The 144179-nt window shown below is 37.9% G+C and overlaps 1 protein-coding gene across 5 annotated transcripts; it reads right to left on the bottom strand.

Annotated features, from left to right (window-relative positions):
- Positions 1–29959: 29959 nt before the first annotated feature.
- Positions 29960–103861, bottom strand: CDH19 (cadherin 19). Of its 5 annotated transcripts, XM_065667925.1 has the most exons (15): positions 103745–103861; positions 92407–92496; positions 85475–85565; positions 70225–70451; positions 67414–67708; positions 59263–59382; positions 57828–57992; positions 56863–57047; positions 55388–55641; positions 50993–51129; positions 46892–47013; positions 39560–39677; positions 37269–37520; positions 33468–33558; positions 29960–31798 (listed from the first exon to the last, which is right to left on the bottom strand). In XM_065667925.1, exons 4-15 carry the CDS (start codon positions 70420–70422, stop codon positions 31795–31797), a joined length of 1941 nt encoding a protein of 646 aa, XP_065523997.1. In that variant the 5' UTR covers positions 70423–70451; positions 85475–85565; positions 92407–92496; positions 103745–103861; the 3' UTR covers positions 29960–31794. The 5 variants fall into 5 exon arrangements, 3 of the variants coding, with proteins under 3 accessions (XP_065523997.1, XP_065523995.1, XP_065523996.1); XM_065667923.1 differs by lacking the exon at positions 29960–31798 and having other exon boundaries at positions 32289–33558; XR_010610121.1 differs by lacking the exons at positions 29960–31798; positions 33468–33558; positions 37269–37520 and adding exons at positions 41933–41969; positions 42999–43093 and having other exon boundaries at positions 39623–39677.
- Between the last annotated feature and the right edge of the window lie 40318 nt (positions 103862–144179).

Here is a 144179-nt window from a genome sequence, read left to right as displayed (position 1 = left end):
AGTCGGAGCAATCCCAGGCACAGCTACAGGTTGGGCAGAGAAGGGATTCAGAGAAGCCTTGCTGAGAAGGACTTGGGGATGTTGGTCGATGAGAAAATGAACATGAGCCGGCAGTGTGCGCTCGCAGCCCAGAAAGCCAACCGTATCCTGGGCTGCATGAAAAGGAGTGTGACCAGCAGGTCAAAGGAGGTGATCCTGCCCTACTCTGCTCTTGTGAGACCTCACCTGGAGTACTGCGTGCAGTTCTGGTGTCCTCAGCATAAAAAGGACATGGAACTGTTGGAACAAGTCCAGAGGAGGGCCACGAGGATGATCAGGGGACTGGAGCACCTCCTGTATGAAGATAGGCTGAGAAAGTTGGGGCTGTTCATGGTGGAGAAGAGCAGGCTGTGTGGGGACCTCATAGCAGCCTTCCAGTATCTGAAGGGGGCCTATAGGGATGCTGGGGAGAGACTCTTCATTAGGGACTGTAGTGACAGGACAAGGGGTAATGGGTTAAAACTTAAACAGGGGATCTTTAGATTGGATATAAGGAAGAAGTTCTTTACTGTTAGGGTGGTGAGGCACTGGAATCGGTTGCCCAGGGAGGTTGTGAGTGCTCCATCCACGGCAGTGTTCAAGGCCAGGTTGGGCAGAGCCTTGGGTGCCATGGTTTAGTGTGAGGTGTCCCTGCCCATGGCTGGGGGGGTTGGAACTGGATGACCTTAAGGTCCTTTCTAGCCTTAACTATTCTATGTTTCTATGATTCTATAATTTATAAAAGAAGATTATTTATTAATAACCTAGGTACTTTAAAAAGTTTATTCACTTCCAGCTCTTCTGAAACAATTTCCTGTATCTATTTTATGGACCCATGCCAGTATTTGAACCCTTCTGAGGAGAGGCAAACCTGATTATGAAAACAAACTTGCTTGTAATTGCAGTGCTAGCTGCATAATATCTGTCTTTTTCTGAAAATAATTCTGTTGGCATGTTTTACATTATTATTTTAGCTTAAAACCTACAGCTTGTGCCTTTTTTGTCATTAGAAATGATGGACAGAAGCGTTTTGACACTTGTCAAAAGAGAGAGCTGTGAGAAAATGAAAAAAGTGGGATTATACATCATCTAGAGCTGGATTCCTCTGATCAAAAATTAAAAAAAAACCAAACCAAAGCAACATAAATGCATCAAATTGTGAGTGTTTTAAACAAAACGCATTGCAAAAATATATATTTACTTTGTGATTTTTTGTGTTCCTTTCAAAAGCACTTTCACCTGTAGCTTTAACAAAATTAACTAGATAGTTGAGGAAGCTTTTGAGAAAACTTTTCAAAATCAGTAAGAAAACATATATTAATATTTCAACACTCCAGAACAGTCAGAACAGATAAAACAAGACTGGTATACTCCTCCATTGCCTTCTCCTTTAACTGGCCTGTGGTACTGAGAAATTCAGTAAAGCACTCTGAGTGTTTTGTTGAATGGACAACAGGGCTGAGGAACTGATCAGTGGGGGAGCACTGGTGGCTCTTCCACATTTGCCTGTGTTGCCCCTAAGTTTTATTCATGATCCACAGCTCTCTAGATTTCACTGACTGTATTTCTTCTTCAGCATAGCCTGTGAATAAGATATTTGGAGTGTAGACTATTTGCCCATGTGCATGTAATCTCCTATAAATCTCTGTGCTGTAATTTTGAAATCAAGCCAAGAGACTGAGTGTTAATCTTTGATAATGAGTAACTCTTCAGCTAAGCACTGGTTGTTGTTAATTTAATTTACTGTGTTTACCAGTAATGTTTCTCCAGGGAATCCACTTGTGTCCTTTCCCTGGCATATTATTTCTGTGGTATGTGTTAAAAATAAACAAAAAAAAAACAACCCCAAAACAAAACACCAAAAGAACCACTAAAAAAGGAGCTATAAACCGCTAGAATGAATTATACATGTTTTTAGAAATCAGAGGTTTTGCAGTATGTTTTCTTTAGGCATTTTGTAGAAACATGTTACGTTGACTAAGGCTCAACTTTGACACATTCACCAAATTCTAGTCAAATACGTATATATGTATGGGTTACAGTATTACTGAAAACAGACATGACAGCAGACATGATAAAACAGAATATCGGAATTCTTCACCAAAGATTGCCATTTGAGGAAAATTGCCTCATCTCAAAAGGTACTATTTTTTTTTTTTTTTATATCTGTGATGGAACAGCTTGGGAAATACATTTTGAGAAGTAAATCTTGTTATGGTATTTTTAGGTCCTAGTGGTCAAGGTCTTATTTTATATGAAGGAAAATAAATGATAAATCGGTGGTGTCCAATGGGCAGAATTGCAGGAATTCAATATATTTTTTTTCACATGAGCTTCAATGCAGTTGAGAGAATAGATGCTGAAATGATCTCCTCTCATTCATCAATTTATCTTTTTTAAGGCTTTTCTAAGTTATTGAAGTTTAATAAATTCAATTGATCATAAAAGTTTTAGACATATTTTAAATACCTGACATGAAACATACAACTTTGAGAGCTTAATTTTGGCAGAATAAATAAGGAATGTAGGTGACGATACTAAACCTCTTCCCCAAACATACTTTATCAAAATAAATTATAGATATACAAATCTGATGAGATTTCAATAACTTTAAGAAATACTAACTTGTTAGGAACTTCGTAAAACTGTATTTCAGTAGGTATATGTCAAGACAGTTTTACTGGAACAATGCTGATTTATGTCATACAAAGTTATAACCTATCTTGAGTACCTTTAATTTCCACAGAAATCAGAGCTAGTTAAGTGGAAGAAGGATCTTATCAGATACTTAAATAGGTTGCAGAAATGAACTTTTGAGACCAAAAGCTATAATCCATTCTAATGAAAATATTATTTTGCACTGTCTTGCATGGATTTCACACCTTAGTTTAGAAGCTAAGGACAGTGAGTCTGTGTCGTAGTTTAAACCAATCCACACAGGTCGTCCACTCACTCTCCCCACTTCTTGCCCTCCCCCTGCTCCTGGAGGGACGGAGAGGAGAATCAAAAAGAATGCAACTCCCACGGGTTGAGATAAGAACAGTTTAGTAACTAAGGTATAACATAGATCACTACTGCTACCACCAATAATAATAATGATAAAGGAAATAACAAGAGGAAAGAATACAACACCTCAACACCAGCCGACCAATAACTCGCCCCACTCCCCCCAGCCGAGCACCAACCGATACCTCGTCCAACCCTGCAGTCCCTCTACCCCTTCCGGGTCACTCTAAGTTACATCCTGGGCATGACGTGCTGTGGTATGGAATACCTCTTTGGCTAGTTTGGGTCAGGTGTCCTGTCTCTGCTTCCTCCCGGCCTCCCCTCCTCCCTGGCAGAGCATGAGGCTCAGGAAGTCCTTGGCCAGACCAAACATTCGAGCAGCAACTGAAAACATCGGCGTTATCACCACTGTTCCAAGGCCAAAAGATCAAAACACAGCACTGTACTAGCTCCTAAGAAGGAGAAAAATGACTGCTGCTGCTCAACCCAGGACAGTCTGTAAATCTTCATCCTATATTCCTGGCTGAGTCATCAATTTAGTGCTTTCCCAGCATACATAAGACAGATCTGAACAATCTTATTGAAGCCCTGGTCATGTTGTCTGGGTTGCAACAGCTCCCTTTTGGTTTCTACAGAAACTGGAATAGGTTCCTTCTTATTGCACCATCTGCTCTCAGTGTGGTATGAAACTCCATGCTGGAACTTGAAAAATTGCTATCAGTCTTACTGAAAGACATATTTTCTCTTAACTCTGGTAAGTCCTTTTATTATCCCATATTACTTTGTCTGTGAGGTCAGGTTTATGTCCATGGAATAAAAATAATTTCCTCTGTATATTTGCACATTCAGTTAGCAAAAGAGGAGATTATTCTCAGGTGAGAGCTCTTTTTGCTTTTCTAAAATAAAAATGCTACAGCACGGCTATTTTAAGTGGAACTAATTGCATACGCACAGAGATAACATCTCCGGAACACTTCGTTGTTTTTTCCTAGGGTGTTCCAAAAGATGTGCATATTCAGTCATTCTGATTTCTTTTCTGTGACTGCTGATCCTAATAGGAATTTTAATTGAACAGTCTATTTTTTCTTTAATAAAAAAAAAAGGAATAATTTTCACAAATGTCATTAATGAATACACACCATGAAGACCTTCTTTAAAAGGATGCATAAACCATTCCAAGGCTATAATGACATGATTTGACAATTCAAACAATGAAATTGACATATCGGACTCAGTCTGCTTATGTTGTTTATGTTTATTCATAGTTTTGTAGCATTATAAGTGAAAGTGACTATTTTTACCCTTTGTTAACTGTATACTTCACCTGTGTGCCCACCAGGTCAATGTGCTTACCATTATATAATGAGTTGTCTGGTTTACGTTTAACCTGTTTATGTGCTAACATCACGTATCTGTCAGATGGAACTAATTACTATTATCTTGAACAAATATATAGGTTCTAATCATATTCATGGTGAAATAAATGTACAGAAAAGGGGAATTCTGTATTTGCCAAGTAAAATTAGTAGTATCACACAGATATCTTAATACATGCTAAATCCTTGTATTTTTTGAAGCCAAATCCAAAGTCTGTCATAATCAAAGACCATGAATCGCAATTTTTAAATATTTTACGTTAGCAAATTCAGTTAAGATAACAAAGCTTTAAACTTCTGACATTTTTTCTTTAGATGTCGAAATGGGTTTTTTTCTATTTTTAGCTAATTGAAACATTTTTCTGACATTTTAATTGATTTTTATGTTCTATACCAGAATGAAAATACATTATGCTTTTTTACACTTAAAGAAGTTTGAAGGGAATGTAAAGTCTAATTTTATTGAAATTACACCCGCCTTGTCTCATTATAGATTTCAGAGCACTTCAAACAATTTTAATGAAGGAGTTAGACAGTCATATTGCAAATGCCAGCATGAACACTTGTATTTATTATTAAAATTAAAAAAGCATTTTAAAAGTGATTGCCAGCAAGATCTTTATCAGTTTGAAAAATATTTATTGTTATATTTACTGAGCTCCATCATCTAAGACCAACAATTTACCGTATTAATTATTATAAAAATACATAATCAGAGATTACAACATATTTCCATGAAAGAAAAGTCAGTAAGAGGAAAGCACACAAATTATATTCCTCAACACCTTTTGAACAGTTTGGCTGAGTCAGAAACAGAGTACATGCTAGCACATAGCCTGGTAAAAATATTAGATTAGATTTCATTGATTTTTTTTTTTTCCTCAGCATGTGAAAGCCTTTTCTACTTTATGCTGTCATCACTGTTTAACTCTCACTTATCTACAAAGAGATAACTTTTACTGACATGCTCCTTGCTTTCACAAATTTTGCTTAGCATGTTATAAAATAACATGACACATTTTCTATAGAGATTTCTAGGCTGCCTTTGAAAATATGGTTCCAATGGTTTACAACTGGTCAGAGTTAGTTTCAAATAATTAAATAAAGCGTTAGTGTAGTTAGGGATCAACTTTAAAAAAAAATCCTTGAATTTTGAAAAATTATATTTTATCAAAACAACACACACACAAAAGACCAGTTACAACAGTGACTAAATAAGTACATCTTATTTTGCATATTTTGGAGACCACCTGAATAACACACCATGAAAATTAAAGTACACAAGGGATGTATCCCAATATGGGAAAAAAAAATCAAACACATATCTAGCCAAACACAGCTTTATTTCTGGCTTATTTGCACATTTTTAACTCACTCTAAACTCCTTTAGGCAACGGACATCATCCAATCATGTCTAAGTTCACTCTCTTACAAATAGCTGTTAGAAAGTAGGGATAGTTGCTGTCCCATTATCATTTCCTAAACTTATTCAGCTGATGGGCATAATTATTTTTTTTTGTCAAAATATATTAAGTATTTGTGATCAGCAATAGACAGAGGTGAATGAAAAGTAATACTGGCCACAGAATTTCATTATTAGCACTGAAAGACTTTGGGGTCCTCTTATACCTAAAATTGAGAGCAAATGACTGTTTTGATAGAAGGCTTGGCAGATTCACTTTTTACACTCTTTTCACATTGAAAAGGATAAATATGCTAGCAAAACCCCTTTAGTTTTTGGAAATTCTCTCAGAAACTGAGAGATTTAGGTTTTATCATTTGTTATATGAGCAATACCTTCTAACACAATGGAATCAAGACTGGGTGTTCAGCTGTTGCCGAGGTATTAAAATTAAATAATAATGAAGACTTTCATTTTGGCTTTTTTTGAAGCAGGAAAGGCTTTTTATTTCCTCAGTCTCTAACTCAAATGTGCTTAAGAAGTAAATGTACTGACTTTGACATTAAGCCTGTGAGTCAAAGGGTACCACAAAAAGATTTTTTTTTAGAACAGGGTCATCTTTTGCTCTAGGCTCAGCACCTGCAAATACAAAGTTTTGAACATATGTAAAGAATTCTATGGCATATGCACTAGTCATAGCTTTCCAGCTGACATGATATCATGTCCTCTGCAGAGTCATGTCAACTTTAAGCATAAGAGTTCTGACACATGCAGCAACCAGTCCTTTCCTTTTCAGCTATAAGGCGTCCTTTAATCAAGATTCCTTCCCTTAAAAGTGTGATCCAAGAGCAGTTCCTGTGTCCTGCTGCAGATCATCACACAGATGTAAGGACAAAGAAATACTGTTCATAATTTACGGGAGTCTGAAATGTTATATAAATATGAATAGATCAAGTCACATTACAGACCCTGGTCAGAGAATCAATTACATATTGGAGTTGTGAAACAGCTAAATAAGTGTTCCCAAGTTTTTACCTTCCTGTACATTCCAGAATTGCCAATTTATCTGCTTTTTATGATCTCAAAGAGAGACTGGGCTCATGCAGAGAAAGCAATTCTGATAAATACATACTTCTCAAATTGCACTGCCTTATAAGCCATCAAAGCAATTTGAAAATCAATTTGATGTTTGACAAGGATCCAGTGTGTTCCCTTCAGGACACAACTGACATGCTGAGGCCACTTAGTGAGAGGAAAATTCTGACAATACAATTTTTCCAGAGTTGGAGTATCTGCCATGTTTTCTTAGAAAAATCATAGAATCAAATATGATAATATTCTAACCTAGAGATCAAAATTAAAATTACTGGTAGCTTTAATGTGTACTCTCAACTGGTACAGCTAGTTTCTGATTAGATGATACTATTACTAGTTAGTGACCAGCCACTAGTGATGTCACCCAGGGCTCAGTATTGGGGCCAGTACTGTTTAGTGTCTTTATCAATGATCTTGAAAAAAGGGCCTACTGCACCCCCCGTAAGTTTGAAGCCAACACCAAGACAGGTGGGAGTGTTGATCTGCTGGAGGGTAGGAAGGTTCTGTAGAGGGATCTGGACAGGCTGAATTGATGGGCTGTGGCCAATTGTATGACTTTCAACAGGTCAAAGTTCCAGGTCTTGCACCTGGGTCACAACAACCCCATGTAACACTACAGGCTTGGGAAAGAATGGCTGGAATGCAGGGTACTGACCAACAGCTGGCTGAACACTAGCTGCCAGTGAGCCCAGGTGGCCAAGAAGGTCAAAATAATCCCAACTAGTGTGGCCAGCAGGGCCCAGGAAGCAGTCATCCCCTTGCACTCAGCACTAGTGAAGCCACACCTCCAAAACTGTGTTCAGTTTGGGCCTGTCCTGACAAGAAAGACATTGAGGTGTTGAAGCATGTCCAGAAAAAAGAAACAAAGCTGGTGAAGAGTCTAGAGCACAAGTCTTATGAGGAGCAGCTGAAGGAGCTGAGGTTGTTTAGCTGGGAGAAATGAAGGCTCAGGGGAGAAGTTGATTACTGCCTACAGCTATCTGAAAGGAGGATGGAGTGAGGAGGTGTTTGGTCTCTTCTCCCAGGTAACAAGTCATACAGGCTCTTTAGAAGACAGGCCCAGCAGGCGGGGAGGGGGAGTTGCCCTTTATGTTAGGGATAGGCTGGAGAGTATGGAACTCTGTCTGGGGACAGGTGAGCAGTTTACAGAGAGTTTGTGGGTCAGGGTTAAAGGGAAAACAGCCGTGGGAGACATTACTGTGGGGATCTGTCACAGACCACCTGATCAAGGAGAACCTGTGGATGAAGCACCCTACAGACAGATAGGAAAAGCCTCACACTCACAGGCCCTTGTTCTCATGGGTGACTCCAACCACCCTGACATCTGTTGGAACGATGGCACTGCACGGCACAAGCAATCCAGGAGGTTCCTCAATTGTGTGGAAGACAACTTCCTTCTGCAAGTAATAGAGGAGCCGACAAGGACAGGTGCCATGCTTGACCTTGTGCTCACCAACAGGGAAGGGATCATTGAGAATGTGGCACTCCAGGGCAGCCTTGGATGCAGCGATCACGAGATGGTTGAATTTGAGATCCCCAGGACAGTGAGAAGAGCGTGCAGCAAACTCACTGCCCTGGACTTCAAAAGAGCAGACTTAGGCCTCTTCAGGAGCCTGCTTAGTAAGGTTCCATGGGATATAGCCCTGGAGGGCAGGGGGGCCCAAAACTGTTGGTTGATATTAAAGGATCACCTGCTACAAGCTCAGGAGTGCTGCATCCCAACTAGAAGGAAGTGCGGCAGGAGGGCCAGGAGACCTCCTTGGATGGATAAGGAGCTGCTGAGGAAAATTCAAAGGAAAAAAGAGGCTTATGAAAAGTGGAAGCAAGGACAGGCAGCCTGGGGAGAGTACAGGGATATTGTCCGGGAAGCTAGGGACCAGGTTAGGAAGGCTAAGGCCCAGTTAGAATTAAACCTAGCCAGGGATGTTAAGGATAACAGGAAGGGATTCTACAGGTACGTAGCAAACAAAAAACAGACTAGGGACAGCATAGGCCCCCTGAGGAAACTTTCGGGAGAACTGGCTACACAGGATTTGGAGAAGGCTGAGGTTCTGAATGATTTCTTTGCCTCGGTCTTCACTGTCAAAGGCTCTGACTGCACCACCGAGGCCTTAGAAGGCAGACGCAGGGACTGTGAGAATGAAGACCCAGGGCCCACTGTAAGAGAGAATCTGGTTCAAGACCACCTTAAAAAGCTGAAAGTGCACAAGTCCATGGGACCTGATGAAATCCATCCGTGGGTCCTGAAGGAGCTGGCGAATGAAATTGCTAAGCCACTGGCCATCATATTTGAAAAATCATGGCAGTCAGGTGAAGTTCCCGACGACTGGAAAAAGGGAAATATAACCCCCATTTTCAAGAAGGGGAAAATGGAAGACCCAGGGAATTGCAGACCAGCCAGTCTCTTATCTGTGCCTGGTAAAATCTTGGAGCACATTCTCCTGGATGGCATGCTAAGGCACATGAAAAACAACAAGGTGCTTGGGGACAGCCAGCATGGCTTCACTAGGGGGAAATCCTGCCTGACCAATTTGGTGGCCTTCTATGATGGGGCTACAGAATTGATGGATAAAGGTAGAGCAGTTGATGTCATCTACCTGGACTTGTGCAAAGCGTTTGACACTGTCCCACACGACATCCTTGTCTCTAAATTGAAGAGAAATCAATTTGATGGACGGATTACTTGGTGGATAAAGAACTGGCTGGATGGCCGTACACAAAGAGTTGTGGTCAATGGCTCAATGTCCAGCTGGAGACTGGTAACGAGTGGTGTCCCTCAGGGATCGGTGTTGGGACCGGTCTTGTTTAACATCTTCATCACTGACATGGACAGTGGGATTGAGTGCGCCCTCAGCAAGTTTGCCGATGACACCAAGCTGTGTGGTCCGGTTGATATGCTGGAGGGAAGGGATGCCATCCAGAGTGACCTTGACACACTTGTGAGGTGGGCTGATGTCAACCTCATGAAGTTCAACCATGACAAGTGCAAGGTCCTACACCTGGGTCGGAGCAATCCCAGGCACAGCTACAGATTGGGCAAAGAAGAGATTCAGAGCGGCCCTGCGGAGGACTTGGTGATGCTGGTCGATGAGAAAATGAACATGAGCCGGCAGCGTGCCCTCGCAGCCCAGGAAGCCTGTCACATCCTGGGCTGCATCAAAAGGAGTGTGACCAGCAGGTCGAAGGAGGTGATCCTGCCCTTTTATTCTGCTCTCATGAGACCTCACCTGGAGTATTGTGTGCAGTTCTGGCGTCCTCAGCATAAAAAGGAAATGGAACTGTTGGAACAAAACCAGAGGAGGGCCATGAGGATGATCAGGGTACTGGAACACCTCCCGTATGAAGATCGGCTGAGAAAGTTGGGGCTGTTCAGCCTGGAGAAAAGAAAGCTGAGTGGAGACCTCATAGCAGCCTTCCAGTATCTGAAGGGAGCCTATAGGGATGCTGGGGAGCATCTCTTCATCAGGGATTGTAGTGACAGGACAAGGGGTAATGGGTTAAAACTTAAACAGGGGAAGTTTAGATTGGATATAAGGAGGAAAGTCTTTCCTGTTAGGCTGGTGAGGCACTGGAATGGGTTGCCCAGGAGGTTGTGAGTGCTCCATCCCTGGAAGTGTTCAAGGCCAGGTTGGATGAAGCCTTGTGTGGGATGGTTTACTGTGAGGTGTCCCTGCCTGTGGCAGGGGGGCTGGAACTAGATGATCTTGAGGTCCTTTCCAACCCTAACTATTCTATGATTCTATGACAAGGGGAAAGGCCTCAAGTTGATCAGGGGAGGTTTAGTTACGGTTGGAAAGGACCTCAAGGTCATCCAGTTCCGACCCCCCGGCCATGGGCAGGGACATCTCACACTAAACCATGTCACCCAGGGCATTATCCAACCTGGCCTTGAACACCGCCAGGGATGGAGCACTCACAGCCTCCCTGGTCAACCTATTCCAGTGCCTCATCACCCTTACAGGAAAGAATTTCCTCATATCCAATCTAATCTTCCCCTGTTTAAGTTTTAACCTGTCACCACTTGTCCTGTCACTACAGTCCCTAATGAATTGTCCATCCCCAGCATACCTATAACTGCCCTTCAGATACTGGAAGGCTGCTATGAGGTCTCCACGCAGCCTTCTCTTCTCCAGGCTGAACAGCCCTAACTTCCTCAGCCTATCTTCATACAGGAGGTGCTCCAGTCCCCTGATCATCCTCGTGGCCCTCTTCTGGGCTTGTTCCAACAGTTCCATTTCCTTTTTATGTTGAGGACACCAGAACTGCACACAATACTCCAGGTGAGGTCTCACAAGAGCAGAGTAGAGGGGCAGGATCACCTCCTTCGACCTGCTGGTCACGCTCCTTTTGATGTAGCCCAGGATACGGTTGGCTCTCGGTTCACACTAAATATTAGGAAAAAAATCTTCACCGAAAGGGTGATCGGCTGTTGGAACAGGCTTCCTGGGGAAGTGGTGGAATCATAGTCGTAGAATCATTCAGAGCAGGGCTGCTCTGAATCTCTTCTCCACCCAACCTGTAACTGTGCCTGGGATTGCTCGGACCCAGGGGTAAGACCTGTCATGGTTTAAACAAAAGTCATCCATAAATCACACAGTCGCTCTCTCACTCCCCGCCTTCTTGCCCTCCCCTTACTCCCGGAGGGATGGAGAAGAGAATCAAAAAGAATGCAACTCCCACTGGTTGAGATAAGAACAATTTAGTAATTAAGGTATAACACGAATTACTAGTGCTACCACCAATAACAGTGAAGGAAATAACAAGGGAAGAGAATACAACACCTCACCACCAGCCGACCGATACCTTGTCCAACCCTTCAGTGCCCTAGCCCTTCCGGGTAACTCTCCGTTACATCCTGGGCATGATGTGCTGTGGTATGGAATACCTCTTTGGTAAGTTTGGGTCAAGTGTCCTGTCTCTGCTTACTCCCAGCTTCCCCTCCTCCCTGGCAAAGCATGAGACTTCATAAAGTCCTTGCTCAGACCAAACATTTGGGCAGCAACTAAAAACATCAGTGTTATCAGACTGTTCCCAGACCAAAAATCAAAACACAGCACTGCACCAGCTACCAAGAAGGAGAAAAACAACTGCCACTGCTGAACCCAGGATAGACCTTACACTTGGCATGGTTAAACTTCATAAGGTTAGCATCAGCCCACCACACAAGCGTGTTGACGTCCCTCTGGATGGCATTCCTTCCCTCCAGAGTATCAGCCGAACCACACAGCTTAGTGTCATCGGAAAACTTGCTGAGGGCGCATTCAATCCCACTGTCCATGGCAGCGACAAAGACGTTGAACAAGACCGTCCCAACATTGATCCCTGAGGGACACCACTTGTTACTGGTCTCCAGATGGTCATTAAGCCATTGACCACAATTCCTTGTGTGTGGCCATCCAGCCAGTTCTTTATCCACCAAGTGGTCCACCTATCAAATTGATGTCTGTACAATTTAGATACAAGGATGTTGTGTGGGACAGTGTCGAATGCTTTGCACAAGTCCAGGTAGATGACATCAGCTGCTCTACCCCTGTCCATCAGTTCTGTAGCCCCATCATAGAAGGCCACCAAGATTCGCCCTTAGTGATTCCATGCTGGCTGTCCCCAAGCACCTTGTTGTTTTTCATGTGCCTTATCATGCCTTCCAGGAGAATCTGCTCCAGGATTTTTTCCAGGCACAGAGGTGAGACTGACTGGTCTGTAATTCCCTGGGTCATCCATTTTCCCCTTCTTGAAAATGGGGGTTATATTTCCCTTTTTCCAGTTGTATTTGGTAACATAATTTTTTTACCACAGGCAAGAAAGATAAAATTTGTAGCATTCTTTTCAAAGGTATAGACAAGATAATGGTAGTAAATGGTCTAAACTAAGAAAAAAATATACTTCACAAAAGACTAATCAATCAAGTTCTGCTCAGGTCACTCTGAGATAAAATTGCCAAAACCTTACAAATAAAAATTGTAGTTCAATAAATATTCTCCAAAGTTAATCAACACAACTTTTGAGAAAATTTTGAATCACGAATGAACAAATTGCAAACTTTTAATTAGAAATTTACAAATTAACAAAGCAAAAATAAAACCTTAGGCTGGAAACACACCCTTATTGAAAGTAAACTGAACTGTAGATGATATTCACAGTCATGACGATATTAATTTATCATAGTCATCCACAGATCACAAATAGGAATTTTAATGGACACTGTGAGACATAGAACAGTTAAGGCATTTGTCCAAGGTCAAGTGACAGACCCTTGCAGAGCTAAGTAAAACTGCTTCACTGTCTTTAACTTTATAATATTTACCTTTTTACTAAGTCTTTCTCCTGCCACAAGATGAACTGGTTTCCTGTTAAAAAATAATAAAATAATAAAAAAAAATAACCCCAAAAATATAATGTCAAGTAAGGATCACTCTGGCACCAGCTGGCAATGAGGGTGAGTAAAAGATAGTGTGTCAGCTACTATTCTGAATTTCCTTTCAGCTAGATATGCAGCACAATGCCTTTTCAGCTTCTGTTGATTTACTGATATATGTTTTCTCCTATTCATTTCCCATAGTCTGCCATGGCATGTGGGTAATTTACTTTTTGAGAGATGTAGCTGTTACTGCACTTGTGGCCATCTAGCTGTATTTTTCTGTCTTTAATGCTTCCGCGCTTAGTTATGCTTACAGAACTTCTAAGAAAAGATGGTGTACTTTGTCACAAGGCATAAATCTTCCTGCCAAAGCCTCTTTAAACTCTGAATATATTCTTAGGGAACTGCATCAGTAGTTTAGTTGTGCAGCAGGTAACGCAGTTAACACTGCAAGGCTGTGGCAATTGTGATTACTAGTACCATCACAATGGTGCCTGAAACGTTGCTGCACAACCCAGACACAGAAAAATATTTTTAAGGAGCAAACTGACAAAGTGTGAGTGAGTTACTTCATCTGTGGTGCTGTTCATTCTCTCAACAATAAAGGAGAATAATAAAAAAAAAAAAAAAAAAACCCAAAAATTTGGTGCATAAATATAGTATAAATCAAAGTGATCTGGATAATGATGTCTTATTAACTATAGAGTTTAGTTTGTTTCAGCTCATTTTTATTTCCCTGCCTGCATGCAGTTTCTTTCTCTTGCCTCTCTAAAATCTAGCTATTCAGTCAGGTCAGGTTTAGGTCTGCAGACTAAATCATTGCCATAGTAAGTCTCACTAAACTAGCCGCTTTCACCTTTTGTTCTTTCTGCTAATTCATTTTTAGTGATTGTGTTAATTTACGTGAGAAGTAACTCATTCTACTAGTGCAAAATCAATGCAATTTCTTTTGTATAACTTTATATACAGGCAGCCTTGTAATCAGTGGCAAATGACCTTAATATTACAAAAATTTAGCTAATAATATAACAGCCTATAATTTCACACAAGGTAGGGGTGAACAAGGAGGCAAAATATTGGCAAATCTTTTAAGTGGAGAGTCATCTAAAAAGGAACAAATTTGTGTTTACAAGTGAAGCGTAGATCTAAAATACCTAGGTAGTTTGTACAGCACAGAAATTAGTTTTCATAATCAGCGTCCTAATGTACATCAATAAGCTGGTTCTTATTTACTTGCTTTTGTAAAAAAGAAATATTGAATATATGTATTCCATAAGGGAAAATATATGTGATACAAAGCATCCTCAACATAAAAAAAAAATAAGTCAAATCCTGAGATACCGGTATGTGTAGAATTAAGGTACAAGTAGGCTCCACAAAGACAAATCTACATGGTGGGATTTTACATTTGCATATTCACATGAAAAAGAACAAGAATTCCTAGCAGATCTTTATGTAAGTAACAGCGTATGCTGTGCATAAATAGAGGTGAGGTCAGCAGGTCAACTTCAAAAAAGAGCTACAAGCAAAATCCTATCATGGGAAAGCAGTAGAGAATATCAGTTGCAGTAAATGCTCTTTCCCCTGTAAGGAAATCAGTATTTCTCCAATAAACCTGTAATGGTCTTAACTACAGAAGACAAAGAAAGATCCCTGAGCAGCTACAGAAATGACAGTTACTAATAGCAATAACTTTAACTTTGGAATGCTGAAATGCTTACTTTTAGCCCTAAATTCAAGGTAATTGCATTGTCATTTTCTTTGTACGCTTTTGAGCTATTGGTATTTGGTATGAAATTACTGCTGAAATGTATTTGGTTAATGTGGAGATATTATTCAAGAAGTGTAAGAGCAATCTCATTTAATACATTATTATTAAATCGCAAAAAAAATCAAGGCTTAAAGAAAGAGTCGTGAACGTGTTCCTTATTATCAGTTACTGTCAGGAAGACCCTACATTACTGGCAATTATCTGGACAATTATCAATATTGTAGTCCCAAACTGAGGGTCAAAACCTGACATGTTGCAAGCAAAAAATTACAATGGGAATGAATTGCAAGCTTAGACACGCAAGCATGTATTGCATTTAATACTGAAATTTTGAAATCAGGCATCACCTTTATCTATCACCAAACAAACGTTAAAATCTATTGAGAGAAAACTAGGTGGCAGTTACAGTAGGTACAGAAGAAAAACATGATGGGAAGAGACATATTTCCTTCTTGTTCTCTCTGCATTTCATTCTTTCCACTGTTCAGATAACATTAGGAATCACAAAATATTTTAACACTCTTTAAAAAAAAGACTTTTCTTTCTGTGCCATGCTAGCCAGCTAGTTGGACAGGAGAAATAATGGGATAAATCAAATATACCTTTGAGTGTGTATCTATTTTTAGGTAAGTATGTATATGGGGAAACATTATCCTTGTGATAGTATTAACAATGTCAAGAGAAATCAAAGTATGAGATTTAAAATCGGTACTTCTAATACATCCAAGAAAGGAATATAAGGTCTACCAAAGTGAATCACTTGGGGCTAGCCCACACTAAAGAACTAAAAAACCCCAAACAAACTCACAACCCAAAAAGTCCGAAGAACAAACGAGATATAGCAATGAGAAAAGTTCTTTGCATCTACCAGTGGAATCTGCAGATAGTGTATGCTTGAAACTGCCCTATCAACATGGGCAAAACCTACCAAAAACTTACCAGTTCTGCAACAGCTCTTTCAAGAGAGCCCAAGTTGTTGGGTAAGTGCCTTAGTAGAGGATTCAGGATGAGAACTGAATTTCTTATTTTAAATAAATATCTTCCAGGTAAAACAAAAACCAAAGTGTGAAAATATATATTAAAAATATTAATCCAGATTGATCTGAGGTTGTTTCATTTATTTTGTTTCATTGATTCATCCCGGCCTAATTATTTTTAATATGATGACAGTGAACAACATTTTCTGTGAAACAGCTGCTGTTGAAGTCCTTGATAGCTAGCAAATTCAGCAGAAAATGTGTGTGCCAGAGCTACGCTGAGAATCTGTGTATGCTGTGGCATGTCCATCTGCTATATAAAACACATGCCAGTCTCTTCAGTATGTGCTTGGGAAGACAAGGATGGAGTGTAGGGAAGCAGAAGTATTAAATGAAGAATATAAGTAAGACATGTCATATATGACTACCACACCTTTTTTTTTTTTTTTTTTCTTAGTGCAGCCTTTCTTATTCTTTCTTGTAAGGTTAGTGGCCATATGCCATTTTTTAAGCACAAGATACATACAATTAACTCTGCATTGAAGTGAGCTATTAACCCTATGAACACTAGTACTAGGCTTTCTGAATTCCTGAAATAAGCAGGATTAGAGCAGCCAACTTCTGGTATATATCCGTGCTTCTGTGGTCACGATTTCTGGCATACATTTCAACTACAGAAATCTGGTCTTTGAAATTCTGACATTACATTGAAAATAGGACAACCTAAATCAACCATTAAAAGCAAGCCAGACTGTAAAATTCATGTACTGATGAATCTCTTTGCATCTATGCGGTCCCACTGGGGATCACTATTGCTATATATAGCACCCAAATCTGTGTGTAGGTCAATGAAGAAATGATGGACCTGTCTAGAAAAATTCAGTTTTACCAACCAACCCAGCAGACAATAACAACCTATTTGTTATCCAGACAAAGCCTGCTCAGGTAACACTTGAGTAACTGTTTGCTGCCATACTACCATACAACTGTTCAGTTGAGCTTTACATGATTATTAAAATGCAAATTTTTGCTTTGTCCAATTGGCAAGTTCTTCAATTACAGGACACATCCTAGACTGACTCAGATAGGAAATTACACCTCTCAGAAGGTGTATAAAAAAATTCATCATGATAAATCCAGCAAAGAGATGCAATCACATTGGAACTCCAGCAGAAAAGTAATGTAGAACTCAGCCATATCACTTAGGCTCAACCTTGTGTTGTGAAACTACAGTGTGTCAGGAGAATCATAGGAAGGTATTCGTGAGGGAGCCAGCTCAGTCTCCTTTGACAAGTGAGCTCCCATCTTCACCGGAGATGAGTAAATTTACCAAAAGAAGACAAAAAGCTGTTGCTTTTCCATTTTTTTTTTTTGTTTTGTTTTGTGGTTGTTTTTTTGTTTTGTTTTGTTTGTTTGTTTGTTTTGTTGGGGTTTTTTTTTTTTTTTTTTTTTTTTATTTCAGGGTTTCACCTTTCGAGGGTAGAGAAAGTGGTGCCTGTATTTTAGGTATATTTCACTATGCTTCTCTGAGGGACTACATTAATTTGTCATTTGTATTACAGCAGCAAGCAACCTCAATGCAGTCTGGTAACACAGCTGGTTTCAGGGATTTCCATCACTTCCTTATGCAAATTTCTGTACAAGAAATGAAAGGCAAATCAATTTGGTCAGTGGTTTTCATTCCAGTGTCTGTGTTTTATGCTGACAACAGCAGGTTACAAGCAGACCTGTATCTTTTCCAAAGTTATATTGCACCTAAAATTGAGGCCCATATTCAGTGTTCATTTAGTTTTCATATGAGAACAGTTCTGACTGATTGGCTTCAGTGGGAGATTTCAGTCTAGCGAGTATGAGTTAAAACAAGACTGATAGTTTTCTGGGACAGCTTTTCACTTTGTGTTCTCTTCAGCAGTCTAAGCATCTTTTTGTGTAAACGTAGACAACTATTTTAGAATGTAACTTTAATTTTATAATAACATGTTCATAATGACATCAGCTGCACAGCTTAATAATCATTGTTTGCATATTTAAACATATAAATATATTTTAAACTAAATTTTCTTTATGTTTCCAACTAAAAGACAATTGACCTGTTTTCAGCTGTGATAGAACAATTTTCTTCCTTGTAGCTGGTGCAGACTTTGGATTTAGTCTGAGAATAATGATAATAGCATACTGATGTTTTAGCTGTTGCTAAGTAGCACATACCCTGATCAAGGACTTTTCAGTCTCTTGTGCTCTGCCAGTGAGGAGGATCACAGGAAGCTGGGAGGAAGCAGAGACAGGACACCTGGCCCAAATTAGACAAAAGGGTATTCCACACCACAGCATGTCATGCCCAGTATATAAACTGGGGCCAGTTACCTGGAAGGCCCAGATCACTGCTTGGGTCGTGCTGGACATCAGTCATTAGGTGGTGAGAAATTGTGTTGTGCATCACCTGGGTTTATCATTTTTTTTCCCTTTCACTTTTGCTTTTTATATTCTCCCCCCTTGTTATTTCCATTATCATTAATAGTAGCAATAGTATATTGCTCTTGAATTATGAAACTGTTCTTATCTCAACGTGTGGGTTTTAAACGCTTTCTATTCTCCTCTCCATCCTTCCTATGGGGGTACGAATGGAGGGGTTTGACTGAGTGCCTGCACGACACTTAGTCACAGGCTGGGTTTAAATCAACATACATGATGAACAAGAAGGAAATTAAGAGTAGTCAGCAAGGATTCTCCAAGGGGAAGCCATGCTTGACAAACCAGATAGCCTTCTACAAATGACTGGCTGGGTAGACAAGGCAAGAGCAGTAGATATTGCATGCCAAGGCATCAGGAAGGCTTTTGACTCTGTCTGCAGTAAGCTCCACACTGAGAAGCTGATGAAGCATGGGCTGGAGGAGCAGAGAGAGGAAGATTGAAAACTGGCTGAACATCTGAACCAAGGAGCTGGTAATCAGTGACACAAAGTCTACTTGGAGGCCGGTGACCAGTGATGTGTTCCAGCGATCAATGTTGGGTCCAGTCCTCTTCAACATCTGCATTAATGATCAGGATGACGGATCAGAATGTACCCTCAGCAAGTTTGTGGATGACACAAAAGTGGGAGGAGTGGCTGATAAGGCCAAGGATTGTGCTGCCACCCTAGGGGACCTCAACAGGCTGGAGACAATGGCTGACAGGAGCCTCCTGCATTTCAGCACAGGGAAGTGACAAATCCAGCCCCTGCAGAGGAACATGCCGGGGAGTGGTGCTTGCAGCGCTGCGGCCTGACTAGCAGAAAAGCAGCAAAGGACCTGGCTTCTGTGGAAAAGGACCTAGGCTTCCTGGTGGACACCAAGTCAAAGATGAGGCAACAATGTGCCCTGGTGGCAGAAAAGCCAAACAGTACCCTGGGATGCACAAGGCGAAATATTAGTCGCGGAGGCAGGGAGGTGATGCTTCTCCTCTAGTCAGCACTGTTGAGGCCACACCTGGAGTGCTGTGTCAGTTCCGGTCTCCCCAGTACAAGAAAGATGTGGCGCTATTTAGACAGAAACCTGAAAAGCAGCAGGAAGATGATGGAGAGACTGGAGCATTAATCCTGCGAGGAGAGGCTGAAAGAGCTGGGACTGGTTTGTCTGGAAAAGAGAAGGAAACATTTTTTTTACTATGAGGGTGAGTGAGTACCCACACAGATTGACCAGAGAGATTCTGAGATACTGAGAAGCCATCTGGACATGGTCTATGGCAACCAAGCAACTATAGGTGTCTGCTTGATCAGGGAGTGTAGAACAGGTGACCTCCAGAGGCCCCTTCTGACTGCAGCATTCCGTGATTCTGTGGAAATATAGCACTGTATGACAGTTTCAAATATCTGGGTTTTGAAACAGAATGAGATTTTTTTCAGCATTTCGTGTAGATCTTCAAAGGTGGCTTGTGGGGACCTAGGAAGGGATGGGAACCTAGAACCTTCTGCCCCTCAACACTAGATATGTCAGTGCTGGTCAATACCTAAGTAATAAAATCTGTACATAGTAATCATTCTTCAGAAAAAAAAAATAATCATAGTATCATAGAATATTCAAAGCAATAGCAGAAAACTGAAAAATTATGAGTGAAATGTAAAAAACAAATGCAAAATCTCAGAGAAGCTATTACTGAAATGAGACAAAAGTCTCAGAAGGAAAATAATAAAGTACAGATATATGCTAAGACTTCACACATAACTTGAAAGAAAAAAATGCTGTTTTTTTACTTTACATTAACATAATCCTAGAATAATTTTTTAATATTTAGTGATTTTTTTCCTGATTTTCTTATCAAGACACTTTAAAAAACCTAACAGACATAAAAAATATATTCAGTTATGTAGTTTAAATTCTTGAAATGTTTTTTTCAGTGGTTTGTACTTAAATTTTCTTTGAAAAGTCTAAGTATTTCATATCTTTTAAAAGAAAATTAAAATACTATTTTAGCAGCTGCTTTCTATAGATGGATGTTAATATATAATAAAATAAAAATATTAACATCCTTTATAAGCAATGACAATTGAAATTAAAAGACAGCAATCAAGGAGGGAGCTAATATTGAAGCCAAAACTTGGAAGCTTAGAATGAGTGGAAAAAAAACCCACACCAAAACTATTAACGTAGACTAAGGCTGGCTTTCTTTTCCCTTGGCTCATACTGTAATCCCATCATACCTGACAAACTCCAGTGAATGTCATGTCATTGTCCAAAATTTTCATTAGGAAGACATAAATATTTTATATATAATACATACATATGGAGCTGATATAATAGCTGTAAAACATTTTATCCAGAAACCTCTACTAAGAAGAACATGAATAAAAAGAAGTCGTTTCAGTGAAACTGAATGAGCAAGTGCCATCAGCTGTGATAGCTGGTGATAAAAGTCCTGTCATATACTGAACAACCAGAATTTGTCTTTTCTACTTAGTGCCAACTGTCTGCCCCAGGATATCAGCCAAGCAACCTGATAGATCCAATGGACCGTTCATGTACAATTTGTAAAACAGGTTAGGGGGAAAGGATGCCAACTGCATGGGAGTCTCTATCAGAATTGCCTTATGTGTCGTCTTGGAATATTCGGGAAATTTTTTATCCCCCTTACACACTACGGGCAAAGCTCATAATGATTCAGGGCAGTGCAGTCTGGAACTGTGTTCTTTATGGCTAACTTTTTGAGCACTAGGTTTGGCTTTTTTAGATCAATCATCAAGCCTAACTTACTGTCAGCAAAGCAAACTTCCAGGTAGGCAGTTTATTCAGAAAAATGCAGTCTTCAGACAGCCTGATGTCACTAAACTATATAATCTCTGCTTTTGTTCTTTAGCCTTACTTAGTGGGAAAAACAGTGCACATAGAAAGAAAAAATCTCTCTCCCTGTATTTGAGAAATGGTCCAAAGTGTGTTCCTGTAGTGCTAGAAAGCACAACCAAATTTTTTTCATACATATATATATAGAACACATGCATAAACTTACCCCCATGATGCAGAAAGTAGGTTTCTCCTCCCTTGTCCTCCCCACAAACAAGCATACCTAATTCATGCCACCTGTGACTTTATAGGATAAGTCTTGTAACAACTTGCTGCTGTGCCCTCTGCTGCTGTAGGAATGCGCATCTGCATTCACTATGGATGGTGCTGCTCAGAGCAAGGCATTCTTCGTAAACTGTGATTCAATTACCAATGAGGAGGATGAGATGAGTGCTTCTTGTCACACTGCTGAGCTCTCCATTCTTTAAGGAGAAGCTGGTTATTTAACTTACAGTACCCTTTCTCTGGCCGCAGACAGCTGGTGACCCACCGTTGTGTCGGAACAAAGAAAGCTCAGTCCATAATGCATTTTATTCTTTCAGACTTCTTTTTAAATTATTATTATAAGAATCCTTCCTTTATTAGTTGTTGGGTTTTTTTTTTTTTGAGATCTTTTTAAGTAATAATCTCTCTTTGTTTGATTTCTTAATTTGTTCAGTATTGAAGAGCTTTTCATTTATAGCAATAATATTTCTCCATTGGCTGGGATTACTTATTCTTCATTCTTTTATTTATAACAATAATAATGACAAAACAAAACAAGCATCTGCTCTACTGCAATAAATTGCCTGGCTTTCCATACCCCGTGCAGAGTAAATATAGCTGAAGTTTATTTCATAAAGCAAATGATTTCAGACTATAATCTGCCTAACATGAGTACTGCTCAAAGGCAGAATTTAACCTTTCTTCTTTCATAACTTGTTTGAAGTGCTCAACTATTCTCCCATAATTTTCAGCAATTTCTAGCTCTGAGTTTCTATAAGTCTTACACAAGCAATTAATTAGAAAACAGTGCACCACTTGAAGAAACAAGTTATTTATAATGGAAGATCCACTTTTGAAATTTGCAGTGTTATTAGATGCTGTTAATATAGCTAACTCACAAAATACTGATGCCTGTTCCCCTGAAAAGTTTTTTTTTTTTTTTAATTTGACCTCTGATAGTATAATCATCCTCACAGAGGAAGTCAGGTCTAGGTTGTTATTAGAGCATCTCTCTGCAGAAAGATGAAGACAGGCAGGTGTAGATATGTTAAGGCAACCACATGTAAGCCAGTTATGATTCTGGAGCTGTATACTGGAGCTGGGTTTGGACCCAGTTAGCATACTTTCTTCCTAATATGGATTTATTTCTGTGCTTGATTGGCAATATGGTTCCTATATCTACAGTTGGCTGACATCTAGACAGCTCAGAGGATGATGGGAATGTTTAGTGATATTCTGCACCTGTTTATTTGTACATACATACACACACACACACAAACCAGGATGACAGGAGTGCAACATCTCCTATGCAGATTCCTACTTGTATCACATATCTCTTGCTGTGTTCCCAGTAGTGTCTCCTACAGCAGAACATACTACATGACTTTTCATGCTGCATTGAGTATAACTTTGTACAGGATTTGTCATGAATTCATCAAGCCTACCTGGTCCCTTGGACAGAATCCCTTATTGTCTATGAATGAAGTAAAGGCAATAATTTGCAGCTGTTGAAGGGTGTGGATCAATATTCATACTAACAATTAGTGTTTACAGTTATCTTTACTATGACTATACTTTTAGTAACTGAAGTAGATAAATCTTGCACTTACAATGGGAGAGATGGGGGAAAAGAATCTGGTGAGTTTGGATATCCTATAGTAAAACTGAACCAATGAGCATTTCTGAGATAATATAGCATACCTACATAGAAAGACCTTGCATTATACAGGCCTTAAGAGCTCTACAATGGATCCATACCTATTTCAAGAAGAGTAGCACTGTAAAGCACCAAATATTTTAGCCTAATATATACAGAATAATAAATATAATAATAATAATAAAAATAAAATTATTATCTCATAACCAGAGGGTAGTCACTTTTTACAGACTCAGTGCCGCAGCCACTACTGGATGAAGGCTAGTGAGCTTGAGATTCTAAAGTCAACCCTTAGAATTATAGGTTCTGACATTTTCTGAGCATGCTTCTTATTTCTCGAATGTCCTGAAGTCAATAACAGGTTTTAGGCCAGTCTTTTCCCAAAACTGCAGCAAAAGCTTCAGTAAATGTTAGTTTCTTGTTACTTACCATTTTTCTTCTCTCTTCCCTCAGTTGAAACCCTATAGGTAAGCCACAGACAAGCCTAATTTGTTTATCAGTGGACGCTGCATTAACAATCACATGTGATTCACGTGTGGAAAGGGAAATAACTGAAACATTAAAGTTTGAAAGCTTTGTGTGAGTCTATTTTGAAATGAATCCTTTAAGAAAAAATAATAAGTATTTGCAGAATTGGTTTATGAGAACCTGAGAAAAAGAAGATAGAATATCTTCTATATAGAATAAAGACATTTCATATGAAAATAGCGTATTTCTAACCAAAGCATTCAGTTGATAACTGACATAAACTTATTAAAACCTAGAATTAAAAATCCTATCCTGCTGCCGCTGAAAAGTTAATCACAGTATGAAGCTAATCCTGGATATCAGGATTTTCCCACCAATAAGCTTGGTGGTATATAAAGTAGGCCCTACAGTAGCACATGTATACTTTACGTGTAAAGACTTGAACTATCTTAAGTTAATATAGGAGCATGAAAAGATGTATATAATCATCTACTTAGCAGAAGCTCCTTGTGCAGTAATTCTCAGTAAGCACTGGCTCTTTGGGTCTCTTGTTAAGCAATAAAAATTCACTGCTTAAACAGATGAAAAAACAATTTTCTGCAATCAGCAGAAAAATAAATAAATAAAGCCAGCCGACTTAGCTACAGTTCACCAGGATTGTTTCAAGAACTTTACAAAACAAGTTCTGTTAACGAAGGCTTTCAACACTACAAATAGCATACTGCAACAACGAAGACATATTAGAGTAGTGGTTCAAAACCCGAGGACTTAGTCCTACCTATTTACTCCGATGTTTCGCAATGAGGTGCAGAAACCTAACAGACAACTGGTAAAGTACTTAATAAAGTCTTTAGGCTAGTCCAGCAATACAAAATTACACTAAGCTAAAAGCACTGGGCAAACATATTCAGAATTGTTTCAATAGTATAACAGTCTATAAAATTGCTCAGTATTAAAGTATATGAGTATAGTCTTATAGCCCATGTGCTTCTACAGACACTCAGAATTTCCAGCACTACAACTGTTTAGTGATATTTCCCCCATCCATCAGTCAAAGCAAGCCTGCATGAAACACTACTAACAGTAAACAGCTCCATACTTAAAACAAAAAATAAAAAAGCACACCATAAATAGCCCCACAATGACATTATTTTAAGGACTTTTCTAATATGACTTCTCGCTGTACGGATGATTGATTGCTCTGAGTTGAGAAGCTTGTCCCAGTAATAAGAAAAATGCCTTCTAAGAAAATCAGTAAGCATTTTTTTATTTTGTTATTGTTTTGCACTGAATAGAGGTAAGTATGCACTGGGGTTTTAGCATATCAGTTTCAGGTACTAGGGATTTAGACCATTTAGACTTGTAAATTGGATAATTAACTTTTCTGATGAGGAAACATGCATAGTAAGAATAGGCATCTGAGACTAGAAGGAAATTTTTGAAAGTTATAATGTCAGTTTGAGCTGGCCTTTTGACTAGAATGTGCTCAAAAATTAACTTAAAAACTGGAAGTGTAGACAGCATTGAAGAAAATAGTTGTTCTATCAGAAGATGATGTTTTCCTATATTTACGCTGTTGCCACATATGTACATTTGGAAGCTCAGAGGATGGATCAGAGGTCTCATGTAATTTAAAAACAGTCACAGAGGAAAGAAAATTAGTGCTTGTATCTCAGATTAGTCTCTAAAATTTACATTTTAATGTCTTTTCAAGGTCTCTAAAAGACTTTTTTTTGTTTGTTTTTACTTTTTGTTATTAAAGATCACTTGTGACTTAATTTCTAATTTTAGTTTTGAGTTACACGTCTTTTGTTTTCTGTCTCATCCTCCCACTCTCTTCCTTAAGGGCTAGGCTGTCAGATTTTCCTTTAGCAGCTACTATAAGACAGTAGTAAGGAGGTAGGAATACAAAAGTCTTTCAGGTATACCTGGATTCGGTCTAAATATTTTTTTAGGGTATGCGAAATTTTGAAAATGGCAGGGAATAGCAAATTCCCAGAAAGTCTGGCAATTCTTATGTTTTATTGCTTCTAACTGTGAAGAAGTACGAAGATCAAACAAATAAGCAAGAATTTTAGGGTTTAGGATTATGCTATTTATCTAAGAAAACACATACCTATATATGCATATTACAGTGCTGATAAAAAGTTGTTTGCACTTCTTAAATCGTCAAAAAAACCCTCAAAACAAACAGAAAGCCTGTGCTTTGAGCTCATCTGTGCACTAAGAGCTTTCTAGATAAGCAGATGGTGGTGCTATTTATTGTGTGCTTTTCCTTTCTCCCAGCTAGAATATTTCCAGATGTAACTATTACATTTGGGGAAAATTATCCCTAAAGTTAAATTGGCTAACATATTGCTTTCCCTTTTGAGTTAGCTAAGCAAAAGAGACAGTGAGTATCATCTTAGCATGTGAAACTCCACACTCAAAAAGCTGCTACATCTTCCAGTTTACTGGACAACATTTGTTTTGGTTGCATTGGATTTTTTTTATATAAATCTTAACAAATTAATTCTATTATTGATACTAATAAGTGACCCTTGTCAAAGCAGAACCCATGTGAAGAGTCATAATGTTGACCTACCATTTCATCTTATTACAACCTGTGCCTCTAGCTTCATCAGATACCCTTTGAGGACACCCCTACCCTTCAGCACATTGAATGTTCCTCCTGTTTGGTGCTGTCAATGAACTTGCTGAAGGTTCATTCCCTTCCATTGCTCAGAGAAATGTTGAGAACAAGCAATATAAAGTTCAGTAACAATCCCTAAGGAACACCACTAGACTGGACACTGGTAAAGTCTAAGGCCACAATTCACTGAACACAGTGGTCTAGCTGGTTTCCCACCCATATCTTAGTCCGCTGTTGTGGTTCAAGCCCAGTAGGCAATTCAGCCATGCAGCCCGCTCTCTCACTCCCGCTTCTTTCCTCTCCCCCCCCCCCCCCCCACTCCCAGAGGGATGGGGAGGAGAATCGAAAGAATGTAATGCCCACGGGTTGAGATAAGAACAGTCCAGTAACTAAGGTATGACACAAACCACTGCTGCTGCCACCAATAATAATAGTGATAAGGGAAATAACAAGGGAAGAGAATAAAACTGCTCACCACCTGCCAAGTGGTACCCAGCCTGACCAAGCAGTGATCTAGCCCTTCCGGGTAACTGCCTGTCCTGGGTTTATTAGGAGCCGTTTTGCTTCTTCTTAGTAACTGGTGCAAGCTCTGTGTTTTGACTTCCAGCCTGGGCAGAGAGCTGATAACACAGATTGTTTTTAATTATTGCCAAGTAATGTTTATTCTGGCCAAGGACTTTGTGAGTCTCATGCTCTGCTGGGGACGAGGGGAGGCCGGGAGGAAGCAGAGACAGGACACCTGACCCAAACTAGCCAAAGAGGTATTCCATACCACAGCACGTCATGCCCAGGGAGGTAACTGGGAGTTACCTGGAAGCGCACACTCTTTGGTAGGGTCGAACTCATTCGGCGGTGGTATCATATTCTCTTGTTATTTTCTCTTATCAATATTATCATAGGTGGTAGCAGCAGTGATTTGTGTTATACCTTAGTTACTGGGTTGTTCTTATCTCAACCTGTGGGAGTTACATTCTCTTGATTCTCCTCCCCATCCCTCTGGGAGCGGGGAGGGTTGGGGGGGTGGGGGGTGAGTGGACGACCTGTGTGGATCGGTTTAAACCATGACACTGCCCCCAGTTTATACAGTGGGCATGATGTGCTGTGGTATGGAATGCCTCTTTGGTTAGTTTGGGTCAGGTGTCCTGTCTCTCCTTCCTTCCAGCAAACAAGAAGCATCAGCAAATCTCTATCTAATATTGTGAGAGACCTACATGACCTACATTTGCTAAAGGCTTTATGTTTCTTTTAAGTCATAAGAGGGCAAAGGTAGATCTAGGGAAGTTATACACCAAGGAGAGAACAAGATAAATTGTTTCCCTGAGCCATACCTTCCACCTTCATTTTTTTAAAGCCTCTCATGCACTCATGGGCTAGTTTATGTTGGGACAAAGCATCATAAGCAAGAAATGAGCAGTTACATTACTTTCACCTGGTTTGACAACAGTCTCATACAAAAAGTTGTTCAAAGGGACTTACAAAACCAGATCAGACCAACTCAGGTGAACATAGCATTTTTATTTTATTTTGTTATTCACCAAGAAAGCATGAACAGAAGTGCAAAAAAATCACTGCAGTCCAGGGAGCTGGGCAGTGGACTGAATATTTCCGTTTCCAGCTCTGGAGCTGACTATTTACATGAATCAGTTGACTTCCCTTGCTCTTCATTTCATGTCTCTTTCTCTGCGTTTCCTGAAATCTATAAATGCAAAATAGCTGTATCCACAAAGAGCTGACTTAGAAGCCTTTAGCTGTTAGTAGAATAGTATAAAGCAATAATAATCATTCAGGAATGACAGGAACTATTGTCAAAGGAAAATATTTATTAGATTAAAAAAAAAAGAAAAGGAACAAAATGGTACATGAACGTAAGAAGACAAAGCAGAATCCTTATACCGCTACCAGGTTGGGGAAAGCTTTGGGGGTGATTCATCAGTGGATTAGAGTCCTCAGTTACATGAAGCAGATGTATTAGCAGGATTTCTTTGCTGTGTAAGGACTACCATGTCTAAATTGGTTCCATAAGGGAGGATGTTGCCTTTCAAATTTTGTAGTCCTGGAGAGTGAATGTCCAGTCTGCTCTGAACTTCTGGGTTGTCCAAGAGAGTAGCAACAAAAGATGAGAAGGAAGTTGAATAATTTACACCAATCTTTAGGTGGTTAAAGTTGAGTAAGATGAACTGCAAATACTTTTAGAAGCTAACTATGACGTTTTCATTGTCAGTGTTGGCAAAAGCAGGGTAAGATTTTTGTGAGAATATGATGCTTTGACAACAAGAACCTGGATAAAGTATTACTAAAATCACTGCCATATTTAAGAATTGTCGTAAATATTTGAAAAGTTATTGTAATGATATTATTGAATTTATAAGTGATGTAATTAAATTAGCATTTACAAAAAATGAAATGAGGTTCATTGAATGTATAATAAAGTGTGTTCATATTGAATATAGACTAGTTAAGGATAACCTCTTTTATCACTTTTACATCTGTTGGACATCTTGTCATCTTGCCAAAATGTTTGTATCTATGTAATAAAAAATTAAAAACATTATTTTGTCCTATGAAAATGATTTAATAATAATTAATGTTGGAACTTCCTTTTGATTACTGTATGTTATTGGGTTAAAACTTAAACAGGAGAAGTTTAGTTTGGACATAATGAAGAAGTTCTTTACTGTAAGGGTAGTAAGGCATTAGAATGGGTTGCCCAGGCAGGTTGTGAATGCTCCATCCCTGGCAGTGTTCAAGGCCAGGTTGGACAAAGCGTTGGGTAGCATGGTTAAGTGTGGGGTGTCCCTGCCCATGACAAGGGTGTTGAATCTAGATGATCTTAAGGTCCTTTCCAACACTAACTATTCTATGATTTTAACCTTCCATGCACTATAGCCAAATTTTACTGTCCCTTGGACAGTATGAGACATAAGGCTGATACAGACCCACACATGAAGATTTTTTTTTTTCCTGAATAAATATGACCTCATCCAAATTGCCATTATAAATTATTTCAGCTTTTTAAATAAACATTAATCCATTCTATTTTTCTTTGTAAAACACAGGTTTTGCTATTTTCTGGTAGATAAGTCTTACAGACTTTACTAATAGCTACTGATTTTTTTCAGAGAACATTTATTCTATTTTTTTCATATTCTGGATCAAGGGTAAAATGTATTCTTTGCCAGAATGTAAAATCACATAATCTCCTTCAACTTCTACTCCTCAGAGAGCATATACTAGATCTGACTTTGAAGCATAAAATGCACACTGTCTTTTGAAAAATATTTTACTGTCATCTGACAGAGTTACCCCATACAGTTAAGAGTGAGTGTTAAAACAACTACATTTCCAATGCAAATTTTGAAAGCAAAGGTAGGAGTGTAATGACAATACCTTTGAGACAATGTGATAGAAAAATTATGTGAACTAAAGACTATCCTTAGTGGCAAGCAGGATTGCTTTTCAGTGTTATAATAATAAAATATCTACACAGTGATATATAAAATAGAAAATACATGGAAACATTTTACTTTGAGTGGACTGATAAACAAAAATGCCCTTTTTCAGTCACAACAACAAGTCTGACACTGCAATGTGCTATCAATTGATTTTGTTCCTTTGTTTTTTAACTTAAAACATCTTCATGTTAAGCATTTATTACTATATTCGTAGTCTTTATTTCCATGACTTTTATGTACTAAAACCAGTAACACAACAATCCCTATGAGCAAGACTGAAAAAGGAAGCCAATCTTTTGTCAGGTGTTTAATCAGTTTTTATCCTGTCTCATCACCATTTTACAGAAAAGACACACAGGAACAACTCTTCAAAGCATTCTTACAGAAAAACAGTGTGTATGATCTTATTTCCTTTGACCAGTCAATAAATATTCCTTATATTACCTCAGTGAGGTCATGACTATCTGAATACATATTTACCATCTGGTACCATAGTTGCACTCTACACTTCAACCAATAGCTTAGCTAATTCTAAGTACTAACAAATTTTAAAAGATAAAGGTAATAGAGGATTCTCTTGGGAAAAGCATTCCACAGTAATAGATCTCATCATCAGGAACTCTGACTTATACCTTATCCTTTATAAATTTCATTGAATCATAGAATCATAGAACAGTTAGGGTTGGAAAGGAGCTTAAGATCATCTAGCTCCAACCTCCCTTGCCATGGTCAGGGACACCTCCCACTAAACCATGTCACCTAAGGCTCTGTCTAACCTGGCCTTGAACACCACCAGGGATTTCATGCTCTTTAATTGTTGTGATATCTTTTCTGTGTTTTATTTTGCTCCTTCAGAATGTTTACTTTCTTCAAATAAGCAGACACTTCTACAAAACCTTTTTGCAAACATCAGTCAGCTAAATGAAATACAGTAGATTAAAAGAAATGTGAAGTTACTAGGTCAGTTCAGTGATTCTTTTCTTACATGTGGAAATAAACTGACATATCTAACTTAGATTGAATATGAGGAACCTAATAATATGTGTCCCAGTAACAGCTAGGAATAGGTTTTTACTTCAAAGCAAAACACTCTCTTCCTCTGCTGTGCAAACATGTTTTTATGCCTTTTCAGCTAGAAAAATCATTTAATATCCACTGTAGGCCATCATCCTTCTTCATATAGAAGTTACAGACAATGGCATACACAGTTTACAAAAACTACATGACAGTGGTATGCACTGGTTACAAAATTTATTTATTGTTAATGTAAGTTCCTTATAATAAAAAGATGAAATTATAATGTAAGTGCAAATATGGTTGAGTGTTCAAGGCTATTTTCCTGCATAAATGAATAAAACCTCTAGATTGAGAAAGGATCAGACTGTTATCCTTTTTGTAATAAATACCAGTTGAAAACACAAGGAATTCTATTAATGCTACTAGGACTACCTGGGGAATAAGGATTTATTCAGAGTATAACCCACATAAACCTATAGACCTAATTCTAAAATGTATTTTTCACCATCTCCAACAGCATGTACAGCTGTTTTCTCTATTCCTGTCCGTGGAATTAATTACTAATATGTACAATATTATCTCAAATGAAAGTTATTTTGTCACATCTGTTTAAGAGCAGTTCAACACAAATGTTAAAGTCATACAGGGCATCTATATTACCTGTGCATCTTTTAAAGCTGTTTTGTAGATGTTCCTTCATATTGCCATCCTAGCTTGAGACTAGAGAGAACCAGTATTCCTTTGACCAGATGCTGCTGCTTCTGCAACTGCTCAGATCACACCTCCTCCCCACCATGTATTTTTCCACCTATGAATGTCATGAGTAATGTTTCTGCCCTTAGCAGGACCTTGTATGGAAAATATTTCTAGATTTTAAAAACTCTCACAAGTTTTATTTTCAGCTGACAGAAATTTAAATTCTGCACTGCTACATTTCCACTAAGCCTACATGCCCTGGTTTTCTCCACTGACCAGCAGTTGTAACAAACATTGCAGGGAAGGGGGAAGAGAAACATATTGAATCATTTTCTTCATCCTGATGCCAGCTTTTACCTGCGGAAAAGTATCATTTGATTACATGATGAAATTTCTTTAAAATAAGTACCTGATGGAAGAGAGGCAAATAAAAACTAGGGAGGTTGTTTTTTCCAGGCGAACAATTTTGAGCATATTTGATGACCCTGGATCTAAAATTGCTACTGGGTTGCAATATAATTAAGGGTAAAGAAATATTCTGAGACAGGTTTATATTCATTATGGAATGGTTGGAAAAAATACAGTGGGAAATTAATTCTGAAGTCAGATTTAAGTCCCGTAGAATGATCATTTTCAAAAGTGGATTAACATTAAGGCATTTTATTATCTTATTATCTAAAGTTATACATAAAGTTTTATAACTATCAGCTTAGCATTTTAAAGATTCTTAATATTGTTATAATAAAACTGGCTACTACAGATAATTTTATACTGCATAATAAAAAAATAAATCTGTGCTGGTAAATCTGTCATCCTTTAAACTCTTAGTAAAAAGAAAAAAGCCTGTATTTGGATAGCATTTTGTACTAAGTACAGTAATATATAATGTGGTTGATTGTAGTATTTATGTTGAATATTGATTCTAACTTGAACTGATTTTGCTTTTTATATCTTATTTGCTAAATTAAGTATTGGTTTATGCATTTTGCAATAGTTCCATTAAAAACTAAAATGGCGGCAAAAGCTGATGTTGTAATAGGTCTTTATTTTTACACTTATAGGAAAACACATTTGTTTTATCATCTTAAGAACAATAAATAGACGACTCTGTGAGCAATTCCTATAATGGTGTTAGAATATCTAGGGTCTATTTTTTCACATAATCATATTTATATAACGAAGCATTATACAAATACACATGTTTAACTTTGGTTAATGAATATATTCAACTACAACAGCAAAAATCTGCCTTAACTTTGGAAGCTGTTTAAAGCTTATGTATGACAGAATATTTACAATATCTATATATGGCTTCTACTCCTCCTTTTGTACTTCCAGGGCCCATTATTTTTCAGTATCCAGAATGGAGTCTAGATATCCAAAGCAGCACAGTTTACATTCAGTCACCTAAATAGCCATGAGATTTTCAAATGTGAGTCTCCATTCCCTCACCTCAAGGGATGCTTGGTGTGATTTTCAAAAAGATCTCTACATCCAAGACTTTCCAGGAAAAAACACTTGGCATTTATATTTCATGTTTAAATATGGGATGATCTCCTTTTTAAAAATCCACTATTTTTTTGGTTGCTGAGATTTAAGAAAACAAAGCAACAAACGAAAGAGTAACTAGTCCCCCCCACTTCTATGGGAAGCATACATGCCTGCAAGGTTTTTAAAGTGAGGTCCCCAGTCTCTAAGGTAGTCATAACTCTGATCTGCATCTGACATGTTTGAACCCAAAGAGCTGAGGGATCCTGCCAAAGAGCCAGTCCCCTCAAATGCATAGGTCTGAAGTGAGTCATATGGAGGAACACTAAGATCTGTATTCGCTTCTTCAAGCTTCTCTGAAATGAATTGCCTGAAGATAGCACTGTCAGGGCCAACCTGCAAAGACTGTCTGTAGAGGCTGTGGATTTCTGTGGCAACCTTTTTCCGAGGTTTATGCGTTCTAATGACAGTGCGGGTCCTCAGTGCTGAAATATCAAAGGCTTCCGTGTCCTCCTCACCACCTCCTTCATCGTCATACCTGACAATGTTCTCTCTGAATTCTTCCATTTTCTCTGAAAAGGGAGACTTCTTCCTCTGCTGCCTTATGGCTAGAATGGCGAAAAAGAACACTGACAAAAAAAAAAAAAAAAGCAAAATCAAAAAGTGCAAAGGAAAAAATAAACAAATAAACAGAAAATAGACCCAGAAATTTTGAATGTGCTTAGAAAGAATTGAAAATTTTAATGTTTCTTAATACCAGTGCTATAGCAATATGAAGAAACATATTAACATATTATACACATTACATATTACAAATATTAACAAATTTATAGAGCTGTAATTTTTATGAATTTTATGGTTTCAAGATGAGCATAATATGTGTTAGGAAAATAGCTGAAAAGGGACTTAAAAAATAGGTGAATGAAGTGGAGCAGTTCTTTCGGTAGAGAGGAGTTCGAAACTGATGGAAATACAGGTTTATCACAAAATATATCAATTTAATATTCAAAATTTGAATTCTTAATCTCTCACTCTGTCTCAGATCAAAGCCTAGGAAGATCAAATGAAAACTGAGGCAATGAGCAAGATATCCTCCTCAAGATGAAAACTGAGGCAAAGAGCAAGATATGCTCCTCGGTTGATTCATTCCATTCTATAGACTATGCAGGGTGTGGTTCAATTTTTCTGGTTAGGATATTTGAAGACTATATGTTACCTGACATTGTAACAGTACTTACTACTAAGGCCTATGAATCAGAGCACCTTGTTTCTCTCTTATATGAAAGTTTTTTTTAATCTCATTTTAATGCATTATTTTCTAATCTTACCTCATTCCATTTTTAGCTGAATGATCCTCTGAAATAGTCTGTAACTTCCATAGAGATTAATTATTTCAGTTTTTAATCTGAATGCAGCTCTATTTAATAAGTAGTTTGTGGACTGTATTTTTTTACTCAGGACATAACATTATACAATTACCAACAATGACAGGACTTTACCTTACACAGGGCTATGTGGCACCTGAAGTAGGACTTTATTTATACATATTTACTATATACTATTTCACTTGATTGCCATATGCTAACACAAAACTTGAAAGCATTTGAAACAAAAATTTTGCAGTGTTATTCTATATTTACAAGACCCAGATAGTTTCAAATCTCCAACCTCTTTGCATGGTGAACTCTTCTAATGGTAAGCATGATGATAGAGGAAAACGGAAGAAAAAATTAAACTTTATGTTCCAGATATAAGTGGCAAACATTATAAAACCACTATCTAGAGAAACTCCTATTATCTAATTTTAAATAATTATAAAAATACAGTTGAAAATTTAATTCATTTAAAATATTTGTGTCTGTAAAGAGTATGGTAGGTTAGTTATTTGTTTCTTTCTGATTTATATGTTTATCTATATCCCTGCTTTGACTTTTGTGTTATCCATAGGCCCAGTAGACACCAAGGGTTTATTCTAGCTGGAGAAAGGACCTCTCTGCAAGCAACCTAGAAGCTCTTGATGAATAATTCCACTGATGGTCTGGATAACGCAGTGATATAGTCTGCCTGATCCTCAGTCCCTTAAGTGCATAACACAAAGTGACCAGGTTCAGATATCCTGCAACAATCAAAGAAAACCTGAAATGCACACTGGCCTGCCTGTAAGCTCACACTGACTGCAAGTTTTAAGGCAGGATTTCAGACAGGGGGACTGTTTTCCAGTGCCGCTTCTGAAGATTACCTGGGACAAAGAAAGCTCACATTTAAATAAAGTAACTCTGGCAGTACAGGCAAGTCTACAAACTAGAAATTCACTTGTATGTTCCTATTTTCTCTGTGTGAAACCAGGAGAACTGTAGGAGAACAGTGCATTCCTGGACTTTGCTATGCATTCAAAAAATGGCTAGTGTCTTTCCAAGAGTATTACCGTCAAGACAGAATAAAAATGAGTTGCTCTTCCATTGTTTTCATCCTTGCAATATCTATTCAATGTGCTCATAGGGATAAATAAAAACATGCATTTTTTTTGTAAGCCATGCTGTTTCTGCAGTTTCCTGCATGTCACCTTATTCTGAGAGTTCAAAGCTGTATGAAGATGCTGACTCATAATTAACAGGTAAGCATGCTGCTTCTGGGTAACTTATTTAACTGTGGGACTAAATTTTGGACTTTCATTTTAGGAAAAAATTCAGAGAGTTATCAACAAGAGATTCAGTAAAGAGGTCAAAGGTACCAACAGGAAATAGGCCAGTTTCTATTATTATGCTAAGGAAAATAAGCTGTAACTCTCTGGACAGAATTAATAATATTGGTGATTTTAAAAACATTAATTTCTTTTTTCACTGGTGTAAGCTCGAAATAATTCTGCTAACTTTATTGGACTTGTTTTCTTATCTTCTATTGTTACTATGACAGATCAAAATACAGCATCAGAATAGAGCTGCAAGCCTTCAGTTTCAACCTTCATCTTTTCCTTGTAGTTAACGATGATATGCTCAGTGTTGTACACTGTTATTTATAGACAGTAGAGGTCATATTGTACAATGTATAATTACATAATCTTGCAGTTGTTTTGGGGCATTTTTGGATATGTCATTTTATGAAGCATACAGCTATATGGCATAATATGGGTCTGTCATATTAAACAGACAGTAGGGATTTGGAAGTCTTTTTCTGTATCTTTATTGGTATCAACTTGAATTAGGTCTTGAGGCCCATGATCGCTATCAGTTGCCAAGCTCTAAGGTCAAGTCATTTTGCCTTAAAAAAACCAAACAACAAAACAACCTACCCGTTTCTATCCCCTCTCTTTCTTTCCTGGTTTCAGAAGCTACCATTCCTTAGCCTCCCTAACTCAGACATGTACAGTTTCAGGATGGATATTTAACCTTTAGGGAATGACTAGTGCAGTGTGCCTGCTGTTGTAATGTGTTAGTCACTGAATGCTGCAGGTGTATCTTTTTACTGAAGAAAAGGCACATGCATTGTACGTTGTAGCAGTGATAGCAGAGTCTTCTCCAGGTGAAGAAGTAGTTTCTTGAGTGCTGTCACTTCAGTGTGCCTTGTAACAGCCATAGCCCCATGCAGTGCAGGAACAACCAGCCTTAGGGGCTTGCTCTGGTTTTAAGCGTCATTTGTCAGATATGTATAACCCTTTGCAAAGGCACAAGCACAACTCCTGTGCATTTAAATTGCTCTCAGACCCACTTTACACATCCACAAGGTCCCAAATGTAATGGAGTTTAATATGGTGTCTCCTAAGAAGAAAAAGATGGCCAGCATTTGGAGAAGAGGTTATCTGGAGGTGCAACCGTATTAATTGACAAAGAAACTCCCTGCCTGCTTATGGAGTTGCTTTCTGAGAGTATCATATCCTATTTTTCCTTTATTATTTTTTATTGATCTTAGCTCTATATTTGGCATACCTAAGGCAGAATGAGTAGGGTGCTACTTCTTTATAATATATTCTTATACCAGCCAATTTCCTTATTTAATGATGTCTTCAGCTTTACTTGGGCACAACATGGATTTTGGACTCTCAAATCTTTATTATTATCAATGCTGGAGGACTAAGTAGGACCATGACTCAATTAGAAGCGACTTTAAGGACATTGTGTTAGAATTCAAATGGAGGAGGGAGAGGGGAAGGGAGAAGGAAGAGAGAATTGTAATTAAGAAAACAGAAAATAATTTAACATTTGCTTCACTGCAATTTTTTTCTAATTTTTTTCTAAATAGCACAGTACTTCCTGCCTTCCAGTAAAGGGAATGGGAACATCTTTGTCGCTTAACCAAGACCACTGTTGAAGGAAATAAATTAATTTGTCTTAATCATACATACCTAGGAGTATCAATATGCAAGCCAAAATGGCAACTAAAGCTTCAGTGCTGAGACCCATGGAGTACATGAAAGCTCCATATCGACAGTAGAAGGTATTAACTTCGGTGTCACAGTCACAGACAGTGACAGTGAGAGTATTTGTGCTCGTCAGTGGTGGGGTTCCATTATCCAGAATTAAGATTGGCAAGTAGAAAAAAACCTGTTCTTGCCTCCTGAAGCCACTTTTTGCTGTGAAAATTCCAGCTGTGTTATCTAGAAGATAAATAATTATGCATTTATATGTATTTATCACTTTCTAACAACAACTGTAAAACTCCAGTGGAATCTGACCTATTTAAAAGCAATGGTACTGTCCAAAGCTACATATTCATAAAGCTAAAAAGGTAAACCAGACACTGACCTGTGGTGGTTTTCTGTGTCAATCATGAATAAATTTCATTTAATTTTGACACATGTGTTCCAGGAGCAATAAAAAAATAACCTAGGAGCTGGTTTTAATGTTCAGAGCTAAAAAAAAAAATCCTACTGTGTTCAGTACCTGACGCCTGCTCAGACTAATTAATTGGCTCTTGAAATGCTTCCATATAACCAGCTGCTACCAATCCAGCAGATCACAGACGAAATATAGACAGTTTACCAATCAAAAGGCTTCAAAAATGTGTCTGGCAGCACACAGAGCAAGCAGGTGGCAAGGGAAAGAGGACAAAGCAAGAAAAAAATCCGCTAAGGGAGTATTTTATTTCCTTCTCTAACGCAAGAACTGGAGCTAGCTGAGCTTCTACCATATAAATTAGCGAAAAGTTAGCAGACCCTCTTTTCTTGCTTTGTATCTATTATTGTTTAGATATCAGTTCTGTAAAAGAAACGGTAAGTTCAGTTCCTCATGCCTAGCAACTAACTCAGATCTGAAACTTAGCTTGTTTAAAACAAATTAGTCATGACTGTGTCTATGTAAAGAAGATAAATCTGTAAATATTTACATGTCAGAATTGTCTTATCATGGAATGGTGAATTACTTCATGTGTGCAGACACATACATAGAAAACTAAAAAAGTATTTCTACCATTATATATATAATACATTTATACAAAAAGTCTACTTAAGTTAACTCCCTCACATTTAAGTTCTAGGTTTCTGTCATAGCTCAGGAAGTAACTGTAAGATAAAATGCTCCAGATCTGTAGAGCTGATTTTGCTTTTGCCTAGGACTATCCTATTTCATGTTGTCATTTGTAAGAAACACAGCGGAATGAGGGAGATTGAAAGTTGTTGATACCACATTTTAAAAGATATTTTTTCCCCATCAATAGCCACCAAAAGGAATTGGATATATGGCCTTATGTGTGGCTCTGCTCAGGCTTTGTGTAGAATAAGCAAAGGTGGAAAAGGCTTGCGGCTTGTACACATTTTGACCTTAATATAATCTATTCTTGGCACTGAGAGGTTAGCGAAGCTGGGAATTGAAATACATATTAATACATTGACTAACTTTGACTGTATTGAGAGTAGTTCACCATTTAACAGTCTGAACTTTCCAAAACTCACTATTGATTTATTCACCTAACTAGAACATTCAAATAATTAATGAAGTCAATAAGAACAATGTGTACTTTAGCTGAGCCTGAAGAAGCTCTTCTTTGTAGTCTCAGTAGACTGACTTTAAGTGTTCATCTTCCCTGAAATTTCATCAGATATAGCACTCATGTTTTCACTGCAGACTGGTTTTGCTTGATACCTCTCTATACCACTCTTTTAAGAGTCTCAATCACTATCGGTTCTAAATAATATTAAAATATATACAGAATACATTCATATGATGTCACCAGTAATCAGCATATGCAGTTAAAAATGTATGAGGAAATAATATTACATTTTTATTTGTGTTTAGAATTTTGGTCTTGATGAAATGGTGAAGTAACAGACATACTAACAGCAATCTACTTTTTCTGTCAATGTTGTTTCTTGGACAAATAGATAATTTATCTAGAAAGCTGGTATTTCCCACCACATCGAACATTAAGAAAATTAATTTTAAGGAATGCCAATGTATTTTTCATCTCTACAATTTTTTCTTTCTTTGAAATAAAACTGACTTTTTCTCTTTGTGTTACTCATCTGAAAAAAAGGAAACGAAACTGTTTGGTATTATTGATTTTTTTTTTTTTTTGTAATATTTATAATTTATAATGACAATTTCTATTAGGTAGAGATTATAAAACTAGTGATGTGAGGACCACTAGAAACATGGCCTTCTTTCGGAAGGTATTAAAGAGCTATATGAATGACGCTACCTTGATTATCTTTGACAGTAAAAAGAGAGTTGTTTGTGACCTCCTGAGCCAGTGAGAAGTTAAAATGGTGACCTTCTGCTGAGTCATCTTTATCCACAGCACTGATGCTTTGAATTAGCTGGAAACAGATAAAAATAATTATTTAAGAATAAAAGCATTTATTTGTCCTTTAAAACAATAAAAGGACATGACAGGTATGCTAAACTGTTAATGCTAGAGATGTGATCTGTGCATATGCATTGAGTGCATGGCATGCACTCATAAATATATGCCTTCTACGCTCAAACAGGTTATTGAGACTCATATTCTGCAAATACTCTGCTTTGAGTTTTCATCTATTTGAGAGAAGCAGGCATTAAAGTCTTGAGAAAATGTAAAAGATTTTCTGGATAAAAAGACCAGGAGTAGATGAAATTTCCATTAATGAAGAAGTAATCATATATTCAGTGTTTTGTACTTTTTTTTCCAAGGTGAAAAGTATATCATTCTACATTTGAACAAACCCTCTGTACAAAACCTGTTTCCTTCTAGCTCATAAATATATTGACATCATTAAACTTATGCATTGTAACTCCAGTAAGTGAGATAGGGTGATAACTTCATCTGCTGAATTGTTGATTCTGAATATTATAACAGATTGATTATGGAACTTCTTGACTGCTTTTTTTCAAGACAGCAAAATAACCTTCATTTACAAGTATGTCAAATCAGTTAGTCACTGCAAGATAAAATAAACCCCAACAGTTATGAGTCAAAATAATATCTTTCATGACCATAAACAACCACACTACCGTTAACAGAAATATTTCTGCTTAAAAGGAGTTTATATTTGTTATTTTTATCAATAAATATTTAATGACCTAAGCATCAATATAGATTAATAAGTCAGTAGCCTTGTTGATCAGAAAGAAAGCAAACTGGAGCAAGAAGACCAACTTTCAAAAAAGCTAGTGCCCAATTTGAACTTGACTCTATTTTACTAATTATCTGTGTCTTGTAGATATTTATAACCAAGAGACTTGAAGCCTTAACTTTCCCCAAACCAGAAAGCATGTGAATGCTTGAAACAGTGCTTTAAAAGCAAACCAGTAAGTCAGTGAAAGTGGCTATAACTTTCTATCTGTGTCTTTAAAAACTCTTTCATGATTAAACCATTTTTCAGAGGGCTAAGACTTCAGCACATATTCTTTTTCTTTTCAAGCAAGCTAAGTTTGATGAAATCATCACAGCAGAGTGTAAAATGTGTCTTGCACCCCAGAAGCTTTGTATTCTTAGTGCTGTTCCCTTTTTATGTGAAATTTATTTCAAATCTGTATTTTCACTCTATGGAAAAGTGAGGACCCTTGAGACTTTTTATTGCCATTAACCAGAGGAGTGACCAGGGATGTACCTGGTGCCAATGTAAAAACTATGAAGCTTCTTGAGGAAATTTTTTCCCTTTCCTCAGGGAAAAAAAAAAAAAAAAAAGAAAAAAAGCTAATGTGATACAAATACAGGTATAGGCATGCAGATCAAGAAATCAGTGAAAGGCTATAACTGAACACTAATATTACCTTGATAGTAAATTATGGGATTAATTTTTTCTAAGGGGTTATAGTCCCCAGAATATGTTCAATATGATCAGTAGCAGAGAAGAAAACTACATATCCAGTCTAAAACCTGAACAATGGGACATTTTTGTGATAATATTCTGCCATATACCTCACAGATTTAAAAAAAAAAAAAAGAAAAAAAACCAAACTAAACCTAGAAAACAAACAAAACCTCAACTAAACTGTATTGGCCTCTGTTAATAATTTGCTGGTAACATCTCCAAGGCTGTAGCTGAGAAAAAGTTTTGTACGTTTGTCCATGCAATTCAGTGTGTCAGGCTAGACTGAGGATGAAGAGTAATACAGCAATCTACACAGACCTCTTAGCCACATTCAATTTTTGTTTTGTTTGGTTTCTAGTTGAGTTACTCAGTAGAGAAGAATTACCTACCCACTCACCAAAGGAACAAACCAAACCAAATCAAACCAGAAGCATTATTTATACTTCTAGTTTTCCTTCGCATTAATAGTTAGTCAATCAGATGGTAGCAATGTCTTTGAAAAGTATATTTTTAGGAGCCTCTCATGTTTGAATATAATAAAAATATTGCAGTTGTGACTTACTTAGTTACTGTTTTGCTATTTCATTAGTAACTTTCACTAGATTACATACAGAAGGTATTTGCCTCCATAAGTTCTATCTGTATCTAATCCAATCCCTAAAATTCTGAGGAGTATCTTGCTAGCTGAAAAGATCATCCAACTTCCTTTTTTTTGATCTGTACTATGCTGCTATTCAATATAAACCTAAGACTCTTGAGATTATTCTAGACATACTCACATGCCTTTAAGGAGTCACCTTACAAGCAGGGGAATACCTGGAACATAAGAACAGGGCAAACCCTTATTGGGTTTTTTTCACTATATCACTTCCACTAAGATTCAGCAAAACCCAGATGAGTCTATGAAATATTCAGAGAGCAATAGGCAGCTCTGATTTTGCTGACTATAAAGAAAAAGTTACCCAGAAAGAAGGGAAACATTTTTATTTCCTGCTTTCCTAGGCTTTTTTCATCTAAACTACGAAGCTTTGTCCTTTCACCAGGGAAGTGGGCCTCACAGACTGAAGAACTGCATTTACTGTTTGTGAGTCAAGGTTTAAAAATACCCTACATTTAATGTGCAAACAAAGAAAACAGAGTGAATGATGTGTTGCTTTTGCAAGGTTTTATCAGTTGTTTTACTGACTATGCTGAAATTTAATTACTGTAAAATCTGTTATTTCAAATCTTATTAATCTAGGAGCTTTAATAATCCAGCACTTCATTTTAAAATATGCATTTATTTATAATTCAGATTCATTAACTTGATTTTTCTTGAAAAACTGATTTAAGTTCATAGGGGTGGGTCTCATTTACTATTTCTTTCTAAACACACTGAGATCACTTCTGGGAACAGCAAGGGTTACTTAGATCAAAGATCACAAAAAGATGTGGCCCGTTATACTCAACTTTGCCATCCATATGATTATTGGACACTTTCAATTAATAAATATCATTAGTGAAGGAGCCTAAGATATCAGTAACAACTCTGATCACTCATTGGTTTTGCGTAGTCATTTCTGGACTGAATGCATAGCTGTGTGTTATTTGTCTTACAAATAACAAGGCACGGAGTAGATGTCAGCTTGGTAGTCTTGATGAAAATGCATTGAAAATTAATTTCCTCAATTCCAAGTGGTCTCACTGACTTTTAATTATGGAAATGTCCATCTGCACAGCCATCAGTAGAGTTAATTCTGATGGTAGAGTGTATAATTTGGAGTCCTTTGTGCATGCTTCCATATCCAAATATAGTCTTAGCATTCCCATTAAACAGATGGAAGTAAGTAGGAACAGATTTGATACCTCTCTACTTTAGTTTCTTTTGTTTTGTTTTCCTCTGTGTCCTTCAATAGCAGCTCTGTTGTAGTTTATAGGATGTAAGAGATCTGATCATCCACCTGTTTGGAAAGTAAAGAACTGGTTTTCTTCAAACTGACAGAGGCCTTTTAAGTAGTAGTTCTTTTATCATTCCTTAAAAATGTTTAATGAACATCAGAGTTTAGTGTAGGTAAAAGACTATAGTCCGTTATAGTCACCACCTGCATTTCTAGGTAGACCTTCTACCTCAAGACCAAGGTTGTCTTTTTGACTGTTGCGAATTATTTTTTACATAAAGGAAGTTGGCACAATATTAATCTGCTTTCTGTGGGTCTACTGTGAAGAGTTTCTTCTCAACTGTAACTAAAATGATGTACATTGCAGCAAAGGAATAACAATTACAAAGCTCATGCCATGTGTTCTGATTTAAACACAGCACCATGACACTGAGGTGCCTTTTTATGTTTGTGTATGCTGACAAACTCTCCCCACGTGTTTCGTTCTACTATGAGACAATGTTGTTGAATCATGGTCCATATAAAACAGAAAAAGGAAATTTCTGTATGCTACTGTTCTGACTGTTTCAGAATGTCAGAGGTTACACTCACTGCATCTACAGGTGTAGTATGGACCTGCTGGAATATATGGTGTTTTCACAGCTTGGCTATGGTTTTATACTCTAAGGAGTGCCCTTGTTGGCTTTTTTTTCTTTTTAACTTTGTATTTCCTTATCACTACTACTAAGATCAGTTTTTTAAATGATGAAAAAAAAACCAAAACAAAAAAAAGAGGAAATAATAAACCTTGGTTTACTAACCTATCCCTTTCTCTTTTCTGCTACCAAAAATAATTTTACATCATGATTTGCTAGGAAGGATCTGTTTCAGCTAACTGCTCATTTTTAACATTAAATATAAACCCTTAGAATTTGCTTAAAGATTTTCCCTTTTCTTGTGTCAACATTTCATTATGTTAAAAAGTAATATCAAATGAGTACTTTTCACTTGCACTGTAACTACTGATTATTTTATTATATGCCATGTACTGAATAAATAAATCTGGGTTTGTTTTTTTCCTTTTCTTTAATTCAAAGTACTCTGCATATACAGTCACTTCTTTAGATCTAATAAAAATTACTAAGCAAGATGCAACATCAAAGTCACTTTATATGTGATCTCCAAATTACAGGAACTTAAAATTACCAGAACAAATATGTATTAGAGAAGACAGCAGTAATTCAGAATGTAGATGTGTTCAGTATAGCTTGTCTTCAGCTGAAATCTATTTACTGCATGATATGAAGAAAGACCAATATCCATAAAAGGGCTGAAATTACTGTGTATATAAATACGTACATTCTGGAGGGTCAAACTCCTTACGCATAAAAGATATTTGATGTAGTTTATGTTGAACGTTCAAGCTGCACTTTTAGGCTTAGTTAATTTATTAATGCCTTGGTATTTAAGCTTTCTGGGTCAAACCCATTTTTGCTGAGATGTCTCTACTGTCACCTTTGGGACAGATTTGGTCCGCTTTATGTTCTGGCTATGTTTATGGAACATTTCCTCTAGAATTCAACAGTTTGTAGTTACCGTACACACACACAAAGGGTAACTATAAAAAATTAATACCTCGCTGTGGTGATCATTTACTGTGTCTACATTTATAAAGTCAAATGGTCTGATCAAAAGGGTATCAGGGGTTCAAATGTCTTTTTAATATTGTTCTGTTTGTTCTGTTACTAGCTATAGCTGTACTAGGATAGAAGTCTATTTTACATAGGAACTTTCATGTTCATGCAATTTTGAAAATAGTGTATTTAATACTGGTAGTGAAGTGAAAGTGGTTTTGAAATATTCAAAAGGAAACTATAGTTGTGGTTAGTATACAGATGACTTTTCGATTATAGGACAGTACAGAACTTTAACATGAAATGGATAGTGAAAAATTAATTCAAAATTTCAAATAAACATGATGGATAGATTTAAAATTATACCAAACCCATCTATCTATCTTCTTTGCATCCATTTTTATTGTCAAATTTCAGATTATAGTCCCACAGACTGAAATAGAATCCTTTTGTTTGAATATCTTTTGGATATAATAATAAAGAACCTTTTTTCTTGAGTAAAAGGTAAAAAGAAGAATAATAGCACTGAAGGAGATAAGCTATCATCAACTCTGTTTCAAATCATCAACATTGAATAAATATAGTAAACTCTGTGATGATGATGTATTTCAGTAACAACTTCCTGTTCTTAAGATCATTTGTTAATAAGATTAGTTTTTGGAGAACAAAACAGGAATTCTAAATAAACTAAAGATGCCTATGACTTTCAAAAAGCTATAGCAATTAGAAAAGAAATAAATAAATTAGATTAACATTACACTTGTCTGTAAAACGGGGAAAATTATCATGCTCATCACTCAGTAATATATTACAATGTTAAATAGGAATAATTCTGCATCCTATACTCAAAAAGATTATTATTATCATCATTATTATTTATTATTATTATTACTACTACTACTTTTCACAGCGCCATTTTTTCCAGTGATTCTCAAAATGCACAAAACATAAATACTTGATTATTATTGAAAAGTAGCCAATAATGGGTTAGCACACAGATGCTCTTTGTTAGTGAGCAATGACAGAAAAAACTTTGGGAAATAAATCTCCTGGGTTTTTATATTATATGCAAGTCCATAACATGGATTATAAATATTCATTTTATAAGCTTCCAGATTTAATTCATGGTGTCTTAAAGACAAGGAACATGAAGCGGCATTTGCTTTAATGCCTGTACTTGATTTGTCAACGAGTTACCCAAAGTCCAAAAGAAATCTCTTGTTCCAAACATCTCTGAACAAGAGGTAGTTTTTGCAGAGTGGAAATTACCAAATGCAAAATGAACAAATCAACTGCTCATAAAGAAACAACAACAGATGCAAAAATCTATGAAGAAATTACTTTAGCAACAGGGAAAGCTTTATTTAACTGCAGACTAAAGTCAAAGCAAACCAAGCTGCAGTAAAAAAGAGAGGCTCTGTGATTCAGAGATCAAAACATGATAACACATTTGAAAATAGCCATCACAAATACCCCCAAAGGACTTTTTGATATGTCCAAGTAATGCTAAAGCATGTCATGAAAAAACACATGCATTTTTCTGTCTATAGCTTTTTGTTGTTGCTTTTTTGTTGTTCATTTTGTAGCTTTAAAAAAAAAAAAAAATAATAAAACAAACCAAAAAACCCTACCCCCCACCCCCCCCCCCAAAAAAAAAACAACCAAAAAACAAATGACTGTTGGACTGGGGGGAGGTTGGGGCCCCTGACTGGTATCACAACATTCCCCTTGGTGATGAGTAGGAAATGGAAAAATCCTACAGGGAAGGATGCTTAATACAACAATCTCTTAAGCTGCCAGCTAGTGAAGGTGTTGTATGAGCTATAAATGAAACATCAGCTCAAGATAAATGAGTATCTGGTATGAACCTGGTCTCAGTTTGGTTCTTCCAGACTATGTTATCCTGTTGCTGAAAATACGAGGCCTAGGTTTTACACCTGTGACTCTAACTGGAAACAAATCTGTGCCTTATGTTTGTTTTTTTGCAGAGGTTTCTGTCTGTACTACTCTATTACCTGTTTTTGCAGACAAACAAGATGTACTGGTTTTGTTTTAAAGTGGGAAAAGTAAACATCAGTCTTCAGAAATTTAAATTGAAAACTATACATGTATCAACAGAACTAACTTTGGAAATAGACAAAATACAGACTGTATGCGCAGTACTGAAATGATCAATACTGAATAGTAGCATCACAGAACAAATCTTCATTGCAGTGAAGAAACTGATGACTAACTCCTTCACGCTTACCTGGCCAGAAACTGTATTTTCACAAACAAATGTTTCATAATATTTAGGGAATTCTGGTGCATGATCATTAATGTCAAGAACTTGGATATACACATTTGCTTCTGAAATTTTTTCAGGATTTCCTAAAGGTTAAAAAAAGACAAAAATCAAAAGTCACAAATAATTCACTTAATATTTTAAAGTAATTTGGACATTAGAATATTTTACAATTCTTAAATGTATTCTGTCATTCTTCTTTTTTAGTATTTTGTAATTTTTAAGATTTGGGAGAAAATTTCACCAAAATTCACATACTTTAAAAATATTTCTGCCACTGCTACACATGGAGAAATTGCAATGCTGACTGACTTAATAAGCTGAGCTTTTATTTTTGTTCAAAGTATTATTTACATAGCAGGTTTAATTATTAGGTATTTTGTATTATGAAAGCTGTACTGTTTCTGTTATCAAAGTATACTTTATTAATGTGGCATTAATATAAAAGATATGTCAATATGGCTTATTCTTTTATGTAAACAAAAATAAACTGCTAATATAAGGCATTTTTTTCCTGCAAATACTACATTTACACAGGGTTGTAGTGCTCTAAGTACCTCAAACAAGGAAAAGCTTAACTTTACTGGTTTCATGGTGCAGGAGTTGCGTATAGACTAGGCTGAAAAACTAATTTGTTTATGCAACAAAAATGTTTTTAAATATGTCACCTAATACCAACAGAAGGAAGATATGGAGGTCTAGCACACTCCTGGACGAGCCGGTTGCTCATGTTTTGGACAAACATGTTCTTTGCTGGGTAAAATCTTGCTGGATGACCAGTCCCAAAGAGTTATGGCGAATGGATTTAAGCCCAATTTGTGGCTGGTTACAACTGGTGTTCCCCAGGGCTCAGTACTGGGGCCAGTTCTCTTTAACATCTTTATCAATGATCTGGGCAAGGGGACCTAGTGCACCCTCAATAAGTTTGAAGACAACACCAAGCTGGGAGGAAGTGTTGATCTGCTGCAGGGTAGGAAGGCTCTACAGAAGGATGTGGACAGGCTGGATTGATGGGCTGTGGCCAATGGTGTGAGCTTCAACAGGGTAAAGTGCCGGGTCCTGAACCTGCATTACAACAACCCCGTGAAAAGCTACAGGCTTAGGGAGGAGTGGCTGAAAAGCTGTTTGGCAGAAAAGGGTCAGGAGGTGTTGATAGACAGCTGGCTGAACATGATCTGTTAGTGTGTCCAGGTGGCCAAGAAGTTCAATATCGTCCCATCTTATATCAGAACTAGTGTGGCCAGCAGGACTGAGGAAGTGATCATCCTCTTGTACTTAGTACTAGTGAGGCCACACCTCCAACTGTGTTCAGTTCTGGGCGCCTCACTAAAAGAGAGATACTGAACTACTGCAGTGGGTCCAGAGAAGGGCAACAATGGTTAATGGTTGGACTCTATGATCTTACATGTCTTATCCAACCTAAATGATTCCATGATTCTATATTGAATACTTCTCAGAAATCCTTTGCCTGTCAGCGCATCAAATCCTTGTTTACATGGCATAGCACTGAGAAATGTCTGCCTTCCCCAAGATGTAATTTATTACTCTAGTAGGCAAGAACCTTCACTGCAACATTTATTCCTTTCTGTCTCACTTCAAACTGTATGGGTTTGGTTGGTTCCTACCTGCCTTTTTTAATGTATAATTCACTAGTTGCTTGGAGCAAACATTTGTTTTCTTGGATCTAATGGAATCTGTGCTGATAGCTTTGAGTCTTTTGCCAAAGGAAATGGCAGCAAAAGCAACTACCACAGAGATAAAGGGCTAGCTACTCAGCAGTTTCACATTGCTATTCCTCATGTGTAATCATCAGAGCCGTGCTAATTTACCAAAGCTTATGATCTGTGAGAGTCATCTCAAAAATGCTTCTTTGTGGGATGACATTTCTCTTGTTGAATCCTAACATCCATAACAAGACAATAGGCAATGAAACAGTGCTTGGCTTATTTTTTTTTAATAAACATAAAAAGTAGTACACATCCCTTTTCAAAATAATAGAGTGCAGGACTTAATCAACCTCTTCTACTTAATTCAGAATCAGATGTGTAGGGCAGATATTTGGCTGTATTAGGATTGAGAGGAAAATTTTGTAACACTTGTTAGGAGGCAGGGAATACCTTTGGTGGTTTCAGTCATGTACAACGTGACATGGGAAGGACTCAGCTACCTGGTGTATTCCTACCTTGCTTGTTCATAAGATTATGGATACTATATTGGCTTTAAAACCTACCATTTGCTTGCACAAACATTTATGCATCATCTTTCAACCTAGAGCTGCTATTCACATCTGTTTTACCAAACAACCTTTCTTTTTTATTTATGTTTGTTTATGGTCTTGTTTTTATGTTTGTTTATGGTCTTGTTTCTACTTCCTTACTATATATCAGTTGTGTTGCTATTCTTTTGTCTTTGGTTTGGTTTGGTTTGGCTTCATTTATTTTGTCCTATTTTTTTCCTCAGCATATGGTTGAATGATGAGGAAGGGCATTTCTTGCATTGCTGTTGGAAGATAACAGTATGAAAGTTTTAAATTTTCCTGAAATCACAGGTGTTTTTTTGAGAGGAAGCAACACATTACAAAAAAATTACTCTTGGAATCAATGTCTAGTAAATATTTAATGACGATTTTAGGTGAAGCAGACTGACTCTCATTTTTAGGGAAAATTTGGTTTCAATGGAACAAAGTCATCCACAAAATGTCACATAAACACAGTATATGATTATAGGAATAAAAAGCTATTCACAATATAAATCATTTCAGTTATGCCCCGACCAAGGTGACCTAACTTCAGTGCTTTTGAATATAGTGTTATAGACAGTGACCTTATCATCATTAAAGAAATAATGAATAAAAACATGAAGATAATGAGGGCTTGGTTTCTCTACAATAACTTTCATTACTGTGAAAGACTCACTTTCTTTTGCTGCAGGAGACAGTTATTCATTTGTAACATTTGGGTCTTTCCTATTTTATTGTTTAACTAAACAGAAAAGTCCAGATCAAAGTCATCCTGCTGTGTTTCCATAGCACTACTCAAGAAATGACAAAAATATGCCAGAGATCAATTTTACAGACCCCTGCCAGCTGCCCAACAACATGAGAAGTAAAATACATTCATGCTTAAAAACTCACAGAGAAGCTGAAAAGGATGATAATGTTACTGATTCCCAAACACAATGAAAGACTTTAATGAAAACAGCTATTGAATTTCCTATATTAAACTTCTAGTTGTAATATTCTACATACAAACAGGGAATGCTCTTTTTTAGGAACAATGTAATTTATGAGTATGTGTTTAAGGTAGTCTAAGAAATAAATAAAATTTAATTGAGATTTGGGATTAAAAACCATGCTGAAACTATTTGGCAGAACCTGCTTGATTTATTGATTGGACACTAGTTTCATAAATTTTCTCCCCTTCCCGAAGATGGATGTGATTGGTTTTTAAATAATACCCAAATAAACATATTAAACTGCCTTATAAACCAGTAGCTGTTCATTTTCTAGATTGTTGTCTCAGAGTTAGTGCAACCAGATCACCAAAAGTACAAACAGCATTTTTTTGCATTTGACTTTAAGAAAAACCTGACAGGTGAAATCTTTTAATTGTCATTGAATAGAAGTCTAGATTGTTTGGGCCTTACATTCACAATTATTTTGACCCACAGGTTTCTGACTGGTGTTAAATTAGACCCTGGCTAATTTCACACTAGCCAAAAATCTGGTGTGAAATTAACCAGGTCTAATTTAACATAAGATCTTGCACTGCAGAAGCAATTCATATGCTTCAGCATAACTTGAAAGCATTACAGTCTTAATCCTATTACAGTTTCCTTTTTTTTTTTTTTTTATAAGGTCATCTTTTATGAAAGCACAGGACCTTGGAGCTCAAATGCATCCAACTTTGATTTAACAAATCATTTTAATAATGCTCCTTAATGTAGCAAGCAACAGTACTATAATGAGAAAGAAGCATGTATTCTCCACTTAAAAGAAGGCATATTCAGAGGATAATTACAGTTCACAGTTTATAAACCACAGTGTTCCTTAAATTTCTTACTCACTTGTTTCTGTGGCTGTAACAGTTAAATTGTGCCAAGAAGCTACCTCTCGGTCCAGAGGTTTAGTTGTAATGATTGTTCCATTGTGTTCATTGATGCTGAACAATCTCTTTAAATGCATGCCATGGACAATAGAGTATCTGCACCAAAAAAAGTAAAGAGATTCCCTAATACTGAAATGTTCCATAAGGAGCAAGGACATAGAAAGTTATTGTCAGCCGAGAAAAGAGAGCTGTGCATATATACATATAAATGTGCGCTGTAACAACTCAGATCATGAAAAACGTACACTTATAAACATTTAAAATTCACTGCTGCCAAGATCAAAGCTCTTCTTTTTATATAACTAAATATGTCTCAGATCTATATTAATGTGAACTGAATCTGAAATGCATTATTCATTTTTACTTCTAAGTCAGGCTCGCAGCAGGTGAATGACTTCATTGAAAAGAAACAGCAAAAGTGTCACTTGTGAAATGAATAACACTAACAGCTAAGTGGAGGTATAATGGCAAATCTATTTTATCATTGCTGATATGCTCTGATGCCAAGTGAATGAGAAAGACAGACAACTATCTGTAATGAGGTGACACCTAGACAGAGTACAAAATTGTAATGCAAGAGATGACTTCAAATGATTCTAGTGCTCCTGAATCTTCACTGAAAAGGCACTGGATGCTATGTCCATATGTGGACATGCACATGCACACATGCATACATACATACCATTCAAATTGTTAAAGTCTAACCACTGGTCACAGGCCAGAGATGGACTGAAAGAGACACCAAAGATATTGGTTCAAATGGAAAGGATATTTACTAGTATTTTTCATGCCATACAAAAAGAAGACCATATGTCACAGTTCCTAGTAGAGTCTATTTTGTGGAAATAAAACCTGTTTGAAGAGTTGAAAAGTTTTTACCACTCCAGTTTGGAATTCCCACATGTAACTATTCCCTCTCATATTGTACCTTTAGCTGTGCTTGACAAAGTTTTTCTTTCTCCTCTCAGCATTTAGGACTGCAGATCAGATTATATGTCAGAGGTTGGATGACTCTCTAACTTATTATTTATAGCTACATTTTGTCTGTTTTGAAAATCAGTAGAAGGGTAAATCAAGGAACCAGCACAAAACAGTCAGTGAAAGTTCTTATTTGACCTAAAGATTTGACATTTACAAACTTCTGTTTTAGGGATTTACAATTGAATTTTTTTTTTTTTTTATGTGAGTATTCTTCATCATCTCTACCCAAAGCTTGTTCACGGTTTTCTCACATTAGTGTTTTTTTAAAATTTGGTTTTTTTTTTTAATTGCAATCTGATTCTTGATAGATAAGTTTCAGAAAATCACTGTTAGGTATTTTTCATTATATTTTATTATTGATGTAGTGAGGTTTTGTTGCATGTCTTTTTTCACTTTGTTTGAAAACTGGGGTCCACAAGGCAACACAGTTGCTTTCTATATTATAAGCAACTGCTGTAATTTGTGATAGCAATGATTTAAAAATTAGATTCATATGCATGGCATTTCACCCAATAAACATATCTTTGTATTAGAAGTGACAAGCTCTATTTTAAAGAAACTCAGTGATGCAACATACACATCACTGTCTTGACACTATGCAGGCATATTCACTTTGTAGCAAATTCCATCAAAATATTTCAAGCTAGGAAGTCATAGATTGCACTATGTGTAAATGTTTCAGAGGAGCTGTTTCAGTCATCTAAAGAAACCACAGAAAAAGCTCTTTTTTAAAAAAAAGAAGTATATGTACATTTTTATTTATTCTTATTTAATTTAATCTATTACCAGTTTATTTAATAATAGTAAATGAATGTAAAATCATAACAAATGACCTTTCATTGACTAAACATTTGAAACCATACTTATATATATATATATGCACACACACATAGAATCATAACATCATAGACTCATAGAATGATTAGGGTTGTAAAGGCCTTTAAGACTGCCTAGTTCCACCCCCCCTGTCATGGGCAGGGATGCCTTGCAGTAGACCATGTCGCCCAAGGCTCTGTTCAACATATATATGTATTTCTTCTATTAGGAATCTACACACCATAAATTATTTTGTGGCTCATCCATTTGTCCCTGCACAGTACATAGTGACATTAAGCAGCTCAAGAAGCTGTTGTAGTTATAAACCCCATATTAAAGATTAATTACCTGCTTTCTCCCTCAAGAGACAGCAAAATTATTTTGCAAAATTAAAAGCCTGGGGGGCTCTTTCTATATAATATCTCTATGGGGCAATTGTGGTAGATGTAAGGAGATAGTAAATTTTTAGTCATGCTGAGTTGAGCAGATGCCAGAGGAGCTGCATCCTCATAGATAAGCTAAGGAAGTGTGGGCTTGACGATCAAGTAGTGAGGTGGATCGAGAACTGGTTGAAAGGAAGAAGGCAGAGAGTTGTGGTCAATGGCGCAGAATCTAGCTGGAGGTCTGTGACTAGTGGAGTTCCTCAGGGGTCGGTGCTGGGACCGGTGCTGTTTAATATTTTCATCAATGACCTGGATGAGGGAACTGAGTGCACCCTCAGCAAGTTTGCTGATGACACAAAACTGGGAGGAGTGGCTGACACACCAGAGGACTGTGCTGCCATTCAGCGAGACCTGGACAGGCTGGAGAGTTGGGCGGGGAGAAACTTGATGAAATTTAACAAGGGCAAGTGTAGAGTCTTGCATCTGGGGAAGAACAACCCCATGTACCAGTACAGGTTGGGGGTTGACCTGCTGGAAAGTAGTGAACGGGAAAGGGACCTGGGGGTCCTGGTGGATAGGAGGATGACCATGAGCCAGCAATGTGCTCTTGTGGCCAAGAAGGCAAATGGCATCTTAGGGTGCATTAGAAAGGGAGTGGTTAGTAGGTCAAGAGAGGTTCTCCTCCCCCTCTACTCAGCCTTGGTGAGGCCGCATCTGGAATATTGTGTCCAGTTCTGGGCCCCTCAATTCAAGAAGGACAGGGAATTGCTTGAAGGAGTCCAGCGCAGAGCCACAAAGATGATTAAGGGAGTGGAACATCTCCCTTATGAGGAGAGGCTGAGGGAGCTGGGTCTCTTTAGCTTGGAGAAGAGGAGACTGAGGGGTGACCTCATCAATGTTTACAAATATGTAAAGGGTAGGTGTCAGGATGATGGAGCTAGGCTTTTTTCAGTGATATCCAGTGATAGGACAAGGGGCAATGGGTGTAAACTGGAGCATAGGAAGTTCCACGTTAACATCAGGAAGAACTTCTTTACTGTAAGAGTGACAGAGCACTGGAACAGGTTGCCCAGGGGGGTTGTGGAGTCTCCTACACTGGAGATATTCAAGGCCCGCCTGGACAAGTTCCTGTGTGATGTACTGTAGGTTACCCTGCTCTTGCGGGGGGGTTGGACTAGATGATCTTTTGAGGTCCCTTCCAACCCTTGGGATTCTGTGATTCTGTGATTCTGTGAGCTGTTCTGTGTCTCCCTCCCAGCAATGAGTCCATCTCTCTGAATCTCCAGATTATTTGGAACAGACTGGAATACCTCCAAGCACTTATAAGGTTTGGCTGTGGTACCATAGCTCTGGTGCTGTGCTCAGCCTCTTCCAGACCACTGTCTAAAACATTGTTCTGTCTCAAAGTGACTGCAACAATGCACAAAGTTCATTTATATAGATTTCTGGCTAGGGGTCAGGATTTAACTTATTGTACTGGTTTTGGGTGGGATAGAGTTAATTTTCTTCATAGTAGCTTGGATAAGGCTGTGTTTTCATTTGTGACAAAAACAATGCTGATAACACAGGGATGCTTTGATTATTGCTGAGCGTTTCTTACACACTGCCAATGTATTTTCTGTTTCTTATGCCACCCCACCAGGGAGCAGGCTGGGTGTGCAGAAGAAGCTGAGAGGGGACACAACTGGGACAGCAGACCCCAACTGATCAAAAGGATATCCCTTACTAATGACACTGTGCTCAGCAAAAAAACTCGGAGGGGCTGGGTATTGGCCACCTGATGGTAAGCAATTGTTTGGGGAATTGTTTTAGCATCACTTGTTTTCCTTGAGGCTTTGTTGTAGCTTTTTTTTTTCCCTTTTGTTGTTATAATTGTTTCTTGTTGTTGTTGCTATTATTATTATTATTATTAAACTCTCTTTATCTCAACCTATAAGTTTTCACACTCCTACCCTTAAGATTCCCTCTTGCATCTCAGTATGTGGGGAGTGAGCATGCAGCTGTGTTGTTCTTAGAAGCCTACTGGGGTTAAACCATGACACCTAGAATAACCTAGACTATCACAATGAAAGCATGATTATGTGTGATCATGAACCAAGGTCAGGAACAGAAACAGCCTTTGGAAATCACAACCGCATTTATGTTTGAGGCCTGTTCGTATTTAAGTTAGGTACCTGATTGGGGAGTCATCATCATCTGGATCTCTAGCAGTTACAACACCCACCAGTGAGCCTCTCTCAGCCCCTTCAGCAATCTCCATCACATAATTCTCCATGGTGAAAACTGGAGGTTCATCAGCATCTTCTACATTAATTTTGACAATAGTTTTGTCTTCAAATGGTCCTTCTTTCAGAAAACGGTCATCAATGTACCTATTTACAACTTTTGCTTCGATACTGTATCTCTTCTTACTTTCATAATCCACTCTCTTAAGAAAGAAAGAGAGAAGTAGAGCTGATTTTTGTTTCACATTTGAATAAAATACAGTTCAGGAAGTTGCGTGATATTAAACGCAAAAAAGCGCTACCCTTCTTTTTGGGAATTTTTCAAAAGGAGGTTTTTTTTTCAGTTAGAAACACTTTAAAAAACTGTGTTATGCCATTTTTTTCTGCTTTCACATGCAGGCTGGCTTTAATGTTACAATTAAGCAACACTGAAAAAAGCCTTTCTGTAGAATGGCACCCCTAAGAAAAACAACTTTTATTGATGCTTGGTTCACTAAGGTTAAAACTGATGTAGGTGTAAGTTTAGCGAACACTGTTGTTTACTTTCACATAAACAATGGGTCAGTTAATCTGTAGGTGTTAAGATGATAATGTTAAAATTTAGCCTTAAAAAGAAATGAATCCCAAACAACAACGAGTGTTTGATAAAAATATTATTATTAATAAGCACATTTCTATTTTATACAGTCATTAATTTCTGTAATTAAAAAAAAAAAAAACAAAAAAAAAAACCCAAAAACAAACAAAAAAAACCCCCAGCAAAATAAATACCTTCCTGTGTTGTAATAAATTCAAATAGAGAACAAAACAAAACCCCAAACTATCAAATTTATAGCACTCAGTTCTTTGGGGTCCTGAATCTCGCTAGACTATCAATCTCTATCATCATTTCAGATGATGACCCAGAAATCTTCCTATTTGATTCTAAAATAAGTCACATGGTATCAAAGCCTCTTAAATATCTTAATTAATAAACTGGTATCTTTTTTTGAGACAAGTGTCTTTTCAAAGCTACGCCATAACAAAAACATCACTGATTATAATACTGTAATACATTCCAGCTTCAGTTAAGTTTAATAAAAGGTGTTCGAAGTGGGGAAATATTATGCACAACTTATTGATAAAGATTTTACGAATGGTGCACAGAAGAACATTTTCTCACAATGGGACTATACTGTTGCACAGACAGGAATAACATTAAGGTACTTTGACTGTCACTATTGTATTCAGCAGTAATGAGTCAAAAGAAAAGTAAACAGAAAGAAAAGCATCTTTCTTTTTATTTCCCCAATACCCTAATCAAATCACAAAGGCTTAAGAAACATATAGTAGAATGCAAAACAATAAGCCTGTTTTAAACATCCAGATTGCTTAAAGAGGGTCATTCCACGATTCAGAGGTTTTTTAGGTTTCTGAGATCTTACCTTTTTCAATAAGATGATTCCTTCTTGAGTCTCATTGTTAGTAATGATGTCAAAAACATCTGAACTATCTCCTTCAATGGAATAGTTCATGGCTGCGTTCTCCCCTATGTCACTGTCTTCTGCGAAGACTTTGCCTACAGTAGTGCCCACAGGAGCCTCTTCAGAGACACTCATATAATAGAGTCCTAAACAAATAAATGCCACCACAGTTTAGTGAACCGCCATCGTTAATAGGTGCTGTAGCTATGATGGCCTAAGGATCTCAGAGAATTGGGTAAAGCCAAGACATATTTTAAAACGAGGATGGTGAAATATTGGAACGGGTCACCCACAGAGGTAGTAGATGCCCCATCCCTCGAAACACTAAAAGTCAGTCTGGACAAAGCTCTGAGCAACCTGGTGTGGTTGAAGATGTCCCTGTTCGCTGAAGATGGGTTGGAATACATGACTTTTAAAGGTAATTTCCAACCGAAGGGTTGGAAAGCTGTGATTCTTTTCTATGATTCTATGAACCAACAGGGTGAAAAAAGAGGGGAAGGCAGCACCTCCCTACTGCATTTCACTAGTTCTTCCTGATAGCACAGATAGCAGAGAAGGTCAACTCATTTGCCAAGAATTTTACAGTATCTGTCGGAAAAGAATGAACAAAGGAGAAAAAGAAACAAGGTGAGGTAAAATGGTACTAAATATCCTGTAGCCCAGATTTTAGGCTTAGATGAAGTAAACTGTATGGAAAGCAGTTTAGCAAGTCATTTATCTCCAAAGCCTACTGATAAAAACAGCAGGTCTGAGGTCTTTTGTAATGATAGGTTTCCTTTTCAGTTTTGAGCTTTGTATGGAATTCATTCTATTTTTATTTAAATCTATATACTGAAGTCAAAGCACACACCTTCCAGTGAACTTAACGGAGTTATAGTATATCTAAATTTCCTCAAGACTTCAACTATTTTAAGTAGCCTACTCACGCTGTTGAAATTTAGGTGGATTGTCATTGATGTCAGAGAGGTTGATGGTAACAGTGGCTGTTGCTGAAAATGACCCTGCTTGCCCAACCATATCTTTGGCTTGGATGATGACCAAATACTGATCTTTTGTTTCTCTATCCATTTGGGAAGCCATTCTGATGACCCCTAAAATCAAAAAGTATAATATAACAGCAAATAATAGTCCCATTTTTTCCCAATATCTCACCATACATTATGACTATAAAATGCATCATTTGATGCAGTTATTAATTGACATGCACAGTACACTGTCCTAATATTGAGAATTAGTATTCATGGTAACATTTATGCTGTATGATAGATACATTCTGCACACTTTGAAACATGGGGAGTAAAACATAGCATATCTCCTCCATCATACATAACCATCTTTCTTCACCAGGGTCATGGTTTAAGCTCATCTGGTAACTCAGAACCACACAGCTGCTCACTCATTCCCCCCCTACCTTCCTTCCCTTGCTTCCAGAGGGATGGGGAGGAGAATCAAAAGAATGTAACTCCCATGGGTTGAGATAAGAGCAGTTCGGTAACTAAGGTATAACACAAAACAACTACTGCTACCACCAATAATAATAATGATAATGGAAATTACAAGGGAAGAGAATAGAACTGATCACCCGCTGACTGATATCCAGCCTGACACGAGCGGTGATGTAGCCCTTCTAGTTAACTGCTCCCAGTTTATATACTGGGCATGATGTGCTGTGGTATGGAATACTTCTTTGGTCAGTTTGGGTCAGGTGTCCTGTCTCTGCTTCCTCCTGACTTTCCCTCCTCTCTGGCAGAGCATGAGGCTCAGAAAGTCCTTGGTCAGAGTAAACATTACTTAACAACAACTGAAACCGTTGGTGTTATCAGTGTTGTTCCCAGGTCGAAAGTCAAAACCACAGCACTGCAGCAGCTACTAAGAAGGAGAAAAATGAGTGCTACTGCTTAACCCAGGACAACCAGAAATCAGGATTTTTGGAGGGATATCACATATTTGTAGTTTCTCTAGCACAAGAAATAAGAATTGTCCTGGGTTCAGCAAGTAGGGGGAGAGTGAGCGAGTGACTGAGTGGTTCTGGGTTGCCGGCTGGGCTTAAACCACAACAGAATGTCACATAATGAGTCATAGAGCTGATAATCCAGAATTTTTCCTAGGTCCACTTGCTGGATGAGGCACTCAGAATCCAACTCATTTCCTTAGCAAGATAATTTTCTAAATAAATTTTTAGTTCTTCAGACAGAAAAAAATTCAGAGAAAGAATAGATTGTTTTTTAAATCTATGACCTATGCAAAGATGTATAAATGTAAGGTAGTATAAGTTGATGTTTGTGTCAAAATGAAGACATTTTTGCATCCATTTTATGTTAGTTTATTAATGTTTTCAAGTTGCAAGATCATTTGTAGTACCTGTTTTTGGCTCCACAGAGAAATAAGGCTGTCCCTGAATGAGACTGTAAAGTAGACGGGCACTGTTTCCATAAGAAGGATCATCACCATCTGTAGCTGTTACCTGTATAACTGAAGTACCTTAAGGAAAAATAAAATAGACTGTTCTTATTGTCTTCTTGTATAAATTACAAAATGTAAGATCTTTTTTTAAAAAAAAGCTTTTACTATACCAGTTATATTACCAAAATGTCCTGAAAATTTACAGGAGCTAATGGCATGTTCTAAAATTTATCATTAAAAAGGGAAAATAGTTCCTCAGCAACTATTCTTGTTTCATTCAAATTTTCAATGAAAATGTAAATAAATAGCATATGACTTTTCAGCACTGTATGTTGTTTGAAAAATTACATATCTTCTGATATGTGAATGGAGTACAGAAAATTGTTTCTCTTCCCCTTGTATATTCTTCAAAGTATTTTATGGAAGTTTCCCATGGGAATAAGAAAACACAGCCACTTTATCACCAGTAGGCCTACTGATGGTAAAGAAATTAATTGCTAGCAAGCAAAGCAGCCAAGAAGTATAACAAGGCTCTGATAATATTTTTTATGCTTGAGACTTTAATGAGCCTGTCCCATTGCAGAATCTGTAGTGCAAAACTGCAGCAGAATCAATCTGCAGAACTTGATTTTATCTCTGGCTGGAAGCTGGCTATGTCCTAAATACAAGACTGACAGCAATCTCATGGTACAATCAATACCATGAGATTGGAAATATTCACAGTAACATAATTTTGAAAGGTAATCATTATTTTTGTCTTTTTTCCTCACTTAGGTTCTGCATAAGGATACAAATATCACTTCTTGTAAATAACGCAGGTACTCAGGCTACTTTCTAAAACTTTCTGGCATATGTTCATATGGTTGTAATTGCTTAGTAATATAGCTGGAGGAGAAAAAAAGAAACTATGGCGTTCAAAGAGTTAGATCAGAAACATAAACTCAAGGTTGATACTTATCTCCAGTAAAACAAATATATTAATTTCTGAATTTTCCAGCAGTTTTACAGTTTTATTTTTAAATAGAAATTAAGAAGGCTTTCTCATATAAGGATATGTTGAATGAAATATTTTGATTATTAAAAAAAAAAGATCTTTTGTATTTTCTCTCAGTTTATTCAACAGCACTGGAAGTGATTCCATAATGCATGTTATCTTCTCTCAGTATAGATGTAAATGAAAATGTTACAAATTGCCACTATCTTTTGGAGTTATATGTCTTTCAAAACATACCTACAATACCGAGCTTTTGACATATAGGTATGAATCAAATATGTGCATAGATGTATACATATATACACTGTTACTTATTCCTCTGGGAAAATGTTAAATTTAAAATGAAAGATTAATATTTAATCAGGGCACATATATGATTCAGAAATAACAGTATTCTTTAATAAGACTGAATGGTAAAGGAAATCTTCAACTACAAAACAGTTAGTTTTGTGTCAGCTACGGTCTATGGAAACTGTTCTAATACAGGAAATTCATCCTGTAAGACAATTTAATATTACCTGAATGCAGTCGCTTTGAAAGAAAAAAACAAAAGGAGTACTAGTAAGGGAGTAATGAATAATAGAAGAAGAACAGCCTGTTATAAATGCCTTTTTTTACTAAATAAACCCAGACACCCACAACTATGTTTAGAAATTGACTTGTTTACAGCACCACATTTAATAAATCAGGAACAAAATCCAGCATTGTAGGACTGCAATGTTATCATTACAGCTTTTGTGCATCTCACTCATTTAAAGGTAGATACATTTTCTGCATGATTTCTAACCATGAGAAAGAAATGTTGAATCTAAACCAGCTTTTGCTCCTTCTCTAAGCCTCAGCTTACATTTCTGCTTGCCTGTTGACTCTTCCAGAGTATAGCAGGAGGCAGAAGCATGGAATTTGCCCAGTTGGGCTCAGTGAGGTGCAGCTGTTGGATATAATGGAAAGCTGAGCAGGCAAGGGGCACCTGGGAAAGAGGGAGATGACCCAGAGGAAAAGCAATAGCAGATGTCTTATGGTCTTAGGAGGAAGACTATTTTTAAACAGAAGAGGCCATAGATCATCTAAAGAGAGGGCATAGTTTTCCCACATATTTTTTTATGACAAAGATTTCATGGTCACTATATGAGACTCTACATTACATATAGACTATGTAGTAAGCAGAAGAAAAATGCTATCCTGGGTTCAGAATATGCTTTTATTTTTTTATTTTTCACTGCCGTGAAGCCTGTTTTTCTTTACACAGTTAGCCTGCAGAAAAAAAAAAAAAAAAAAAGCAAACCATTTACTGAATGGAATCATATTTACCTATACATTTCTATTTTAGTGATAGAAATTACAATGCTAATGTTATGTAGTCAGAAACTCCAAAAAGCCATTTTTTGTAACTCCATGATTGGAGAAGAATAATTGATCTGATACAAACAATATCTTTAAAGCAACCGATTAACACAGAATCATCCCACAAAAACAAAAAACCCCAAATAAACCCCAAAATCCAACTCTTGTCAATGCAGGCATGACATGATATAATTGACAATTGAACTATGATACAGTTTCACAACATGTATGTGAAAATAGACATCATGGCATGGGCAAATTAACTGTGTAGGCTTTCAAATGTGTTTTTGAATATGGGAGTGTGTGTGATGCTGATGTAAAGTGTAGTCCCAAATATGTGGTTTTCTCCATAAGTAACGTCTTAAACTGGATAGTAAACATGCTTACTCATTTATTGCTTTTTAGTGTCTTGATTTAAGGCAAACTACATTTTGCTGATTGCTGTATAAGATTTTTCTTTATATTTCTGAAGCCTTTGTTTTACCCTTCTTGGCAAAACATTAGTGCCACTTACATATTGCAACCCATTAAGTAGACTACAGGTCCCTCATATGGCAAATTGTTATTAATTATTCTATCTGGACCTTGAAATCTATAAAAACATTAAATACTGATGTATTATTGCATGTGAGTCTTAACCATTTTGTCAGACATACTGCATTAATACAAGTTTAACAGGTATATCGAAGATACTTGATGGATAATTGTACCAAATGGCTGAGGGAAAAACACAGCCCTGTGTTATCAGAAGGGTCTATTTGCTGACACACTTTTCATTTACTGTGCCACTTGCATATAAAATTTTAATAAAATTTAATACTGAATATAAAAGAAAGAAAAGAAAGAAGTAAAATGTACTTTAATCTGTTGGCCTATTTGTGTATTTATATTGATATTTCTGCTTAACTTTAGGCAAATTTTTCTGCATCGAAAATTTTTCTGCATTTTCTGTTTTTTTTGTGATTCTCTGAGGCAAGTGGCCAGCTGCAAATAATTCTATCATCTTTGCTTTCTTAGCTTCAGACAAAATGTTCACTAACAGTGAACTGCCTTCCCAAGTACTGATCACACTTCCTGAGCATGTTTTCTGTGAGGAAATTGCTAGGAGATTTCAGATCTAGCATCAGTGAGTTGAACTGCTAGAGAGCTCTGAAAAAGAGCGAAGTGCAAGTCTATTGTACTGTATAAACTAATTCCAGTCTACATCATCCTTTATGCAAGAGGATATTCTATTTTACTGGGAGAAAAACACTGATATTGATGCCATCATGGCACCAATACTGCGAATTTTCATTGGTTATTGTTTCTATATACTGTGAGCTTATACTGTGAGCTTAAAATTTTCCATGTAAAGATTAGTGCTTTAAGATGCACACTGAAATAGGTTTCACCTCAGAAGTGCAGTCCCTATTCTCTGAAAAACAGAGTAAGTGAGCCCGGAGAAGTCCTCATGGCATCTGGTTCTGCCGTTCATGCACTGGAGCTGACCACTATTAAGGTATAAACCGTTATACACCACTCCACTTGCATTCTATATGCCAGATATACACAGTAGTACACCAGTAATGTAGTGGCATTACATGGAAAAGTAGGTAAAAGAACGATCTCTGAAATAGCTACAGTATTAGTGCTGGAGAGGTAAAACATAGAAGGAGCAGTGTAGAAAATATATCAAGATCCATAGGACTGACTTAGATTCACATACTATACACTGGATGATTGCAAATCTGAGTGTTTACTGTTTCAGGTAGTCTGTGTCTGAGAGAGGAGGCACTCAGGGATCTTATGTTATTTTTCACCTATATTGACCAATGTAATGTGGTGTTACTTCAGATTTTTTTAATTCTTTTTTTCAATATGCCCATCTTTAAGATAGGAACTCATCATCAAGACAGAAAGATAAAATAGAAAAAATATTTAAGGCCATTTTTTGTTTACTTTTATGGATGGTTACAGAACTGTGTGAGTTTAAATAAAGTTGTGTTACATTATCAGCTTTTTTAAAACCACTTTTATAAGAGATTAAGTGCTTCGTAAACAACGTTTTACAACAAAGGAGGGAAAAAAAGGAAAAAGAACATTTTCAAAGTCTTAAATTTGTGTAATATGAGGTAAAAATATACAGACAATTCTAGACAAAGAATTATGTCCATTATTACTGTGATCAGATTTAAAATAAACCCCCCAAACCAAAAGTGTTTGATAAGGCACCTATTTTCTCATCTGCAAGCCTGCATGAATGAGCAAAATGCAAAGGCTGGAGGTACCCTCTGAAGAATCAACTGATTATGTCAGGAAAAAATAATTTGACAAAAACCTCAACGGAGAAGTCTATAGACAAATAAGTCTGTTTGCGTGGAAGAAAATGGCATAGAAAATGGTAACCATACACCCAAAAATTATTTCCCTGGTAGAAGGTGGTATAAACAGGATGACTTAGGAATAAATTGATTAAATGGATATCTTTTGTAGCTGGTAGTAAATTTCCTGGCAGAAATTAGGGTACTGACCCCACTTTTGATTAAACCCCAAGAATGAATATCATTTTCCTGCAACTCCTGTCCATTCTGGCAGAAGATGAAGTTTACAGCTCCCTGTGAAAGATTCACTGAATCTGCCCTAAAATTTGAAAGGGTAATGCTGAATGAAACATAGTTTTTATTACATTTAATGATCACTGATGCTACTACTACATTAATGACCTCATTAATTCATAGTGTTTTAAGTAGCACAATATTTGAATTTTTTTAATATTATATGTAAAAGAAATAACCCGAAGAAAGAGAGGTATAAAATTAAAACATTACTGGAATGGTTTCTGTGAGGCTTAAAGAATCCTTTGATTTTTTAAGATATTTTTTCAAATTTATCTTAATAACAGATACATTTCTTTGATTTAAAAAATTATTTGAAGATAGCAGTATCTGTAACTTGCTTTTTTATGTCAGCTGTATTCTCACTTTGTCTTTTTTTAAAAATTTATCTGTATGCTATAGACATTATATGTCAGGCATATATCTGCACACTATAGACATTTGACAGGCTGAGAAAGTTGAGGCTGTTCAGCCTGGAGAAGAGAAAGCTCCATGGAGACCTCATAGCAGCCTTCCAGTATCTGAAGGGGGACTATAATGATTCTGGTGTGAGAATCTACAGACTTCAATGATAGGACAAGGGGTGATGAGTTCAAACTTAAACAGGGGAAGCTTAGATTGGATATAAGGAAGAAGTTCTTTACTGTGAGGGTGGTGAGGCACTGGAAAGGGTTCCCCAAGGAAGTTGTGAATGCTCCATCCCTGGCAGTGTTCAAGGCCAGGTTAGACAGAGCCTTGGGGGACATGGTCTAGTGTGAGGTGTCCCTGCCCATGGCACGGGATTTGGAACTAGATGATCTTAAGGTCCTTTCCAACCCTAACTATTTTATGATTATGTATGCATTTGAGTATGTACACATATATGTGTGTATATATATATTTTTTTCAATGTTGTTTTGCTTCATATTTATTGTATTAAGTTTCCAGATACATGACAGATCATAGTACAGATCTGTTTGATCATGTGGAGGTGGGAAAGAAGAAGTGTTGGAATTAAATTATTCCTCTTGACAAAAAATTACAATTCATGTGCTTAGGAAATCAGAAGAGAAGCTGACTGATGGGAAAGAGGCTTGGCAGTGTAAATAGGTAAGCATTATATATGGTGTAAGGATGGTCATGACATCAGCCCCACATCAGCTTCATACCGTTCCTGTTCTGAACCCATTACTTATAAGAAAGAAACTACCTCTGTCTTTGTGTGGGGGGAAAGCTGGAAAATTGTGAGTGCCTGTAGTGTGATTGTTATTCTTTTGCAATTACAGTACAATATGATTTATACTACACAGGGTGTAATAAAGACACATTATTTAATTATTAAGCAGAATCAGAGTAGACTGAACATTGTGTCTGTGTACTTCTGAGTTCAACCAAGCTTATACTTATGTCCTTAAAAGAGTCAGATGAAATCAGAGAACTTAAAGTTTGCATGCATACTACTTTTCTTTCAGGCTCTTAGAAGCCTGAAAAGCTGACAAGTTGCAACAATAATCATACACTGAACATTTTTTTAGAGTCTAGGATGCTATACTGACTAAAAAAGTAGTGAAAGTCAGAGGTCCTTGACCTCATAGGAGACTTCAACCACCCTGGTATCTATTGGAGCAACGGTATGGCCTGGCACAAGCAATACAGGAGGTTCCTCAATTGTGTGGAAGACAACTTCCTTCTGCAAGTAACAGAGAAGCCAACAAGGAGAGATGCCATGCTTGACCTCATGCTCACCAACAGGAAACAACACGTTGGAAATGTGATGCTCCAGGGCAGCCTTGATTGCAGCGATCATGAGACGGTCAAATTTGAGATCCTCAGGACAGTGAGAAGAGTGTGCAGCAAGCTCACTGCCATGGACTTCAAGAGAGCAGATTTTGGCATCTTCAGGAACCTGCTTAGTAAAGTTCCATGGGATAAAGACCTAAAGGGGAGGGGGGCCCAAGACTCTTGGTTGATATTCAAGGATCACCTGCTACAAGCTCAGGAGTGCTGCATCCCAACTAGAAGGAAGTGCAGCAGGAGGGCCAGGAGACTTCCTTGGATGGATAAGGAGCTGCTGAGGAAAATTCAAAGTTAAAAAGAGGCTTATAAAAAGTGGAAGCAAGGTCAGGTGTTGGTTGATGAGAAAATGAGCATGAGCTGGCAGTGTGACCTCGCAGCCCAGAAAGCCAGCCATATCCTGGGATGCATCAAAAGGAGCGTGACCAGCAGGTCGAAGGAGGTGATCCTGCCCCTCTACTCTGCTCTCGTGAGACCTCACTTGGAGTACTGTGTACAGTTCTGGTGTCCTCAACATAAAAAGGACATGGAACTGTTGGAACAAGTCCAGAGGAGGGCCACGAGGATGATCAGGGGACTGGAGCACCTGTCGTATAAAAACAGGCTGAGAAAGTTGGAGCTGTCGAGTCTGGAGAAGAGAAGGCTGCGTGGGGACCTCAAAGCAGCCTTCCAGTATCTGAAGGGGGGCTACAGGGATGCTGGGGTGGGCCTCTTCATTAAGGACTGCAGTGACAGGACAAGGGGTAACGGGTTAAAACTTAAACAGAGGAAGTTTAGATTGGATATAAGGAAGAAGTTCTTTCCTGTTAGGGTGGTGAGGCACTGGAATGGGCTGCCCAGGGAGGTTGTGAATGCTCCGTCCCTGAGAGTGTTCAAGGTCAGGTTGGACAGAGCCTTGGGCAACATGGTCTAGTATGAGGTGTCCCTGCCCATAGCAGGGTGGTTGTAACTAGATGATCTTAAGGTCTTTTCCATCTTTAACTATTCTATGATTCTATGCTTCTATAGAATCGGTCAGTCCCATGTTTCCTCTAGAGGATCAGCTGGCTATAGTACTCATTTCAAATGGCAATATTATAGTTTTAAATGTCTACCCATTTCAAGGCTGAATCACTGATGAGAAAGCCATCTCTCTGTAGTCAATCCAAGCATGTATATGACCAGATTCTTTAAAAGGACTTGGATACATGTGGATACCGAAATATGTGAAAGCCAGGATATTAAACAGAGGTGTGCACAACCTTCAGTTTAAACGTATGTGTTTGAAAACTTTCAAGCTTTTAAAATAGTGTGTTTCCTCCTTACTGAAAGATAGTCTATAAAATATATTATTAGTTTTTTCTATCAATATAGCTATCAAGAAAAAGTCTGGAAATATAGAGTTTGGTTTGCACCACGCAGTACCTTCAGGTGACATCTCTGGAACAGTGGCCATGTAAGGTCCATCCAAGAACTGTGGTTCATGATCATTGACATCTCGAACCTTGATAATAAATTCTGAATCAGGTTCAACGGGAAGCTGAGTATTCCTGTTAATTGCTTGTGCTCTTAGACTGTAGAAGGGTTTCTTTTCTCGATCCAGCTTTTGTGTCACATAAATTTTGCCGTTATCTTCATCAATGATAAAAATGCTTCCAGCTCCCTCCCCAGTCAAAGTGTATTTTAGGTTGCCATCCTGCTTGTCTAAATTTGATTGCAGCTGCAAGTACAAACCAGAAAAGATTAGCCACATTTTGGGAGGTGCAAAGATTTGGAATTTGCATTGTAGGGTTTTTTTTTATTTTGTTCTACAAAGAGTGCTGTCACTAGTGAGCACATTTAAAAGAGGGTACTGTCACACTTTCAACTAGTCAGGGCTCAGTTTTAAATTTTTTATATAATAAACATATAAATTTCTGGTAAACCTGAAAAGAAGTTGCTTCAGCCACTTTGAATTGAAGGGAATGAATGTAAGTACCTACTTTATTCGTTTCTTCATCAGCTCTCATAAACTTCTGCTGAAAATGATGTGAAGGTCATTAAATGTTATCTAAATTTTTTATTATTACAAAAGACAAGTGTACTTTGTGATTTTTGTATATATTTTTTGTACTCAGCAATACTAAGTGTAAATATGAAAGACAGTTCTATTTCTGTTGAAATATTAAAGAGATGAAATGCTATTCTGTGGTATAAGCCTGTATTATTTATTTTGAAATAAATTGATAGACATTTTCCATTTCCTTCCAGGAATATCTGCATCCTCCGTTGTCTTGCTAAGAAGAACTTTATGATGATAAGTTGAGCCCTGGAGATCACTGTGATCCAGCTTCATTTGCTCATGACAACAAACCAGTTCTGCTCATATTAACAATATGCAACTACATTTTAAATAGCAATAACTTAATTTCTTAACATTTAGAACTATTTAAAATATGAACAACTTAAAGTCAAATGCTTTGAAATTAAGTAGTCTTGTGCAAAATATTGGGAAGGTCTGGCCCTCTATGAGCAGTCTGGTCAAATTCATTTTAACACCATATAATTTGGGTATCTGGCTAGCGGGTACCACAGATTTTTTTTGATCCATAATCTTTGTTTACTTTTCATGAGCCCCAGGGCATGGGAAAGGTGGTGTATATCTAGATCTTTAACCCAAGATGGGGTTCAGATGTGGTTACAGACTGCACCAAACCTTTAGAGAAGTGTGCCTCTCGCTGCCTTTTTAGACATAACCTGTGTTGAACCACTTCATGCAGCATCATTTACCCCCAAAATATTTTCATGCCCCTGACCATGTGAAGTGAGACGTCTTTTACAAACGATATTTGCTGAGAAAGCATAGTTAAGATCCTCAGCTTACCTGTTTTATTAACCTTGACAGGAAAGAATTAATGGCCTTTTTGTTCTAGATGAGAAGTAGGAATAGTGACTTAAAAATAGACTACCTTTTTATTTTCTTTGATGCGGTCTCCTTCAGGGCCTGATTTATTAAAAATTTGTGTGTTGATTATAGACTATAATTTCATTTACCAAAAGAAAAGCATAATCTCAATAAAAAGGCACAAATACATATGTCTGATTGAACAGTGCTTAGACTAAAATAAATTAACTATACTCTTCAATAAAAATTCCCTATCGTTTACCTGTGAGAAATATAGAGGAGACATTATGAAATTTTTCTAAAGCTGTGTGAATATATAGGACATTTATGAAATTTATTTACAAGAAACTGTTTTCAAGCTATGGAAAAGTAATAATTATTAAAAAAATCAGTAAGTCTACACTTTCTTTTAGAAGTGAGACATCACACTTGCATAGTAGTTACTTCGAAGGAGCTGTGAAAAAGTAATTAATGAATTTTGAACACTTCACCCTCTGGGCCCAATTAAATTTTAGTGCTAGTTAATTAGCAGTTAAGCTTATTTTGGTTCATTCATCTAGAAATTGCCTTAAAGAAAAAGAAAATAGATCTCAAGATTACAATTACTTCTAGCATACAAAAAAAGTATTTAATAAATAATAATAATAATAATAACCATCAGAGAGAGAAGGAAGTAGTAGATAAAGCCTATCTTAAGACAATTAAGGCAATTATCTTAAAACACATTTTTAAAGGAGGGTGAAAAATAGTTGCTCCTTGTGCTAAACCTACATTAATGAACCATGCCAATTCCTGTAGTTTCTCATTGGTAAAAGGATTTAGTATTAATCTGCTTCATTAAAAATTAATGAGGGGTAAATCAGCTGCTACTTAGTGTAATATAAAATCATGCTAAATACTGTTAGTAAACTACACTGCACTCAGTATGGCTGCTTTGATGCCGTTGCAAAAATAGCACAAGGAAATTGCCAGATGTTGATAAATAAGTCCTTAACCTTAATTCAGAAAACAGAAAAGAACTTTTTTATCTTGATACCTTCATCTGCTGTAAATGGAGACAGCTTTAGTAACAGAGTGAATGTGGAGTTTCCTTGACAGCAGACATAGGTGAAGGAAGGTCCTTAGTACTGCCACAACCTCAAGCTCTTGGGAGTTCTCTGACCCTAAGTCAGGTCACAGTAAAGGAAAGATGTTTTGCTGCCCAACTACAGCTCCCAAAGCTTCAATTTTTCCTTTTTTTTTTATATTGCCAGGTTGCTGGAGACGCTCAGTCTTCCAAGTCAAGGTAGCAAGCTGCTAATCAACACATTAAATCTAACCTTGTACTGTCCTTGAATTATTACTTATCATACCTGTCCAACATACACAGGCACCACTGAAGTCTGTTCCTCAGTTGCAAAAAGTGGCTCCCACACCCAGCCACGTCTCACTCTTCGAACTGCTGTGAAAGACTCATATGTGTTTTGAGCCAAGCGGTTCTGCGTGCTTGGAGAGCAAGGCTGAAGTTGAACCAGCATCAGTGTGAGAGATAGCAATTCAGAGAAATTCATGCTGAACTCTTCTTTCAATCAATCTTCATCTGTGGAAGAGGGGAAAACAAGAAAAAAAAATCTTGATAAAGCATCACTTCTCTCCTTCAACTTTTACGTATTCATTCTGTGCAAATGTAAGAGATGACTTGCATGTGAGAAACCTCCACCTCTCCATAAAAGGAAAGAGCCGAAACAAAGTCTGCTTCTGATTAAAATAGAGGTTCTCTTAGAGACTCTGGCATGAAAGTCAAGTGTTTCAACTGTCTGTTATGAATATGACACACAGGGATATGCAAAACAGGAAAATCATCCTTCAATTAATTCATCTTCCAAATTAAGCTGGGTAATTGTATTGTGTAGCCTAAGAATAATTTGATTGAAATAATTGTATGTTTCTGCTTAAGCAGGGCTCATTTTGAGCTGCAGTCACAGAACTGCCTGAAGGGTGAACATCTAGCCTTAGTGGCCCTGATGACTGACAGCTGAAACAGAGCAGTGCAGATAATTTTTTAACCTCTTCTTTCCTTCTTTCCTAACTCAGAAAATGCCTTCAAAAATGTCAAAGGCTGTAGGGTACTGTGAGAAACAGCAAAAATTTGCAACTTTCCCCTCCTGATCAACAGAAATTTTCATGATTGATTTTACCACCTCTGACATACTTGTTTTCAGTTAAACTGGCAAAGGGCAAATGCATCTTGAAAGCTGTAGGTTTCTGAAGCTAGTTTCTTTCAGAAAATGAAAGCATTGCACAAACTGTATGCTATTATTGACTTTTCAGAAATATTTTGGTGTAATAAATGAAATTCTGTTTTGTAAATTAAGTGCAGTTCTCAGGTAGAGAACAGCCATCTTCTGAGGTAAAAAGAAAAGTTATGAAAATCATTACCACACACAGCTCTTAAACCTTACTTGGCAATGATATTAGCCATTCTCTTCAAGGCTTTAGCCTTTTCCTATACTAGAGCAGTCTGGTTTATGAATTTATCACATGCCAGTCTGTTTGTACAGCATACTGCAAAAATATTTGGCTTCATTTACTTTAGGCCTGAAAAATCCATAAACTTTTTACCTGTACAGGGTGAAGTATAAATGTATGTATTCTAAGATCATTATTTAAATAATAGTGCTTGTTGTGGTTTGACTGTCAGAGCTGAATACAGGACAGTGTTATAAACACCAATCCTTATTCAAAGGGAAACTTCAAAATCATTTAAAATGACAGACAGGCCATATAGACAACAGTTTCTTTCCTCCCATCAATTTTACACGGCGTCGAACATTATTCTGTTAAAACATAATCTGCATATGTATATTTATTGAGAAAGGGAGAAAGGAGTTCTAATAAGCACATAGAATTGTAGGTATCAAAGAGCATGTTCCAATTTCTTAACATTTTCTAGTTTTCGACTGTAAAGCTGTAACAGTGCAAGATGAGACTTGAATTGAGTGAATATGACTTTGGTACTCTCTTGTTTCAATTTTCTGTGGAAAATTGCTAGTTTTCCTAAAGCTGCAAGACAAGGCCAGCAAAGCTCAACTTGGCTCTCAAACAAAGCTTGAGTGAGGTTTAAAAGGCCTAAAGGCTTTGGAGAGTCTCCCTGTACAAGAGGTGTATTTAACACTCAACAGTAATTTGCATAGAAACTAATCTTAAAAATTAACATTCATTTTCTTGCGGTACATACCACAGGACAGACAATTCAAACTTTGAAAACTGTATAGTCAAAGAGACTTTTCTGAGGAATCGTAAAGAAATTTATTTCAATCACTATTTAAATGAGGAGACAGGCATTCACTCTGGGCGATAGCAAATGCTTCTGGCTACCATTAGCTGGAGTTTTGTCCACTTGCTCTCACACTGTCCACTTTGATCAACAAACTGTTCCAGGCTTGCCAGCCAGTGTTTCACGCAGAGTGAATGCCAAACAGACACTCATTATCAAACTCATCTTTCAGACACTGTGTGTACCTATCAACATAGTGAGCGTACAAATATGGCTATGCTGGTCTACTGTTGGACACCTTTTAGCAATGCAATCAGCAAAGACCAGCTGAGCATAATTAATATTTCAGTCTGTTTCAGTGTATTCTCCTTACTAATTTATGTTAATAGCTTATGTTGCATGGATTCGAGTCATATCTCAGACAAATTGAGGGAAGGGGGGAATAAACATGTTTAGATTTTGACATGTTGCACACTGTTATGTGCATAAAAAGACTGAAACTTGAAATACAGGTTATTGTAAAGAAACATAAAGCTATGCACTGGAATTGACAGTTATAAGTGTTTCTGGTTTTCTCTTCTCTATCAGACATATTCAACTTGCTTTTATTGTCAGGACTTTTTAAAGCATATTTGCTTCCAATGTCTTCCTGCTCATTTGGTGTTAAGACACTACCTCCTGCCTCTAGCCAGCACGTTACCATTCTTTATGAAACCAATTGCTTTCTTGTGAAACAATCACCTTATTTCTGTTCCACAAACTGCAAGTCATTATCAGAAGTAACTCTCATAAAACATCCAGAAACTAATTTCTTATTCCCTCCTCTGTATCTAGTCTTGCCTTAAAACATCTAAATTTTAGTGTTACCTAAAGGGAAACAAAGTGTTCACAGTGTTTAAAGTGATTCTATGCTGAGACTGCTGCCTATCACAGCGACTAGTATTGTCTTGTTATTCCCTTGTACTCCTGTCTTTTCCTGTCTATCAGCTGTCTCTTGTTTTAAACATTTATCAGTTGTCTCTTGTTTTACCTGCGATTTCTTTCTAAGATCTTTGTAAATGAAATGACCTTGTCCTCTATGTTATAATACACAGCAGAAGGATTAATAAAAGCACAGAGCTTTTAGGTGATATAGTAATATGCATGCACAAATAGATAAATTTTTCATAGAATAATCTCTTATTGAAAACAAAAGACAAATGCATTTTCAGAGATGAGCAAATGAACTATCAGTAATAATTTGCTAAGGGAACAAGAGAAATGGGGACCATTGTTCTGTTCCTGTCCTATTCTTCAGGAAGTACATCTCTGATCTCTCTCACTTGCACTGGATTGCATTAATAAAGACTGATACTTAGAACAGAGTAATAAGAATATCAATTGTACTTGTAATAAGCAGGCCACACCTTTTAAAACACTATCTTCATTTTATACCCAATGAAAATCACAAGTTTCCTGCAGACTAGGGGCAGATTTACCTTCTGGTTTGTTCTAGAACCATCATTAAGTGGCAACCTGTCGCCATTTGAAACTGGATATTAGTTTTAGGCAGGCTGGTAGTCTGACTTGGTTCTGAATTACCTCTGTTTTGATAATAATAATTTATTTAAATTATGACTGTGCCATTACATTACAAAATAATACCTGTTACTGCTTAACACTGCAAGGATAACAATAGAAAGAATAAGAGGCTTAAAAAGATAGAATCTTTGGGATATAATGAAGTTATATATTTGCTGGAGAATAGGGGAGAGAGAAGACTAAAGGCAGACAACACAACCTTCTCATTAAAAATGATAAACAACTGATTACAGTAAAGGTGAAGATAAATTCTGTTACTTGAAGAATAAGGAAAAAACCCAGCTTAATTTTGTAACAAACCCTCCATGATCTTATATAAGTAAAACCTTTTAATTAGAAGGTAACAAAATGCTGGAGCATGGTGGCAAGAGATGTGGTAGACACTCCTTAACTATACACCATTAAGACCATCTAGCATATGTGTTTGATCTTACTTTGCAGCCGGGATTTAAAACAGTCACTCTAGAGAAAAACAAATCTCTCTGTCATTGAAAGTATTGATGAGAGTCAAAAATGCCAGACTGAAAGACATTCTTTTTGAGGAATTTGGTGTTGTCTTTTCTTGTTTTAATAACATAAAGCAAGCAACAATAAAGTGAGAAAATTCATGTAAGCCAATCTAATTAATATGGAGCTCCTGAAACATATTTCTTTTCTCAAGAAGCTGAACTCAATGCTGTTTCAGTTGCAAGCTCTGTTTTGTGCATTGATATTACTAAGTTTATAGTTAAATTTTTCTTCCTTGTATGTCACTATCTTTAATTTTAATATAATAGAATAAAGAAGAAAGGCTATTTGTAACTAATGCCTATAAATTACTGCATTAGAAAAAGCTTGGATGGGTAGAAACCTTCACAATTTCAACTATACATTTGTTTGTACAATGTTTATTTTATATGGCTGATTACTAATAAGCCTACTGTATTATACTGTTTTTGCTCTTTTCTTTTCAGAAAAAAATGTACCTGGACTGATTTTCATTGACTAATCTAGGTTTCACACAATATGGTAGACACCTAGGCTTTAATACTTCTAGAAGTGCCAAAGAATTATTCATGTACATATCAACGAGTTTAATTAATGCATATGGGTTTTGATTATTTTTTTTAATAATCTGTATAGAAGAATGATAAAATCTTCCAGAGTATGCTAAGTAGTGGACACAATCCTGTTCTTGCTGCTTCTTACCATTGCTGAATTTTGCATAGAGGAAGAGCATATTTTTTACAGATTTAGTGTGTTAGAAACCCTTTGTTACTATTTTCAGTGACTTTTTTTTTACTTATATTTGGTCTTTTATAATCAATACCAAGATATTTTTTTTGTGTAAGTTTTCCATTCTTAATGTTTTTTGAGTATTTTATTTGAAGACACCACAAAAAGGCATACTAAACCTTTAACGAATAAATATGGCATATTTAGTTCCAACTCTGCTGGGTCTGACCTCTGGTTCCATTGATAAATCACAGACTGGCCCAGAAAAAGTCACTACTATAACAGCAATGTTTAACTGAGCTGATTAAAAGAAGCAGTAGGAAGAAATGACAAAGTTTCAAAAATTTATTTTGTTATTCAAACTTCATTTTTTACTGAATATCACAGTTGTCATATGCCAAATATACATATTCAGTGACTGACTGATTGATTGTTTGCTTTTTGTAAATGGGTAAATTTGATATCAGTCCTGCCGTACCTCAGCTCACCTTTAGATGCCTCTCAGCTTACGTATATCTGCCTGATTTATTTGCAATTAGTTTAGTGTTTAATATCACTTTAGTTTTAGCTATTATTTATATTGAATCTATTTTCATTTAGGGTTTTGTTTTTACTTTCTTGTTTTTCACACAGTTCATTTTTAATAAATTTGAACTGCTACATCTAATAGCTGTGCTGAATTTAATTATACTATGGCTATCAGAATTAACATCTTCAATGTAATAATAACTTCACTCAGTTAATTAGAGCTATACCAACAATGGTTTTGCTAGTCTGTTGCACGAATAGCTATTATAAAGGCTATTACTTAACCTTGAGAATTGTCTTCTTAACACATGCCTTGATGTGATATTTGATCAAATTATATTGACCAGGAGTGCATATTAGCACAGTACAGCTGCACATGTCTGTACTCATCACCCAGCACTTCACTTGCATGAAGAGCAATTACTTGGATGTTATGAATGTGATATAAATTTCGCTTCATTCTAATTGGTACATTATTTTCTTCATTTTGTAAATATACTACTGTGCCATTAAGGAAGGCTTCAAACTGTTACATGGAACTTTCAGAGTAATTATCTGTCAGATATACATGGACAAAAATAGCTTTAGAGAAGTGAATTTGATAGCTGTTCAGTGCTTTTAAGTCAGGATTCTAGCCAGTGCAGACCTGACTGACTAGAAATCCTGTCATTCCTATGGTTTTATAAGGTTTTGCTGATCATCTTTCCAGGTAGTATATTAATACATATTATCTGTCTCCAGTATTTTACTAGAATACCTATGGCACTATAGAAAAAGCCCAGGTGCCATTTCAGGTGGAAAAAAGCCTAGTCTTCAAAGAATGAAAAACAGTAGCCAGAAGTTTATCCATACTAGCTACTACAGTATCAAAGTGCAATATGTATTTCTTCAAATCCTATATATTCCATTAAAAGCCTATGCGAACTGAAGAGAAAGGCAGCACATTTGTTTTAAATGAGGAGAAAGGGATCAAAGTGAGCAATGAGGTTTCTTGCCCACAAAACAAAGGAGAAAATATAGGGGATAGGTGACATATTCTGTTTTACAATCTCACACCATGGTATCTTAGAATCATAGAATCATAGAATGGTTAGGGTTGGAAAGGACCTCAAGATCATCTAGTTCCAACCCCCCTGCCATGGACAGGGACACCTCACACTAAACCATCCAACACAAGGCTTCATCCAACCTGGCCTTAAACACCGTCAGTGATGGAGCACTCACAACCTCCCTGGGCAACCGATTCCAGTGTCTCACAACCCCAACAGGAAAGAATTTCCTCCTTATATCCAATCTAAACTTCCCCTGTTTAAGTTTTAACCCGTTACCCCTTGTCCTGTCACTACAGTCCCTGACGAAGAGTCCCTCCCCAGCATCCCTATAGGCCCCCTTCAGGTACTGGAAGGCTGCTATGAGGTCTCCACGCAGCCTTCTCTTCTCCAGGCTGAAATGCCCCAACTTTATCAGCCTGTCTTCATACAGGAGGTGCTCCAGTCCCCTGATCATCCTCGTGGCCCTCCTCTGGACTTGTTCTAGCAGTTCCATGTCCTTTTTATGTTGAGAACACCAGAACTGCACACAATACTCCAAGTGAGGTCTCACAAGAGCAGAGTAGAGGGGCAGGATCACCTCCTTCGACCTGCTGGTCACACTCCTTTTGATGCAGCCTGGGATACGGTTGGCTTTCTGGGCTGCGAGCGCACACTGAAGCCGGCTCATGTTCATTTTCTCATCGACCAGCACCCCCAAGTCCTTCTCTGCAGGGCCGCTCTGAATCTCTTCTTCGCCCAGTCTGTAGCTGTGCCTGGGATTGCTCCGACCCAGGTGTAGGACCTTGCATTTGGCGTGGTTGAACTTCATAAGGTTGGCATCAGCCCACCTCACAAGCGTGTCAAGGTCCCTCTGGATGGCATCCCTTCCCTCCAGCATATCAACCGGACCACACAGCTTGGTGTCATCGGCAAACTTGCTGAGGGCACACTCAATCCCACTGTCCATGTCAGCGATGAAGATGTTAAACAAGACCGGTCCCAACACCAATCCCTGAGGGACACCACTCGTTACCGGTCTCCAGCCTGACATTGAGCCATTGACCACAACTCTTTGTGTGCGGCCGGCCAGCCAGCCAGTTCTCTATCCACCGAGTGGTCCATCCATCAAATTGATATCTCTCCAATTTAGAGAGAAGGATGTTGTGTGGGACAGTGTCAAATGCTTTGCACAAGTCCAGGTTCTTATTCCCTTAGTGGAATTATATTAATCACAAAAAGACATGAGTAAACCAACACGGGAAATTGGCCTTTTTCTGAGTTAAAGCCAGTGACAACTGGTGCTACTCTATACTATTTGAACTTTGTCGTATAAACCTGGCTGTGCAATACCTATTTCCGAATGGATGTGAGCATACATGATCTGATAGTCAATTTCTTGCTTTTTTCAGCCCTATTCCACCAGTATTTTTAAAACTGAGAAACTTGTTTCCTGATCTATGGTTTGCTGCAGATATATGTAGCTGGGCCCAACTCAATATTTCTGGGTCTAGTTCAATATTCCTGTGTTTAACTTCCCTTGAGTGAATGCTGCCACTGCTGTGGTTCTGTGGACAAAGATTCTTATGATTTTGGAAATCATTATTTCACTTTATGCTGTACACAGAGATGCAAGTGCAGCCACAAACACTTCAGTCATGACTGCTGCAGAAGGAGACCCAAATCTTCTCAATGCTATTTTTTTCAGCTCTTTTGAAACAGTCTTGTAAAGATGACTGAACACATCTATAAAGACTATCAGTACAAGGAAAGAGTCACAAACACCATTCCCATTAGGAGAATTGTGTGTGTGTCTAAGGATAAACTTCTGGTAGGCGGAACTCCACCAGACTGTTTTCATTCTGCAGAGGTGACCTTTTGGAGTGCTGGCTAAGGTAAACACTGTATATGGTTGGAACCAAAAGCTATCTGATGTTAGAATCATAGAACAGTTAGGGTTGGAAGGGACCTTAAGATCATCTAGTTACAACCACGCTGCCATGGGCAGGGATGCCTAACACTAAGCTATGTCACCCAAGGCTCTGTCCAACCTGGCCTTGAGCACTGCCAGGGATGGAGCATTCACAACTTCCTTGGGCAACCCATTTCACTGCCTCACCACTCTCACAGTAAAAAACTTCTTTTGTCCAATCTAAACTTCCCCTATTTAAGTTTTAACCCGTTACCCCTTGTCCTATCACTATAGACCGTAATGAAGAGTCTTTCCCCAGCATCCTTAAAGGCCCCCTGCAGATACTGGAAGGCTGCTATGAGGTCTCCATGCAGCCTTCTCTTCCCCAGACTCAACAGCCCCAACTTTCTCAGCCTGATTTTATATGAGAGGTGCTCCAGTCCCCTAATCATCCTTGTGGCCCTCCCCTGGACTTGTTCCAGCAGTTCCATGTCCTTTTTATGTTGAGGACACCAGAACTGCACACAGTACTCCAAGTGAGGTCTCACGAGAGCAGAGTAGAGGGGCAGGATCACCTCCTTCGACCTGCTGGTCACGCTGTATTTGATGCAGCCCAGGATACAGTTGGCTTTCTGGAGTGCAAGTGCACACTGAAGCTGGTTCATGTTAAGTTTCTCATCTAATAACATCCCCAAGTCATTCTCCGCAGGGCTGCTCTGAATCTCTTCTCTGCCCAACCTGTAGTTGTGCCTGGGATTGCTCTGACCCAGCGGTAGGACCTTGGACTTACCATGGTTAAACTTCATAAGATTGGCATCAGCCCATCTCACAAGCTTGTCGAGGTCCGTCTAGATGGCATTCCTTCCCTCCAGCTTATCAACCGGACAACACAGCTTGGTATCATCGGCAAACTTGGTGAGGGCACACTCGATCCTACTGCCCATGTCAACGACAAAGATGTTGAACAAGACCAGTCCCAACACCGATCCCTAAGGGACACCACTCGTTACCTGTCTCCAGCTGGACATCGAGCCACTGACCACAACTCTTTGTGTGCGGCCATCCAGCCGGTTCTTTATCCACTGAGTGGTCCACCTATCAAATTTATGTCTGTCCAATTTAGAGACAATGATGTTGTGTGGGACAGTGTCAAACATTTTGCACAAGTCCAGGTAGATGACATCAACTGCTCTACCCCTGTCCATCAGTTCTGTACCCCCATCAGAGAAGGCCACCAAATTGGTCAGGCAGGATTTGCCTTAGGTAAGCCATGCTGGCTGTCACCAGCCACCTTGTTGTTTTCCATATTACTGTAAACTTTCCCTGTGAGTGCTTGTGTTAGCTTTTTCAGTTGGAACCAAGATAAAATTAAATCTGAAACATCCAAAAATAATAAACTAAAATTAAGGGTTTCTTTCAAGTGTACTGAAATCCTCCAAAGGACCAGAAGGTATCACAAAGAATATCACACTGACACACGCAAAGCTCCAGCAGACTCCCTAGAGGTAAATAAACCTCCAGTATTTCTCCCTGGTTGTTGTGACATCTTCTCTTTTTTTGGAAGCATAGCTTTCCCACATGTTATTAACTGAAGAAGTAATTGATGAAGTTTCATAGAAGAAAAGACAGGTGTGTTACTACTTCACACTCTTGTAAGGAAGAAAAAGAAAAGAAAAAATAAATAGGAATATCTTTGTCTCTTGTCTAAAAGATGGTAAATTAATTATTACATTTACTCCTGTTTCACATATTATTCTGCCAGACAGCTACATCCTTCTTCAGTCCAGATGTTTCCTAGATAAAGAAAAATTGAAATGCTTACCTTAGGACTTAACTTTATGAAAAATTATGCTCATTTTCTGCAGTAATTAAATAAATTCAGCAATTTTATTCTGCTGAAAAAATCAGTTCAGTAAACAGAAGTTGAGATGATAAAAGATTCAGTTTTGCCAGTACTTGTGGTACATTGCACTCTCTACACTAAAAATAAGTAAATGTTTAGTTTTAATTGCAGCTTTCCTTAACTATGACTATTATTTATTTTTAAGATAGTTTCTCTATAGAAAATCATGACTAAACCCTTGTCTTTTTGCATAAATATTTTGCTGATTAAAAAGTCTAACACATGCACACAGTAAAAACAGAAATTCTTGCCTTTTGGCATTTGCTTTTTATTGTAGAGAAGTAACAAATCCAATTACAAGATATTTGATTCACTGGGCAAATCCTAATGGAACATTTTTGGCTCTGCAGGGTACCACTCTACTGAAGAACCACTTGTCATCATAATAATATATAGGACCACATTCTGTGATTCACAGTTGAATTTGTTTGCCAAATGATTTTCAGGAAAGCGCATCCTGAAATTCTCCAAAACTCTCCTTATGCTTAAGGGCTTTTTTTTTTTTTTTTTTTGTTTCCACTCATAATTATTCTTTGCATACATTAATGCTAATAATGCAATGAAGTCACCTTTCCCATGCTTTTCAAAGAGATTTAATTCCTTCAAATATGAAACACCAAAGGATAAAGAGAAATTTTAACATTTTGGTTAAACAAATGCTTTTCACTATAATTTGACTTATTGTTAGACTGGTGATTTTGGCTTTACAGTTAATTTTCCACATAAAATGAGGTAAATCAGAAACACCCTTAAGTGAAATCATCCAGTCTATGCCAGTGGAACCTGGACTGAAATCAGATTCAAATGTTTACTAGTGCTCATTTGTAGAGGAAATAAATAACCATAAAAACAGTCCCTTACAAACAGTTAAAGAAACTACCCATTAAAAAAAAAAAAAGGAAAGAAAACCATTTTTTAAATTTTTATTAACACACTTTGTGCTCTATTAATAAACACATTAAGGTAAATAATGCAGGGAACATTTAATTGTATTGTTTTCATTATAAGCTAGAAAAAATTCCTCTGATACATAATACAGTTTAAATATGTAATTGAAATTTCTGAGCAGAGAACGTGTTTTGCATACATATATGCATGCAGTCTGTGCACCACCATAGTGGAAGTCAGCTAGAAACATGATGAAAGATACACCTCCCTCAGAAACACCTCAATAAGATCAGACAAAAAAGGATAGAATTCACCTGCTTTTCAATAGAGACAACAAACTGATCAGTAATTGTAGTTTTCAGAATAGTGAGAACTAGGGATGGAAAAGACTTACTTGGAAAACTGGCTAAAAGCTCCCTTATCTCTCTTTTTTAATATTTCAATTTTTGGCTGTACTACCAGGAACATATAGTTTTTCTTCACTCATTATATCAATCACATGAAAGGTAATATACTTTTCTATCTGTCTCACACACCAAAGATATAATCCAATACAGCTCTTATTTGATTCCATTAAACTTTGTAAGCACCTTCCAGGCACCGAGGTATTCAGAACAGGATAGGAACAGAGCATTAGGTCATCCAGGCCAAATAAAGGGTGTTGCATAATCAATTTCATGTCAAAGATTTTTAAAAGGCTTTTTTTTTTTTTTTCTGTCCTGTTTCAAAATGTGGAATAAAATATTCCAGGTATAGCTCAACAAATTCCATCACATTTGCAAATTGTGCATATGTTTGGGGCTTTTTCTAAAGGAATCATATTTTATGTGTCATAAAAAAAAAATTAAAAAAATCCTAAAAAAAAGAATGCCTTTTCTAGTTATTCATGTTACAGTCTCCAAAACTTATTAACTTTAAAGATATTTTTAAGGATACAAATTACTTTACAACCCTCTGATGTTATTACATTAATACATTAAAGAATAGTTTCAGGTAAAAAAGTATATTACAAAAAAAAATCTAAGTTGCATCATATCTGCAACCTAGGTCTTGACATACTTCATAGTCAAATTACCTTTTCTTTTACGATATATCAGAGCATAAATTTCATCCATCACTCTCACACTTATCTATGAAATAAAATTCAATTTTCTCTTATAATCTTGCTACTTCATACATGCAACATACCTCTTCCTGCAAAATGAGTAGCAGAAATGCTGCCTATGCTTCCATTATCATTCAACATACACCTTACTTTGAATCGAATTAAGATACCTTGAGACATTCTTATTAAATATAAATTCCCTTTTGACTAAAGTCCATTAATCAGAAAATCAGGAACCTGCTTAGAAAGGTTCCATGGGATATAGCCCTAAAAGGGAGGGGGACCCAAGACTGTTGGTTGATATTCAATGATCACTTACTACAAGCTCAGGAGTGTTTCATCCCAACTAGAAGGAAGTGCAGCAGGAGGGCCAGGAGACTTCCTTGGACAGGTAAGGAGATGCCGAGGAAAATTCGAAGGAAAAAAGAGAGGCTTATAAAAGGTGGAAGCAAGGACAGGCTACATGGGAAGAATACAGGCATGTTGTCCAGGAAGCTAGGGACCAGGTTAGGAAAGCTAAGGCCCAGTTAGAATTAAACTTGGATAGGGATGTTAAGGATAACAGGAAAGTATTCTACAGGTACGTAGCAAATATAAAACAGACTAGGGACAACACAGGCCTCCTGAGGAAGCTCTCGGGAGAACTGGCTATGCAGGATTTGGAGAAGGCTGAGGTTCTGAATGACTTCTTTGCCTCGGTCTTCACTGGCAAAGGCTCTGACCACACCACACAAGTCGTGGAAGGCAGAAGCAGGGACTGTGAGAATGAAGACCTTGGGCCCACTGTAGAAGAGGATCTGGTTCCAGACCATCTTAAGAACCTGAACAAACACAAGTCCATGGGACATGATGAAATCCATCCGCGGATCCTGAAGGAGCTGGCGAATGAAGTTGCTAAGACACTGGCCATCATATTTGAAAAATCACGGCAGTCAGGTGAAGTTCCCGATGACTGGAAAACGGGAAATATAACCCCCATTTTCAAGAAGGGGAAAATGGATGACCCAGGGAACTACAGAGCAGTCAGTCTCACCTCTGTGCCTGGCAAAATCTTGGAGCACATTCTCCTGGAAAGCATGCTAAGGCACATGAAAAACAACAAGGTGCTTGGGGACAGCCAGCATGGCTTCACTAAGGGCAAATCCTGCCTGACCAATTTGGTGGCCTTCTATGATGGGGCTACAGAACTGATGGACAGGGGTAGAGCAGTTGATGTCATCTACCTGGACTTGTGCAAAACGTTTGACACTGTCCCACACAACATCCTTCTCTCTAAATTGGAGAGATATCAATTTGATAGGTGGAACACTCAGTGGATAAAGAACTGGCTGGATGGCCGCACACAAAGAGTTGTGGTCAGTGGCTCGATGTCCAGCTGGAGACAGGTAACGAGTGGTGTCCCTTAGGGATCGGTGTTGGGACTGGTCTTGTTCAACATCTTTGTCGCTGACATGGGCAGTGGGATTGAGTGTGCCCTCAGCAAGTTTGCTGATGACACCAAGCTGTGTTGTCCGGTTGATAAGCTGGAGGGAAGGAATGCCATCCAAAGGGACCTCGACACGCTTGTGAGGTGGGCTGATGCCAACCTTATGAAGTTCAACCATGGTAAGTCCAAGGTCCTACCACTGGGTCAGAGCAATCCCAGGCGCAACTACAGGTTGGGCAGAGAAGAGATTCAGAGCAGCCCTGCGAAGAATGACTTGGGGATGTTATTAGATGAGAAACTTAACATGAACCGGCTTCAGTGTGCACTTGCACTCCAGAAAGCCAACTGTATCCTGGGCTGCATCAAATACAGCGTGACCAGCAGGTCGAAGGAGGTGATCCTGCCCCTCTACTCTGCTCTCGTGAGACCTCACTTGGAGTACTGTGTGCAGTTCTGGTGTCCTCAACATAAAAAGGACATGGAACTGTTGCAACAAGTCCAGAGGAGGGCCATGAGGATGATCAGGGGACTGGAGCACCTCTCATATAAAATCAGGCTGAGAAAGTTGGGGCTGTTGAGTCTGGGGAAGAGAAGGCTGCATGGAGACCTCATAGCAGCCTTCCAGTATCTGCAGGGGGCCTTTAAGGATGCTGGGGAAAGACTCTTCATTACGGTCTATAGTGATAGGACAAGGGGTAACGGGTTAAAACTTAAATAGGGGAAGTTTAGATTGGACAAAAGAAGTTTTTTACTGTGAGAGTGGTGAGGCAGTGAAATGGGTTGCCCAAGGAAGTTGTGAATGCTCCATCCCTGGCAGTGTTCAAGGCCAGGTTGGACAGAGCCTTGGGTGACATAGTTTAGTGGGAGGCATCCCTGCCCATGGCAGGGGGGTTGGAACTGGATGATCTCAAGGTCCGTTCCAACCCTAACTATTCTATGATTCTAACACAATTGGAATTTGTGTTGAAATGTGCCTTTCTAAAAGTCAGTGTTCAGTTTATACTTTATTGTTGGGTTGTTATTTTAATATATTATATCATTATGTAGGAAATAGCTCTTGAGAAGTTCCTAGCAATTATTTGATGCCTTGAACACCCACATACACTGCAGGCAAAATGCTGTATTTTTAACACACTGTTATCTCAGGTCCTTAAATTCTGGTCATTCTTTAAGTGTATTACATTATTTTAGGGGAGAAGAGAAAACATAATAACAAAGAAAGAAACCCACACAAAGCACTGGAATCAATGGAAAACAGAATTAAAATGGCTAAAGACTTCAAAGTAACCCCCAAAATTCAGATGATATTAGTTCAGCTGATTGTTATTGTTAGTTGATAAGATTTTTTATCTTCTGGACTAACACTCTTGATAGAACCAAGTCAGATACCCAGTTTTCTTTGAATCTGGAAAATATTTTGTTATTTCAGCATATTTTCTGTTCAGTTTCTTTTTTAACTTGTTATTCATTTATTTCCTTTTACAGTCAGTTTTTACCTTACTACAATGATTCTTCACTTTCTTAGCCTACATTGAATTTTCCTTTCTCCCCAAGAAACTGAAGCAATGAGGTTCTCTCCTCATTTTTTTCCCCATTTTTCATTTAAAAACTGGTTTTCTGTTTGTACCTAAGACTGAAGTACCTACTCATCTGTCATTTCTGGCTCCACCACTGTAACTCATCTGCAGTAACAGTTTATTGCATCTTTATCATGTTTTTTACCTCTCTTTAATCTGTGTGTATCATTCTCCCCCCGTTACCTGTGTGAGCCTCTGCTGTTCTCTGTTCAGTGCTATCTCCCAATGAGGCCTCCCTGCACAGATTTCGTTTGATATTTTACTTCATAGAAACCTGTTGTAAAAAATAAATTGAGCTGTATTATATTGTTGAGCTGGAGTCATTAACAGGGTTATTTTGACTATTTCAGGAGCACTTATGTACTTTGTAGCCTTAGCTTTTGTATCTTCAAGTAAGCAGGTATTCTCAGTACTTAATGTATTACTAGAATATTAAAATGCACAATCAAACCCAGAGTCTTTGAACTGCATCACCTACTTTTTCTTTCACTCAAATAAGCTTCTTAAGCTAAGAAGTAAGTGTAGGCCAGAAGCAGAAATAGGAATTCACTCTAAAAGCAAATCCTGGCTAGGATGGCTTTATAGGCTATGAATCATGGGGTATTCAGGCTGGACAAGAGAAAGCTGCATGAAGACCTCATAACAACATTCCGATAACTGAAAAGGGCATACAGGGATGACAGTGAGGGACTCTTCACCAGGGACTGTAGCAACAGGATAACAGGTAATGGGTTAAAACTGAAACAGGGGAAGTTCAGGCTAGATATGAGGAAAAAGTTCTTTACTGTAAGGGTGGTAAGGCACTGGAATCGGTTGCACAAAGTGGTAAATGCTCCATCCCTCACAGTGTTCAAGGCTAGGCTGGATGTAGTCTTGGGTGACATGGTTTAGTGCGAGTGCCCATGGCAGGGAGTTTGGAACCAGATGGTCTTAAGGTGCTTTCCAAACCTAACTATTCTATGATTCTATGGTGAGTGGTGAGAGAATAAAAGAGTTTGCTGTTTAAAATACAAGACTTGATTTTCCATCAGTGATTAAGAAAGAAGGAAGCTAGACAGCAGTCAGACCTCCATTGGAAAAGAGCATCAACTGTGCTGGGCCAGGGGACTTTCAGTCCACAGGAGAAATCCACAAGATTAATTGCCTTCTGGTCTCTATGCACGCTTCTGAAGAGTAGGGCTGATGAAACCTGCAGGCAGGTCCTTTGCATGTTTCAGCTTTCACCTCAACTTTAAAAGTCAGACTTAGCTAAAATCTGTAGGTGCATCCAGTTTAGCTCAATTAAAGTTATTCAGAAATATTACTTCTTTATGGATTTTGTTTTCTTTCAACTGAAATCTGTAGAAATTGCAGAAGTTCAGTGCAAGATCCCCATTTCTGGTAGAAAGCAGAGCACTCTCTTAAGTATTAAGTACTCTCCCAGTTGTTTTAAAAGAATATTAAAACCAACAAAGGCTGGTGTTGGTGCTTTGACATTAGTGTGGTTTGTTACATGGTCAATGTATTTTCTCCAGAACAAAGGAGGTAGAGAAAGGATTAAGAATATTAGAGATTTTATTGTTATCAGACCTTGATGATGAAGTGGCATAGCACAGGTTACCAAAAGAAATTTTGCAGTCATAAAAGGAGCTAAGTTTAAGGAAGGCAGAATTAGCCTGAGAAGATTTCAAATATCCATAAAGAACCGTATTGACAAGCAGAAGACAGAAACCTTGGGAGTTGAACTAAGAAAGAAACATGAGACCTGAGGCCTTTGCAAATACCAAACATCCACAGTTGATGCATGTTTGAGGAGCTAATAGATCCAGGATTTCTATGTTTCTTCTAAATAAGAATTTGTAAAGGTAAAATGTTAATTCCATGAATAAATTTTCTGAATAAAGAAACAAAATAACAAGGTCATGCTTAATAAAACAAAGCCAACCTGCAAAACAACCAACACTAAACTAAATGAAACTTGAAAGTATATTACAGGTAAAATTTACTTTCTACAACTAATTTCATACCATTATCAGTATTAATTTTCTTAAAGAGAAGCAACTATATAACAACCAGTGTCTGACCTTGGAAACTTGACTATAAAAATTAGAGACTTATGGTGATTATTTGGCAAAATATGACCAGGACTACTTCTGTCATCACTATTTCAGTAAATTATGTTATTATTTATATTAATAACTTCTATATGCCTTATGTAAATTCAGCTAGCAGCTCAAGAAGAGCAAGAAAAACAAGCATGGACTGTATTTCCAATCCATGGGAAATAATATAACTGCAGGAATTAATATATTTGTGAGAGGAGTGGGGAAGTTTCCTCTAGGAAGTAATATTTTAAGAAAATCCTGGAACAGGAGACCTCTTCATCAAGAAAGGTATATTTTGTTGTGAAACTAGTGTATAAGACATTGTATACTTCTTTCAAATTTCATCGCTTCACAGTGGCCCATGGAAATTTGTAGTGAATAAATAACATTTCAAAGTTCATTGAAATGAGTGGATACTTTTCAAGCCACTTCTTGGCCTTGGACCTGCCTATCAGCATGCCTGCTTTGTAGACATTTCCTTTCCTTTCCTTCATCAGGCTTGAGAGCGTTCATTCTCTGGTTCCTACACAGCCAAGTGAATAAGTTCAATGCATATAAGCGTATGAATATGTATGAGTTCTCAAACATGTCCTGATTTACTAAGTCAGATTGTTTAAATTTGCCCCTAAAATAAGTTCTTACGAAAGAAATCACAGAAATAGGTTTCTATGGATATTACGCTGCTTTAAAACTAGTTTCTTCTACATAGTTTTCCTTCTTTCAGGAGTCTGAGACTTTTTGATTTTAATTCATTAGAAGCCAGCTGAAGCTGGGAAGTCCATAAATTTTCCATAGTAACTGAATGGTCAAAGACTTAATTCACTAGTTTGTATAATCCAGAACTCATATCCTGCAGACAGTAATGGTCTTAAAATATTTAGATCTATGAAGTCCATGGATTTTTTTTTTTTTTTATATATATATATATAACAAATAGGTATAATTTCCTTAATTAGTGAAAAATGGGCTTTGATTGCTCCTTGGTGACTTAAAAGTAGTTGCACACTAGAAAGGATCCTAAACAAAAGTGGAAAGTGAAAAGGAACAAGAAACCAAGACATGGTAACACTAATGTTTTCCATGTTGAGAGAGGCTGTGAGATATGTTATCAATTTATAAGAGCTTATTTTTAAAAAGTTCCCCAAACTGAGATGTTAAACTCCTTAAAAGCCACATAGATTTAACAGTAACAGAGGACAGGACACTGAATTTTGCTATCTATCTAGTGGAAACAACAGGACTGGAGTCAATTATTGCTGTTCTCAGACCACAGATTTTGCAGTGACACTGCTCAGGTAACAAAATATGGAAGAGCAAGACTGAAGGAGAAGTTGCTTGAAGAATCTGCAGATTTGAATCACATAATTTTGCCATGGGCAGCATGATTTATTTAGGGGCACTGCACTCTTTTGGATTAAGTGTGGCATAGGCAACGGTTATGCTGTCTGGCGCAAAGATGGATGTGACAAAATAAATTAATAAAAAATAATAATATATTAGCTTAGTTCAGACAATCCCCTAATTTTCAGCTTCTTGATCATGAACTGAAAATCTTTTATATTGAATTGAGATCACCCACTAATTCTGAGAACAAGTTTTCTTTTTGTTTACTTAAATTTGTCCTCCTTCTCCACACCTAGTGTTTAATGCAACATTCAACAATTATACAGATTAAAATAATAAACCAAACCTGCTGCACTGCAACTTTCCAAAATAACATTGGTAGATATTATAAATACCATAAACATTATTTGGAAAATTTGCTCTAGTAAATGTATAGGGACATTTTAATCATCAAATCTACCTATAACTTCTACGTCTTAGAGAATCAATTTTATATGACTTAATTCCCTAGATTAATGAATTCTGTAGTTCTTTTTCATAAGATTCCTGGGTAGATCAGTTGTTTATCTTAATCCAGCAAGTGTGGAAAGAACAGCCCAGATGGGAATTGCTGTTGCAGCTTTATTTTATTTTATGTTGCTTTATTTAATACTTTTTTTGCATATTAAGTCTAGTGCCAGCTTTCAACAGGATGTTGAACCCAAAAGTTTCCACTTCACATTCAACTTAAAGAGCACACTGACACCTATATTTCTCCCTGGGTGGAATTTCACTGCACATCATGCTTTCAGATTTCAATTTTGTGCCATGCTAGCTGTCTCCTGTTTTTCCCAGGTATTTTGAGTCGTTTTAGAGAATATTACAGAATCACAGAATCCCAAGGGTTGGAAGGGACCTCAAGTCCAACCCCCCTGCAAGAGCAGGGTAACCTACAGTACATCACACAGGAACTTGTCCAGGCGGGCCTTGAATATCTCCAACGTAGGAGACTCCACAGCCCCCCTGGGCAACCTGTTCCAGTGCTCTGTCACTCTTACAGTAAAGAAGTTCTTCCTGATGTTAACGTGGAACTTCCTATGCTCCAGTTTACACCCATTGCCCCTTGTCCTATCACTGGATATCACTGAAAAAAGCCTAGCTCCATCATCCTGACACCCACCCTTTACATATTTGTAAACACTGATGAGGTCACCCCTCAGTCTCCTCTTCTCCAAGCTAAAGAGACCCAGCTCCCTCAGCCTCTCCTCATAAGGGAGATGTTCCACCCCCTTAATCATCTTTGTGGCTCTGCGCTGAACTCTTTCAAGCAATTCCCTGTCCTTCTTGAACAGAGGGGCCCAGAACTGGACGCAATATTCCAGATGAAGCCTCACCAAGGCTGAGTAGAGGGGGAGGAGAACTTCTCTTGACCTACTAACCACTCCCTTTCTAATGCACCCTAAGATGCCATTTGCCTTCTTGACCACAAGAACATATTGCTGGCTCATGGTCATCCTCCTATCCACCAGGACCCCCAGGTCCCTTTCCCCTTCGCTACTTTCCAGCAGGTCACCCCCCAACCTGTACTGGTACATGGGGTTGTTCTTCCCCAGATGCAAGACTCTACACTTGCCCTTGTTGAATTTCATCAAGTTTCTCCCCGCCCAACTCTCCAGCCTGTCCAGGTCTCGCTGAATGGCAGCACAGTCCTCTGGTGTGTCAGCCACTCCTCCCAGTTTTGTGTCATCAGCGAACTTGCTGAGGGTACACTCAGTTCCCTCATCCAGGTTGTTGATTAAAATATTAAACAGCACCGGTCCCAGCACCGACCCCTGAGGGACTCCACTAGTCACAGACCTCCAGCTAGATTCTGCACCATTGACCGCAACTCTCTGCCTTCTTCCTTTCAACCAGTTCTCGATCCACCTCACTACTTTTTCGTCAAGCCCACACTTCCTTAGCTTATCTACGAGGATGCTGTGAGAGACAGTACCAAATGCCTTACTGAAATCAAGAAAAACCACATCTACCGTTCTACCATCATCCCTCCACCTAGTCACTTCCTCATAGAAGGCTATAAGGTTGGTCAAACATGACTTCCCCCTCATAAAACCATGTTGGCTGTTCTTAATGACCCCCTCATCCTTGATATGCCTAGAAATGGAGTCAAGAATGAGTTGTTCCATCACCTTTCCAGGGATGGAGGTAAGGCTGACCAGTCTACAATCACCCGGGTCCTCTTTCTCGCCCTTCTTATAGACTGGCGTGACACTTGCCATGCTCCAATCCTCAGGCACCTCTCGTGTTTTCCATGACTTACCAAAGATGATGAAGAGTGGCCTAGCAATGACCTCCACCAGTTCCCTCAGCACCCGCGGGTGCATTCCATCTGGACCCATCGATTTACAGATGTCCAGATTGCATAGCTGATCCCTAACCCAATCCTCATCTACCAAAGCAAACTCATCCTTTGTCCTGACTCCTTCTGGGGCTATAGAAATCCGGGGCCCTCGGGGAGAGACTGCAGGAGTAAAGACAGAGGCAAAGAACGCATTCAGCACCTCTGCCTTCTTTATATCCTCATTCTCCAGGGCACCCACCTCGTTCAGCAGTGGGCCTATATTGCCTCTTGTGTTAGTTTTATTTGCTATGTATTTGAAGAAGCCCTTTCTATTGTCCTTAACCCGACTAGCAAGATTAAGTTCCAAGGAGGCCTTAGCTGTCCTAATTGCCTCCCTACATCCTCTAACAACTGTCCTATATTCCTCCCAAGCGGCCAGCCCCTCCTTCCATAATCCATAGATTCTCCTTTTCCACTTGAGTTTGCCCAGCAGCTCCTTGTTTAACCACGCTGGTCTCCTAGATCCCTTACTTGATTTCCTAATATTGACCAGGATTTGCTAGTAGTGGATAAATGGCTTGAGAACAACAGGATGTGGAAAACTATTCAGAAAGATAAAAAGATTGTTAACAAAAGTGAAAGAGAACAGGAAACTGTTAGATATGTCACTATTTTTTTGTGACTTGAGGTAAGTTTTGCTTTGTCTAGGAATCTCTTATAAGCTGTGAGATAACATAGGTAGCAGGCTTGATGATAGGTTTCCTCTCATCGTCCTTCTCCAACCTCTACTACTGTTCAGCATGTTTTGATTTTTTTAGAGGTCTGCTATGAATTTTTATCTTTTTTTATTAGAAGATATCCTATAATTCAAGACTTCTGACATAAAACTAGGTTTTATGTAGTTTTTCTTGCTCTGGTGGCGTTTTTTTCTTTCCCCTCAAATACTGTTACAGAACATATAAATTTTGTATTACATATGCTACAGCCTATTTAGCCTGCCAAAATAAGTGTTAATTTGAAAAAATTTATCTGTCCTCTGGACACTCAGAATTAAAAGGCCACTCTGGAAATTAGGGTCTCAATCATAGAAATCTATCTAGCTGCCTCCACAAAGGACATCATACGTCAGCGTAATGAATGGAAGGATATTTTTCTGTGCAGGGTATTTGAAAAATAGAGAGATATTCTTAATTACTTGGGTAGAAACTTCACTCAGTAGTGCATCACAATTTCACTACTGCTTTGTTAAAAAAAAAAAAAAAAAAAAAAACTAAAAAAACCCCTGAGAACAAAATTATGCAACTGGCTGAAAACCCATGTAGACATAAATGCAAAATTGCAATTTGCTTGAAAAAAATATATTTTACCTTGAGGAAATGGTTGAACTGTAAGTGATTTTAAAGTTCAAAAAATCCAAGATGATCAAATTCTCTGAAATGCTTCAAAGGAATATCTATCTGTGTTAAAGAAAATCAAAAGGAAAAAAAAAGTCATCTCATAAAAATCCAATTGGTTCATATAAGCAGGAAAAGATGGCATTTTTACCTGTGGATCACACGACTTGATTGATTTCTTCTTCAAATATTGATATCAAATAGAGACCAAGCAGGATATGTGAAAAGGCAATCTTGAGGTAAAATATGATCTATTATCAGGTTTCTTGCAATTCAGTCTATTTGTATTTATAATGTCATCTTTGTGGAAACAACAACTTCTTCAGTATACAGGCCACATAATTCATGTGCAATGAAAGCACTTCACCTTGAAGAGCATTTCCTCTACTGGATCTCAGTGAAATATTTTTCTGTGTTATAAATTCAGTTCTTTTTGTGCTAAATGCTAAATGAATTGTAAGAAGTTCCCTTTTTACCTCCTCAGGTGCTTACCTTCTGTTGTGGTTTAAGTCCAGTCAGTAAGTCAGAACTACGCAGCCACTCTCTCACTCACTCTCCGTTCTTCCCCCCAGCCCCGGCTCCCGGAGAGATGGGGAGGAGAATCAAAAGAATGTAACTCCCATGGGTTGAGATAAGAACAGTCCAGTAACTAAGGTATAACACAAACCACTACTGCTACCACCAATAATAATAATGGTAAGGGAAGAGAATACAACCGCTCACCACCCACCAAGCAATACCCAGCCCCAACCAAGCAGTGATCTAGCCCTTCTGGGTAACTGCCCTTAGTTTATATAGTGGGCATGATGTGCTGTGGTATGGAATACTTCTTTGGTCAGTTTGGGTCAGGTGTCCTGTCTCTGCTTCTTCCCGGCTTCCCCTCCTCCCTGGCAGAGCATGAGGCTCAGAAAGTCCTTGGTCAGAGTAAACATTACTTAACAACAACTGAAACCATCAGTGTTATCAGTGTTGCTCCCAGGTTGAAAGTCAAAAACACAGCACTGCAGCAGCTACTAAGGAGAAAAATGACTGCTACTGCTGAACCCAGGACACCTTGCTCTTCTGCAGACTTCGTGAAGGATAGTTTGCAGCTTAGTTTAACATAAGCTTTTTTTAGTAGCACCACGACTTTAGGCTGTTTTTTTCCCTCTCTTCTGACACCAGCCACTTTTGTGGGCCCTGGTGAGTCCCTTTTGGTTTTTGTTGTTTGAAGAGATAAATCATATGCTATAAATTGAACAAACTAAAAAATTAAAAAAAAAAAAAAAGTCAGGTCATTTATTACTTGTACAACAGAGGTTTGAAGGGAGAAAATGCTTGCTAAATTAGGAGAGTGACTGGGATGCTTATGCTTACATCAGGTTAATGACTTCAGCTTAGTAAAGATGGTACTGTTTCTTTTCAAGCCTGAAGTTAACCTCTTCATGTCACAGGGCTTTTCTTGTGTAGAGTTCAGTTTATCGAGCATCTTGATACAATATCTAAGAACTACTTACAACCTCACTACATCTAAATCCACATTTGTTCCTCTTTGAAATGTTTAGACAACACCCCCAAAACTGGAGTTTTTTTCTGTGTAGAAAGCAGATGAAAAATATTTCAAGATAGTCCCTTTTGATAAGATTTTACCACAATTTCCTAACTGATCCATAAATACCACAAACTGGTTCAATACAAGAACCAGTGAAAATAAGACAGTACTTCAATCTGTCTTAATCATTTTACCCATCTGATAACCAACAATCCTCCTGCATTTCTCATTCTTTACAGAAAGAAGTCTTTGCCTGAGTTGAGTTTACTGGTGTAAATTGAACTCTATGGGTTTAAGGTTATCATTATTAAGGTTGCAAATGGCAAATTAATCTCAAAACATATAAAAAGTTCTCCAGTTATAAATGTAACCTACAAGAGGAAGACATTATGATTATGATTATTTTTGTTTTCTTAATCATAGATTTAGAAACAGGAGAGTTAAAGTGCATTACAAATATTGGAAAACAAAATATAAAGATATATATATAGTTTCTGCATTTTAAGAAGTATTTCAGAAGTTCAAAGTGTAAAAAACTTTCCAGCTTTAAAAACAAAGGTATTTTTTAACACACTCTTGGCATCACTGCTGTACTATTGCTGTACAGACAGGTTGTGGTCTCGTAAATGATAAAAACCACCCCTAATTATGTTTGCATATTAAGAAGCCTATGTGTGATTTAATGAGCATGCTAACAGATCGTTTCCTTTTTTAATATATGTAGCCTATTTTTAAAATAAATGGTAAATAGTGGTATAAGTGCAGACCTTTATGTAAATATCTAATTTAGCTACCTAGTGGAGATGCCATGAAAATCTAAAGCAATTACTCTTGAAGTATGTCCTCAAAAAATCTTTAAGACATTGTGATTTCAGTGCAAGATACTGAAATAAAAATTCTTTAAAAAAAAAATACAAGAAAAAGTTTTCCATGGTATTTTATTAATATTTTTTACAAATATGTTGGTGTTTAAAGGAAAAGCAGAGATTTTTTGCATGTGAAAAACATGCGGTGGAGCAATTAGGTATTTCAGAACTTGAAAAACATTGGGTTGGTTTTTTTTTTTTGATTAATTTCCTCTCTTGACAGAGCTATGTGAATATGCAAATTTTTTTTTTTTTTTTTTTCTCTGAATTTAAACTGGTTTTGAACCAGTTTTTCTCTGTTAACTTCATGAAGCAATATAGGACAAGAACGAGCAGGCTGTGATTAATAAACCTTCCATGATTTGTCAGCAGTGCAGCTGCAGCCTACACGCCTGACTACATGGTGTGACTGGCAGCAGGGCTGGGATGGCTCAGCATCCTCCTGTTATCTCCTTCCCCCATACGCAGGAGACGGCAAGCCATCAGTGGCTGCTGAGGCTGTCACCTATGGTTGTCCCTTGCATGAAGAAATCGATGTGTCTGACGGGCAAATATCTTACATTGTCTTTTACACAGATGAACTTGCTGCCACTTGACAGAGTTCCAACCTTTTACACCTATTAAGTAAGGAAATAATAACGCTGTCCTCTTCTCCCCAGGGTTTTCTGTATGCTACCTCTGACTGTGTCCTAAATGAATCAAGAAATCAATTTGCAGCCTCTCTGCCTCAGTTAAATCAAACTTATTCACAGTTTCTGCTGAGTAAAAAACATTCAGTTACCCACTGACACTTTGACGAAGATATATCAGAGCCTTGAACAAAGTTGCATTGTTCGAAATATTTGATTTTTCCAATTATTTTTTTTTAGCTTTTTTTTTGGTTACCTTTTCACTATTTTACTACATTACCTTCATTAGTATTGTTTGTATGAATTAATTTTGCTCCTAGACTTATTGACTGTTAAATACAGTTGCTAAATCAAGTAGGAAAAAATATTTAATTACCAGAAGGACAGAATGTAATATTGAATAAATTTCCTTTTTATTAAAAAATTATATCTACAAGGTGAAATATTAGAATGCTTATTGTGGACACATAGATATTATAGGCCTGCTAATAACCTAATAATAAAGCCTGAGACTCCCATGTTTTCTTAATACTGCATTTATTAATTCTACATTTATTAACTTTAAGCACCTGAAAGTTTAAAACCTAGTATAACATGTCTATGCAAGCTGCTCCAACAGTCAATGGAAAAAGAAAGGCATCTGTGTTTTACTGTATTGCAAGAAAGGTAACTAACATATGAAGTCTAAATCACCCTCTTTCTGTCTAGGAGGTCTTAAGCAAACAGATTACCCAAGGGGCAGCTACAGATGAACTGCATTCTTAATCTTATGGCCATCCCTACAGAAATACTCTATTTTTCATCAAACTGTTTCACTTCTGAGTTCATATTGCTATTATTGAAATTCAAGGTACATCTTCCTAAATATGTCAGTACAAATTTACATTTAGAAGAATAACTCACATTTGCTCTGTTACATATTATTTTTGCATTTTAGGTAGAGATAAATGATTACAGTGAAGAAAAATAGACCAAACCAAAAAATGATTCATATATTAACTGGCTTAAAATAATGTTTGAAATTTTCTAAAACACACTATCTTATTGGTACAGGATACTTTGAATTATCATATAAGCACCTTTTTAGAACTTATTTGTCTGGACTAGGGGAATAATGTTATCCAGAAAAGCTGACATTTTTTCATGTTTTTCAGTATATTGAAAAACCTCCCAGTCTTCAGGAAACTTTTTCTCACATATTTTTAATCCCTGCTTAACACAGCTGATTACTAGAATGTTATTTCTCCATAAGATTACAATGATTTATGATCAATATGATCATAATGTCATACTACAATGATATCACAGTGTCATACAGAAATAAATACTATGTCGTAGTGTGGAAAGAAAAGAAATATGTTTCTTTTGGATATTAAAAAACATCAAACCTAGGTTTTCTTTATTTCCTCACTTTATAGTTTTCTGTGATTTTGACACATATACATTAAAATGCTCACTTTTTTAATTCATTACAAGTGAATAGGAATTCAGGTTTTTACTGATGTAAATTGATTCTCCAAGAGGTTCTTCTGCATGAGCCTGTGGGTTCACCTTACTTTCCTTATTTAGATAGAGTGAGTATTGCTCCAACATACACCGACTTAGAAAAAGAAAACAACATACAACAAAATACAAAGCAACTACAAATTCCTAGAAATCTGAAGTTGCTGTCTGCAAAAGGCTACTGAAATTGTTCCAGCAGAGTTTATCTTCAAATGTCCTACTGAAATAGTATATTTTTTTACTCTCTCTGACATTTATGATTAGTAATACTCAGGAACACTGTCTATCATATTTGTGCTATGCTGCCTTGTTTTCATTTCAAACAAAATTGACTGAATCAGTTTATAGTAGCTCAGACGTATGCACTATTTCTCTGCTTGGAAATCAGCTATTATTTTGGAGAGGTTATCTATCAGAAGAAAGAAAGAAAAAGAAAGAAAAAAAAAGGCAAACCACACAACAAAATCCCAAATGGACAGAAAAGCAGAAATCCATGATTTATGACAACTTATGAGTTATTCACACCTTTGACTTATTTACATTTCCAGTTTGCATAATATATCCAGAAAATGCAATTATAAATTTTACAAATTTATATTTCAGAGTGTCTTTGAATGCTTTGTGGATACAACAAACCCATTGTAGACACTGCATTTGAGTGTAAGTTCTTGCTTTATATTTTCTTTTCTCCTGTGACAATAGTTTCATTTTAGGGAAATATTTTTTAAAATGTAACTATTCATACATTTGGTTTTAAAGACTCTGTGTAACAGCAACTTTTTGGGATTTTGTTAATGCTGGGTTGCTAAGAGCAAGTTGTTTGGATGTTGGCAGTGAAAATATCTAGCTCTGCCTATCAAGAGAGAATGCTTCAGGATCTGGCCTTGGGTTAGCATCTGAGAGGGATTCAGGCTCCCCATTGCATGCAGTTTGCGGGACTGCTCTGTTAGCTTCTCCTGCTGATGTATCTTAAGAAATCTGCTGCCTATCCATATGTGCATGGCTGGTCCTAGCAGCGCTAGGATGTGAACCCCTCTGCACAGGGCAGGAGCCCTGACACCAGAACAGCAAAACACCTTGGCTGCAGTCAGCATCCACCCATGTCTGTGGGAGTCACCAGCAAAGGAGAAAAGCCAAGAGCGCCCAGTCACAGCCACAGATATATTCATGGACTCATATGGGATGCTGAGAGGATTCAAATGGGGGATTCCAGTCAGATATTGCCTGTGGAACCAGTAATTGATGGGATTGTGGATGCTCAGGGAAAGACCCCAAAGGTACATGGGTGACAGACCGAAGAGGTATGTGAGGGGAGAATCTGTTGTGTGCATGTGGGAAGACTCTGAGAAGACCCCAGGGACTGTACATGGGGGGACTGATGTGTTGACCTGCTGGATCTTCCTCCTGGAGTGCACATTCATGCTCCCCCTCTCTCTCTTCACACACACACCCCCAACCCCTCCGCAAGTCAGGGGAGTAATGTCACTTGTAAAAATTTCATATAACTGTTGTTATCATGTTCAGGTAACTAAGACCATTTGGTCTCCACGCTGATAAAGTGGTCTTAAACTGTGGCAGTCTTTGAGTTTAGGCTCTGTTTTCCCATAATCTTTAGGTGGGAAAGAAATCTTTTCATAAGACGATCACTTGAAAAAATATTTGAGATAAAGAATTGAGTAGAACAATATTATACGTAAGGCACCAGAAAACAGGTCTAATTTTATAACATTTGCACACTTCTGAAAGCAGATATATGAAAAGTTGAGCAATCGGCACAGTTTATCTCTATATGACATTTCCAAATGCTATTTATGCACTTCCTGGGTCAGTCCTTTATGAAAATAGCTGTGTACACCAGCTATCTAATGATCTGGCATTTGAAACCAATTCAATTTATATGTTAAATTTGATGTTAGGAAAAAAACAATACACTTACTACATTTTCTTTCTGTAAGTCTGGTTGTCATCTTAATTTGCCTGGAAACGTCCTTTTATTTTCTAGGGGCACCTCATGGGATATAAAGTAGCATAAATCATTCTAGCTCATCTACCATTGGGAATTACTGTTAAGGGTAAATTTTGGTGCAACCAATATATATCACAGTAATACATAAATAGAACACCAGAAATGACCTTAATCTTCTCTGACAGCTGTTTGCATCTCACTGAGAAAGACAGAGTGAAAGATCAGCTATTTGTAGATGAACAGGGTAGTAACTGAAACTAGCACTATTTTCCAATTTGTTGGTAAATATGAGTGTTTTATAGTTTGCAGCGTACTGGTAAACATCCTTCTCTCCTTTGTTCTTTCACTCTAGTTTTCTGCAGGCTCCATGACAAGCTGAGATGCCTGGAAAGTGCATTATCAGCACAACCCATTGTTTCATCTCATGGGCCCTAGAATGAAGGTCTCTTTTTGCGTTCTTCATGTGAAGGATGAAAGAGAGAAGGAATTTACACCATTTAGAGGAAAAAAAAAAAACCCTGTTTCATAACACCTCATATGTCAAGGATACGTTAAAAGATAAACAAAATTAGAACTACCCCTAGTCTGTGTTCATCTTCACAAAAATACATGTAAATGCATGAGGTCCCTAGGGAGCTTCTGTAGCAGTTTGTACATTCATACTCTTCATGCCAACATGTAACGTAGAGAATGGTTTTGCATATGGGCATGTGTGCTTGTATGACTGTTTTCAGTAAATTTCAAAAAATATGCATAGAATATTTACAGTGTTTTGGATTATATAAATTCTTACATGCTGCTGTGTTAAGATTTTCTCATCTTTATTTATGAAGTCTGTTGATAGTTTTCTTGAGATTTTCAGAGGGCTTCCAAACATCCAGAAATCACAAATTAATTAACATAGAATCATAGAATTGTTTGATTGGAAGGGACCTTAAAGCTCATCCAGTTCCAACACCCTGCCACACGCAGGGGCACCTTCCACTAGACCAGGTTGATCCAAGCCCCATGCAACCTGGCTTTGAACACTTCCAGGAATGGGGCAACCACAGCTTCTCTGGGCAACCTGTTTCAGTATCTCATTACCCTCATAGTGATTTAACAAAAATTCACGTCTAGTCACAGTTAGGTCCCCACAGGTAAAACCCCTAGAAGGTGAGCTCTGCCCACTTGTGACAACACCCAGGAATCCACAATTTTTATAAAAAGCAATATAATACATAAATTCTGTTTGAGATATCTAGATCTCATTTAACAACTTCAAATTGTTAAAGAAACACTAAATAAATGCAGTTTTCTTTGCAGGTTTTTTCTGACCACTTTTTTGTCAGATGACAATATCCTACTGCAATTTATCAACTTAATGAGGGAAAAATTTACCATGTTGCTATGTAAATTGTTCCACACTTATTCTACATGTTCTATTCACCATTCTAAAAAGGTTCTCTACAGGGAAAGGGGTGTGCAACCAACCATAGTGTCTTTACCATTTGCCAAGCACTATCTCTTTAAATCCCTTTTAATTTTTGCACTCTGTATATTTGAAGAGAACTCCTTAATTTAGCTAAACCACCAGAATGCTAACAGTGAAAAGTCACAAACCACATTCTAGCTGCATGAGAATAACGGCCAGCCATTTAAAATATTTGCTATTATAATAACAATATTAAATATTGCTAATATAGTTGCAGAAAATGGTCTTAAACAGAAAATTGTCAAGCAAAATAAAACTTAAAGAACTTCAAACTGCTATTTACCCATGCTGTTTACCACTGGCTGTCTTAAAGATCTGTAAAATACTGAAAAAGGGATATTTTGCAGAGAGATATTTGTCCTTGCTAGATCTGAGTTAGAATAAATTCATAAAGACAGTGCTCAGTCACACTGAATTCAGGTATTCTTTTTTTTATTTATATTTTATAATTTACTGTATGAGGTTGTGTTTGGCTTCCAATGTGTCATAATTCTATGTAAAAAGTAAACCAGGAAAATACTAAGTCAGAGTTTATACTTCCTCAAATGTTTAGTTAGCAGTTTTAAGGTTGCCACAGCTGTCACTCATAGCAGAAAAAAAAAAAAAAAAAAAAAGTAGTGCCAATGCAAAAATGAGGTTGTCTTCCACAAATTTAACAGTGCATCTGAATAGATAAACTTTAGAGCTCCCCCTGAAGACAGTCTTAGTAATCTCATTTCAGGTATTGTATTTTTAGTTCTAGTGCTATATTTGCACAGTCTTTTACTGGGGTTTTACTTCCTTTTTTTTTTTTTTTTTTTTTTTGTCCAACTGAATATACTTCACGTTCCTAATGAATGTTTTTCTAATTTTGTTGCCTCAAAAGAAGTTGGACTTAACAGTTAGGTCAGGGACCTGAGAATGAGGGATCTTAATTTAATATCACCTTCCATATACAACATCTTCACTGTGTTTGAGTCCCTGATAGAAAGCCTGGAAGTAATATCCATTTACAAACATTGTTAACAGTTTCAGCTTGTTAGCAACAGCAATTGCAATTCCTTTTATGCTACAGATAGTGAAGATGGAGAGAGAAGCCCTGCATCTGTGTATCCAAATCACAGTTATGTTCCCAGGTCTGTCCCATATGGTCTTGTTGACATTGCTCCACCTTCATCAGCATCCTGTGTAATGGATATGTACCTTCTCTATTTAGCAGGGTCTGGAATGAAACCTCAGCAATTCTCAGGTCAGCCAAGATAGCTGAGGCTGCCATACATGCTCTCTGACCTCTCAATTCATTCATCTTCAGAAAGAAGTATTTTGCTAGGTTAATAATATTGAGAGGATGGAGAAGACAGACATTCTTTTGCACCTTTCTTCTATTACCATCATGTAGACACAAAAAAGCTTGCAAAAAGTTGAAATAGAAAAAGAAACAAAAACCAGCAAAAACGGCTGACTGAAAAAAAAACCAACAAAACAGCGGACTGTGGTGTAATCCATTTCTTATGTCTGTGGTAAAAAGCAAGAGTTTCTTTGACTTGCAAAGTAAAATGAAAAGATTTTTTTTTACGTATTAGAAGACAATACTTTATTTCAGTATTATCTATTGTATGGCTAGATCTGTTGGCAAAATTACTTGTTTTAAATTAAACTAATTGAAGAAATAGCCAAATCTTTCTGATTAAGCTAAACTAGAAGTTTCCATATATATTTATAGTGAGTATGATGCAAAGACTGCAGAATGGAAATTTCACCCTGTAGAGTTATAAAGTATCAAAGGAAATAAAGCTTACAGAAATAATAAAAACAACAGGTATCTTAAACAAAGAGCACCATTAAAAACTCTCTGTATAACATATCATATATTGTTTTCTTATTTCAACATTAAAATGTGCTGATATTGTCAGATGTTTTCTTCAGGTTAGTAATTGTAAAGCATTCTGAAACAGAAAGGCAGCATATTGAGTTTTTAAAATATTCTACATTTTAGCATATAAAATGTACATTACAGTTTCATACATTTTAACAGTGGGTTAAAATAGTTACATTTTGGTTCTAAAAATGCATGGCTTTACGTAGCAGATTTGTAATTTTGTTCTTCTATTTTAAGCTACTTTTCTTAGAATATTTTGTGGGAAAGTCCCTCTTTGTTCCTTCCTCCTTTACCTAAAATAATTCTAAAATGGATTTTCATTAGCTGCTAGCTCCTACACCAATACATTTTTTAGTCTGTTAAAAGGTAGAAAGTCTGAAGTCCAGCCACAGCGTTTTATTCATTTTATGTAAGTGCTTGGTTCAACACTTCTAACAGTAAAATGCTCAAGTCCTAAAAAAATTACAACTTTTGCACCTAGTATAAATATACCCTGTTATAAATTAAAAGCAGTTTATTTGGCATGCTTTTGTAACCACAACTGATTCTATACTGCAATCTATTAAAATAAATATAATTATATAATCCAGAAGCTAAGTAATTCCTACCAGTTTCATACCAAAAGAATTTGTTAAACTGAACTATCTAACAGACATTCAGCATCTTAATAACCAATCAACAGCTATTAAATGTCTGTGGGCTATATTCTACTGGTTGTTTCTGACTACAGTCTAATTGGAGAGTTTGAATATGAAAAATAAATTGTAGCTATACCTTTCAATAGAAGGCTTACAAAAGAAACATGCAGATATTTTGATAATATATGAGCTGCACTGCTCTTTGAACATCTTATTTACAAAAAAATTGCCATTTTACACTTGAGATACAACAAAAGTAGAAGCATCTCTTTTTGTGATCTGAAAGACATTCCAGTTGCTAGATGTGGGATTATAAAGAGAAATGGGAACAGAAATGTGAATTTAAGCTTAAGACTAAATTAAAAAAAAATAATGCTACAGTAGAATGGAGGGTAGCAAGGCAGAGATTGTTTCTGTCTTCCTGTAGAAAAACAACTTTTCAGTCTTCTTATCATCACCCTCAGAAATTGTAAGCACATTGTAATGACAATCACTTTCATCCATGTAGATGAAGCAGTCATGAGCAGTCTTTCAGAGATGGGAGTCTTGAAAAAACAGGTTGATAATCAGCAGGAACATTTTAATGTGCAAGTTGGGCACAAAACAGCCATAGTAAGCAGTTTATCTGGGAAATCCAAAGTAAAAACTTGGATTTCCATAGCTATAGAATTTAGTCAGTGGACTCTGAGGAAACAATAAAGGCAGATTTCTTATCCTAGAGGTTTTGAGTGGCTTCTGACTTTGTCTGTTTTCTTTTTTGCACTAGAGACACCCAGCTAAATGTTCTAAATTTTACTTTTGAAGATAATAAATAAATAAATAAATAAGAAAAGAAAGATATCTTACCTGTGTAACCTCAGGGCCTTCTAGGTTTAAAGATATAGGTATTGTAAAAGTTGAATTAAACATCTGATGCAAAGAAAGCAGTTCTCTTCACAGATCCTCGGAAAGCTTTAGGAGTTGCAGTTTCCTGCCAGTATAAGTCACTTCTGCTTTAGTTTTGCAAACTCTCAGTATGGCACTGCTTACTGCATGCTATTTTGGGTTCCCTGAGTAAAACTATGAACACAGGCACTTTTGTGCAAAACATCATAAGGCCTCTCTGATGTTCATTCAGAGTTCAGAATTAAAATGCAGAAGGCTCTAGCAAGCAAAATACAGACTGATTTCCTTTTTCGTAGTGGAAGAATAAAGTACTCCCTGGCAAATAACCAAGGTGGTGGGAAGGTAATTCATTTTGTGTGAAACTATTTTGCAATTGAAAGGGATATGACCTCTGTTTAGAGATTAGTCAGGGAAACAAGTGATCAGTATAGAGTTGTCACAAAAGTTAGTCAGAGAAGAGAGTTTCTACAGTCTGGTTCTTACCCTCCAGCCTTTTTATCCCCAAAATAAGCTAGTTTCAAGAATCATAAAATCTTTGCATTGAGAAAAAAACACATGCCTAAGGTATTGTTTTATGCCCTTACACGTTTTGAGAGACACTAAATAAATCCTTTTCCTTTTCTTACAGCTGTCTACAAAAGCTAAGTTTTGTCAACAAGCTGGTGTTAAATACTTACAGTCAGCTAAAAAATATGATAAAAATGATCTTCATTAAAAAAAGAGAGAGAGAAAAAGACACTCAAAATCTTGTGGAATAATTTTGCAAAATTTATAGTTTTTTTCATAGAAACTAATTTTTAACTTAAAATAATTTAGTAAATGTTGGACAATAATTAAAGTAGTCATTGTGGATTCCTTGTACTTTCAAAAAGAAATATGGATCCTTTGAGAATAAAGAACTGTGAATTACAGTAACAGTTCTGTAACTGTTATGGAAGACATATTTATGATGAGATAATTTAGACCTTAGCACTACATCAGTACTAGCTCCAGGCCAAGATGATTTCTGAGAAGTCCTGAACGGTAAAAAAAAATTAAAAATAAATAAACACATGAAATTTTGTATCCTTAATGTATCCTGTTAAAGTTAAAACCAAATCAATAAAACAAAGAAAAACGAAACAAAACAAAACCTAGAACAATTTTAGATTTTTCATTATGAAATTAATATCTTAAGGCAGCCTTAAATATGTCTTCAGTTGACAGATTCTGTTTTAATCCCCAAATTTTCTTCTTTTAAAAAGAAAATTTTGACATCTCAAGAAAAATTATCTGTCCTTTTTTTTTCCTCATACAATCTAAGAAAATTTAGCAACTGTTCCTATCTGGGAATTGGAAAACTCTTGTCTGTACTTTTGCCACATATTTCAGCGTGTTTCTTTCCTGGAAAATAAGGAAAGTAAATTCTGACCAGCCCTGCAGATCTTTCTTAGACTTTCAGTAATCTCATGTCCAGAACACAATAGATGGTGAGTGAGGAAATGGGATTCTTCAGCATATGTACTACTATAAGAAAACATGACTAGACAGTGTTGCCATGTCAGAGAACAACAGTACGGTCTGTAAAAAGAACAGTTTTGATTGATGCATATGTGAACTCTGGTACCTTGGTTAACACTGAATTACTGTTTACTGTCTTTATGTCTAGATGTTCGGCAAATCAGCAGGTTCCAAATGAATACAAACCACCTTAATATCACAGACCTTAAAACATGAAATGAATGGGTTTGAAATAACACAGGAAAACTGTCCATCCATTATGTCCATCTTGACACAGAAGGCCTTGTACTCTATGGAAAAGTAATTTGCACACTATCTGAGCAGCTCACTATTTGTGAGATTATTCAGAATTACTTATCAGTCTTTTGAGGATGATGTTTTGATGACTTCTTGAGAATTATCTCCTCCCAACCTCTTCAGTATAAGTAATATAGTTTCTATATCAGACTGGAAATATAGAAACCACACAATTTATCAAGTTCTATACAGCTTCTGATTTAAGAAGTAGCTAGATTGGATAATATTTTTTTCTCAAACCATGCCTACACAATAACATACAGATTAAGGTTCTTTGGTAAAACTCTGTTCTTAGTAATGATGATTTAATTATATATTAAACTAGATATCAAAACCAAGCTAACAAAGATTTCTTTCTGGTGCTCAAGCATTTTTGCCTGTGCTAGGCAAAGCTTGATTCCTTTGTCTTAAAGTTGGTGTTAGATTTGAGTGATGGAATGAACATAAACTAAGATCACATTTTCATACCTTCTGCACTTATCATGTACTTATCATGCCTGGTTGGTTGGTTAGCTGCTTCTTTTTTTAAGAAACAGGAATATTTTGGGAAAGCTAATCATTAGTAAGTATAGCTGTAACCTACATTTGGTTCATGGTCTGATATCAGCTCTGTGCAGGGTGAGGTTTAGCAGATGTAAAATAGAAAAATGGGAAGAGGAGAAAAATTTTCTCTTAAAGTGTGTGGAAACTGAAGAAATGTAATTGGAATTCAGTGATAAGTTACCATTTACCACCTGGAAAACAGTTTTTTTTATTGATGCTGCTTCTCACTGGCTTTCTAGAAATACAGAAGAGGTGATGTTTCATTCACCAAGTCAGAATTAACTAGACATAGGTTTAAGAAAAGGGTAAAACCATTGCTGACAGTTGGCAAAAAAGATATGCTCATTTATGGAGAATGCTGAATCTTGTCACAGGATGGAATCTAAGTAAGATGTGTCTAATGAAAGGAACAGAAATGAGCAGATATGGAAAAAAAACAACCAACCAACCAACCAACCAAAAAAAACCCCAACCAAACTATTTTATTTTTTCTTATTTAATTTATCTGTTGTTTAATTATTCTTCTACTAAGTTTGTGGGCAACATTTATCCAACACAGGGGTTTAGAGGAAATTCAGAGATGGGATGTCAGTTCTATTCACCTGAGGGAGAATTACTCTCATAAAACGCAGTGAAAAAAAAAACAACTTTATACCCAAAACAAAAGTAGACATTTGACTTTGAAGATATTTGTTTCTAGAAGGTGACAAAAGAATGAATAAATTGAACATATATTAGCTTATAGAGAATAAGAAGCAATGGTTTTATCTACATATAATGGTGATTATTTTTGAAAGAAAGAAGTTTAAAAAGCTTCATGTTTTGAAAAAGGTAAATGAAATTAGTCAAACATCTGCCAAGTTTTATGGCAAGCTGCTATATAAAAGCAACATATGTAAAGATGTATCTACTAAGTCCTGTCCTCGATTTTGCATATGAATACTTTGTTTCTGTGAAATAAAACTAGGGGAAAGAGGAGGCATTCAGCTCCATATTTGGTCTCTGAATATCATGCAGGTTATGATGTTTTCACACTTCTGTAGATCATTAGCATGAAACATGAGAAGTGTGAAGTTTTATTCTTTGGTTATTTTTGTTTGATATATGGTATTTCCAACTTCCAAGTAATAGCTTATAACTTTTGCAAATATATCATAGTGAAAAATAAGGTAGGAATTTCTATTCATGATATCAGACGAAATTGAATTTACACAGTGAGGGACAGGGAGGACAGAATGCAATGATTCTTCCAAAGCACCCGTACCCAAATCATGGCTCTTGTGTTTGTTTGGAATAAACATTTGGAATTTGCATCAGGCTAAGCAGAATCATTCAAGGTTAGGTAAGCAGTGTGCACAACACTGCTAAAAGGTGAAGAAGGCACTGCAAGAATAGCAGCAATGGAATATGCATCTTTTTCAAAAGTGAGTCTTCGGAACTTATGGGAGGCACAACTCTAAGAGGAGCCAGGTAGAAGCAAGCAAGGAAGGAGAAGTGGGACTGTGGGACCTGAAGGGCAGCATAGGCTCACATGCAGTTTTTGGTTTGTTTTTTTTTTTGCATTCCTGAGCAATACTTGTCACTTTAGAGAATAAATACGGTGCACTGATTGAAAACATTTTGTTGAATAAATATTTTTCTTTTTTTCCACTCTTCCACTTCTTTAATAATTCCACTGCAACTAAACTTCAGTTTCCACTAAAATAAGTTATAGATCACAGCTTCTGGAACAGAATGTATAAGCTATATGTGAGGCAGTGTAAATACAAAAATGCATGGATTAATCTTCAACACTAGTGAGACTGTTTTTCATGGAATTCTTTGAAATCAGTTTCAAAATTTCTTTGTGTCTCATTTGTTTAAATATTTAAAGTTCTGTATGCTTTTATTTTCCTCACATGATTCAGCGCTTTCTGATTTATGAAGTCCTTTTTTTCTTTCCATCTTTTTTTCTCCTTCTTTTCTTTTTTTTTTTTTTTTTTTTGTAAGTAGGGAGAAAGAAGTTTAATGAATTGCAACATAATATAATTACTTAAAATAAGTGCTTATTTCATAGTATATATGAAAAGTCTGTGGAAATGCTACATAACCTTAATTAAAAGAATCTGAATATCACACTGTAATCAAACTTTTCCAAAGATGATTCCTTTCTCCTGTACTCCTTTACTTCACTTTTCTTTTAGTTTATTTTTTTTAATGAATGTTGTTATGATAGAATATACTGTGTTTGGAAAATAATACCCAGACAACTTATTACCTTTTCCTGTTTATATTCCCATCACAGGATACAATCAGTAAGAGTGAATTGTAAGCAGAAAAATCTTAAAAATGGTCCCCTGAAAGAGTGGATCTCCCTCATTCTCTTATTGTTACACACTTTTAAGATAAAAACTGAGCAAAATTAGAGATGTCATCTCATATATAGTTTAGTACAGTCTCATGGTGATGATCACATCCTAAGCAGAGCCTGATTTCAGCTGACGTCTGTAATTAACTAGTTCATATTCTCCCACATGTCTCCAGCAGAGAGGACAGCAGCTGCTATTAGATACAAGTCATATATAGTGCAAGTCAGAATTAATTCATGAAATATCATAAAATGTGAATAGCATAATAAGAATAACAAGACAAATATTTCTTTCCATTTGGTGAGCTATGTAATACTCATACACATTTTCACATACGCGATCAGTCTGCTACAAATGCAAGAGGCTATTTTACTTCTACCAGAGGTAGCAAAGTAAATATTATTATAACCAGCTAAATGTAGAAAACAATGAAGCATTGATGTAGAAGAAATATTAGAAATATTATATGAAATTTCATGAAGACCAAATCTATAGCTGTCTGGTCACCTAGATGGCTGATCAACCCAGTGTTCTGCTGAGACCTCACCTGAAGTGTTGTGTGCAGTTCTGGTGTCCTCAGCATAAAAAGGACATGGAACTGTTGGAACAAGTCCAGAGGAGGGCCACGAGGATGATCAGGGGACTGGAGCACCTCCCGTATGAAGACAGGCTGAGAAAGTTGGGGCTGTTGAGCCTGGAGAAGGGAAGGCTGCGTGGAGACCTCATAGCAGCCTTCCAGTATCTGAAGGGGGCCTATAGAGATGCTGGGGAGGGACTCTTCATAAGGGACTGTAGTGACAGGACAAGGGGTAATAGGTTAAAACTTAAACAAGGGAAGTTTAGATTGGATATAAGGAAGAAATTCTTTCCTGTTAGGGTGGTGAGGCACGGGAATGGGGTGCCCAGGGAGGCTGTGAGTGCTCCATTCCTGGAAGTGTTCAAGGCCAGGTTGAACGAAACCTTGGGTGACATGGCTTAGTGTACCTCCCCATGGCAGGGGGATTGAAACTAGATGGTCTTAAGGTCCTTTCCAACCCTACCTATTCTATGATTCTATGATTCTGTATTATAATCTCTCAGTATAAAAACTAGTGTAGAGATTAGGATGAAAACTGACATAGAGATTGCGTGGCCAGGTCAGCCCAATTTGGAAAAGGCATGTGTGCACAAATTTCAGTGACAGAAAAATAACCCTGTTGTATTAATTCCACAAAACTAAATGAAATATTCCAATTTCAGAAATGTCAATGTGGTTTTGATTTTTTTTTTTTAATTAATCCCCATGACATTTCCATTAAAAAAATGAATGAAATTAAATAGAACAAAATCAAATAAAGGAAAGGTTTTCTGTCTAAAGGATTTCTGTCTGAAGAATTTCATAATGTCAACATTTTATCCCTTTTCCTACCAGCACAGCCTAAATAATAGATTGGAAGACAATTGTGAAAAATTAAAAGCCTTTGAGATAAGGCGCTGGGTAAGGACAAGGTCCAGATCTCATCCCTCCTGCCCAGAGGGAGAGGAAAGCAGGAGGCAACATATTTTACTTTTTGTCAGTGGATGCTAAGAGTATGATATAAGATGAGGTACCTTCGTTCAATGCTTCTGGATGCTTCATCTCAACATTTATTTGATTTCAAGGCAAAGGATAGGTGAAAGTAAGACAGATTTTGAGCTCTCTGGTTTTCTAGACTAAAAAAGTCCATCCTATCTAGTACTCGACACTGTCCGACAAGACATTCTTGCCTATAAACTGAAGAGGCATGGATTTCACAGAAGGACCACTTAGTGGATAAGGAATTGTCTGGATGGCTGTACTCAGAGAGTTGTGGTCAACAGCTCAGTGCCCATATGGAAACCAATGACAAGTGACATTCCTCAGAGATTAACACCTTTGCCGGTGACATGGACAATGGGATTGAATGCGCACTCAGCAAGTTTGCAGATGACTAAACTATGTGGTGTGGTTGACATGCTGGAGAGGGACCTTGGTATGCACAGGAGTGGTCCTGTGCAAACCTCATGCAGTTAAACAAGACCAAGGGCAAGGTCCCGCACTTGGGTCAGGGCAATTCCAAGCACAACTACAGGTTGGGCAGGACCTGGATTAAGAGCAGCCTGAAAAGAAGTACTTGGGTGTGTTGGCTGGTGAGAAGCTCAACATGAGCTGGCAGTGTGCGCTTGCAGCCCAGAAAGCCAGTAATATTCTGGGTTGTACCACAGAAATGCGAGCAGCAGGTTGAGGGAAGTGATTCTCCCCCTCTATTCTTCTCATGTGAGACCCCCTCCTAGAGTACTGCATTTAGCTCTGGAGTCACAACAGAAGAGGGACATGTACCTGTTGGAGTAAGTCAAGAGGAGGGACATGAAGATGATTAGAGGCTTGGAGAACCTCTCCTATGAAGACAGGATGAGATTGTTGAGACTGTTCAGCCTGGAGAAGAGAAGGCTGCGTGGAGACCTCATAGCAGCCTTTCAGTATCTGAAGGGGACCTCCAAGGACGCTGGAGAGGGACTTTTCATCCAGGACTGCAGTGACAGGATGAGGGGGAATGGCTTTGTTGTGGTTTAACCCCAGATGACAACTAAGCACCACACAGCTTCTCGCTCACTCCCACCCTAGCAGGACAGGGGAGAGAACCAAGGAGTAAAAGTGAGAAAACTCATGAGTTGAAATAAAGACAGTTTGATTGGTAAAGCAGAGGTCACTCGCTCAAGTGAAGCTAAACAAGAAATTTGTTCACTGCTTCAAACCGGCAGGCATCTCAGGAAAGCAGGGCTCCACTGATTTTAGGAAGAAATTCTTTATTTTGAGAGTGGTGAGGCACTGGAAGAGATTGTCCTGAGAAACTGTGGCTGCCCCATCCCTGGAAGTGTTCAAGGCCAGGTTGGATGGGGCTTTGAGAAACCTGGTCTAGTGGAAGGTGTCCCTGCCCATTGCAGCAGGGTGAAACTAGATGATCTTTAAGGTCCTTAAATGACCCAAGCCATTCTATGACTCTATTCTATGTTTGTATGATCTTTAAATGTCAGACAGGTCAGCCAGAGTGCTGAGTAAGTGTTGCTTTTATAATGGTCCTATTTGATCTGTGAGCAGGAAGGGCAGATGTAAAATTATCTAACTCCATTGACTGCTGTGTTTTCTATATGAATTGGACCATCTGAAGATCATACGTGAGTAACAGCATGGAAATGCATTGACCTCTTAGAGGCTACTGCACAATAGAAAAGAGGAAAAGAAAAAAAAAAAAAGAAAAAGGAAGAAACAGTCAGCTCTTCTCTCCACACTTATGCAGAAATATTGCCAAAATTAGATATATTATAGATGCAGTAAACAGGCTGGAGAGAGAGGGTAGGGAGAGACTGACTATTCTAAATTAAAAACAATTAGTTTATTTTCCCAAGAATAAACCAGATGGAGAAACTGTGACTGGATCAGCTTGGACACTGGCCAGATGGAGGTCCAGCTTTTCTAGCAGTCAGGAGAAATGAGAGATCAGCCTATGAGAAACACAGCAAGTTCCCAGACAGATGAAGATGTAAGTAGCCCAGGAGCAAGGTCAGCCCTGCTTTGAGTGCTGGCCAGTTCACCCGTAGCCAGATGGAGAACAGCTTGTGCAACAGTCAGGCCACTGCCTTCAGGAGCCATCCCACCTCCCGTGCAAACAATAAGGCTGTGGGCCTTCACTCAAGGAAGGAGTCTGATGATAGGGAAAATGACTGTCATTGCCACTGGCTGATTCTACTGTTTAGAAAAGGTTTAGAGATTAAGGAAGTTAAATCCAGCAAGGAGGCATTTGACTTCTACTCTTTGGAAGCGCCACTTCCTCTTTTTCACCTTGTCCAAATACCTTGCCTCATGAAGTTCAAAAGAAGGCACTTATTCAAGCTGCTCAGTGTTTTCAAGATCACCAGTAATATTTATTAAAGACCCAGTCTCAATTTGACTGGTCCTTAGAGAACTTAAAAACAGCATTCATATTATTATTGCTATTAAACTAGTTCAAATATTTGATCTTTATTTCACGAGGAAAAAAATCAAGGATTTTTCATTGTTCCCTTATAAAATGTCTGGCATAAGTTTCATTAGCATAGTATTGTAATCAATTGGTGTTACTGCAGTTTTAATTCCAACATGACAAATAGAAACCATACTTAAATTGCAGCCCCCAAATACTATATTAGACCATTAGGCAAAACTTTTCCTTGTGCCTTGTTGTTTTAATGTATGAATATTTTATAAGCTGTAAAGGTTAAATCTTCCTTTCTCTTCAACAGAAATACCATGCTTACATCCTGTGTGGTATATGGCTGACTTTGTTTAAACCATGACAGTTTATTTTTGGCGCCCAACGTGGGGCACAAAGGATTGAGATAACGACAGAGATGATCGGATTAATAGTCATCACAGTGCTGATTTATTGGCTCTCAAAGTTGTTTCTCTTGCTCTCACAGTTTCAGAATGTAGTACATTACTTAGAGCGGGTATTTGCTGTGTTGGTGTTTATCAACTGTGGGGCCTGGGCTAAGGTTCTTGTTTCACTGTACTTTATGGCAATGACTTGTAATACGGGCGGGCTCCGGCAGCAGGGCGGGATGGACGTGGCAGTGGACTTGTACCCGGCCGTCCCGCTGCTCTTCACCGCCCTGGCCCTTGTCCTCGCCTCCGTCTTCGTGAGGCTGCGGGGAGCCGAGGGGGAGCGGCTCCGGGAGCCGGCGGCGGCCGAAGCGGCCCGGGAGAGCGGCCCCGGGGACCAGGGGGCGGCGGGAGCGGGACCGGAGGCCGGGAAGGAGGCGGCTGCTGAGCAGCGGGAGGAGGCGGCCGAGGAGCCGAGCCCCGCGGAGGAGCCGAGCCCCGCGGCCGCGCCCAGCCCTGCGGCGGCCGAGAGCGTTCCCCGGAAGCCGCCCGCCGAGCCCCAGGAGGATGCAGGAGCCCAGGCAGCATTTCCCAGCACGGCAGAGGAGGAAGATCTGCACCCGGGAAAAGAGGAGCTGGTGGTGGGAGAGCCGGCAGGCACAGCAGCTGCACCAGCCCCAGGGACAAGTACAGCAGCATCACTGGAGAGTTCTGAAGGGTTTGAATGGCCTGTGGGTACCCTTGGGACCTGCCTGCTGATTGTGATGGGGATCAGCATGGTGGCACACACACAGAGGGTGTTCTACCCACGGCCATTTTGTCTGATCTCAAAAGTTAAGCAGAGTCAGGTTTGCTTCTTGCCTAGGGTTAGACGACAATACAGGAGGAGCAGGAGATTTTCCCCAAGGCTGGACAGACATGAGTGGCAATGTGTGCGGGACCGTATGAGAGAGTATCTGGTCTACTGGGCCCCTCCAGTGCTTTGGAAGCGTCGGAGATGGAAGGCAGCTGTATGGAGTCCCCAGCAACAAGCTGCAGAAACTGCTGAAGGGGAATATGGATTATTCTGAGCCTGGTGGTCCCATGACACTTCAGGCCATCAGGGCAGAGATGCAACATAGAGATGGACTCATGATCGAGGGGTGCACTTAGCAATGGACATTATTGCCCAGGTTATTCACAAGTGTGAACACTGCACACAGCCTCTCCTTCTCTGAGAGACTGTTACAAGAGATGGAGCCTGACACCATGGACCAGATGGAGTCAGCAGCTTCACAGAGACTGGTCCATGCACTAAGACAAGAGTGCACTGAGATAAGAGTGATGGTTATATTGAAAATGTGGGATCTGAGCATGACGTGAATGGTATGGAATAAGGGGTGGAGACTGTCCTGGGTTCAGCAGTAGCAGTCATTTTTCTCCTTCTTAGTAGCTAGTGCAGTGCTGTGTTTTGATTTTTTGGCCTGGGAACAGTGCTGATAACGCCGATGTTTTCAGTTGCTGCTCAAATGTTTGGTCTGGCCAAGGACTTTCTGAGCCTCATGCTCTGCCAGGGAGGAGGGGAGGCTGGGAGAAAGCAGAGACAGGACACCTGACCTAAACTGACCAAAGAGGTATTCCATACCACAGCACGTCATGCCCAGGATGTAACTGTGAGTTACCCGGAAGGACTAGGAGGACTGTAGGGTTGGACGAGGTATCGGTCGGTGCTTGGCTGGGGGGAGTGGGGCGAGTTATTGGTCGGCTGGTGTTGAGGTGTTGTATTCTTTCCTCTTGTTATTTCCTTTATCGTTATTGTTATTGGTGGTAGCAGTAGTGATTTGTGTTATACCTTAGTTACTAAACTGTTCTTATCTTCAACCCGTGGGAGTTATATTCTTTTCAATTCTCCTCTCCGTCCCTCCAGGAGCAGGAAGAGGGCAAGAAGGCGGGGGGTGGGGAGTGAGTGAACGAGGTTTGTGGTTGGGTTTAAACCACGACACCTTGTTGTTTTAATGTATGAATATTTTATAAACTGTAAAGTTTAAATCTTCCTTTCTCTTCAACAGAAATGCCGTGCTTACATCCAAATACAAATTCAAAATCTGAATGTTTACACCATAAAACCGTGCAAAGGCTTATAAGACATGTATAAGACAGGTGTATAAGAGGAAACCTGAGTTAATAAATCTGGAAACTGAGATCTGGAGGTGATACATATGTAGCTTTTTTCACAGGTACCAAAGATACCAGAAGGCAAGATTTGTCGGCCTGGTTAGATTTCTGAGCTTACGTGATTGTGTGTACTCTCATAACTCTGAACTACTATGTAATAAAATGACAGACTTTGGAGTAGTGGTAAGTACAGTTCTTTATCTTATCCCACAACTTAGTCTCAGTGCTGACTGCTGTATGTAGAAAGCTGAACTTGTCTTGGTATGCAGTGCCCTTGTATGCTGTGGAGGGTTCTCTAGTGATGGAGGTTACCTGGTTGGAGCATGGAAGATCACTAAACTGGTATGAAAAGGAATATCAGAGTTAAACTTAATAAAACAGTGTACCTACAGCTATATAGTTCTGCAATATATTATACAGACTTGTGATCTTAGTTTCTTTCCAGCATTGCTATCTCAATTTTATAATTTCTATAGAATCATATTTTCCCAGTGAAGTAAATACTTAAATCTTAATACTGCTGCCATCAGTAGTATATCTGTGATGGACAAAGTATCAATTTCAAAATTTATAGCTTATTAGTTTAAACTATGTTACAGAAAACAAAATCAAACTTCATATGCCATTGTAAATTCTGGTTTTCAAACATGCTCGAAGCCTAACCTGGAGAGAATAATTTCTGCATAGTCCCCCACATGGCTCTCTATTACTTGAAAAAATATCTACTATGCTGATGTTTATGAAAACAATCAATCCTAGTTATACTGTCAATGACTTATTGGCTAACTTTAGAAAAATTAATCAATCGGTCTATGATCCAGTAAATGGACTTCAAGCATCTTCTTAGGACCATCTCTTTCAAGAAAGTGAGCACAACCTTCTGGCTCAGTAGAATGACATCATTTCTTGTACCAAGCTTTGTGTTGAGAAACAAACACCAACACATGCTCTAGGATTTATCAGGCTTTGTCTGGGCTCATCTCTGAAGATCTTCCCTAGCTTTCTTAACTATCGAAGCAATTATCTAATGATCAGATTAGTAATTATCTGATTTTATTTTATCTTTGTTTAGCTTTGTAAAATTGCCTAACTATGTATACACGTTTTGTGTGTATAACTATATAAATTTTGGTAGTTGCTTGATATTTGTGTTCAGTGGCTTCTTAGTGTAGAATGAACTATCTATTACCCTGGAGTGAAATAGTGCTTTGAGGCGGGGAGACGCAGGATAAGAGGAGAGGGCTTAAAATTCTGGGCATAGGATGCTACCAGAAATGAGATACTGTTGTTTACGAAAAAAACGCAACATGATAACCTGGGTAAACATATAAAACATACCATATAAAGAACATTTGGATGTGACATAATCCTGCAGACCAATGAAGAGCAAGATACTACATGTGCAAAAAAAAAAAAAAAAAAAGGATGCTATCAATATCAACACTTAGCTCCTTTTAGTGAAGGGCTAAGGATGCTGAAATTTCAATGTGCCATTTCCTTCAACCCACACTGAAGTTATTGGCCTCAGCACCCAGCAGAGTGTTAGAGGGGGTGAACACCAAAGTAAAGGGGAGCATTCAAGGAAATTTGAGCATATTGATTTTAATCATATTTATTTTGAACTTGTCCTGGGTTTACCAGGAGCCGTTTTGCTCCTTCTTAGTAACTGGTGCAAGCTCTGTGTTTTGACTTCCAGCCTGAGCAGAGAGCTGATAACACCGATTGTTTTTAATTGTTGCTAAGTAATGTTTATTCTGGCCAAGGACTCTGTGAGTCTCATGCTCTGCTGGGGACGAGGGAGGCCGGGAGGAAGCAGAGACAGGACACCTGACCCAAACTAGCCAAAGAGGTATTCCATACCACAGCACGTCATGCCCGGAGAGGTAACTGGGAGTTACCCGGAAGGGCAGGCTCTCTCTCTTCGGGGGGGTCGAACTCGTTCGGCGGTGGTATCGTATTCTCTTGTTATTTTCTCTTATCAATATTATCATTGGCGGTAGCAGCAGTGATTTGTGTTATACCTTAGTTACTGGGCTGTTCTTATCTCAACCCGTGGGAGTTACATTCTCCTGATTCTCCTCCCCATCCCTCCAGGAGTGGGGAGGGTCGGGGTGGGGGGGGGGGGTGTGAGTGGACGACCTGTGTGGATTGGTTTAAACCACGACAGAACTATATCTAATAAAGATGGTAATTGGGGTAATAATTAGTATTTCATTAGACTCTTGAGACATTGAGTAACAAATTCCTAATTTTGAAGATAACATGTTTGTTGCCCTTTGTTCACAACAAGATCTGGAGTAATTAATTCAGAGAAATCCAAGCAACCTACACTATAACCTGGATGCATCAAACTGGCAGCACATGTATGCATGTACATGTTTCAAAATTTGAGATTCTCTATTCATCAGATGAGTTAACATTTGCCTTACATCATGATTTTCTTGATATTTTCAACTAAAAAAATGCTTATGAATAATTTTACGACTATCTTCAACATTATGAACAAAGCCAAAAATTATTTACTATACACACAGACATACACAATACAGATAATAAATGTATAACAGAATGTTGCCTTCTCATTTTAGTTGATAAACTCAAAAGGAAAATTTAAGAAGGTATTAATAGTTTGAGCTTTGCAGTTTCTTCCTAGGTAGAAGAGCATATGCTCTGCATGTTCAACTATTAGAAGAAAAAGAGTTTCATTAATTTAATAAACATTAATCTGATTGAATATAAGCAAGAAGTCCTCCAAAATATGGGATGCAAACACTGTATTGTGTTAATTAATTGAAATAAAAAATGTTATTTTCTCCTGGCTTATAACACATTCTGGGACCTATGTGGTAGAAATACTAACATTCACATATTTCTTCTTGAACACAGTAAATAAATTCAGTCTGTAGTCTAGTCATGATATTTCCAGTGAAAGTTAGATGATCTTGTCCCTAGAAGCCCAAAGAATCTTTCATGCAGACATCAATGGTTATTTTTTTCCAGATTAATTTATCTGCCTAACCAGCTGCAGTGGATATACGAAGTATTATATGCTAGTAGGACTACTTCAGAAAGGACATTTTCAAGAAAATCAAAAGTAAAGTATTCAGAATAGCATCAGAAGATTAATCAAAAAAGGTAATAAGGATTTCTCATCTGGTTTTAATGTCATATAATACAAAATTTACATGTTATTGCCTGGTTCTTTTTTCAACTTAAAATTTTGCAATAATTCTTACAATAAGCAATAAACAAAGGGAATGTCAAGCTGTTTGAACTATAATTTTCAAGTAATTAAATTAATATTCCCTATTGCAAGTAATAATATTTCTTCCCTGCAGGTCAATGGTAAGACATTTCATGTTTAGCTGTATTTGAGTCTCTGCCCTTTTTGCTTATAAGGGCAATAGATTGTCACAAAGCAAGTCACTCTTTCTTATTACATCTTTACCACTTGATTTTATTTCATAGATCCTCCAAATAAATAGAAATGCAATTCCATAAAAATGAAGGGCACAGCTCAAGAAATAAATTTATTCTGAAGTGCTACCACATTACATTATTAATATTAGGTTTTCATATTATATGCAGTAATGTCTAGGAGACTAACAAATTACATTTTCTTTGTGTTAGGTATTGTACATACAGAGAAAAGAGTAAGTTCCTTCATCCAAAAAAATATGCAATATAAATATTTCAATGAAAAATGAGAGGTTCTGCAGCTCTTTTTAAAGGTTAATTCTGATATTTGCAAATTAAAAAAAAACTCAACTACAAACCTAAATTACTCACCCTTATATGATCTATTAAATTTAAGTATAACCTGGAAAATATAAAAAAAAAAGATTTTTCCTATCAACAGTAAAAATAAAGCTTGTAAACTTTCCATGCAGAGCAATGAACTTGTCACCTTTAAGTTGTCCAGTATCTGTGAATCTGAAAAGTGGTAAATGTTCCCAGAGTGTATGTTTGCATAAGATTCTGAATATTCTACTGAGTGACTCTAACATATCAGAACCAGGAAAAAAGAGTTCTGAGATCTCAGCTTCTGTATCTTGCCATTCAGGAAGTTAGGATCTGAGCAAATAACTCCAACAAAGTTCAAATATGTAAAAGAAATAACATAAAATTTGCTATCTGTCTGACCCATAATATTCAAGATTTGTGTTCTTGTTTCTGAAACAGAGGTATCAGCAGTCCAGGGGTTGAAGGGATTTCCAAGCCTACGGTAAAGAAAGCATAAAGGTGACTTGTCTTGCTGCGCCATATTTGGCTAGGATACATTTAATTTCTTTCATAGTAGCTAGTATGTTTTGGATTTGTGTTGAAACTGTTGATAAAGCAGGGGTGTTTTTGTTATTGCTGAGTAGTGTTTACACAGAGTTAAGGCCTTTCCTGCTTCTCACAATAAGTCACCAGCAAGCGAGATAGGTATGCATAAGAGGTTTGGAGGGGACACAGCTGATCCCAACTGACCAAAGGGATATCCCATACTGTATGATGCTATTTTCAGCATATAAAGGTGGGAGATGAAGAAGCAGGGGGAGGGGGGGAATGTTTGAAGTGATGGCATTTGTATTCCTAAGTAACCTTTATGCGTGATGGAGTCCTGCCTTCCTAGGGACGGTTGAACACCTGTCTGCCAACAGGAATCTGTTTTGCTCTGCTTGTATGCATGGCCTTTACTTTACTTATTAAACTGTCTTTATATCAATGCAGGAGTTTTTCTCACTTTTAGCCTTCCAATTCTCTGCCTCATCCCACTGGGAGTGGTGGTGAGTGAATGGTTATGTGGGGCTCAGTTGCTGGTTGGGGTTGGCTTTATAATAAAAGGTTAAAACACATAGTTTTCCAAAGTATGCAAATTATAGCAAAAAATAGCAAAAAAAAAAAATAGAATAATTAAAATATAATAATAATTTAGGAAAAAAAAGGAATACTGGTTTCTATGTGTTGCAGCAGTTATTAGGAAAGAGCAACACCCTCAGGTATGCAGTACATCTATCTCCTAATTCTAGTACATCCGAATTCCTGCTCAGGATAACATAGTAACATGCTCCAACTGTTTACTTTTTGACAGGCTTTAAAGAAAGTTGCGAATGGAAGCAGATCATAAGGAGCAGTATTCACTCAATCAAATTTATGCAGGGTCAGAGAAATAATAATCTGTTATAAGCTAAGAATCAACTATACAATAAAAGAAAAAATCAGCTACCTGTTAAAATACACTGATATGAAATATAGCTTGATATTAAATTGAAAGCCTGAAAGTAGGTAATTATTTTTAAATATGGTACCAAATTAGGGAACAGCTGGTATTTGCAAAGAACAGATGTTAAAGATCATTATTACAACCACTAGCAATATTGTATCTTATAATAAGCAATCTATTAGCACAAACTAGTGTGAGAGCAAAGGAAACATATATTGGAAATACTCAGCTTTAAGGGCAAAAAAACTATTAATACTAATTGAGTCCTTAAAAATAGGGCACATAACCTAAATAATACAAAAAAATATGCTTTGCTGATAAAAAGATAAAGCAGAGAAAGTTCTCTCTGAATAAAGAAAGCATAAAGAACCGTAAGAGTGGCACCTTATTATGCAGTGCTAAGTGGAAAAGAGCTGCTCACATTTGCAATGGAGCAGATGACAAACATCATTAATGTGAACATCAATATCAGCGTCTAAGTTATATGCACATTTGAGCAGTGCAAAGATACTACTCTCAATGGGAGATGTCACTGCCTGCTGCTAGCCAACCAAGGAAAAGAGTGATGTTTCCTGTACCCTGTTGTAAATATATGTTTTTGGAATCAATGGGCCATTCGATGGAGACATTAAGGGTAAGATATGAAAATTTAAACCAGCAAAGTATCTAGCTCACAGCATAGGCAATTAATGCATGAAACAAGAAGAAATTATGTGCCAGAAAAAAAACATACAATAAAATTTCCAGAAGAGTTTCTAGAAAAAAAAAAACAACCCACCTGTTTAAAAATAGAATGTTTTCTAGTCCCTGTAGCTCTGGTGTAGAGCCAAGGGCAGGGGGCAGCGAGTTGTTTTTCTGGTTGAGGGCTTTTTTTCTTTCTTTCTTTCTTTTCCTAGAGTTAAGCACTGTCAGAAACGGGAAGACCAGAGGAGCTTCGAGAAAGAAGTTCTGATAATGGTCTGCCTTGATCTTTCCTCACACCCTACACTCCTCCCGGGTTTACAAAGACATTATCTTGAGAAGGAATGTACCTTCTAGTTTCAAAACCATAAGCTACTTTTGGAAATAACCCCATCATATCCATGTAACTTGGAACAGAGGCATTGGGGTTTTGCTACTTTACATGGGAGAACCTCATCTACTAGCACCTTTGTGCAGGGTTTTGGACCATTTTTTTCAGGTACTTAAAACACCTTCTGCAGCTTAAACTTGACTTGGTAGTCCAAGTCTGTGTTTTAATACTGCTGCTTATTATATGTATATTTTATTCATTCTTTTCCTGCTTTCTAATAATGAACTTGAATCTGCAAGGATAAAAAAAGACAGGAGGGGAAAGACTTAGATAATGTAATTCCTCCAAAAGTGCTGTAAGTGGCTGATTTAGATATAGTTTTGACATATGGGCTAAATTAACATTTTAAATAGTGCAATACATCTTTTAATGCAAAAGAAATAGTATAAATGGGACTCAATTAATGAGCATAAAATGTAAAAGACATTCTGGAAAAGCTATAAATTGCTTACTAAAATAAACCAGCAAAATTAATAGATAATGACCCTTGCAGCTCACTGTCATGTCCTCTTAACCATAACATCCACCAGAAAAAAAGATGCTGACACAGAGTTATTTTACTTATTGAAGCTGCATGGGTGAACACTCTGATGAGGGTAGCTGAAGCTGTCTTAAATTGGCAGCATAAAGGTAAAGCAGAACTTCGGATTAAAAAATTAATCCTTCCAGCCCCATGTGTCCATGCATGGCTTCCTGCTTCTGAAGAAATAGAGAGCCATCTACCAGCAAGCTCTTGAATCCTCAAGATGAGAGGATGGTTTCTGGTCCTTCTGCCTGTTCCAGGAAGTGTCTGCCTTTCTCCCAGGCTGCTCCTGCTGCATGAGGAGATGGTCTGCAGATGGATGGAGGAGCAATGTCACACGAGGCTGCTCTGTGGGAAGGGAAAAAGCACAGACAGAGGCGGGGAAGGGGCAGGTCTCTGCAGCAATTCACTGGCACTGGTGAGACAGTTTTTCTTTCCCAGCGCCAGAGAGAAGGGGCACAAGGTAGCAGGACACATCTCCATGTGTTTAGCCACAAAATGACTAAGACAACAGAAGTCTTTCTTTCTTTCCCTGTAATTGCTAACGCTACGGCTATTACCATCTTCTGAGATAAATAATTCACTTCAGGCTTCAACAATTTTATTTCGTGTTTACAGAGGAAAAACTGATGAGCTGTTATGATTATTTATATTACTGCTGTGAACGGTGATATTGGCACTAACATCCCATACCTATCTATAGTTCTGCTTTATATAGTACAAAAGCTATCTCTGACAGTTATCTTTTATTAGTGAACTATTTAGCTTCTCAAAGAACAGCAGATTTTTTGTTTCCTTTTTTGTCTTTTTTTTTTTTTTACACTTTTTTTTTTTTTTATCTACCTGTATGAAGATTTTTTTTCTTGTTGCAGTATTTTTAATTACTTTTAAGGCAATCTATCCAAGCATGCATCTGGTGTTCTACCACTCTTAGCATGCCTTAGACTTCATTGACCCTTTTTGTGTTATTGTTTATTTTATCTGGCTTCTGCTGTAATACAGTTCTAGGATGGGGGTTTTTCCTCCTGTTTTTCCTGTTGATGCTTATCATACACATGGTATGTCTTCTCTGTCTTCAAACATTTCTTAATTTTGTTTTCCAGTTCTGGTTTACACACTATAGGAAATGATTGTCCATGCATTGATATTCAAAGAAAGACAGGAGAAGACAGAAACTATACGAATAGAAGTAAAACAGGCACAAATATGCCCTGCCTTCAAACTGCAAATTATGATCCAAAGAGTCCTTAGTCTGAAACTCAGCAAATGATAGGGGAAGCCTCTTTGGAGAGGAAACGTAGTGTCTGTCCTTCAGTAAACTTCCAATGACAATTAATATTGGTATTTTTCTTCAAATCATTTCAGAATTGGCAGACTCATCTTTTCGATAAATATATCTTAAGCAGAAGTGTTCACATCATTTCTGGCTATTTTGTAAGCCCTGCAATTCAGCTACAGTGGGCATTGCTGTTGTTTTAAAGTGATGGTGGTTTTGCTAGGAAATGTAAAGGATACTGTGGGGAGGGCAGGGGTTCAATACTTCCACTGGGGTACTGGAGCAGTTTTAAAAATTTAGAGAGAAACACAGCAAGTTATAAGTCTGTACTGATGTTCTTGGACATAGCATCATCTGGAAAGAGAACTATTAAAAATTAAACTGCTCATGATAAGCTTACAGAAACATGGATTTATGGAGGTCTTTATGTGTACATATTGTTACTACGTGCTATAAATATCTGTTTTCTTTTTTTTCTCTGTACTTTTTTTTTCTGCAGAATAAAGAATGAGAAGCCTGACCACTTAAGTATGTTTGTTTTCTTATAACTGGACACATTCATAGGCCTGAACCTTTCTATTTGTAGCTTATCACATCCTGTTTAATTGTGCTACTTTGCTTTGGTTACAGTTTAGTATTTTTACACACAGAACAAAGATGCATTTTTTTGTTCTGAGAGATTCACACAACTAAATAACATAAAAATTAAGTTTGGTCTTTCACACAATCTCAGTGATAAAAAGTGCAGTGATTTAGATATAAGTTAGCAATGTGACAAAATGTGATTGAGAGCAAATATTTTAGACAGACTTTTTAATGTATAGGAAAAGCAATTTGTTCTAAAGGAAATTAAAATATCATAGAATCATAGAATGGTTTGGGTTGGAATGGACCTTAAAGATCACCTAGTTCCAACCTCCATGCCATGGGCAGGGACACCTTCTGTTAGACCAGGTTGCTCAAGGCCCCATACAACCCAGGCTTGAACACTTCTACAACTTCTCTGGACAACATGTTCCAGTGACTCACCACCCTCATAGTGAAGATTGCCCCAGCCCAGGTACAGCACTTTGCATTTGGCCTTGTTGAACTTCATGAGGTTCACACAGGCCCACAGCCTGTCAAGGTCCCTTGGGATGTGTCAGGCACAGCACAGAGCTTGTTGTCATTGGCAGACTTGCTAAGAGTGCACTCAATCACATGTCCATGTCAATGACAAAGATGTTAAACAGAGATGATAGTCCCAGTAGTGACCCATGAGGAGCACCACTCAACACTGGTCTCCACTTAGACCTTGAGGTGTTGACCGCAATTTATTGAGTGTGACCATCCAACCAGTAAATTTCCTCCTGAGTGGTTCTCTGTAAACCTATGTCTCTCCAGTTTAGAGATAAAAATATCATAATGAGGGTATTATTTCAAGCAAATGGATACAGCCAGATAAAGAACATTATATAGAATCATAGAATAGTTAGGGTTGGAAAGGACCTTAAGATCATCTAGTTCCAACGCCCCTGCATGGGCACGGACACCTCAGACTAAACCATGTCACCCAAGGTTTCGTCCAACCTGGCCTCGAACACTGCCAGGGAAGGAGCATTCACAGCTTCTTCCTTATATCCAATATAAAATTCCCCTGTTTAAGTTTTAACCCATTACCCCTTGTCCTATCACTGCAGTCCCTAATGAATAGTCCTTCCGCAGCATCCTTACAGCCCCCTTCAGATACTGGAAGGCTGCTATGAGGTCTCCACGCAGCCTTCTCTTCTCCAGGCTCAACAGCCCCAACTTTCTCAGCCTGTCTTCATATAGGAAGTGCTTCAATCCCCTGATCATCCTCGTGGCCCTCCTCTGGACTTGTTCCAACAGTTCCATGCCCTTTTTGTGTTGAGGACACCAGAACTGCACACAATACTCCAAGTGAGGTCTCACAAGAGCAGAGTAGAGGGGCAGGATCACCTCCTTGGACCTGCTGGTCATGCTCCATTTAATGCAGCCCAGGATACAGTTGGCTTTCTGGGCTGTGAGTGCACACTGCAGGCTCATGTTCATTTTCTCATCGACCAACATCCCCAAGTCCTTCTCCACACGGCTGCTCTGAATCTCTTCTTTGCCCAGCCTGTAGATGTACCTGGGGTTGCCCTGACCCAGGTGCAGGACCTTGCACTGGTCATGGTTAAACTTCATAAGGTTGGCATCAGCCCACCTCACAAGTGTATTAAGGTCCCTCTAGATGGCATTCCTTCCCTCCAGCTTATCAACTGAACCTCACAGCTTGGTGTCATCGGCAAACCTGCTGAGGGTGCACTCAATCCCACTGTCCATGTCACTGACAATGATGTTGAACAAGACCTAACACCGATCCCTGAGGGACACCACTCGTTACTGGTCTCCAGCCAGACATTGAGCCATTGACTACAAATTGACCATATCTAAACATTGTTGAACCACCCAGGCAATGCTATCATGTTATGAGTAGGAAAGTTCCTCCACAGAACTGAAGAAAAGCTCATCACATAGAATATTTTGAAAGATCTACCCAGTTATTATGGTAGACCATGTTTTAAAGAACAGCTCATTATGATAGGGTACCATATTACAGTCTTTAACTACAATGAAATCTGCCAAGAACACGAGAAAGGAAAAGAAAAATCAACTGAGGAATAGGATAAAGTATTCACTGTGATCATCATAGGTATCATGGGAAAAAAATCTAACCGTGACAATAAATAAGAGTTATTTCTTGGTTATAAAATAGCAGTCATCGAGATAGGGGTGATTTATACAAGTGTTTACAGTGCGAGGTAGCAAGAAAATATCTGAGGATAATGAAGGTGTAGATGCAGGAGGGAAGTTGCATTACAACACTTGGCTTTTTATGACAGACTATTCAAACATCTGACAACAGTTTTTTCAGTTCAGCTGATTTTGCTTTTAGGGGAAAGAGTGATCTAATGGTGCCTTAAGGTCCATTTCAGTCTTATTTCCTATGATTCCAAGTTTCTGGGATATGAGGTCACCTTAACACCATCTCTTTGATATCAAAGTTTGCCAGAACACTTTGTTCTAAAAGTCTGTTTTCATCAATGAAATAATTGCCCTTAGCCAATCCTTCTACCTATTAACCACCACTTAGAGACTGATTCATATTGCATTGATTAAGAAATTTTCAGTTTTCAATAGCTTTTAAACCGTTGAATGAAACTTGGAAGGAAGTGCCTTTAAAAAAAAAAAAAATTGATCTCTCTATGCTTCTCTGAAATCTTTTAAATCTTCTTATGCCATTGGCCTCAGAATATGGTTTTTTCCATTCCTATTCTTGTGATTTTTAAAGCTCTCATTAATATCAGGTAACCTGGCATCAAAACCAGTAAGATTAGTATTTTGATTTGCACTAGTGACTACAGCAGCTGGACCTCATTCAAAACTGACCACATTCAGAGTTAATTATAAGATCTGTAGAAACATAATGCTTTCTGTTCTTCTGCATCATGAAGACAGTCTAGCAAGAGCTGACCTCAACTTCTGTGTTAACATCCAATCTTTGTTTTTGAAAATAAGTGAAATAGAACATTTAATAGGTTTTCTTCCTGCAGAAACATTATTTCACTTCTGGATTAGGATTAATTTGAAAACCTTCCTGAGGCTTCAGACCCTGGTCAGATGAAATTACAGTTTTAGAAGCCTGTCAATGACTGTGCCATTCACTCCTACACAGAATTAAATAGCTATGTCAAGTCAACTACAGAAAAATCTGTGAAGTTTGTTTCACATATTCACATAATACATGCATTTTTACATTAAAAATTTGAAAGTGGAGTACTGATGCCAGAGCATGAGGCTTATTTTTAATATTCAGGTTTATCCATTTTAAATAAAAGACCTTGCACAACTCCCAGATGTTATTTTTGTTTGAAGATAAATAGCCTTGTGGCACTTATGGAATATCCTAAAGTGCTTTACTTCAACAAAAGTTACTATCATAGATATTTGACTGAATTTTTACTTCACATTAGATTATTATTTATGCCATCCCTGCAGATATATGACTCCTTTACAACACATATTCATTAGGATTCAATAGGTTATTCCTAATGACTTGCGTTCTTTCTTTCTTTGTATTTTTTTCCATAATAGCAATTTTTACTATATAAAAATCATATTTTTAAAATAGTGTACCTCAGTGACATTTTGTAGTAGAGTGTTTCTGAACTGTTAGCAGAGCAATACTTAGAAGATAATATCTCACAGAGGCTGGAGTACTCTCTATTTTCTATGCAGTAGTATAAGAAACAACAGGACAGCCTGGGAGGAAGCGCCTTGAAGTGGTAGCTACCAGTGTAGAATTGAAAAATGGAGGGAAAAAGGTTTAATGACCTTGCTCTGTCATATGTGTGTCATACTCCCAGATCAGTGATCAATTCTAGCAGGACACAGGCACTTGCCTTAGTGACCTCAACTTGATTTTGACGGTGGGTGTCAGTTGCTGCTGCAAAGAATAAAGAGAAGAAGTCGACTGATGATAAATAGAAGAGAATGGGGGGGATTAAAAAGGAAGACAATTGGATAGATATCTATCTCCAGAGAGCATGAATCCTTGGAGAAGGACTGTTGACCCAGCAAGTGTCACTTTTGCTGAGGTTTCTTTCCTTTTCTCTAGTGTGTATGCAATTTCATGGAGCTTCATTCTCGTGTCAAAAACTGTGTTTCATATTTATATGCAGCATACCATGCTTTCTGAGTTATAAAAATAAGAATTATTCTGATGAAAGGATAATTTAATTCACCACTTACATGTCTGCAACATAGCAGTCAAAGAAAGAAATAGTTAGCAATGCACAACAATACTCTGCAAAGAAAAGGAAACTTGCTTTGCTAATTGACTAAAGAGCATATCAGACACAAGAAGAAATAGCCAAACTGTTTTATTCTGAGTTTCAGTAGACTGTGGATTTTTTTTCAATTACAGCATTGTCAGGGAGATGAGTGAATAACTAGCTTGATGTCTAGGGTTCATCATTGTCTAATCTATCAGTTGTGGTTTTCACATCCAAACTAGAAAACACGTAATTGACACCATTTTTACTTGCATTCCATTTTAAACCAGAGCAGCAATCAAAGAACAACTCAAAATGTGATTATTTAATTGCTGCTTCCGTGGAAATTGAAAACAACCCCATCATGAATGATCTAGCTTAATAAAGTATACAGTGATTATAAAATGTGTTATAAAGATGCAGTAATATAGGTATAAAGATATGAAGATAAAAAAAGATATAAAATAAATTCCATGGCTCTTCTATAGTAAAGAATTTTCACCTCCCATGTTTACCTAGGGAAATCTCATGGGACAGATCAGAAGAACTCAGCAGCCACTGCTAATCTGCATGTTAATGTCCAAGACCACTTCTAATGTTAAGATTCCAAAATCCTTTATATTTTCAGCCTGCTTTAACTTTAGTCTCTAATGTCTGTCTTGCTTCTTACTCTCTTGAACATGATGCACAAAAAAGAATATTTTATTTCACCATAAAGAAAATCTTCCCACTTGAATGCTTTATGTTGAACAAAATACCTATCCATGCAATTCTGCTTGCTGAATAAAGTCATAAAGCACTGTACATGCTTGTTGGGTTTCCCTAATTGAGTAAATATGAATTAACAGGAAGAAGAGCTATAGTCTGGTTCTAAAATGTTCTTAAAAGGTGATTTGCACATTATGTCTTTGTCATTTGCTTTTCCCTTTAGAGGTTATTCCTTTTTTTTCTGCACTCACTGGATACAGGCACTGAGAGATGATGCCCTCTGTCAAGCAGCATGTCTCTGCTCTGGTGGACGCTGAATAGTGCATTTGGGCCAGTTAGGAGGACAGATCAAAATCTATGATCTCCCTGGGCTACCAAGGGGACTTGCACCCTCACCAAGCAGACAAAGGTTTTGACTGTTTTCTCTTTTTTTTTTTTTTTTTAAATGACCTTTTTTTCTGATTGTGAAAGATATAATTATATCCTGCTTTATATTCATGTTTAGGGTTATCAAATAAGAGTTCCAGAAATAAAGTAGAAACCAAGACCTTGGAAACGTGTAGACACACAAATACACACACGTACGTACACATAGTCATACCTGTTTGCATCCAAAATCAGTACTGCCAGGCTTTGTTATTTCTTCCTGAAAACAGGAAAACAGAATTTCACACAGATTATCTTGAATATGGCAAAGATCAGTTAACAAAAAATACGGTCTAAAGGCTAAGATGCATGAATTGTGGAAGTTGACTGCCTTTTTCATGAAAGTGGACAGTTATCAATGCAAGCAGACATACAGCTTTATTCACTTTAATTTACTCTGCTGGGATGTTTTTACAGATGTAAAGCCACTTTACCAAGATGAACGGAATGGTAAATGATATAAACTAAATGCTCATTATATAAGAAAATAAATGGTGTCAGGATCTTGTTGAAGCAGTAGAAGTCCCATAAGATATAGCTATCATCTCTCCTAAAAGATAGACTTCAAAGACCAAAGACAAAATAAAGACCTTTCTGGAAAAAAAAAAAAAAAAACAAAACAACCCACAAAAAACCAAACAAACAAACAAACAAAAGACCAAAAAAGAGCAGCAGCAACAAAGGTGCAGGGATGGGGAGAGAGGCCCAGCCCTACTGGGGTGAAAGTTCATTTCCTCCCAACAAAAAGCAGCTCAGCAAACGGTGGCAGATGTCACCATGATAGGGAAAGTGGCAAGCGGCCATCTCGGCTCTGCTTGTAACTTCTTTCACAAGACTCAAGCTGCTTTTTCCACTCCATTCAGTATGTTTGTGAGTGCTGGGTTTGTTCAGAAGACAAAAAAGGGCAAGAGCTCTAGAATTCAATAGAAGGTCATAATGGCAATCTTTTTTGCCGGGTTGGGCTTCCTTTTATACTGTGACATCTGGCACCATTACCAGAACAAATTAGAGCAATTCAAACCACCAGCGGGGGAAAGTGGGTTTTCTGTTTTTTGTAGAGCAGAGCTACAAAATTGAGAACGGGAACTGAGGCTCCTGACAACTCAGCATAGCAATAGATTTGTTACACTTGTTTTACAGATTCATACAGCAACAAATGTATTCAGTGATTAAGTTAAAGATGTCCATCCTTCATTACAGCCCCCATTAAAAGAAGAAGAGAAATAATTACACTGATGAGTTTGCACCTCATTTTCAGCTTGTTACAGCATGAAGCACTAACAGTTCCAAGCAGGCATGCTGCAGAATACATAGCTCACCTTCTCTTTCCCCATCTGTCATTTTAATATCTGTGGCTAATGTAATTCCGTTTTATTCTGTATTCAAGTAAATAGTAACATATATTTTGCTTACAGAAAAGGATGTAGCCCCCTTAGACTATTTGGAACATTAAGTCAGTTACTGATATTAAACAGTTTTGAATATTGGGCCATTTTTAAGCTTTAGTGTTCATGCTTTTCTCCATTTCCTCTTAAATAAACTTAAACAAACCCAAATTCTTTCTACTGCCTGCAAACTGGAAAGCTGTACAGTCAATACATCTTCTAGGTACATTAGCTGCAGGCAAAACCAGGTCTTACACATGTAATCTATACTTGTTAGTAGGACTCTGTTCAACACTAAAACAATTTATTGTGTCAAATTGGACTGAATCTCATTTTCAGGGGACTTATATTGCTTTTGTTTTAAAAATCTTTCCTCTGTAAGAAGTCAGTTTTCATTTTGATTGTATAAAGTTTCTTTACAAAATATACCTTGCTGTGGTCTTTCATTCAAGCAGAAAAAAATGGGTCTTGATGAGGTTGAGCAGAATTGTATGTGCAATAAAAAGGTCCTTGCTCCATTAACAGGAAGTGTTATCTTCTTAATGTAATAGACATTATGATGGCCTTTGTTAACTCATTATTTGCAAAAATATCCCGTTCAGGCACAAATCTTATCTTCAAGCTGTGAGTCTATTCTGGCACATACTTCTGACACCTTGATATTGGGCTGGTTGGCAGCAGATGATGCCTTTCATTTGTAGTGCTGTTATGTGGACTTCAAATCCATTGCACTGCTTCTCTCAAACCACAAATTGTTTCACTAGCTACTATATGCTTATAGAATTCTCCTGAATAGATTCATAATATAAAAAATAAGTCTTGAAAAGTAGACCTTTAAGAATAACACAGGTACCTTTCAAACAGAGATGAGCTATTTATCCATGCTTTCATATGGAAGAACTTGCACTCAATTGAGTTTGAGTAGGATTAAAGGATATACGGGTTGAGTTCCAGTGACACTGTAAAAGTAGCCCATCACTAATCATGGAGTAACTGTCCGAACTCCATCAATAACAGCAACTTTGTTTTCCTTCTCTCTTTCTTTTATGTACTCAACTGCAATTTTTAATTTTCCAGAATTGTGATCTCATGAAAGTAACATGTGTTTCTGACTTAGTTCACAAAGGCATGCTGCAAAGTTTTCACCCTACTGTGCATTATCTCTTATCTGCCAGTGTTTTCTCATTACATCATCTGCAAGCAGACATGATGCTGTTTTCTCAGCACAGCCCTTGATACCAAAGGGCATCAGTCATCAAACAGATCAACAGCATTTTAAAAAGCTGTTGGGACACTGGTAAATGCTTCCCTGCCATCTAGACTGTTGGGAAAAAAAAAAAAAACCAAACAAAAAAAAAACAACTTTCTTTAATGGGTATCCAGAAGACTTCAAATACTTCTTTAAGATTAAAACCTCATTATGGAGAGACTATTGCTTGGATAGCCTGCAAGTTGAATCACTGTGACTAATTTTTTGTTCTGTTTTGTTTGTTTATTTTTTTGTGGAGCTTGGCACAGTCTCTACAGAGATGAATTCAAGCTTGTTCTGATGGAATTTTACTGTAAATCCACCCACTTTATACCACTATTTCAGGTGCTAATCCATAAAACTGCCAGAGCAGATATGTGAGACCTAGTTAAACAGAGATTGCATTACTTCTCGTGAAAATAATAGTAGTAAAGACCAACACTTCCATTATTAAGTATTACTTTCCAGAATAATATTTACTTTCCAGAACAAGTCAAACTGAGCATACACTTGCAAATATGGAGAACAAAACTGAATTTGCTCAGGTCTGATCTGTTTATCTATTCACCTGATGCAAAGGGTCGTGCTACAAAGAGTAATTTACAAGCCAATGTGTGGCTGCATTCACCAATACATGGAATTAGTACAATGAACCACCTGAATTATCAACAAAAGTCTATGAATTCAGAATTCAGAATTTGGAAAACACTGATAGATTAATGGATTTTAAAAGGGGACTAAGACTTCAGCTAGGTAATACAGTTACCAAGTTGACGAGTTAACATGTTATTTAGTACAACCTGTACCATAACTTGCTTATAATAAGCAAAGTGTTAATTTTAGTTGACATCTAAAAGTTAATGCTATGTCCCCTTAACAGTCAGTCCAATCTAAGAAAAAAACATCTTAACATAGCAGATATGCTATGTTCATTTATTAACATGTATCCACATCTGGGAAACACTTGTGTAACCTCCATTTAGGATTAGAGTCAGCACAAGAGTATATAAGGCTTTAAGAGATTTGCATTTCACAGAGCATATTTTTACCTAGAGGCATGTACTTAATGGAACTATTTATTTCAGAGTCAATATTCCTTATCTTTATGGTTTCATTGAAATATACAGATTCCTGCAAATAATTAATGTCAGTGAGCCCTGAGGAGAGGAGCAAACCTATCTAGGGTCTCCTTTAGGATAAATCATTTCATGACTTCTGACAATGACAGCTTCCTTAGAGAAATGATGGTTTAGGATACTTGGGGTTTGCATATTTATTTCACATTCCAAATGACATTCATTTTACTTTTGCTGCAAAGAAACCTACCACTTCCTAAACATGCTGGCAGAATGTGAATCATATTCAAGGTTGATAACACAGTTTACTGCTCAAAATGCATGTCAACTAAGTTAGCATTTAAGTTCTTTCATGTAGCCTTCCTCACAGCTATTCCCCTTAAAATAGATGTGTTTTAAATGCTCTGTAATTGTTAAACTGGTCTGGTTAGAGCAGAGGAAGAGATCCTGACATGATTGGTATCACAACAGTCTTTTCTCCAGCGCTAAACCAAATGACCTGTAGAAAGTACTTTGTACTCTAGTTTTATAGCCTTGCACCTTCCTATTTGAGGACAGTGAACAGAATGTGTAACCTGGTCCTAAAATGAAAAGGCCTGTCCATCATTATCCAAAACCAAGATTACCAGCCTCTGTGGCTATTACAAATGGTAAAGCAGAAACACAGTTCAACAGATGAATTACACTCATATACTAACACTGTAATTCAGGGATTGAAAGTAATGCATTTAATTCATTAAATGAAATTATTTTGAATTAAATTTTACTCATTCTTACTAGAACATTGTACTGCAGAACTTACTGAGATATGTGATCATAAGACATTTCCATATATATAGCTACTTTCACTGTTTCTTGCTAGATATATTTTTTAAAGTGCTTTCCTTTTATTTTTTTTTTTTTCCATTATATGCTCAGAGTCCATTGGTTCTCTCAGGGAAAGCAAAAGATATGTATTTGTCTTTATATGCAGAAACATTTTTGTTATTTGTTAGGGTGGATAGCCAGGTTTATTGTGCAGGGAAAGGTAAAGGCTTGTGGAAAACCAAGTTAGAAAATCTCAGCTCAGCTGTTTAGGGGTAGATGACCTTTCCAAGGGTAGGAATAAGTACCCCCTCACCCTCAGGACACAAACAGTCAAGGTTTCCCTTCTCTAGTGCATGAGAAATACGCTTGCTTGTGTGTGAAAACACATGAGGTTTCTCTACTGATTTGTTGTATGAAATTACTGTAATGGCTATTAAGCTGACTTTCACAGGGAAGGAAAACAAAAACAATCTGTAAGTCTTTGTTCTTTATGTGCAGAACAGCAACCATACACTGTCCTCACAACAGCAGTCTGGCACAGAAACAGCTTAGTTTCCCTCTGGGCTTACAGCCAAACGTTTTGAGCAGGCTAACAACAGAAAATTATTTCATAGGCACAGGGTCAGCCCTGAGCTCACCAAGAGGCTTGAAGTCATTCACGCAAGCTCCCCGTTCCACTCCGTCCTTTCCCCCTTGTGCCTTTCAGTGACATCCAGAACACAAACCTTCTTGACTAAATTTGATATTTATATGAGACTCTTTCTTGCCTGCAACTGACAGATTTCCAGTCTCTTTTAAGTACTTAGCAAAAAACTCAGTATGAAAAATTGGAATTTTGAGACCAGACATACTTAACATGACTTTCCAAATGGGATAAAAATATGGTAGCTTCTCCAAAATGGACAAATTAATTTTCTGTATTCAAGGCCATACTATTTTTAAATTATGTTTAGCCTTTGGATTTCAGGTTAAGGTAGCACAGGTGCTGGGTGCCATGAGAAGCCCTTCTAAGACTTCAGTTCTTACCTGACAGCAACACACGTACAAAAATACAGTGGTAAATTAGGTCCCATTTCTCAGATCAGACTGCAAGTTGTTACTGAAAGACACTTTCCTCACTCCAGGAAAAGTAACATGAAAAGTGGCATTTCCCAGCTGCTAAAGCACTAACCAAGGACTAAGGTACTTGGTATTAAAATGTGGTACCTGACAGAAACTGTTTTTTTCATATGTCACATAGCCCTTCTTCCCTAACTCCAGGAGCTATACACTGCCTGGCTGGAGTTACGGCTTGGAGCAAAACTCATGGCTATCCTTGGGATCCAGCGAGGTACTCACTTTGTGCACAAGGTTCAGACCTTTACAGAAAGAATAAAATCCTTCCCTACCATTGTCCTTTGCAAATTAATGTACCTGTCTAAATTTCATCTGTTAGGAGTGGAATAGTGCACTTTTACACAGCTAATAGTAAAGTGAATATTTCAAATTCTTAAAAAGTGGACCAACTTTTTCAAGATTGGCTATCAGAACCTAATGAAGCTTTTCTCTTTTTTTTTTTTCCCCCAAAGCTTAGTGTTTGGTGACATTTTTTTGCTTGTTATTGATGGTTTTAAATCAGTTTTGGTTTAAATTTGCCCATTCTAACGAACTTGGAAAACTCTAAGTATGTCAGATTCCCCTCCCTTTGAGGGAGAGCTTTACCCTCAAAAAAAATTCTGCTTTTAGCAGATAAACCTATAATTTTTATAACATTTCGTAGATATTATTTTCTTCCCAATGCAATGTCTTTGGCTAACCATATCAAAACAAGGAACAGTTAGCAGTGAACTATGTCCCAGAGTGTGACAGCTAAATTGTTTCCTACCTGGTTTAGTGACAATGACTAAAACCATGACTAGATATCTTAAGTGTATACAGATGACATACACAGAAGAAGGCAAAATTTGTGCTAATTTTCTTTCTGGACTGAGAAACACTCATTAAAGTTGTAGAATTATGCTTGTGGTATATCTCAGAGGGAAAAAGATGAGATTTCAAGGAAAGTGAAAAAGGTGTGATACCTGTAGGTGTTCCCCTTTACACCCATGTGAAAAAAATAAAGCTTATGGTTTAATTACATTTACAAACTGAACATAACATTTAATTGAAACTATTTTATCTGGAAGTTTTGTCTGAATTAGGCTAAATTCTCAGCCATGAATGTGATAAACTTGGCACAGGAAGGAAAACAAAACATGTTACTGTCCTGGGTTTACCAGGAGCCGTTTTGCTCCTTCTTAGTAACTGGTGCAAGCTCTGTGTTTTGACTTCCAGCCTGGGCAGAGAGCTTATAACACCAATTGTTTTTAATTGTTGTTAAGTAATGTTTATTCTGGCCAAGGACTTTGTGAGTCTCATGCTCTGCTGGGGACGAGGGGAGGCTGGGAGGAAGCAGAGACAGGACATCTGACCCAAACTAGCCAAAGAGGTATTCCATACCACAGCACGTCATGCCCAGGATGTAATGGAGAGTTACCTGGAAGGGCTAGGGGGACTGCAGAGTTGGACGAGGTATTGGTCGGTGCTCGGCTGGGGGGAGTGGGGCGAGTTATTGGTCGGCTGGTGTTGAGGTGTTGTATTCTCTTCCCTTGTTATTTCCTTTACTATTATTATTAGTGGTAGCAGTAGTGATTTGTGTTATACCTTAGTTACTAAACTGTTCTTATTTCAACCCATGGGAGTTGAATTCTTTTCGATTCTCCTCTCTGTCCCTCTGGGAGTAGAGGGAGGGAAAGAAGGGGGGGGAGTGAGAGAACGAGGTGCGCAGCTGGGTTTAAACCACGACAGTTATAGATTTAAATCTGAAACCACTCTTGCTTGAACACTACAGGACTGCTGTGAGAGCCTTTATAGACTCCGAATCACATAAGCCAAGAGTTTTCTGGTGCTGTATATGGATATTCTTTGTCCCTTCCTGAGAATGTTAAGATATGAGCTTCCCCCAGCAACTCTGATAATCCTTTGACCCCAAAGTGCCCAGACTGACTAGGTCTCACAAACAGAATCAGAGAATCATAGAATAGTTAGGGTTGGAAAGGACCTTAAGATAATCTAGTCCCAACCTGCCATGGGCAGGGACACCTCACACTAAACCAAATCACCAAAGGCTTCGTCCAACCGGGCCTTGAACACCGCCAGGGATGGAGCATTCACAACCTCCCAGCATCCCTATAGGTCCCCTTCAGATGCCGGAAGGCTGCTATGAGGTCTCCACGCAGCCTTCTCTTCTCCAGCATGAACAGCCCCAACTTTCTCAACCTATCTTCATACAGGAGGTGCTCCAGTCCCCTGATCATCCTCGTGGTCCTCCTCTGGACTTGTTCCAGCAGTTCCATGTCCTTTTTATGTTGAGGACACCAGAGCTGCACACAATACTCCAGGTGAGGTCTCACAAGAGCAGAGTAGAGGAGCAGGATCACATCCTTGGACCTGCTGGTCATGTTCCTTTTGATGCAACCCAGGATATGGTTGGCTTTCTGGGCTGCAGGCACACACTGCCAGCTCAAGTTCATTTTCTTATTGACCAGCAACCCCAAGTCCTTATCCTCAGGGCTGCTCTGAACCTCTTCTCTGCCCAACCTATAGCTGTGCCTGGGATTGCTCTGACCAAGGTATAGGACCTTGCACTTGTCATGGTTAAACTTCATAAGGTTGCCATCAGCCCACCTCACAAGCATGTCGAGGTCCCTCTAGATGGCATTCCTTCCCTGCAGCATATCAACAGGACCACACAGCTTGGTGTCATCGGCAAACTTGCTGAGGGCACACTCAATCAGACAGCCCATGTCAGCGACAAAGATGTTAAACAAGACCAGTCCCACCACCGATCCCTGAGGGACACCACTTGTTACTGGACTCCAGCTGAACATTGAGCCATTGACCACAACTCTGTGTGCAGCCATCCAGCCAGTTCTTTATCCACCGAGTGGTCCACCTATCAAATTGATGTCTCTCCAATTTAGAGACAAGGATGTTGTGTGGGACAGTGTCGAACGCTTTGCACAAGTCCAGGTAGATTACATCAACCGCTCTACTGTTTTCCATCAGTTCCATAGCCCCATCATAGAAGGCCACCAAATTGGTCAGGCAGGATTTCCCCTAAGTGAAGCCATGCTGGCTGTCACCAAGCACCTTGTTGATTTTCATGTGCTTAGCATGCTGTCCAGGAGAATGTACTCCAAGATTTTGCCAGGCACAGAGGTGAGACTGACTGCTCTGTACTTCCCCAGGTCTGCCATTTTCCCTTTCTTGAAAATGAGGGCTATATTTCCCTTTTTCCAGTCATTGGGAACTTCACCTGACTGCCACGATTTTTCAAATACGATGGCCAGTGGCTTAGCAACTTCATTTGCCAGCTCCTTCAGGATCCGCGGATGGATTCCATCAGGTCTCATGGACTTGTGCATGTTCAGATTTTTAAGAGGATCTTGAACCAGATCCTCTCCTACAGTGGGCCCAAGGTCTTCATTCTCACAGTCCCTGTGTCTTCCTTCCAAGACTTGGGTGGTACAGTCATGGCCTTTGCCAGTGAAGACCTAGGCAAAGAAGTCATTCAGAACCTCAGCCTTCTCCAAATCCTGTGTAGCCAGTTCTCCTGAGAGCTTCCTCAGGGCTCCTATGTTGTCCCTAGTCTGTTTTTTGTTTGCTATGTACCTGTAGAATACTTTCCTGTTATCCTTAACATCCCTATCCAAGTTTAATTCTAACTGGGCCTTAGCTTTCCTAAGCTGGTCCCTAGCTTCCCGGACAACATCCATGTATTCTTCCCAGGTCACCTATCCTTGCTTCCATTTTTTATAAGCCTCTTTTTTCATTTGAATTTTCATCAGCATCTCCTTATCCCTCCAAGGAGGTCTCCTGGCCCTCCCGCCACTCTTCCTTCTAGTTGGGATGCAGCACTCCTGAGCTTGTAGCAAGTGATACTTGAATATCAACCAACAGTCTTGGGTCCCCCTCCCTTTTAGGGCTATATCCCATGGAACCTTACTAAGCAGGTTCCTGAAGAGGCCAAAGTCTGCTCTTTTGAAGTCCAGGGCAGCGAGCTTGCTGCACACTCTTCTCACTGTCTTGGGGATCTCAAATTCGACCATCTCGTGATCACTGCAACCAAGGCTGCCCTGGAGCGTCACATTCTCAACGATCCCTTCCCTGTTGGTGAGCACAAGGTCAAGCATGGCACCTCTCCTTGTCAGCTCCTCTATTATTTGCAGAAGTAAGCTGTCTTCCACACAATGGAGGAACCTGCTGGATTGCTTGTGCCGTGCAGTGCCATCATTCCAACAGATGTCAGGGTGGTTAGAGTCACCCATGAGAACAAGGGCCTGTGAGCATGACGCTTTTCCTATCTGTCTGTAGAGTGCTTCATCTGCAGGTTCCTCTTGATCAGGCGGTCTGTGACAGATCCCCAAAATAATGTCTCCCATAGCTGTTTTCCCTTTAACCCTGACCCACAAAGTCTCTGTAAACTGCTCACCTGCCCCCAGACAGAGTTCCATACTCTCCAGCCTACCCCTAACATAAAGGGCAACTCCCCCTCCCCGCCTGTCAGGCCTGTCTTTTCTAAAGAGCCTAACCTTCCACTCCAACACTCCAGTCATAGGAGCCATCCCACCATGTTTCTGTGATGCCTATTATATCATAGCCCCGTAGATATGCACATATCTCTAATTCCTCTTGCCTTGCCCAGTCATCTCCAGCAGCTCTGGTTGAAGATTGTTTCAGCTATACATTTCATGATTTCAAGAGTTTGTGGTGAGTATGTGTATTACACATACAGACACTTTGTTCATATTTAAAAGCAAACTGCTGTCAGCCCACATGAGAAGTGTCAGATAAAAACAATGAACAACAAACTACCCTTCCTTGACCTAATTGTCTTATTGCTGTGAAGTGTTCTGAGGTACTTCTGTGAGAGTACTCTTATGTATACTCTACATTTCAAGGGTTCTGTATAACAAATTTTTCTTCTGTACTTGTGTCCTTTCTTTTGTCATGCCTGGTCTTATAATTAAGCCAGGGAAGCATTCTACCTCCTCTCTGCCTTAAGACTAGAATTTCCCAAATGCATGAAATCAATCATTTTTCCTTTCCTCTACAAAACTTTCTCTATGTGTTCGTCAATTTTACCCATTTTGTGTTATTTCCCCAATAACATTTTTTTGATATTCTGTGCCTTACAAATTTTTACTGCTCAAGTTCTAGCCCCACAAAAATTATATTGTCACTGGGACATACTGATTCCCAAGGGCACAACCACTGCCTGATGAGAACATAGGAATGATGATCTCTTTGTGCCTTGTCTAAAAAGGATTTGTTTCAGCTTCTCTTTGCCACCAGGAGCTTCTACATTTTCTGAAACATTCAATGATACAACACATCAAAGGAAAATGAATGAAACTTCAGAGCCTGTATCTGACTTCACAAACTGTGCTGGCATATTGGTTTCATTCGTTTTGCTGGGTCAGTACGGGGTGGGCTGAAATTTTGATTGCTGGGTGTTTCATCCTCTCGGGTTTTTGGGTTGCATGGAATTCAGTGGTTCAAAATATGCCCTCCTGGCACATCTCATTCCTGCCCATTCAAAGTACAAATTGTTCTGCTACATTTGTTTTGATTAAGGGAGTTTCAATATTTTCCTGCTTATTATAAAATGTACTAGCCAGAAGATGAGATTTTATGTTAGAAATCAGGGACTTCTTTTTCACACTGATAATAATTAAACACTGAAATCCTGCAGTCAATATGCTGTTGAACCCTGTCTCTGACAGTCTTTAAATTATGACTAAGAATCTTTTAAAAAGAAGTGTTATAACTCCAACAGATGTTATCTATACTCACATACTACAGTACTAACAATGTAAAGCTTTAAACTAGATATAAGAACTATGGGAGAAAAACCTGTCACTATCACAATTCAAGAGGTTAGATTAAGTAACCAAAATGTCTAATCCAGTGGTTTGAAATTGATTACAGATTAAGGATGATTTGCCATCTTTTTAACCTGGTCAGTTTTACCTTTAAAAAGAGCTGTAAAAGGGACTGCAGATGCCTTATTATAAAATAAGCCTTTATTTGGAGGCTATCTGAGCTGCTACTGAGATTCACCTTAAAGCAGCTTTTCAGCAGGAGTGAATAACTGCAATGCTGAGATATCATTCCTGACAATATGTTATATGCAGAAGGCACATCTTAAATTCATCCAGCTTTCTTCTCACTATTGATTTGCAACAGGTTATATTTTTAGTTGTATACATTTATATTAGTCCTGCCTGACTTTCATAAGCATGGTTTTTAAGTTCCTGAATAGTTATTTCTTCTTCCAGGAAGCATCACAGTCTTCTTTATGTGTGTTTGTGCCTAACAGAGGTCTTATGCAAGAGTAACTATGAAATTCCATTTTAAAGCAGAAATTTTATGCAAGAGAAATTGCCTTTACAATAGAAGAACAGATTAAGATCATACTCAGCTTCCCTATCACTGCTTTTGCTGTTCATTTTGGCAATAAGAGAACCTTGGTGTTTCTCTACATGAAGGATAGAAGATCCCAGAAGGATTCCTGGCAATCATTTAACTTCAGCAGACCTCTTAGGAACCCAGACACCCAGTAACTTAAGGAAAGCAATTGTTAAGGGGAGTGTTGCCCTCCAGAAGTCAAGGACAAATGATTGGAGCATAGAATTGAATTATGGAAACATTCAGGTTGGAAAAAAAGTTTAAGATCATCGAGTTTGAACTCGTATAGTATACATACCATAGCACTGCCAAGTCCACCACTAAAGCATGTCACTAAGTGCCTCATCTGCATGTCTTTTAAATACCTTCAGGGGTGGTCACTTAACCACTTCCCTGGGCAGCCTTTTCCAATGCTTGATAACTCTTTCAGTGAAGATTTTTTTCCTAATACACTTCCCCTGGTGCAACCTGAGGCTGTTTCCTCTTGTCTCATTGCATGTTAGAGCAATAGAAGAGACTGACACCCACCTTTCTCCATCCTTCCAAGCAGTTGTACAGAGTGAGGAGGTCTCCCCTCTTCTTAAGACTAAACAACCCTAGTTCCCTCAGCCATTCGTCATAAGACTTGTGCTCTAGACCATTCACCATCCTTGTTGCCCTTCTTTGGACATGCTCTAGCACCTCAATGTCTTTCTTCTTGTGAGGGTCCCAAAACTGACCATAGGATTCAAAGTTTGGCCCCATCAGTGCCATGTATAGGGGACAATCACTACTTTAGTTCAGCTGGGCACACTAGTTTTGATACAAGCCAGGATGATACGATGTTGGCCTTTTTGGCTGCCTGGGCACATTGCTAGCTCATGTTCACCTATTTGTCAAACCCCACCTCTGGGTCCTTTTCTGCTGAGCAGTTTTCCAGCTACTCTTCACCAGGCCTGTGGCACTGAATGGTGTTGCTGTTGCCCAAGTGCAGGACCTGGCATTAAGCCTTGTTGAACGCCATACAGTTGGCGTTAGCTCATCAATTAAGTGTGTCCAGTCCAGATTCCTCTGCATGGCCCAAGCCATAAGCAGCCAGTTTTCTGCAGATAAATGTTCTGGGAAATGGTGTCAAAGCCTTTACTAGAGTCTGTGTAGAAAACATCCACAACCTTTCCCATCCACTAAGCAGGTGATTGTGTCATATGAGATCAGGTTAGCCAAACAGAACCTGCTTTTCATAAACCCACGCTGACAGGACCTCATCACCTGGTTGTCCCATACATGCTGTGTAATGGCACTCATGATGATCTGCTCCATAATCTTCCCCAGCATCAAGGTCAGACTGATAGGTCTATAGTTCCCTGGATCCCCCCTCTGGCCATTCTTGTAGTTTGTAGTCACATTTACTAACTTCCAGTCACTGGGACCTACCCATTTGTCCAGGACACCTGATAAATGATTGCAAGTGTCTTGGTGAACAATTCCATCAGATGCCTCATTACCCTTGAGTGGATCCCATCTGACCCCACAGACTTCTGTGTGTCTACATGGTGTATCAGGTCACTGAGAATTTCCTCTGGGATTATGAGGGTTTTGTTATGCTTCCTATCCCTGTCTTCCAGCTCAGGAGGCTAGGTATTCACAGAACAACTGGTCTTACTATTAAAGTCTGAGGCAAAAAAGTCATTAAGTACCTCAGCCTTTTCCTCATCCTTTGTCACTATGTTTTCCCCTGTATCCAATAAAGGATGTAGATTCTCCTTAGCCCTCCCGTTTTTGTTAACATAGTTGTAGAAACATTTTTTTTTTTAATTGTCTTTTTTGGGAGTAGCCAAATAAATTTCTAGTTGGGCTTTGGCGCTTCTAATTTTCTCCCTTCATAAACCCACAACATCTCTGTAGTCCTGAGTTTCTTGCCCCTTCTCCCAGAAGATACATCCAAAGTGGAATGTAGTCCCAGCCAAAACTGTCTAGTCAGGCCTGTCTTCTTTCTCACAGGCTTTCTCACAGGCTTGTGGGAACAACCTGCTCCTGTGCCTTTAAGATTTTCTTTTTTTAAAGAATGCCCAGCCTTCCTGGGCTTCTTTGTCCTGTGGCCTCTTACCTCCCAAAGGACTGTGTCAACCAATTTCTTAAATAGGCCGAAGTCTGCCTAACCTTATTAGTTTATTTTCTATTCAGAATTTAGAATGTACTGATGAATCTTTTTTGTCACATCACCCATCATAGCTTGGCATGAGAGAGAAGGAAGGTAGAAAAATTAAAAAGCCTGCTTGTTACTGTAAACTAAAGAGCATGAACAATATCCGTCAAAGACAGGCAGATGGAAGATAAAAAAAGAGTTAGACAGAACCAAGTGATCTATGCTGATTTTCCTTTACATATTTATTAAAATAGTCTAAATGCAGATTCACTTTCTTTTGCTAAATATTTATTGTTATTTCTTCTGTTGTCGACTGGAAACTGCAAACAGTGATAAACTAGTTGTAAATGAATGTAATTTTACTGTTCCTTTTAGAAATACACTTTTATCTTCTGCTGAAGTGCTATTTTTCAGTTCTGAATTAGCAGACATGCATCCTGTATCAGCTATTAAGATGCTGTTTCATTTGCTGAGAAAGTCACAAGACAAGGCATCTGTCATTAGTGGAAGATAGATTCTGCATAAGAGACATGATACAAAGCTAGCTGCTGCCAGTGGAAGTCTTTTCATTGATTCAATGGGTTTTAGATCAAGCTAGAAATCAACTTCTGTGTATCCTCAAACCATAAATATCTGAGCTTTTATTTACAAAGAAATGCCTCTATTTACTACTTAAGAGGTAGGATGAAATACCAGTCTATTTCCAAATTGGAACAGATTCAAATGTACCCTCAGATTATGCAATATCAAAATATATACCAGAATGACTTGTATTTGTAGATAAAATTTCAAGATGTAACATTTACAACAGCAGTACTACTGGGCCTTAGACAGCTGCAAGGAAGGTGGAAAAGTGTAAAGACTGCTTTGACACATAATGCACAGTGGAAAACCTCTAACAAAAGAAACCAAAGTGTGCAGAAAACAGAATTCAAAAGGCCTTGCTGAGAGGCAGCTCAAGTAGCTCTACCCAGCAGTTGCACCAACAAAGCTGAAAGGAATAGAAAGGACCTCTTTTGGCTACAGAGGAAAG

This window comes from Lathamus discolor, chromosome 2, assembly GCF_037157495.1.
Source record: "Lathamus discolor isolate bLatDis1 chromosome 2, bLatDis1.hap1, whole genome shotgun sequence".
In the NCBI taxonomy this organism is placed as follows: Eukaryota; Metazoa; Chordata; class Aves; order Psittaciformes; family Psittacidae; genus Lathamus; species Lathamus discolor.
Note: the sequence above shows the minus strand (reverse complement) of the source record. Positions and strands in the feature narration are given on the sequence as shown.

What these genes read in the sequence shown, in the direction of transcription:
- CDH19 (XM_065667923.1), bottom strand. Translation starts at nt 70,422, where the DNA reads ATGAATTTCTCTGAATTGCTATCTCTCACACTGATGCTGGTTCAACTT. An exon ending in TGCCTGTGTATGTTGGACAG is followed by an intron (nt 67,709 to 70,224) that starts GTATGATAAGTA and finishes TTGTACTTGCAG; the next exon opens with CTGCAATCAAATTTAGACAA. An exon ending in TTGCATATTGATACTCCTAG is followed by an intron (nt 33,559 to 37,268) that starts GTATGTATGATT and finishes TTTTTTTGTCAG; the next exon opens with TGTTCTTTTTCGCCATTCTA.